Source organism: Rhamphochromis sp. 'chilingali' (genome assembly GCF_963969265.1).
Source record: "Rhamphochromis sp. 'chilingali' genome assembly, chromosome: 1".
NCBI lineage: Eukaryota > Metazoa > Chordata > Actinopteri > Cichliformes > Cichlidae > Rhamphochromis > Rhamphochromis sp. 'chilingali'.
In genome coordinates this window covers 19,558,040-19,702,218 of record NC_137929.1, presented here as the reverse complement: position 1 = coordinate 19,702,218, position 144,179 = coordinate 19,558,040, and the positions used below count along the sequence as shown (strand labels likewise).

Genomic DNA, 144,179 nt, shown 5'->3' with positions numbered 1-144,179 from the left:
GCACGGGGATATTGAGTTCTATAAGATAAAGCCATAAACATGTTTGTCTGAGACCTCTATCAAAAGTTACAGCGATTTATATGAAGTTGTTCACAAACGCTTTCTTTCGCCAATACAATGCGTTTCTCACGGTTACATGCATTTGAATGGGAAACTCGCCTGAAACAAAGTATAGGTTTTCATTATGTGAATAATTTTAAAATCTTAGCTCAAACGGCTGCAAAACCTGTTTGCCCAGCACGGAGATATTGAGTTTTATAAGATAAAGCCATAAACATGTTTGTCTTAGTCTTCTATCAAAAGTTACAGCGATTTATATGAAGTTGTTCAAAAACGCTTTCTTTCGCCAATACAATGCGTTTCTCACGGTTACATGCATTTGAATGGGAAACTCGCCTGAAACAAAGTATAGGTTTTCATTATGTGAATAATTTTAAAATCTTAGCTCAAACGGCTGCAAAACCTGTTTGCCCAGCACGGAGATATTGAGTTCTATAAGATAAAGCCATAAACATGTTTGTCTGAGTCTTCTATCAAAAGTTACAGCGATTTATATGAAGTTGTTGAAAAACGCTTTCTTTCGCCAAGACAATGCGTTTCTCACGGTTACATGCATTTGAATGGGAAACTCGCCCGAGACAAAGTATAGGTTTTCATTATGTGAATAATTTTAAAATCTTAGCTCAAACGGCTGCAAAACCTGTTTGCCCAGCACAGAGATATTGAGATTTATAAGATAAAGCCATAAACATGTGTGTCTTAGTCTTCTATCAAAAGTTACAGCGATTTATATGAAGTTGTTCACAAACGCTTTCTTTCGCCAATACAATGCGTTTCTCACGGTTACATGCATTTGAATGGGAAACTCGCCTGAAACAAAGTATAGGTTTTCATTATGTGAATAATTTTAAAATCTTAGCTCAAACGGCTGCAAAACCTGTTTGCCCAGCACGGAGATATTGAGTTTTATAAGATAAAGCCATAAACATGTTTGTCTTAGTCTTCTATCAAAAGTTACAGCGATTTATATGAAGTTGTTAACAAACGCTTTCTTTTGCCAAGACAATGTGTTTCTCACGGTTACATGCATTTGAATGGGAAACTCGCCCGAGACAAAGTATAGGTTTTCATTATGTGAATAATTTTAAAATCTTAGCTCAAACGGCTGTAAAACCTTTTTGCCCAGCACGGAGATATTGAGTTCTATAAGATAAAGCCATAAACATGTTTGTCTGAGTCTTCTATCAAAAGTTACAGCGATTTATATGAAGTTGTTCACAAACGCTTTCTTTCGCCAAGACAATGTGTTTCTCACGGTTACATGCATTTGAATGGGAAACTCGCCTGAAACAAAGTATAGGTTTTCATTATGTGAATAATTTTAAAATCTTAGCTCAAACGGCTGCAAAACCTGTTTGCCCAGCACGGAGATATTGAGTTCTATAAGATAAAGCCATAAACATGTTTGTCTGAGTCTTCTATCAAAAGTTACAGCGATTTATATGAAGTTGTTGAAAAACGCTTTCTTTCGCCAAGACAATGCGTTTCTCACGGTTACATGCATTTGAATGGGAAACTCGCCTGAAACAAAGTATAGGTTTTCATTATGTGAATAATTTTAAAATCTTAGCTCAAACGGCTGCAAAACCTGTTTGCCCAGCACGGAGATATTGAGTTCTATAAGATAAAGCCAAAAACATGTTTGTCTTAGTCTTCTATCAAAAGTTACAGCGATTTATATGAAGTTGTTAACAAACGCTTTCTTTCGCCAAGACAATGTGTTTCTCACGGTTACATGCATTTGAATGGGAAACTCGCCCGAGACAAAGTATAGGTTTTCATTATGTGAATAATTTTAAAATCTTAGCTCAAACGGCTGCAAAACCTGTTTGCCCAGCACGGAGATATTGAGTTCTATAAGATAAAGCCATAAACATGTTTGTCTGAGTCTTCTATCAAAAGTTACAGCGATTTATATGAAGTTGTTAACAAACGCTTTCTTTCGCCAAGACAATGTGTTTCTCACGGTTACATGCATTTGAATGGGAAACTCGCCCGAGACAAAGTATAGGTTTTCATTATGTGAATAATTTTAAAATCTTAGCTCAAACGGCTGCAAAACCTGTTTGCCCAACACGGAGATATTGAGTTCTATAAGATAAAGCCATAAACATGTTTGTCTGAGTCTTCTATCAAAAGTTACAGCGATTTATATGAAGTTGTTAACAAACGCTTTCTTTCGCCAAGACAATGCGTTTCTCACGGTTACATGCATTTGAATGGGAAACTCGCCCGAGACAAAGTATAGGTTTTCATTATGTGAATAATTTTAAAATCTTAGCTCAAACGGCTGCAAAACCTGTTTGCCCAGCACGGAGATATTGAGTTCTATAAGATAAAGCCATAAACATGTTTGTCTGAGTCTTCTATCAAAAGTTACAGCGATTTATATGAAGTTGTTCAAAAACGCTTTCTTTCGCCAAGACAATGCGTTTCTCACTGTTACATGCATTTGAATGGGAAACTCGCCCGAGACAAAGTATAGGTTTTCATTATGTGAATAATTTTAAAATCTTAGCTCAAACGGCTGTAAAACCTGTTTGCCCAGCACGGAGATATTGAGTTTTATAAGATAAAGCCATAAACATGTTTGTCTTAGTCTTCTATCAAAAGTTACAGCGATTTATATGAAGTTGTTCAAAAACGCTTTCTTTCGCCAATACAATGCGTTTCTCACGGTTACATGCATTTGAATGGGAAACTCGCCTGAAACAAAGTATAGGTTTTCATTATGTGAATAATTTTAAAATCTTAGCTCAAACGGCTGCAAAACCTGTTTGTCCAGCACGGAGATATTGAGTTTTATAAGATAAAGCCATAAACATGTGTGTCTTAGTCTTCTATCAAAAGTTACAGCGATTTATATGAAGTTGTTCAAAAACGCTTTCTTTCGCCAAGACAATGCGTTTCTCACTGTTACATGCATTTGAATGGGAAACTCGCCCGAGACAAAGTATAGGTTTTCATTATGTGAATAATTTTAAAATCTTAGCTCAAACGGCTGTAAAACCTGTTTGCCCAGCACGGAGATATTGAGTTTTATAAGATAAAGCCATAAACATGTTTGTCTTAGTCTTCTATCAAAAGTTACAGCGATTTATATGAAGTTGTTCAAAAACGCTTTCTTTCGCCAATACAATGTGTTTCTCACGGTTACATGCATTTGAATGGGAAACTCGCCTGAAACAAAGTATAGGTTTTCATTATGTGAATAATTTTAAAATCTTAGCTCAAATGGCTGCAAAACCTGTTTGCCCAGCACGGAGATATTGAGTTCTATAAGATAAAGCCATAAACATGTTTGTCTTAGTCTTCTATCAAAAGTTACAGCGATTTATATGAAGTTGTTAACAAACGCTTTCTTTCGCCAAGACAGTGTGTTTCTCACTGTTACATGCATTTGAATGGGAAACTCGCCCGAGACAAAGTATAGGTTTTCATTATGTGAATAATTTTAAAATCTTAGCTCAAACGGCTGTAAAACCTGTTTGCCCAGCACGGAGATATTGAGTTTTATAAGATAAAGCCATAAACATGTTTGTCTGAAACCTCTATCAAAAGTTACAGCGATTTATATGAAGTTGTTCACAAACGCTTTCTTTCGCCAAGACAATGTGTTTCTCACGGTTACATGCATTTGAATGGGAAACTCGCCTGAAACAAAGTATAGGTTTTCATTATGTGAATAATTTTAAAATCTTAGCTCAAACGGCTGCAAAACCTGTTTGCCCAGCACGGAGATATTGAGTTCTATAAGATAAAGCCATAAACATGTGTGTCTGAGTCTTCTATCAAAAGTTACAGCGATTTATATGAAGTTGTTCAAAAACGCTTTCTTTCGCCAATACAATGCGTTTCTCACGGTTACATGCATTTGAATGGGAAACTCGCCTGAAACAAAGTATAGGTTTTCATTATGTGAATAATTTTAAAATCTTAGCTCAAACGGCTGCAAAACCTGTTTGCCCAGAACGGAGATATTGAGTTTTATAAGATAAAGCCATAAACATGTGTGTCTTAGTCTTCTATCAAAAGTTACAGCGATTTATATGAAGTTGTTCAAAAACGCTTTCTTTCGCCAAGACAATGCGTTTCTCACGGTTACATGCATTTGAATGGGAAACTCGCCTGAAACAAAGTATAGGTTTTCATTATGTGAATAATTTTAAAATCTTAGCTCAAACGGCTGCAAAACCTGTTTGCCCAGCACGGAGATATTGAGTTTTATAAGATAAAGCCATAAACATGTTTGTCTGAGTCTTCTATCAAAAGTTACAGCGATTTATATGAAGTTGTTAACAAACGCTTTCTTTCGCCAAGACAATGTGTTTCTCACGGTTACATGCATTTGAATGGGAAACTCGCCCGAGACAAAGTATAGGTTTTCATTATGTGAATAATTTTAAAATCTTAGCTCAAACGGCTGCAAAACCTGTTTGCCCAGCACGGAGATATTGAGTTCTATAAGATAAAGCCATAAACATGTTTGTCTGAGTCTTCTATCAAAAGTTACAGCGATTTATATGAAGTTGTTCAAAAACGCTTTCTTTCGCCAATACAATGCGTTTCTCACGGTTACATGCATTTGAATGGGAAACTCGCCTGAAACAAAGTATAGGTTTTCATTATGTGAATAATTTTAAAATCTTAGCTCAAACGGCTGCAAAACCTGTTTGCCCAGCACGGAGATGTTGAGTTTTATAAGATAAAGCCATAAACATGTTTGTCTGAGTCTTCTATCAAAAGTTACAGCGATTTATATGAAGTTGTTCAAAAACGCTTTCTTTCGCCAAGACAATGCGTTTCTCACTGTTACATGCATTTGAATGGGAAACTCGCCCGAGACAAAGTATAGGTTTTCATTATGTGAATAATTTTAAAATCTTAGCTCAAACGGCTGTAAAACCTGTTTGCCCAGCACGGAGATATTGAGTTTTATAAGATAAAGCCATAAACATGTTTGTCTTAGTCTTCTATCAAAAGTTACAGCGATTTATATGAAGTTGTTCAAAAACGCTTTCTTTCGCCAATACAATGCGTTTCTCACGGTTACATGCATTTGAATGGGAAACTCGCCTGAAACAAAGTATAGGTTTTCATTATGTGAATAATTTTAAAATCTTAGCTCAAACGGCTGCAAAACCTGTTTGCCCAGCACGGAGATATTGAGTTTTATAAGATAAAGCCATAAACATGTGTGTCTTAGTCTTCTATCAAAAGTTACAGCGATTTATATGAAGTTGTTCAAAAACGCTTTCTTTCGCCAAGACAATGTGTTTCTCACGGTTACATGCATTTGAATGGGAAACTCGCCTGAAACAAAGTATAGGTTTTCATTATGTGAATAATTTTAAAATCTTAGCTCAAACGGCTGCAAAACCTGTTTGCCCAGCACGGAGATATTGAGTTCTATAAGATAAAGCCATAAACATGTTTGTCTGAGTCTTCTATCAAAAGTTACAGCGATTTATATGAAGTTGTTCAAAAACGCTTTCTTTCGCCAATACAATGCGTTTCTCACGGTTACATGCATTTGAATGGGAAACTCGCCTGAAACAAAGTATAGGTTTTCATTATGTGAATAATTTTAAAATCTTAGCTCAAACGGCTGCAAAACCTGTTTGCCCAGAACGGAGATATTGAGTTTTATAAGATAAAGCCATAAACATGTGTGTCTTAGTCTTCTATCAAAAGTTACAGCGATTTATATGAAGTTGTTCAAAAACGCTTTCTTTCGCCAAGACAATGCGTTTCTCACGGTTACATGCATTTGAATGGGAAACTCGCCTGAAACAAAGTATAGGTTTTCATTATGTGAATAATTTTAAAATCTTAGCTCAAACGGCTGCAAAACCTGTTTGCCCAGCACGGAGATATTGAGTTTTATAAGATAAAGCCATAAACATGTTTGTCTGAGTCTTCTATCAAAAGTTACAGCGATTTATATGAAGTTGTTAACAAACGCTTTCTTTCGCCAAGACAATGTGTTTCTCACGGTTACATGCATTTGAATGGGAAACTCGCCCGAGACAAAGTATAGGTTTTCATTATGTGAATAATTTTAAAATCTTAGCTCAAACGGCTGCAAAACCTGTTTGCCCAGCACGGAGATATTGAGTTCTATAAGATAAAGCCATAAACATGTTTGTCTGAGTCTTCTATCAAAAGTTACAGCGATTTATATGAAGTTGTTCAAAAACGCTTTCTTTCGCCAATACAATGCGTTTCTCACGGTTACATGCATTTGAATGGGAAACTCGCCTGAAACAAAGTATAGGTTTTCATTATGTGAATAATTTTAAAATCTTAGCTCAAACGGCTGCAAAACCTGTTTGCCCAGCACGGAGATGTTGAGTTTTATAAGATAAAGCCATAAACATGTTTGTCTGAGTCTTCTATCAAAAGTTACAGCGATTTATATGAAGTTGTTCAAAAACGCTTTCTTTCGCCAAGACAATGCGTTTCTCACTGTTACATGCATTTGAATGGGAAACTCGCCCGAGACAAAGTATAGGTTTTCATTATGTGAATAATTTTAAAATCTTAGCTCAAACGGCTGTAAAACCTGTTTGCCCAGCACGGAGATATTGAGTTTTATAAGATAAAGCCATAAACATGTTTGTCTTAGTCTTCTATCAAAAGTTACAGCGATTTATATGAAGTTGTTCAAAAACGCTTTCTTTCGCCAATACAATGCGTTTCTCACGGTTACATGCATTTGAATGGGAAACTCGCCTGAAACAAAGTATAGGTTTTCATTATGTGAATAATTTTAAAATCTTAGCTCAAACGGCTGCAAAACCTGTTTGCCCAGCACGGAGATATTGAGTTTTATAAGATAAAGCCATAAACATGTGTGTCTTAGTCTTCTATCAAAAGTTACAGCGATTTATATGAAGTTGTTCAAAAACGCTTTCTTTCGCCAAGACAATGCGTTTCTCACGGTTACATGCATTTGAATGGGAAACTCGCCTGAAACAAAGTATAGGTTTTCATTATGTGAATAATTTTAAAATCTTAGCTCAAACGACTGCAAAACCTGTTTGCCCAGCACGGAGATATTGAGTTTTATAAGATAAAGCCATAAACATGTTTGTCTGAGTCTTCTATCAAAAGTTACAGCGATTTATATGAAGTTGTTAACAAACGCTTTCTTTCGCCAAGACAATGTGTTTCTCACGGTTACATGCATTTGAATGGGAAACTCGCCTGAAACAAAGTATAGGTTTTCATTATGTGAATAATTTTAAAATCTTAGCTCAAACGGCTGCAAAACCTGTTTGCCCAGCACGGAGATATTGAGTTCTATAAGATAAAGCCATAAACATGTTTGTCTGAGTCTTCTATCAAAAGTTACAGCGATTTATATGAAGTTGTTCAAAAACGCTTTCTTTCGCCAATACAATGCGTTTCTCACGGTTACATGCATTTGAATGGGAAACTCGCCCGAGACAAAGTATAGGTTTTCATTATGTGAATAATTTTAAAATCTTAGCTCAAACGGCTGCAAAACCTGTTTGCCCAGCACGGAGATATTGAGTTCTATAAGATAAAGCCATAAACATGTTTGTCTTAGTCTTCTATCAAAAGTTACAGCGATTTATATGAAGTTGTTAACAAACGCTTTCTTTCGCCAAGACAGTGTGTTTCTCACTGTTACATGCATTTGAATGGGAAACTCGCCCGAGACAAAGTATAGGTTTTCATTATGTGAATAATTTTAAAATCTTAGCTCAAACGGCTGTAAAACCTTTTTGCCCAGCACGGAGATATTGAGTTCTATAAGATAAAGCCATAAACATGTTTGTCTGAGTCTTCTATCAAAAGTTACAGCGATTTATATGAAGTTGTTCAAAAACGCTTTCTTTCGCCAAGACAATGCGTTTCTCACGGTTACATGCATTTGAATGGGAAACTCGCCTGAAACAAAGTATAGGTTTTCATTATGTGAATAATTTTAAAATCTTAGCTCAAACGGCTGCAAAACCTGTTTGCCCAGCACGGAGATATTGAGTTTTATAAGATAAAGCCATAAACATGTGTGTCTTAGTCTTCTATCAAAAGTTACAGCGATTTATATGAAGTTGTTCAAAAACGCTTTCTTTCGCCAAGACAATGCGTTTCTCACGGTTACATGCATTTGAATGGGAAACTCGCCCGAGACAAAGTATAGGTTTTCATTATGTGAATAATTTTAAAATCTTAGCTCAAACGGCTGCAAAACCTGTTTGCCCAGCACGGAGATATTGAGTTCTATAAGATAAAGCCATAAACATGTTTGTCTGAGTCTTCTATCAAAAGTTACAGCGATTTATATGAAGTTGTTCAAAAACGCTTTCTTTCGCCAAGACAATGCGTTTCTCACTGTTACATGCATTTGAATGGGAAACTCGCCCGAGACAAAGTATAGGTTTTCATTATGTGAATAATTTTAAAATCTTAGCTCAAACGGCTGTAAAACCTGTTTGCCCAGCACGGAGATATTGAGTTTTATAAGATAAAGCCATAAACATGTTTGTCTTAGTCTTCTATCAAAAGTTACAGCGATTTATATGAAGTTGTTCAAAAACGCTTTCTTTCGCCAATACAATGCGTTTCTCACGGTTACATGCATTTGAATGGGAAACTCGCCTGAAACAAAGTATAGGTTTTCATTATGTGAATAATTTTAAAATCTTAGCTCAAACGGCTGCAAAACCTGTTTGTCCAGCACGGAGATATTGAGTTTTATAAGATAAAGCCATAAACATGTGTGTCTTAGTCTTCTATCAAAAGTTACAGCGATTTATATGAAGTTGTTCAAAAACGCTTTCTTTCGCCAAGACAATGCGTTTCTCACTGTTACATGCATTTGAATGGGAAACTCGCCCGAGACAAAGTATAGGTTTTCATTATGTGAATAATTTTAAAATCTTAGCTCAAACGGCTGTAAAACCTGTTTGCCCAGCACGGAGATATTGAGTTTTATAAGATAAAGCCATAAACATGTTTGTCTTAGTCTTCTATCAAAAGTTACAGCGATTTATATGAAGTTGTTCAAAAACGCTTTCTTTCGCCAATACAATGTGTTTCTCACGGTTACATGCATTTGAATGGGAAACTCGCCTGAAACAAAGTATAGGTTTTCATTATGTGAATAATTTTAAAATCTTAGCTCAAATGGCTGCAAAACCTGTTTGCCCAGCACGGAGATATTGAGTTCTATAAGATAAAGCCATAAACATGTTTGTCTTAGTCTTCTATCAAAAGTTACAGCGATTTATATGAAGTTGTTAACAAACGCTTTCTTTCGCCAAGACAGTGTGTTTCTCACTGTTACATGCATTTGAATGGGAAACTCGCCCGAGACAAAGTATAGGTTTTCATTATGTGAATAATTTTAAAATCTTAGCTCAAACGGCTGTAAAACCTGTTTGCCCAGCACGGAGATATTGAGTTTTATAAGATAAAGCCATAAACATGTTTGTCTGAAACCTCTATCAAAAGTTACAGCGATTTATATGAAGTTGTTCACAAACGCTTTCTTTCGCCAAGACAATGTGTTTCTCACGGTTACATGCATTTGAATGGGAAACTCGCCTGAAACAAAGTATAGGTTTTCATTATGTGAATAATTTTAAAATCTTAGCTCAAACGGCTGCAAAACCTGTTTGCCCAGCACGGAGATATTGAGTTCTATAAGATAAAGCCATAAACATGTTTGTCTGAGTCTTCTATCAAAAGTTACAGCGATTTATATGAAGTTGTTCAAAAACGCTTTCTTTCGCCAATACAATGCGTTTCTCACGGTTACATGCATTTGAATGGGAAACTCGCCTGAAACAAAGTATAGGTTTTCATTATGTGAATAATTTTAAAATCTTAGCTCAAACGGCTGCAAAACCTGTTTGCCCAGAACGGAGATATTGAGTTTTATAAGATAAAGCCATAAACATGTGTGTCTTAGTCTTCTATCAAAAGTTACAGCGATTTATATGAAGTTGTTCAAAAACGCTTTCTTTCGCCAAGACAATGCGTTTCTCACGGTTACATGCATTTGAATGGGAAACTCGCCTGAAACAAAGTATAGGTTTTCATTATGTGAATAATTTTAAAATCTTAGCTCAAACGGCTGCAAAACCTGTTTGCCCAGCACGGAGATATTGAGTTTTATAAGATAAAGCCATAAACATGTTTGTCTGAGTCTTCTATCAAAAGTTACAGCGATTTATATGAAGTTGTTAACAAACGCTTTCTTTCGCCAAGACAATGTGTTTCTCACGGTTACATGCATTTGAATGGGAAACTCGCCCGAGACAAAGTATAGGTTTTCATTATGTGAATAATTTTAAAATCTTAGCTCAAACGGCTGCAAAACCTGTTTGCCCAGCACGGAGATATTGAGTTCTATAAGATAAAGCCATAAACATGTTTGTCTGAGTCTTCTATCAAAAGTTACAGCGATTTATATGAAGTTGTTCAAAAACGCTTTCTTTCGCCAATACAATGCGTTTCTCACGGTTACATGCATTTGAATGGGAAACTCGCCTGAAACAAAGTATAGGTTTTCATTATGTGAATAATTTTAAAATCTTAGCTCAAACGGCTGCAAAACCTGTTTGCCCAGCACGGAGATGTTGAGTTTTATAAGATAAAGCCATAAACATGTTTGTCTGAGTCTTCTATCAAAAGTTACAGCGATTTATATGAAGTTGTTCAAAAACGCTTTCTTTCGCCAAGACAATGCGTTTCTCACTGTTACATGCATTTGAATGGGAAACTCGCCCGAGACAAAGTATAGGTTTTCATTATGTGAATAATTTTAAAATCTTAGCTCAAACGGCTGTAAAACCTGTTTGCCCAGCACGGAGATATTGAGTTTTATAAGATAAAGCCATAAACATGTTTGTCTTAGTCTTCTATCAAAAGTTACAGCGATTTATATGAAGTTGTTCAAAAACGCTTTCTTTCGCCAATACAATGCGTTTCTCACGGTTACATGCATTTGAATGGGAAACTCGCCTGAAACAAAGTATAGGTTTTCATTATGTGAATAATTTTAAAATCTTAGCTCAAACGGCTGCAAAACCTGTTTGCCCAGCACGGAGATATTGAGTTTTATAAGATAAAGCCATAAACATGTGTGTCTTAGTCTTCTATCAAAAGTTACAGCGATTTATATGAAGTTGTTCAAAAACGCTTTCTTTCGCCAAGACAATGTGTTTCTCACGGTTACATGCATTTGAATGGGAAACTCGCCTGAAACAAAGTATAGGTTTTCATTATGTGAATAATTTTAAAATCTTAGCTCAAACGGCTGCAAAACCTGTTTGCCCAGCACGGAGATATTGAGTTCTATAAGATAAAGCCATAAACATGTTTGTCTGAGTCTTCTATCAAAAGTTACAGCGATTTATATGAAGTTGTTCAAAAACGCTTTCTTTCGCCAATACAATGCGTTTCTCACGGTTACATGCATTTGAATGGGAAACTCGCCTGAAACAAAGTATAGGTTTTCATTATGTGAATAATTTTAAAATCTTAGCTCAAACGGCTGCAAAACCTGTTTGCCCAGAACGGAGATATTGAGTTTTATAAGATAAAGCCATAAACATGTGTGTCTTAGTCTTCTATCAAAAGTTACAGCGATTTATATGAAGTTGTTCAAAAACGCTTTCTTTCGCCAAGACAATGCGTTTCTCACGGTTACATGCATTTGAATGGGAAACTCGCCTGAAACAAAGTATAGGTTTTCATTATGTGAATAATTTTAAAATCTTAGCTCAAACGGCTGCAAAACCTGTTTGCCCAGCACGGAGATATTGAGTTTTATAAGATAAAGCCATAAACATGTTTGTCTGAGTCTTCTATCAAAAGTTACAGCGATTTATATGAAGTTGTTAACAAACGCTTTCTTTCGCCAAGACAATGTGTTTCTCACGGTTACATGCATTTGAATGGGAAACTCGCCCGAGACAAAGTATAGGTTTTCATTATGTGAATAATTTTAAAATCTTAGCTCAAACGGCTGCAAAACCTGTTTGCCCAGCACGGAGATATTGAGTTCTATAAGATAAAGCCATAAACATGTTTGTCTGAGTCTTCTATCAAAAGTTACAGCGATTTATATGAAGTTGTTCAAAAACGCTTTCTTTCGCCAATACAATGCGTTTCTCACGGTTACATGCATTTGAATGGGAAACTCGCCTGAAACAAAGTATAGGTTTTCATTATGTGAATAATTTTAAAATCTTAGCTCAAACGGCTGCAAAACCTGTTTGCCCAGCACGGAGATGTTGAGTTTTATAAGATAAAGCCATAAACATGTTTGTCTGAGTCTTCTATCAAAAGTTACAGCGATTTATATGAAGTTGTTCAAAAACGCTTTCTTTCGCCAAGACAATGCGTTTCTCACTGTTACATGCATTTGAATGGGAAACTCGCCCGAGACAAAGTATAGGTTTTCATTATGTGAATAATTTTAAAATCTTAGCTCAAACGGCTGTAAAACCTGTTTGCCCAGCACGGAGATATTGAGTTTTATAAGATAAAGCCATAAACATGTTTGTCTTAGTCTTCTATCAAAAGTTACAGCGATTTATATGAAGTTGTTCAAAAACGCTTTCTTTCGCCAATACAATGCGTTTCTCACGGTTACATGCATTTGAATGGGAAACTCGCCTGAAACAAAGTATAGGTTTTCATTATGTGAATAATTTTAAAATCTTAGCTCAAACGGCTGCAAAACCTGTTTGCCCAGCACGGAGATATTGAGTTTTATAAGATAAAGCCATAAACATGTGTGTCTTAGTCTTCTATCAAAAGTTACAGCGATTTATATGAAGTTGTTCAAAAACGCTTTCTTTCGCCAAGACAATGCGTTTCTCACGGTTACATGCATTTGAATGGGAAACTCGCCTGAAACAAAGTATAGGTTTTCATTATGTGAATAATTTTAAAATCTTAGCTCAAACGACTGCAAAACCTGTTTGCCCAGCACGGAGATATTGAGTTTTATAAGATAAAGCCATAAACATGTTTGTCTGAGTCTTCTATCAAAAGTTACAGCGATTTATATGAAGTTGTTAACAAACGCTTTCTTTCGCCAAGACAATGTGTTTCTCACGGTTACATGCATTTGAATGGGAAACTCGCCTGAAACAAAGTATAGGTTTTCATTATGTGAATAATTTTAAAATCTTAGCTCAAACGGCTGCAAAACCTGTTTGCCCAGCACGGAGATATTGAGTTCTATAAGATAAAGCCATAAACATGTTTGTCTGAGTCTTCTATCAAAAGTTACAGCGATTTATATGAAGTTGTTCAAAAACGCTTTCTTTCGCCAATACAATGCGTTTCTCACGGTTACATGCATTTGAATGGGAAACTCGCCCGAGACAAAGTATAGGTTTTCATTATGTGAATAATTTTAAAATCTTAGCTCAAACGGCTGCAAAACCTGTTTGCCCAGCACGGAGATATTGAGTTCTATAAGATAAAGCCATAAACATGTTTGTCTTAGTCTTCTATCAAAAGTTACAGCGATTTATATGAAGTTGTTAACAAACGCTTTCTTTCGCCAAGACAGTGTGTTTCTCACTGTTACATGCATTTGAATGGGAAACTCGCCCGAGACAAAGTATAGGTTTTCATTATGTGAATAATTTTAAAATCTTAGCTCAAACGGCTGTAAAACCTTTTTGCCCAGCACGGAGATATTGAGTTCTATAAGATAAAGCCATAAACATGTTTGTCTGAGTCTTCTATCAAAAGTTACAGCGATTTATATGAAGTTGTTCAAAAACGCTTTCTTTCGCCAAGACAATGCGTTTCTCACGGTTACATGCATTTGAATGGGAAACTCGCCTGAAACAAAGTATAGGTTTTCATTATGTGAATAATTTTAAAATCTTAGCTCAAACGGCTGCAAAACCTGTTTGCCCAGCACGGAGATATTGAGTTCTATAAGATAAAGCCATGAACTTGTTTGTCCGAGTCTTCTATCAAAAGTTACAGCGATTTATATGAAGTTGTTCAAAAACGCTTTCTTTCGCCAATACAATGCGTTTCTCACGGTTACATGCATTTGAATGGGAAACTCGCCTGAAACAAAGTATAGGTTTTCATTATGTGAATAATTTTAAAATCTTAGCTCAAACGGCTGCAAAACCTGTTTGCCCAGCACGGAGATATTGAGTTTTATAAGATAAAGCCATAAACATGTGTGTCTTAGTCTTCTATCAAAAGTTACAGCGATTTATATGAAGTTGTTCAAAAACGCTTTCTTTCGCCAAGACAGTGTGTTTCTCACTGTTACATGCATTTGAATGGGAAACTCGCCTGAGACAAAGTATAGGTTTTCATTATGTGAATAATTTTAAAATCTTAGCTCAAACGGCTGCAAAACCTGTTTGCCCAGCACGGAGATATTGAGTTCTATAAGATAAAGCCATAAACATGTTTGTCTGAGTCTTCTATCAAAAGTTACAGCGATTTATATGAAGTTGTTCAAAAACGCTTTCTTTCGCCAAGACAATGCGTTTCTCACGGTTACATGCATTTGAATGGGAAACTCGCCTGAGACAAAGTATAGGTTTTCATTATGTGAATAATTTTAAAATCTTAGCTCAAACGGCTGCAAAACCTGTTTGCCCAGCACGGAGATATTGAGTTTTATAAGATAAAGCCATAAATATGTTTGTCTTAGTCTTCTATCAAAAGTTACAGCGATTTATATGAAGTTGTTGAAAAACGCTTTCTTTCGCCAAGACAGTGTGTTTCTCACTGTTACATGCATTTGAATGGGAAACTCGCCTGAGACAAAGTATAGGTTTTCATTATGTGAATAATTTTAAAATCTTAGCTCAAACGGCTGCAAAACCTGTTTGCCCAGCACGGAGATATTGAGTTCTATAAGATAAAGCCATAAACATGTTTGTCTGAGTCTTCTATCAAAAGTTACAGCGATTTATATGAAGTTGTTCAAAAACGCTTTCTTTCGCCAAGACAATGCGTTTCTCACGGTTACATGCATTTGAATGGGAAACTCGCCTGAAACAAAGTATAGGTTTTCATTATGTGAATAATTTTAAAATCTTAGCTCAAACGGCTGCAAAACCTGTTTGCCCAGCACGGAGATATTGAGTTTTATAAGATAAAGCCATAAACATGTTTGTCTGAGTCTTCTATCAAAAGTTACAGCGATTTATATGAAGTTGTTAACAAACGCTTTCTTTCGCCAAGACAATGTGTTTCTCACGGTTACATGCATTTGAATGGGAAACTCGCCCGAGACAAAGTATAGGTTTTCATTATGTGAATAATTTTAAAATCTTAGCTCAAACGGCTGCAAAACCTGTTTGCCCAGCACGGAGATATTGAGTTCTATAAGATAAAGCCATAAACATGTTTGTCTGAGTCTTCTATCAAAAGTTACAGCGATTTATATGAAGTTGTTCAAAAACGCTTTCTTTCGCCAATACAATGCGTTTCTCACGGTTACATGCATTTGAATGGGAAACTCGCCTGAAACAAAGTATAGGTTTTCATTATGTGAATAATTTTAAAATCTTAGCTCAAACGGCTGCAAAACCTGTTTGCCCAGCACGGAGATGTTGAGTTTTATAAGATAAAGCCATAAACATGTTTGTCTGAGTCTTCTATCAAAAGTTACAGCGATTTATATGAAGTTGTTCAAAAACGCTTTCTTTCGCCAAGACAATGCGTTTCTCACTGTTACATGCATTTGAATGGGAAACTCGCCCGAGACAAAGTATAGGTTTTCATTATGTGAATAATTTTAAAATCTTAGCTCAAACGGCTGTAAAACCTGTTTGCCCAGCACGGAGATATTGAGTTTTATAAGATAAAGCCATAAACATGTTTGTCTTAGTCTTCTATCAAAAGTTACAGCGATTTATATGAAGTTGTTCAAAAACGCTTTCTTTCGCCAATACAATGCGTTTCTCACGGTTACATGCATTTGAATGGGAAACTCGCCTGAAACAAAGTATAGGTTTTCATTATGTGAATAATTTTAAAATCTTAGCTCAAACGGCTGCAAAACCTGTTTGCCCAGCACGGAGATATTGAGTTTTATAAGATAAAGCCATAAACATGTGTGTCTTAGTCTTCTATCAAAAGTTACAGCGATTTATATGAAGTTGTTCAAAAACGCTTTCTTTCGCCAAGACAATGCGTTTCTCACGGTTACATGCATTTGAATGGGAAACTCGCCTGAAACAAAGTATAGGTTTTCATTATGTGAATAATTTTAAAATCTTAGCTCAAACGACTGCAAAACCTGTTTGCCCAGCACGGAGATATTGAGTTTTATAAGATAAAGCCATAAACATGTTTGTCTGAGTCTTCTATCAAAAGTTACAGCGATTTATATGAAGTTGTTAACAAACGCTTTCTTTCGCCAAGACAATGTGTTTCTCACGGTTACATGCATTTGAATGGGAAACTCGCCCGAGACAAAGTATAGGTTTTCATTATGTGAATAATTTTAAAATCTTAGCTCAAACGGCTGCAAAACCTGTTTGCCCAGCACGGAGATATTGAGTTCTATAAGATAAAGCCATAAACATGTTTGTCTGAGTCTTCTATCAAAAGTTACAGCGATTTATATGAAGTTGTTCAAAAACGCTTTCTTTCGCCAAGACAATGCGTTTCTCACGGTTACATGCATTTGAATGGGAAACTCGCCTGAAACAAAGTATAGGTTTTCATTATGTGAATAATTTTAAAATCTTAGCTCAAATGGCTGCAAAACCTGTTTGCCCAGCACGGAGATATTGAGTTTTATAAGATAAAGCCATAAACATGTGTGTCTTAGTCTTCTATCAAAAGTTACAGCGATTTATATGAAGTTGTTGAAAAACGCTTTCTTTCGCCAAGACAGTGTGTTTCTCACTGTTACATGCATTTGAATGGGAAACTCGCCTGAGACAAAGTATAGGTTTTCATTATGTGAATAATTTTAAAATCTTAGCTCAAACGGCTGCAAAACCTGTTTGCCCAGCACGGAGATATTGAGTTTTATAAGATAAAGCCATAAACATGTTTGTCTTAGTCTTCTATCAAAAGTTACAGCGATTTATATGAAGTTGTTAACAAACGCTTTCTTTCGCCAAGACAATGTGGTTCTCACGGTTACATGCATTTGAATGGGAAACTCGCCCGAGACAAAGTATAGGTTTTCATTATGTGAATAATTTTAAAATCTTAGCTCAAACGGCTGTAAAACCTGTTTGCCCAGCACGGAGATATTGAGTTCTATAAGATAAAGCCATAAACATGTTTGTCTGAGTCTTCTATCAAAAGTTACAGCGATTTATATGAAGTTGTTCAAAAACGCTTTCTTTCGCCAATACAATGCGTTTCTCACGGTTACATGCATTTGAATGGGAAACTCGCCTGAAACAAAGTATAGGTTTTCATTATGTGAATAATTTTAAAATCTTAGCTCAAACGGCTGCAAAACCTGTTTGCCCAGCACGGAGATATTGAGTTCTATAAGATAAAGCCATAAACATGTTTGTCTGAGTCTTCTATCAAAAGTTACAGCGATTTATATGAAGTTGTTCAAAAACGCTTTCTTTCGCCAATACAATGCGTTTCTCACGGTTACATGCATTTGAATGGGAAACTCGCCTGAGACAAAGTATAGGTTTTCATTATGTGAATAATTTTAAAATCTTAGCTCAAACGGCTGCAAAACCTGTTTGCCCAGCACGGAGATATTGAGTTCTATAAGATAAAGCCATAAACATGTTTGTCTTAGTCTTCTATCAAAAGTTACAGCGATTTATATGAAGTTGTTAACAAACGCTTTCTTTCGCCAAGACAGTGTGTTTCTCACTGTTACATGCATTTGAATGGGAAACTCGCCTGAAACAAAGTATAGGTTTTCATTATGTGAATAATTTTAAAATCTTAGCTCAAACGGCTGCAAAACCTGTTTGCCCAGCACGGAGATATTGAGTTCTATAAGATAAAGCCATAAACATGTTTGTCTGAGTCTTCTATCAAAAGTTACAGCGATTTATATGAAGTTGTTCAAAAACGCTTTCTTTCGCCAATACAATGCGTTTCTCACGGTTACATGCATTTGAATGGGAAACTCGCCTGAAACAAAGTATAGGTTTTCATTATGTGAATAATTTTAAAATCTTAGCTCAAACGGCTGCAAAACCTGTTTGCCCAGCACGGAGATGTTGAGTTTTATAAGATAAAGCCATAAACATGTTTGTCTGAGTCTTCTATCAAAAGTTACAGCGATTTATATGAAGTTGTTCAAAAACGCTTTCTTTCGCCAAGACAATGCGTTTCTCACGGTTACATGCATTTGAATGGGAAACTCGCCTGAAACAAAGTATAGGTTTTCATTATGTGAATAATTTTAAAATCTTAGCTCAAACGGCTGCAAAACCTGTTTGCCCAGCACGGAGATATTGAGTTTTATAAGATAAAGCCATAAACATGTGTGTCTTAGTCTTCTATCAAAAGTTACAGCGATTTATATGAAGTTGTTCAAAAACGCTTTCTTTCGCCAAGACAATGCGTTTCTCACGGTTACATGCATTTGAATGGGAAACTCGCCTGAAACAAAGTATAGGTTTTCATTATGTGAATAATTTTAAAATCTTAGCTCAAACGACTGCAAAACCTGTTTGCCCAGCACGGAGATATTGAGTTTTATAAGATAAAGCCATAAACATGTTTGTCTGAGTCTTCTATCAAAAGTTACAGCGATTTATATGAAGTTGTTAACAAACGCTTTCTTTCGCCAAGACAATGTGTTTCTCACGGTTACATGCATTTGAATGGGAAACTCGCCCGAGACAAAGTATAGGTTTTCATTATGTGAATAATTTTAAAATCTTAGCTCAAACGGCTGCAAAACCTGTTTGCCCAGCACGGGGATATTGAGTTCTATAAGATAAAGCCATAAACATATGTTTCTGAGTCTTCTATCAAAAGTTACAGCGATTTATATGAAGTTGTTCAAAAACGCTTTCTTTCGCCAATACAATGCGTTTCTCACGGTTACATGCATTTGAATGGGAAACTCGCCTGAAACAAAGTATAGGTTTTCATTATGTGAATAATTTTAAAATCTTAGCTCAAACGGCTGCAAAACCTGTTTGCCCAGCACGGAGATATTGAGTTCTATAAGATAAAGCCATAAACATGTTTGTCTGAGTCTTCTATCAAAAGTTACAGCGATTTATATGAAGTTGTTCAAAAACGCTTTCTTTCGCCAATACAATGCGTTTCTCACGGTTACATGCATTTGAATGGGAAACTCGCCTGAGACAAAGTATAGGTTTTCATTATGTGAATAATTTTAAAATCTTAGCTCAAACGGCTGCAAAACCTGTTTGCCCAGCACGGAGATATTGAGTTCTATAAGATAAAGCCATAAACATGTTTGTCTTAGTCTTCTATCAAAAGTTACAGCGATTTATATGAAGTTGTTAACAAACGCTTTCTTTCGCCAAGACAGTGTGTTTCTCACTGTTACATGCATTTGAATGGGAAACTCGCCTGAAACAAAGTATAGGTTTTCATTATGTGAATAATTTTAAAATCTTAGCTCAAACGGCTGCAAAACCTGTTTGCCCAGCACGGAGATATTGAGTTCTATAAGATAAAGCCATAAACATGTTTGTCTGAGTCTTCTATCAAAAGTTACAGCGATTTATATGAAGTTGTTCAAAAACGCTTTCTTTCGCCAATACAATGCGTTTCTCACGGTTACATGCATTTGAATGGGAAACTCGCCTGAAACAAAGTATAGGTTTTCATTATGTGAATAATTTTAAAATCTTAGCTCAAACGGCTGCAAAACCTGTTTGCCCAGCACGGAGATGTTGAGTTTTATAAGATAAAGCCATAAACATGTTTGTCTGAGTCTTCTATCAAAAGTTACAGCGATTTATATGAAGTTGTTCAAAAACGCTTTCTTTCGCCAAGACAATGCGTTTCTCACTGTTACATGCATTTGAATGGGAAACTCGCCCGAGACAAAGTATAGGTTTTCATTATGTGAATAATTTTAAAATCTTAGCTCAAACGGCTGTAAAACCTGTTTGCCCAGCACGGAGATATTGAGTTTTATAAGATAAAGCCATAAACATGTTTGTCTTAGTCTTCTATCAAAAGTTACAGCGATTTATATGAAGTTGTTCAAAAACGCTTTCTTTCGCCAATACAATGCGTTTCTCACGGTTACATGCATTTGAATGGGAAACTCGCCTGAAACAAAGTATAGGTTTTCATTATGTGAATAATTTTAAAATCTTAGCTCAAACGGCTGCAAAACCTGTTTGCCCAGCACGGAGATATTGAGTTTTATAAGATAAAGCCATAAACATGTGTGTCTTAGTCTTCTATCAAAAGTTACAGCGATTTATATGAAGTTGTTCAAAAACGCTTTCTTTCGCCAAGACAATGCGTTTCTCACGGTTACATGCATTTGAATGGGAAACTCGCCTGAAACAAAGTATAGGTTTTCATTATGTGAATAATTTTAAAATCTTAGCTCAAACGACTGCAAAACCTGTTTGCCCAGCACGGAGATATTGAGTTTTATAAGATAAAGCCATAAACATGTTTGTCTGAGTCTTCTATCAAAAGTTACAGCGATTTATATGAAGTTGTTAACAAACGCTTTCTTTCGCCAAGACAATGTGTTTCTCACGGTTACATGCATTTGAATGGGAAACTCGCCCGAGACAAAGTATAGGTTTTCATTATGTGAATAATTTTAAAATCTTAGCTCAAACGGCTGCAAAACCTGTTTGCCCAGCACGGAGATATTGAGTTCTATAAGATAAAGCCATAAACATGTTTGTCTGAGTCTTCTATCAAAAGTTACAGCGATTTATATGAAGTTGTTCAAAAACGCTTTCTTTCGCCAAGACAATGCGTTTCTCACGGTTACATGCATTTGAATGGGAAACTCGCCTGAAACAAAGTATAGGTTTTCATTATGTGAATAATTTTAAAATCTTAGCTCAAATGGCTGCAAAACCTGTTTGCCCAGCACGGAGATATTGAGTTTTATAAGATAAAGCCATAAACATGTGTGTCTTAGTCTTCTATCAAAAGTTACAGCGATTTATATGAAGTTGTTGAAAAACGCTTTCTTTCGCCAAGACAGTGTGTTTCTCACTGTTACATGCATTTGAATGGGAAACTCGCCTGAGACAAAGTATAGGTTTTCATTATGTGAATAATTTTAAAATCTTAGCTCAAACGGCTGCAAAACCTGTTTGCCCAGCACGGAGATATTGAGTTTTATAAGATAAAGCCATAAACATGTTTGTCTTAGTCTTCTATCAAAAGTTACAGCGATTTATATGAAGTTGTTAACAAACGCTTTCTTTCGCCAAGACAATGTGGTTCTCACGGTTACATGCATTTGAATGGGAAACTCGCCCGAGACAAAGTATAGGTTTTCATTATGTGAATAATTTTAAAATCTTAGCTCAAACGGCTGCAAAACCTGTTTGCCCAGCACGGAGATATTGAGTTCTATAAGATAAAGCCATAAATATGTTTGTCTGAGTCTTCTATCAAAAGTTACAGCGATTTATATGAAGTTGTTAACAAACGCTTTCTTTCGCCAAGACAGTGTGTTTCTCACTGTTACATGCATTTGAATGGGAAACTCGCCCGAGACAAAGTATAGGTTTTCATTATGTGAATAATTTTAAAATCTTAGCTCAAACGGCTGTAAAACCTGTTTGCCCAGCACGGAGATATTGAGTTCTATAAGATAAAGCCATAAACATGTTTGTCTGAGTCTTCTATCAAAAGTTACAGCGATTTATATGAAGTTGTTCAAAAACGCTTTCTTTCGCCAATACAATGCGTTTCTCACGGTTACATGCATTTGAATGGGAAACTCGCCTGAAACAAAGTATAGGTTTTCATTATGTGAATAATTTTAAAATCTTAGCTCAAACGGCTGCAAAACCTGTTTGCCCAGCACGGAGATATTGAGTTCTATAAGATAAAGCCATAAACATGTTTGTCTGAGTCTTCTATCAAAAGTTACAGCGATTTATATGAAGTTGTTCAAAAACGCTTTCTTTCGCCAATACAATGCGTTTCTCACGGTTACATGCATTTGAATGGGAAACTCGCCTGAGACAAAGTATAGGTTTTCATTATGTGAATAATTTTAAAATCTTAGCTCAAACGGCTGCAAAACCTGTTTGCCCAGCACGGAGATATTGAGTTCTATAAGATAAAGCCATAAACATGTTTGTCTTAGTCTTCTATCAAAAGTTACAGCGATTTATATGAAGTTGTTAACAAACGCTTTCTTTCGCCAAGACAGTGTGTTTCTCACTGTTACATGCATTTGAATGGGAAACTCGCCCGAGACAAAGTATAGGTTTTCATTATGTGAATAATTTTAAAATCTTAGCTCAAACGGCTGTAAAACCTTTTTGCCCAGCACGGAGATATTGAGTTCTATAAGATAAAGCCATAAACATGTTTGTCTGAGTCTTCTATCAAAAGTTACAGCGATTTATATGAAGTTGTTCAAAAACGCTTTCTTTCGCCAAGACAATGCGTTTCTCACGGTTACATGCATTTGAATGGGAAACTCGCCTGAAACAAAGTATAGGTTTTCATTATGTGAATAATTTTAAAATCTTAGCTCAAACGGCTGCAAAACCTGTTTGCCCAGCACGGAGATATTGAGTTCTATAAGATAAAGCCATGAACTTGTTTGTCCGAGTCTTCTATCAAAAGTTACAGCGATTTATATGAAGTTGTTCAAAAACGCTTTCTTTCGCCAATACAATGCGTTTCTCACGGTTACATGCATTTGAATGGGAAACTCGCCTGAAACAAAGTATAGGTTTTCATTATGTGAATAATTTTAAAATCTTAGCTCAAACGGCTGCAAAACCTGTTTGCCCAGCACGGAGATATTGAGTTTTATAAGATAAAGCCATAAACATGTGTGTCTTAGTCTTCTATCAAAAGTTACAGCGATTTATATGAAGTTGTTCAAAAACGCTTTCTTTCGCCAAGACAGTGTGTTTCTCACTGTTACATGCATTTGAATGGGAAACTCGCCTGAGACAAAGTATAGGTTTTCATTATGTGAATAATTTTAAAATCTTAGCTCAAACGGCTGCAAAACCTGTTTGCCCAGCACGGAGATATTGAGTTCTATAAGATAAAGCCATAAACATGTTTGTCTGAGTCTTCTATCAAAAGTTACAGCGATTTATATGAAGTTGTTCAAAAACGCTTTCTTTCGCCAAGACAATGCGTTTCTCACGGTTACATGCATTTGAATGGGAAACTCGCCTGAGACAAAGTATAGGTTTTCATTATGTGAATAATTTTAAAATCTTAGCTCAAACGGCTGCAAAACCTGTTTGCCCAGCACGGAGATATTGAGTTTTATAAGATAAAGCCATAAATATGTTTGTCTGAGTCTTCTATCAAAAGTTACAGTGATTTATATGAAGTTGTTGAAAAACGCTTTCTTTCGCCAAGACAATGCGTTTCTCACTGTTACGTGCATTTGAATGGGAAACTCGCCTGAAACAAAGTATAGGTTTTCATTATGTGAATAATTTTAAAATCTTAGCTCAAACGGCTGCAAAACCTGTTTGCCCAGCACGGAGATATTGAGTTCTATAAGATAAAGCCATAAACATGTTTGTCTGAGTCTTCTATCAAAAGTTACAGCGATTTATATGAAGTTGTTCAAAAACGCTTTCTTTCGCCAATACAATGCGTTTCTCACGGTTACATGCATTTGAATGGGAAACTCGCCTGAGACAAAGTATAGGTTTTCATTATGTGAATAATTTTAAAATCTTAGCTCAAACGGCTGCAAAACCTGTTTGCCCAGCACGGAGATATTGAGTTCTATAAGATAAAGCCATAAACATGTTTGTCTTAGTCTTCTATCAAAAGTTACAGCGATTTATATGAAGTTGTTAACAAACGCTTTCTTTCGCCAAGACAGTGTGTTTCTCACTGTTACATGCATTTGAATGGGAAACTCGCCCGAGACAAAGTATAGGTTTTCATTATGTGAATAATTTTAAAATCTTAGCTCAAACGGCTGTAAAACCTTTTTGCCCAGCACGGAGATATTGAGTTCTATAAGATAAAGCCATAAACATGTTTGTCTGAGTCTTCTATCAAAAGTTACAGCGATTTATATGAAGTTGTTCAAAAACGCTTTCTTTCGCCAAGACAATGCGTTTCTCACGGTTACATGCATTTGAATGGGAAACTCGCCTGAAACAAAGTATAGGTTTTCATTATGTGAATAATTTTAAAATCTTAGCTCAAACGGCTGCAAAACCTGTTTGCCCAGCACGGAGATATTGAGTTCTATAAGATAAAGCCATGAACTTGTTTGTCCGAGTCTTCTATCAAAAGTTACAGCGATTTATATGAAGTTGTTCAAAAACGCTTTCTTTCGCCAATACAATGCGTTTCTCACGGTTACATGCATTTGAATGGGAAACTCGCCTGAAACAAAGTATAGGTTTTCATTATGTGAATAATTTTAAAATCTTAGCTCAAACGGCTGCAAAACCTGTTTGCCCAGCACGGAGATATTGAGTTTTATAAGATAAAGCCATAAACATGTGTGTCTTAGTCTTCTATCAAAAGTTACAGCGATTTATATGAAGTTGTTCAAAAACGCTTTCTTTCGCCAAGACAGTGTGTTTCTCACTGTTACATGCATTTGAATGGGAAACTCGCCTGAGACAAAGTATAGGTTTTCATTATGTGAATAATTTTAAAATCTTAGCTCAAACGGCTGCAAAACCTGTTTGCCCAGCACGGAGATATTGAGTTCTATAAGATAAAGCCATAAACATGTTTGTCTGAGTCTTCTATCAAAAGTTACAGCGATTTATATGAAGTTGTTCAAAAACGCTTTCTTTCGCCAAGACAATGCGTTTCTCACGGTTACATGCATTTGAATGGGAAACTCGCCTGAGACAAAGTATAGGTTTTCATTATGTGAATAATTTTAAAATCTTAGCTCAAACGGCTGCAAAACCTGTTTGCCCAGCACGGAGATATTGAGTTTTATAAGATAAAGCCATAAATATGTTTGTCTGAGTCTTCTATCAAAAGTTACAGTGATTTATATGAAGTTGTTGAAAAACGCTTTCTTTCGCCAAGACAATGCGTTTCTCACTGTTACGTGCATTTGAATGGGAAACTCGCCTGAAACAAAGTATAGGTTTTCATTATGTGAATAATTTTAAAATCTTAGCTCAAACGGCTGCAAAACCTGTTTGCCCAGCACGGAGATATTGAGTTCTATAAGATAAAGCCATAAACATGTTTGTCTTAGTCTTCTATCAAAAGTTACAGCGATTTATATGAAGTTGTTGAAAAACGCTTTCTTTCGCCAAGACAGTGTGTTTCTCACTGTTACATGCATTTGAATGGGAAACTCGCCTGAGACAAAGTATAGGTTTTCATTATGTGAATAATTTTAAAATCTTAGCTCAAACGGCTGCAAAACCTGTTTGCCCAGCACGGAGATATTGAGTTCTATAAGATAAAGCCATAAACATGTTTGTCTGAGTCTTCTATCAAAAGTTACAGCGATTTATATGAAGTTGTTCAAAAACGCTTTCTTTCGCCAAGACAATGCGTTTCTCACGGTTACATGCATTTGAATGGGAAACTCGCCTGAAACAAAGTATAGGTTTTCATTATGTGAATAATTTTAAAATCTTAGCTCAAACGGCTGCAAAACCTGTTTGCCCAGCACGGAGATATTGAGTTCTATAAGATAAAGCCAAAAACATGTTTGTCTTAGTCTTCTATCAAAAGTTACAGCGATTTATATGAAGTTGTTAACAAACGCTTTCTTTCGCCAAGACAGTGTGTTTCTCACTGTTACATGCATTTGAATGGGAAACTCGCCCGAGACAAAGTATAGGTTTTCATTATGTGAATAATTTTAAAATCTTAGCTCAAACGGCTGCAAAACCTGTTTGCCCAGCACGGAGATATTGAGTTCTATAAGATAAAGCCATAAACATGTTTGTCTGAGTCTTCTATCAAAAGTTACAGCGATTTATATGAAGTTGTTCAAAAACGCTTTCTTTCGCCAATACAATGCGTTTCTCACGGTTACATGCATTTGAATGGGAAACTCGCCCGAGACAAAGTATAGGTTTTCATTATGTGAATAATTTTAAAATCTTAGCTCAAACGGCTGCAAAACCTGTTTGCCCAGCACGGAGATATTGAGTTCTATAAGATAAAGCCATAAACATGTGTGTCTTAGTCTTCTATCAAAAGTTACAGCGATTTATATGAAGTTGTTAACAAACGCTTTCTTTCGCCAAGACAGTGTGTTTCTCACGGTTACATGCATTTGAATGGGAAACTCGCCTGAAACAAAGTATAGGTTTTCATTATGTGAATAATTTTAAAATCTTAGCTCAAACGGCTGCAAAACCTGTTTGCCCAGCACGGAGATATTGAGTTCTATAAGATAAAGCCATAAATATGTTTGTCTGAGTCTTCTATCAAAAGTTACAGCGATTTATATGAAGTTGTTAACAAACGCTTTCTTTCGCCAAGACAGTGTGTTTCTCACTGTTACATGCATTTGAATGGGAAACTCGCCCGAGACAAAGTATAGGTTTTCATTATGTGAATAATTTTAAAATCTTAGCTCAAACGGCTGTAAAACCTGTTTGCCCAGCACGGAGATATTGAGTTCTATAAGATAAAGCCATAAACATGTTTGTCTGAGTCTTCTATCAAAAGTTACAGCGATTTATATGAAGTTGTTCAAAAACGCTTTCTTTCGCCAATACAATGCGTTTCTCACGGTTACATGCATTTGAATGGGAAACTCGCCTGAAACAAAGTATAGGTTTTCATTATGTGAATAATTTTAAAATCTTAGCTCAAACGGCTGCAAAACCTGTTTGCCCAGCACGGAGATATTGAGTTCTATAAGATAAAGCCATAAACATGTTTGTCTGAGTCTTCTATCAAAAGTTACAGCGATTTATATGAAGTTGTTCAAAAACGCTTTCTTTCGCCAATACAATGCGTTTCTCACGGTTACATGCATTTGAATGGGAAACTCGCCTGAGACAAAGTATAGGTTTTCATTATGTGAATAATTTTAAAATCTTAGCTCAAACGGCTGCAAAACCTGTTTGCCCAGCACGGAGATATTGAGTTCTATAAGATAAAGCCATAAACATGTTTGTCTTAGTCTTCTATCAAAAGTTACAGCGATTTATATGAAGTTGTTAACAAACGCTTTCTTTCGCCAAGACAGTGTGTTTCTCACTGTTACATGCATTTGAATGGGAAACTCGCCCGAGACAAAGTATAGGTTTTCATTATGTGAATAATTTTAAAATCTTAGCTCAAACGGCTGTAAAACCTTTTTGCCCAGCACGGAGATATTGAGTTCTATAAGATAAAGCCATAAACATGTTTGTCTGAGTCTTCTATCAAAAGTTACAGCGATTTATATGAAGTTGTTCAAAAACGCTTTCTTTCGCCAAGACAATGCGTTTCTCACGGTTACATGCATTTGAATGGGAAACTCGCCTGAAACAAAGTATAGGTTTTCATTATGTGAATAATTTTAAAATCTTAGCTCAAACGGCTGCAAAACCTGTTTGCCCAGCACGGAGATATTGAGTTCTATAAGATAAAGCCATGAACTTGTTTGTCCGAGTCTTCTATCAAAAGTTACAGCGATTTATATGAAGTTGTTCAAAAACGCTTTCTTTCGCCAATACAATGCGTTTCTCACGGTTACATGCATTTGAATGGGAAACTCGCCTGAAACAAAGTATAGGTTTTCATTATGTGAATAATTTTAAAATCTTAGCTCAAACGGCTGCAAAACCTGTTTGCCCAGCACGGAGATATTGAGTTTTATAAGATAAAGCCATAAACATGTGTGTCTTAGTCTTCTATCAAAAGTTACAGCGATTTATATGAAGTTGTTCAAAAACGCTTTCTTTCGCCAAGACAGTGTGTTTCTCACTGTTACATGCATTTGAATGGGAAACTCGCCTGAGACAAAGTATAGGTTTTCATTATGTGAATAATTTTAAAATCTTAGCTCAAACGGCTGCAAAACCTGTTTGCCCAGCACGGAGATATTGAGTTCTATAAGATAAAGCCATAAACATGTTTGTCTGAGTCTTCTATCAAAAGTTACAGCGATTTATATGAAGTTGTTCAAAAACGCTTTCTTTCGCCAAGACAATGCGTTTCTCACGGTTACATGCATTTGAATGGGAAACTCGCCTGAGACAAAGTATAGGTTTTCATTATGTGAATAATTTTAAAATCTTAGCTCAAACGGCTGCAAAACCTGTTTGCCCAGCACGGAGATATTGAGTTTTATAAGATAAAGCCATAAATATGTTTGTCTGAGTCTTCTATCAAAAGTTACAGTGATTTATATGAAGTTGTTGAAAAACGCTTTCTTTCGCCAAGACAATGCGTTTCTCACTGTTACGTGCATTTGAATGGGAAACTCGCCTGAAACAAAGTATAGGTTTTCATTATGTGAATAATTTTAAAATCTTAGCTCAAACGGCTGCAAAACCTGTTTGCCCAGCACGGAGATATTGAGTTCTATAAGATAAAGCCATAAACATGTTTGTCTGAGTCTTCTATCAAAAGTTACAGCGATTTATATGAAGTTGTTCAAAAACGCTTTCTTTCGCCAATACAATGCGTTTCTCACGGTTACATGCATTTGAATGGGAAACTCGCCTGAGACAAAGTATAGGTTTTCATTATGTGAATAATTTTAAAATCTTAGCTCAAACGGCTGCAAAACCTGTTTGCCCAGCACGGAGATATTGAGTTCTATAAGATAAAGCCATAAACATGTTTGTCTTAGTCTTCTATCAAAAGTTACAGCGATTTATATGAAGTTGTTAACAAACGCTTTCTTTCGCCAAGACAGTGTGTTTCTCACTGTTACATGCATTTGAATGGGAAACTCGCCCGAGACAAAGTATAGGTTTTCATTATGTGAATAATTTTAAAATCTTAGCTCAAACGGCTGTAAAACCTTTTTGCCCAGCACGGAGATATTGAGTTCTATAAGATAAAGCCATAAACATGTTTGTCTGAGTCTTCTATCAAAAGTTACAGCGATTTATATGAAGTTGTTCAAAAACGCTTTCTTTCGCCAAGACAATGCGTTTCTCACGGTTACATGCATTTGAATGGGAAACTCGCCTGAAACAAAGTATAGGTTTTCATTATGTGAATAATTTTAAAATCTTAGCTCAAACGGCTGCAAAACCTGTTTGCCCAGCACGGAGATATTGAGTTCTATAAGATAAAGCCATGAACTTGTTTGTCCGAGTCTTCTATCAAAAGTTACAGCGATTTATATGAAGTTGTTCAAAAACGCTTTCTTTCGCCAATACAATGCGTTTCTCACGGTTACATGCATTTGAATGGGAAACTCGCCTGAAACAAAGTATAGGTTTTCATTATGTGAATAATTTTAAAATCTTAGCTCAAACGGCTGCAAAACCTGTTTGCCCAGCACGGAGATATTGAGTTTTATAAGATAAAGCCATAAACATGTGTGTCTTAGTCTTCTATCAAAAGTTACAGCGATTTATATGAAGTTGTTCAAAAACGCTTTCTTTCGCCAAGACAGTGTGTTTCTCACTGTTACATGCATTTGAATGGGAAACTCGCCTGAGACAAAGTATAGGTTTTCATTATGTGAATAATTTTAAAATCTTAGCTCAAACGGCTGCAAAACCTGTTTGCCCAGCACGGAGATATTGAGTTCTATAAGATAAAGCCATAAACATGTTTGTCTGAGTCTTCTATCAAAAGTTACAGCGATTTATATGAAGTTGTTCAAAAACGCTTTCTTTCGCCAAGACAATGCGTTTCTCACGGTTACATGCATTTGAATGGGAAACTCGCCTGAGACAAAGTATAGGTTTTCATTATGTGAATAATTTTAAAATCTTAGCTCAAACGGCTGCAAAACCTGTTTGCCCAGCACGGAGATATTGAGTTTTATAAGATAAAGCCATAAATATGTTTGTCTGAGTCTTCTATCAAAAGTTACAGTGATTTATATGAAGTTGTTGAAAAACGCTTTCTTTCGCCAAGACAATGCGTTTCTCACTGTTACGTGCATTTGAATGGGAAACTCGCCTGAAACAAAGTATAGGTTTTCATTATGTGAATAATTTTAAAATCTTAGCTCAAACGGCTGCAAAACCTGTTTGCCCAGCACGGAGATATTGAGTTCTATAAGATAAAGCCATAAACATGTTTGTCTTAGTCTTCTATCAAAAGTTACAGCGATTTATATGAAGTTGTTGAAAAACGCTTTCTTTCGCCAAGACAGTGTGTTTCTCACTGTTACATGCATTTGAATGGGAAACTCGCCTGAGACAAAGTATAGGTTTTCATTATGTGAATAATTTTAAAATCTTAGCTCAAACGGCTGCAAAACCTGTTTGCCCAGCACGGAGATATTGAGTTCTATAAGATAAAGCCATAAACATGTTTGTCTGAGTCTTCTATCAAAAGTTACAGCGATTTATATGAAGTTGTTCAAAAACGCTTTCTTTCGCCAAGACAATGCGTTTCTCACGGTTACATGCATTTGAATGGGAAACTCGCCTGAAACAAAGTATAGGTTTTCATTATGTGAATAATTTTAAAATCTTAGCTCAAACGGCTGCAAAACCTGTTTGCCCAGCACGGAGATATTGAGTTCTATAAGATAAAGCCAAAAACATGTTTGTCTTAGTCTTCTATCAAAAGTTACAGCGATTTATATGAAGTTGTTAACAAACGCTTTCTTTCGCCAAGACAGTGTGTTTCTCACTGTTACATGCATTTGAATGGGAAACTCGCCCGAGACAAAGTATAGGTTTTCATTATGTGAATAATTTTAAAATCTTAGCTCAAACGGCTGCAAAACCTGTTTGCCCAGCACGGAGATATTGAGTTCTATAAGATAAAGCCATAAACATGTTTGTCTGAGTCTTCTATCAAAAGTTACAGCGATTTATATGAAGTTGTTCAAAAACGCTTTCTTTCGCCAATACAATGCGTTTCTCACGGTTACATGCATTTGAATGGGAAACTCGCCCGAGACAAAGTATAGGTTTTCATTATGTGAATAATTTTAAAATCTTAGCTCAAACGGCTGCAAAACCTGTTTGCCCAGCACGGAGATATTGAGTTCTATAAGATAAAGCCATAAACATGTGTGTCTTAGTCTTCTATCAAAAGTTACAGCGATTTATATGAAGTTGTTAACAAACGCTTTCTTTCGCCAAGACAGTGTGTTTCTCACGGTTACATGCATTTGAATGGGAAACTCGCCTGAAACAAAGTATAGGTTTTCATTATGTGAATAATTTTAAAATCTTAGCTCAAACGGCTGCAAAACCTGTTTGCCCAGCACGGAGATATTGAGTTCTATAAGATAAAGCCAAAAACATGTTTGTCTTAGTCTTCTATCAAAAGTTACAGCGATTTATATGAAGTTGTTAACAAACGCTTTCTTTCGCCAAGACAGTGTGTTTCTCACTGTTACATGCATTTGAATGGGAAACTCGCCCGAGACAAAGTATAGGTTTTCATTATGTGAATAATTTTAAAATCTTAGCTCAAACGGCTGTAAAACCTGTTTACCCAGCACGGAGATATTGAGTTTTATAAGATAAAGCCATAAACATGTTTGTCTGAGACCTCTATCAAAAGTTACAGCGATTTATATGAAGTTGTTCACAAACGCTTTCTTTCGCCAAGACAATGTGTTTCTCACGGTTACATGCATTTGAATGGGAAACTCGCCCGAGACAAAGTATAGGTTTTCATTATGTGAATAATTTTAAAATCTTAGCTCAAACGGCTGCAAAACCTGTTTGCCCAGCACGGAGATATTGAGTTCTATAAGATAAAGCCATAAACATGTTTGTCTTAGTCTTCTATCAAAAGTTACAGCGATTTATATGAAGTTGTTAACAAACGCTTTCTTTCGCCAAGACAATGTGTTTCTCACGGTTACATGCATTTGAATGGGAAACTCGCCCGAGACAAAGTATAGGTTTTCATTATGTGAATAATTTTAAAATCTTAGCTCAAACGGCTGCAAAACCTGTTTGCCCAGCACGGAGATATTGAGTTCTATAAGATAAAGCCATAAACATGTTTGTCTTAGTCTTCTATCAAAAGTTACAGCGATTTATATGAAGTTGTTAACAAACGCTTTCTTTCGCCAAGACAGTGTGTTTCTCACTGTTACATGCATTTGAATGGGAAACTCGCCCGAGACAAAGTATAGGTTTTCATTATGTGAATAATTTTAAAATCTTAGCTCAAACGGCTGTAAAACCTGTTTGCCCAGCACGGAGATATTGAGTTCTATAAGATAAAGCCATAAACATGTTTGTCTTAGTCTTCTATCAAAAGTTACAGCGATTTATATGAAGTTGTTCAAAAACGCTTTCTTTCGCCAATACAATACGTTTCTCACGGTTACATGCATTTGAATGGGAAACTCGCCTGAGACAAAGTATAGGTTTTCATTATGTGAATAATTTTAAAATCTTAGCTCAAACGGCTGCAAAACCTGTTTGCCCAGCACGGAGATATTGAGTTCTATAAGATAAAGCCATAAACATGTTTGTCTGAGTCTTCTATCAAAAGTTACAGCGATTTATATGAAGTTGTTCAAAAACGCTTTCTTTCGCCAATACAATGCGTTTCTCACGGTTACATGCATTTGAATGGGAAACTCGCCTGAAACAAAGTATAGGTTTTCATTATGTGAATAATTTTAAAATCTTAGCTCAAACGGCTGCAAAACCTGTTTGCCCAGCACGGAGATATTGAGTTTTATAAGATAAAGCCATAAACATGTGTGTCTTGGTCTTCTATCAAAAGTTACAGCGATTTATATGAAGTTGTTCAAAAACGCTTTCTTTCGCCAAGACAATGCGTTTCTCACGGTTACATGCATTTGAATGGGAAACTCGCCTGAAACAAAGTATAGGTTTTCATTATGTGAATAATTTTAAAATCTTAGCTCAAACGGCTGCAAAACCTGTTTGCCCAGCACGGAGATATTGAGTTCTATAAGATAAAGCCATAAACATGTTTGTCTTAGTCTTCTATCAAAAGTTACAGCGATTTATATGAAGTTGTTAACAAACGCTTTCTTTCGCCAAGACAGTGTGTTTCTCACTGTTACATGCATTTGAATGGGAAACTCGCCCGAGACAAAGTATAGGTTTTCATTATGTGAATAATTTTAAAATCTTAGCTCAAACGGCTGTAAAACCTTTTTGCCCAGCACGGAGATATTGAGTTCTATAAGATAAAGCCATAAACATGTTTGTCTGAGTCTTCTATCAAAAGTTACAGCGATTTATATGAAGTTGTTCAAAAACGCTTTCTTTCGCCAAGACAATGCGTTTCTCACGGTTACATGCATTTGAATGGGAAACTCGCCTGAAACAAAGTATAGGTTTTCATTATGTGAATAATTTTAAAATCTTAGCTCAAACGGCTGCAAAACCTGTTTGCCCAGCACGGAGATATTGAGTTCTATAAGATAAAGCCATGAACTTGTTTGTCCGAGTCTTCTATCAAAAGTTACAGCGATTTATATGAAGTTGTTCAAAAACGCTTTCTTTCGCCAATACAATGCGTTTCTCACGGTTACATGCATTTGAATGGGAAACTCGCCTGAAACAAAGTATAGGTTTTCATTATGTGAATAATTTTAAAATCTTAGCTCAAACGGCTGCAAAACCTGTTTGCCCAGCACGGAGATATTGAGTTTTATAAGATAAAGCCATAAACATGTGTGTCTTAGTCTTCTATCAAAAGTTACAGCGATTTATATGAAGTTGTTCAAAAACGCTTTCTTTCGCCAAGACAGTGTGTTTCTCACTGTTACATGCATTTGAATGGGAAACTCGCCTGAGACAAAGTATAGGTTTTCATTATGTGAATAATTTTAAAATCTTAGCTCAAACGGCTGCAAAACCTGTTTGCCCAGCACGGAGATATTGAGTTCTATAAGATAAAGCCATAAACATGTTTGTCTGAGTCTTCTATCAAAAGTTACAGCGATTTATATGAAGTTGTTCAAAAACGCTTTCTTTCGCCAAGACAATGCGTTTCTCACGGTTACATGCATTTGAATGGGAAACTCGCCTGAGACAAAGTATAGGTTTTCATTATGTGAATAATTTTAAAATCTTAGCTCAAACGGCTGCAAAACCTGTTTGCCCAGCACGGAGATATTGAGTTTTATAAGATAAAGCCATAAATATGTTTGTCTGAGTCTTCTATCAAAAGTTACAGTGATTTATATGAAGTTGTTGAAAAACGCTTTCTTTCGCCAAGACAATGCGTTTCTCACTGTTACGTGCATTTGAATGGGAAACTCGCCTGAAACAAAGTATAGGTTTTCATTATGTGAATAATTTTAAAATCTTAGCTCAAACGGCTGCAAAACCTGTTTGCCCAGCACGGAGATATTGAGTTCTATAAGATAAAGCCATAAACATGTTTGTCTGAGTCTTCTATCAAAAGTTACAGCGATTTATATGAAGTTGTTCAAAAACGCTTTCTTTCGCCAATACAATGCGTTTCTCACGGTTACATGCATTTGAATGGGAAACTCGCCTGAGACAAAGTATAGGTTTTCATTATGTGAATAATTTTAAAATCTTAGCTCAAACGGCTGCAAAACCTGTTTGCCCAGCACGGAGATATTGAGTTCTATAAGATAAAGCCATAAACATGTTTGTCTTAGTCTTCTATCAAAAGTTACAGCGATTTATATGAAGTTGTTAACAAACGCTTTCTTTCGCCAAGACAGTGTGTTTCTCACTGTTACATGCATTTGAATGGGAAACTCGCCCGAGACAAAGTATAGGTTTTCATTATGTGAATAATTTTAAAATCTTAGCTCAAACGGCTGTAAAACCTTTTTGCCCAGCACGGAGATATTGAGTTCTATAAGATAAAGCCATAAACATGTTTGTCTGAGTCTTCTATCAAAAGTTACAGCGATTTATATGAAGTTGTTCAAAAACGCTTTCTTTCGCCAATACAATGCGTTTCTCACGGTTACATGCATTTGAATGGGAAACTCGCCTGAAACAAAGTATAGGTTTTCATTATGTGAATAATTTTAAAATCTTAGCTCAAACGGCTGCAAAACCTGTTTGCCCAGCACGGAGATATTGAGTTCTATAAGATAAAGCCATGAACTTGTTTGTCCGAGTCTTCTATCAAAAGTTACAGCGATTTATATGAAGTTGTTCAAAAACGCTTTCTTTCGCCAATACAATGCGTTTCTCACGGTTACATGCATTTGAATGGGAAACTCGCCTGAAACAAAGTATAGGTTTTCATTATGTGAATAATTTTAAAATCTTAGCTCAAACGGCTGCAAAACCTGTTTGCCCAGCACGGAGATATTGAGTTTTATAAGATAAAGCCATAAACATGTGTGTCTTAGTCTTCTATCAAAAGTTACAGCGATTTATATGAAGTTGTTCAAAAACGCTTTCTTTCGCCAAGACAGTGTGTTTCTCACTGTTACATGCATTTGAATGGGAAACTCGCCTGAGACAAAGTATAGGTTTTCATTATGTGAATAATTTTAAAATCTTAGCTCAAACGGCTGCAAAACCTGTTTGCCCAGCACGGAGATATTGAGTTCTATAAGATAAAGCCATAAACATGTTTGTCTGAGTCTTCTATCAAAAGTTACAGCGATTTATATGAAGTTGTTCAAAAACGCTTTCTTTCGCCAAGACAATGCGTTTCTCACGGTTACATGCATTTGAATGGGAAACTCGCCTGAGACAAAGTATAGGTTTTCATTATGTGAATAATTTTAAAATCTTAGCTCAAACGGCTGCAAAACCTGTTTGCCCAGCACGGAGATATTGAGTTTTATAAGATAAAGCCATAAATATGTTTGTCTGAGTCTTCTATCAAAAGTTACAGTGATTTATATGAAGTTGTTGAAAAACGCTTTCTTTCGCCAAGACAATGCGTTTCTCACTGTTACGTGCATTTGAATGGGAAACTCGCCTGAAACAAAGTATAGGTTTTCATTATGTGAATAATTTTAAAATCTTAGCTCAAACGGCTGCAAAACCTGTTTGCCCAGCACGGAGATATTGAGTTCTATAAGATAAAGCCATAAACATGTTTGTCTTAGTCTTCTATCAAAAGTTACAGCGATTTATATGAAGTTGTTGAAAAACGCTTTCTTTCGCCAAGACAGTGTGTTTCTCACTGTTACATGCATTTGAATGGGAAACTCGCCTGAGACAAAGTATAGGTTTTCATTATGTGAATAATTTTAAAATCTTAGCTCAAACGGCTGCAAAACCTGTTTGCCCAGCACGGAGATATTGAGTTCTATAAGATAAAGCCATAAACATGTTTGTCTGAGTCTTCTATCAAAAGTTACAGCGATTTATATGAAGTTGTTCAAAAACGCTTTCTTTCGCCAAGACAATGCGTTTCTCACGGTTACATGCATTTGAATGGGAAACTCGCCTGAGACAAAGTATAGGTTTTCATTATGTGAATAATTTTAAAATCTTAGCTCAAACGGCTGCAAAACCTGTTTGCCCAGCACGGAGATATTGAGTTTTATAAGATAAAGCCATAAACATGTGTGTCTTAGTCTTCTATCAAAAGTTACAGCGATTTATATGAAGTTGTTCACAAACGCTTTCTTTCGCCAATACAATGCGTTTCTCACGGTTACATGCATTTGAATGGGAAACTCGCCTGAAACAAAGTATAGGTTTTCATTATGTGAATAATTTTAAAATCTTAGCTCAAACGGCTGCAAAACCTGTTTGCCCAGCACGGAGATATTGAGTTCTATAAGATAAAGCCAAAAACATGTTTGTCTTAGTCTTCTATCAAAAGTTACAGCGATTTATATGAAGTTGTTAACAAACGCTTTCTTTCGCCAAGACAGTGTGTTTCTCACTGTTACATGCATTTGAATGGGAAACTCGCCCGAGACAAAGTATAGGTTTTCATTATGTGAATAATTTTAAAATCTTAGCTCAAACGGCTGCAAAACCTGTTTGCCCAGCACGGAGATATTGAGTTCTATAAGATAAAGCCATAAACATGTTTGTCTGAGTCTTCTATCAAAAGTTACAGCGATTTATATGAAGTTGTTCAAAAACGCTTTCTTTCGCCAATACAATGCGTTTCTCACGGTTACATGCATTTGAATGGGAAACTCGCCCGAGACAAAGTATAGGTTTTCATTATGTGAATAATTTTAAAATCTTAGCTCAAACGGCTGCAAAACCTGTTTGCCCAGCACGGAGATATTGAGTTCTATAAGATAAAGCCATAAACATGTGTGTCTTAGTCTTCTATCAAAAGTTACAGCGATTTATATGAAGTTGTTAACAAACGCTTTCTTTCGCCAAGACAGTGTGTTTCTCACGGTTACATGCATTTGAATGGGAAACTCGCCTGAAACAAAGTATAGGTTTTCATTATGTGAATAATTTTAAAATCTTAGCTCAAACGGCTGCAAAACCTGTTTGCCCAGCACGGAGATATTGAGTTCTATAAGATAAAGCCAAAAACATGTTTGTCTTAGTCTTCTATCAAAAGTTACAGCGATTTATATGAAGTTGTTAACAAACGCTTTCTTTCGCCAAGACAGTGTGTTTCTCACTGTTACATGCATTTGAATGGGAAACTCGCCCGAGACAAAGTATAGGTTTTCATTATGTGAATAATTTTAAAATCTTAGCTCAAACGGCTGTAAAACCTGTTTGCCCAGCACGGAGATATTGAGTTCTATAAGATAAAGCCATAAACATGTGTGTCTTAGTCTTCTATCAAAAGTTACAGCGATTTATATGAAGTTGTTAACAAACGCTTTCTTTCGCCAAGACAGTGTGTTTCTCACGGTTACATGCATTTGAATGGGAAACTCGCCCGAGACAAAGTATAGGTTTTCATTATGTGAATAATTTTAAAATCTTAGCTCAAACGGCTGTAAAACCTGTTTACCCAGCACGGAGATATTGAGTTTTATAAGATAAAGCCATAAACATGTTTGTCTGAGACCTCTATCAAAAGTTACAGCGATTTATATGAAGTTGTTCACAAACGCTTTCTTTCGCCAAGACAATGTGTTTCTCACGGTTACATGCATTTGAATGGGAAACTCGCCCGAGACAAAGTATAGGTTTTCATTATGTGAATAATTTTAAAATCTTAGCTCAAACGGCTGCAAAACCTGTTTGCCCAGCACGGAGATATTGAGTTTTATAAGATAAAGCCATAAATATGTTTGTCTGAGTCTTCTATCAAAAGTTACAGTGATTTATATGAAGTTGTTGAAAAACGCTTTCTTTCGCCAAGACAATGCGTTTCTCACTGTTACGTGCATTTGAATGGGAAACTCGCCTGAAACAAAGTATAGGTTTTCATTATGTGAATAATTTTAAAATCTTAGCTCAAACGGCTGCAAAACCTGTTTGCCCAGCACGGAGATATTGAGTTCTATAAGATAAAGCCATAAACATGTTTGTCTGAGTCTTCTATCAAAAGTTACAGCGATTTATATGAAGTTGTTCAAAAACGCTTTCTTTCGCCAATACAATGCGTTTCTCACGGTTACATGCATTTGAATGGGAAACTCGCCTGAGACAAAGTATAGGTTTTCATTATGTGAATAATTTTAAAATCTTAGCTCAAACGGCTGCAAAACCTGTTTGCCCAGCACGGAGATATTGAGTTCTATAAGATAAAGCCATAAACATGTTTGTCTTAGTCTTCTATCAAAAGTTACAGCGATTTATATGAAGTTGTTAACAAACGCTTTCTTTCGCCAAGACAGTGTGTTTCTCACTGTTACATGCATTTGAATGGGAAACTCGCCCGAGACAAAGTATAGGTTTTCATTATGTGAATAATTTTAAAATCTTAGCTCAAACGGCTGTAAAACCTTTTTGCCCAGCACGGAGATATTGAGTTCTATAAGATAAAGCCATAAACATGTTTGTCTGAGTCTTCTATCAAAAGTTACAGCGATTTATATGAAGTTGTTCAAAAACGCTTTCTTTCGCCAAGACAATGCGTTTCTCACGGTTACATGCATTTGAATGGGAAACTCGCCTGAAACAAAGTATAGGTTTTCATTATGTGAATAATTTTAAAATCTTAGCTCAAACGGCTGCAAAACCTGTTTGCCCAGCACGGAGATATTGAGTTCTATAAGATAAAGCCATGAACTTGTTTGTCCGAGTCTTCTATCAAAAGTTACAGCGATTTATATGAAGTTGTTCAAAAACGCTTTCTTTCGCCAATACAATGCGTTTCTCACGGTTACATGCATTTGAATGGGAAACTCGCCTGAAACAAAGTATAGGTTTTCATTATGTGAATAATTTTAAAATCTTAGCTCAAACGGCTGCAAAACCTGTTTGCCCAGCACGGAGATATTGAGTTCTATAAGATAAAGCCATAAACATGTTTGTCTTAGTCTTCTATCAAAAGTTACAGCGATTTATATGAAGTTGTTAACAAACGCTTTCTTTCGCCAAGACAGTGTGTTTCTCACTGTTACATGCATTTGAATGGGAAACTCGCCCGAGACAAAGTATAGGTTTTCATTATGTGAATAATTTTAAAATCTTAGCTCAAACGGCTGTAAAACCTTTTTGCCCAGCACGGAGATATTGAGTTCTATAAGATAAAGCCATAAACATGTTTGTCTGAGTCTTCTATCAAAAGTTACAGCGATTTATATGAAGTTGTTCAAAAACGCTTTCTTTCGCCAAGACAATGCGTTTCTCACGGTTACATGCATTTGAATGGGAAACTCGCCTGAAACAAAGTATAGGTTTTCATTATGTGAATAATTTTAAAATCTTAGCTCAAACGGCTGCAAAACCTGTTTGCCCAGCACGGAGATATTGAGTTCTATAAGATAAAGCCATGAACTTGTTTGTCCGAGTCTTCTATCAAAAGTTACAGCGATTTATATGAAGTTGTTCAAAAACGCTTTCTTTCGCCAATACAATGCGTTTCTCACGGTTACATGCATTTGAATGGGAAACTCGCCTGAAACAAAGTATAGGTTTTCATTATGTGAATAATTTTAAAATCTTAGCTCAAACGGCTGCAAAACCTGTTTGCCCAGCACGGAGATATTGAGTTTTATAAGATAAAGCCATAAACATGTGTGTCTTAGTCTTCTATCAAAAGTTACAGCGATTTATATGAAGTTGTTCAAAAACGCTTTCTTTCGCCAAGACAGTGTGTTTCTCACTGTTACATGCATTTGAATGGGAAACTCGCCTGAGACAAAGTATAGGTTTTCATTATGTGAATAATTTTAAAATCTTAGCTCAAACGGCTGCAAAACCTGTTTGCCCAGCACGGAGATATTGAGTTCTATAAGATAAAGCCATAAACATGTTTGTCTGAGTCTTCTATCAAAAGTTACAGCGATTTATATGAAGTTGTTCAAAAACGCTTTCTTTCGCCAAGACAATGCGTTTCTCACGGTTACATGCATTTGAATGGGAAACTCGCCTGAGACAAAGTATAGGTTTTCATTATGTGAATAATTTTAAAATCTTAGCTCAAACGGCTGCAAAACCTGTTTGCCCAGCACGGAGATATTGAGTTTTATAAGATAAAGCCATAAATATGTTTGTCTGAGTCTTCTATCAAAAGTTACAGTGATTTATATGAAGTTGTTGAAAAACGCTTTCTTTCGCCAAGACAATGCGTTTCTCACTGTTACGTGCATTTGAATGGGAAACTCGCCTGAAACAAAGTATAGGTTTTCATTATGTGAATAATTTTAAAATCTTAGCTCAAACGGCTGCAAAACCTGTTTGCCCAGCACGGAGATATTGAGTTCTATAAGATAAAGCCATAAACATGTTTGTCTGAGTCTTCTATCAAAAGTTACAGCGATTTATATGAAGTTGTTCAAAAACGCTTTCTTTCGCCAAGACAATGCGTTTCTCACGGTTACATGCATTTGAATGGGAAACTCGCCTGAGACAAAGTATAGGTTTTCATTATGTGAATAATTTTAAAATCTTAGCTCAAACGGCTGCAAAACCTGTTTGCCCAGCACGGAGATATTGAGTTCTATAAGATAAAGCCATAAACATGTTTGTCTTAGTCTTCTATCAAAAGTTACAGCGATTTATATGAAGTTGTTAACAAACGCTTTCTTTCGCCAAGACAGTGTGTTTCTCACTGTTACATGCATTTGAATGGGAAACTCGCCCGAGACAAAGTATAGGTTTTCATTATGTGAATAATTTTAAAATCTTAGCTCAAACGGCTGTAAAACCTTTTTGCCCAGCACGGAGATATTGAGTTCTATAAGATAAAGCCATAAACATGTTTGTCTGAGTCTTCTATCAAAAGTTACAGCGATTTATATGAAGTTGTTCAAAAACGCTTTCTTTCGCCAAGACAATGCGTTTCTCACGGTTACATGCATTTGAATGGGAAACTCGCCTGAAACAAAGTATAGGTTTTCATTATGTGAATAATTTTAAAATCTTAGCTCAAACGGCTGCAAAACCTGTTTGCCCAGCACGGAGATATTGAGTTCTATAAGATAAAGCCATGAACTTGTTTGTCCGAGTCTTCTATCAAAAGTTACAGCGATTTATATGAAGTTGTTCAAAAACGCTTTCTTTCGCCAATACAATGCGTTTCTCACGGTTACATGCATTTGAATGGGAAACTCGCCTGAAACAAAGTATAGGTTTTCATTATGTGAATAATTTTAAAATCTTAGCTCAAACGGCTGCAAAACCTGTTTGCCCAGCACGGAGATATTGAGTTTTATAAGATAAAGCCATAAACATGTGTGTCTTAGTCTTCTATCAAAAGTTACAGCGATTTATATGAAGTTGTTCAAAAACGCTTTCTTTCGCCAAGACAGTGTGTTTCTCACTGTTACATGCATTTGAATGGGAAACTCGCCTGAGACAAAGTATAGGTTTTCATTATGTGAATAATTTTAAAATCTTAGCTCAAACGGCTGCAAAACCTGTTTGCCCAGCACGGAGATATTGAGTTCTATAAGATAAAGCCATAAACATGTTTGTCTGAGTCTTCTATCAAAAGTTACAGCGATTTATATGAAGTTGTTCAAAAACGCTTTCTTTCGCCAAGACAATGCGTTTCTCACGGTTACATGCATTTGAATGGGAAACTCGCCTGAGACAAAGTATAGGTTTTCATTATGTGAATAATTTTAAAATCTTAGCTCAAACGGCTGCAAAACCTGTTTGCCCAGCACGGAGATATTGAGTTTTATAAGATAAAGCCATAAATATGTTTGTCTGAGTCTTCTATCAAAAGTTACAGTGATTTATATGAAGTTGTTGAAAAACGCTTTCTTTCGCCAAGACAATGCGTTTCTCACTGTTACGTGCATTTGAATGGGAAACTCGCCTGAAACAAAGTATAGGTTTTCATTATGTGAATAATTTTAAAATCTTAGCTCAAACGGCTGCAAAACCTGTTTGCCCAGCACGGAGATATTGAGTTCTATAAGATAAAGCCATAAACATGTTTGTCTTAGTCTTCTATCAAAAGTTACAGCGATTTATATGAAGTTGTTGAAAAACGCTTTCTTTCGCCAAGACAGTGTGTTTCTCACTGTTACATGCATTTGAATGGGAAACTCGCCTGAGACAAAGTATAGGTTTTCATTATGTGAATAATTTTAAAATCTTAGCTCAAACGGCTGCAAAACCTGTTTGCCCAGCACGGAGATATTGAGTTCTATAAGATAAAGCCATAAACATGTTTGTCTGAGTCTTCTATCAAAAGTTACAGCGATTTATATGAAGTTGTTCAAAAACGCTTTCTTTCGCCAAGACAATGCGTTTCTCACGGTTACATGCATTTGAATGGGAAACTCGCCTGAGACAAAGTATAGGTTTTCATTATGTGAATAATTTTAAAATCTTAGCTCAAACGGCTGCAAAACCTGTTTGCCCAGCACGGAGATATTGAGTTCTATAAGATAAAGCCATAAACTTGTTTGTCCGAGTCTTCTATTAAAAGTTACAGCGATTTATATGAAGTTGTTCAAAAACGCTTTCTTTCGCCAAGACAATGCGTTTCTCACGGTTACATGCATTTGAATGGGAAACTCGCCTGAAACAAAGTATAGGTTTTCATTATGTGAATAATTTTAAAATCTTAGCTCAAACGGCTGCAAAACCTGTTTGCCCAGCACGGAGATATTGAGTTTTATAAGATAAAGCCATAAATATGTTTGTCTGAGTCTTCTATCAAAAGTTACAGTGATTTATATGAAGTTGTTGAAAAACGCTTTCTTTCGCCAAGACAATGCGTTTCTCACTGTTACATGCATTTGAATGGGAAACTCGCCTGAAACAAAGTATAGGTTTTCATTATGTGAATAATTTTAAAATCTTAGCTCAAACGGCTGCAAAACCTGTTTGCCCAGCACGGAGATATTGAGTTTTATAAGATAAAGCCATAAACATGTGTGTCTTAGTCTTCTATCAAAAGTTACAGCGATTTATATGAAGTTGTTCACAAACGCTTTCTTTCGCCAATACAATGCGTTTCTCACGGTTACATGCATTTGAATGGGAAACTCGCCTGAAACAAAGTATAGGTTTTCATTATGTGAATAATTTTAAAATCTTAGCTCAAACGGCTGCAAAACCTGTTTGCCCAGCACGGAGATATTGAGTTCTATAAGATAAAGCCAAAAACATGTTTGTCTTAGTCTTCTATCAAAAGTTACAGCGATTTATATGAAGTTGTTAACAAACGCTTTCTTTCGCCAAGACAGTGTGTTTCTCACTGTTACATGCATTTGAATGGGAAACTCGCCCGAGACAAAGTATAGGTTTTCATTATGTGAATAATTTTAAAATCTTAGCTCAAACGGCTGCAAAACCTGTTTGCCCAGCACGGAGATATTGAGTTCTATAAGATAAAGCCATAAACATGTTTGTCTGAGTCTTCTATCAAAAGTTACAGCGATTTATATGAAGTTGTTCAAAAACGCTTTCTTTCGCCAATACAATGCGTTTCTCACGGTTACATGCATTTGAATGGGAAACTCGCCCGAGACAAAGTATAGGTTTTCATTATGTGAATAATTTTAAAATCTTAGCTCAAACGGCTGCAAAACCTGTTTGCCCAGCACGGAGATATTGAGTTCTATAAGATAAAGCCATAAACATGTGTGTCTTAGTCTTCTATCAAAAGTTACAGCGATTTATATGAAGTTGTTAACAAACGCTTTCTTTCGCCAAGACAGTGTGTTTCTCACGGTTACATGCATTTGAATGGGAAACTCGCCTGAAACAAAGTATAGGTTTTCATTATGTGAATAATTTTAAAATCTTAGCTCAAACGGCTGCAAAACCTGTTTGCCCAGCACGGAGATATTGAGTTCTATAAGATAAAGCCAAAAACATGTTTGTCTTAGTCTTCTATCAAAAGTTACAGCGATTTATATGAAGTTGTTAACAAACGCTTTCTTTCGCCAAGACAGTGTGTTTCTCACTGTTACATGCATTTGAATGGGAAACTCGCCCGAGACAAAGTATAGGTTTTCATTATGTGAATAATTTTAAAATCTTAGCTCAAACGGCTGTAAAACCTGTTTGCCCAGCACGGAGATATTGAGTTCTATAAGATAAAGCCATAAACATGTGTGTCTTAGTCTTCTATCAAAAGTTACAGCGATTTATATGAAGTTGTTAACAAACGCTTTCTTTCGCCAAGACAGTGTGTTTCTCACGGTTACATGCATTTGAATGGGAAACTCGCCCGAGACAAAGTATAGGTTTTCATTATGTGAATAATTTTAAAATCTTAGCTCAAACGGCTGTAAAACCTGTTTACCCAGCACGGAGATATTGAGTTTTATAAGATAAAGCCATAAACATGTTTGTCTGAGACCTCTATCAAAAGTTACAGCGATTTATATGAAGTTGTTCACAAACGCTTTCTTTCGCCAAGACAATGTGTTTCTCACGGTTACATGCATTTGAATGGGAAACTCGCCTGAAACAAAGTATAGGTTTTCATTATGTGAATAATTTTAAAATCTTAGCTCAAACGGCTGCAAAACCTGTTTGCCCAGCACGGAGATATTGAGTTTTATAAGATAAAGCCATAAACATGTTTGTCTTAGTCTTCTATCAAAAGTTACAGCGATTTATATGAAGTTGTTAACAAACGCTTTCTTTCGCCAAGACAATGTGTTTCTCACGGTTACATGCATTTGAATGGGAAACTCGCCCGAGACAAAGTATAGGTTTTCATTATGTGAATAATTTTAAAATCTTAGCTCAAACGGCTGCAAAACCTGTTTGCCCAGCACGGAGATATTGAGTTCTATAAGATAAAGCCATAAACATGTTTGTCTTAGTCTTCTATCAAAAGTTACAGCGATTTATATGAAGTTGTTAACAAACGCTTTCTTTCGCCAAGACAGTGTGTTTCTCACTGTTACATGCATTTGAATGGGAAACTCGCCCGAGACAAAGTATAGGTTTTCATTATGTGAATAATTTTAAAATCTTAGCTCAAACGGCTGTAAAACCTGTTTGCCCAGCACGGAGATATTGAGTTCTATAAGATAAAGCCATAAACATGTTTGTCTTAGTCTTCTATCAAAAGTTACAGCGATTTATATGAAGTTGTTCAAAAACGCTTTCTTTCGCCAATACAATACGTTTCTCACGGTTACATGCATTTGAATGGGAAACTCGCCTGAGACAAAGTATAGGTTTTCATTATGTGAATAATTTTAAAATCTTAGCTCAAACGGCTGCAAAACCTGTTTGCCCAGCACGGAGATATTGAGTTCTATAAGATAAAGCCATAAACATGTTTGTCTGAGTCTTCTATCAAAAGTTACAGCGATTTATATGAAGTTGTTCAAAAACGCTTTCTTTCGCCAATACAATGCGTTTCTCACGGTTACATGCATTTGAATGGGAAACTCGCCTGAAACAAAGTATAGGTTTTCATTATGTGAATAATTTTAAAATCTTAGCTCAAACGGCTGCAAAACCTGTTTGCCCAGCACGGAGATATTGAGTTTTATAAGATAAAGCCATAAACATGTGTGTCTTGGTCTTCTATCAAAAGTTACAGCGATTTATATGAAGTTGTTCAAAAACGCTTTCTTTCGCCAAGACAATGCGTTTCTCACGGTTACATGCATTTGAATGGGAAACTCGCCTGAAACAAAGTATAGGTTTTCATTATGTGAATAATTTTAAAATCTTAGCTCAAACGGCTGCAAAACCTGTTTGCCCAGCACGGAGATATTGAGTTTTATAAGATAAAGCCATAAACATGTTTGTCTGAGTCTTCTATCAAAAGTTACAGCGATTTATATGAAGTTGTTAACAAACGCTTTCTTTCGCCAAGACAATGTGTTTCTCACGGTTACATGCATTTGAATGGGAAACTCGCCCGAGACAAAGTATAGGTTTTCATTATGTGAATAATTTTAAAATCTTAGCTCAAACGGCTGTAAAACCTGTTTGCCCAGCACGGAGATATTGAGTTTTATAAGATAAAGCCATAAACATGTGTGTCTTAGTCTTCTATCAAAAGTTACAGCGATTTATATGAAGTTGTTGAAAAACGCTTTCTTTCGCCAAGACAGTGTGTTTCTCACTGTTACATGCATTTGAATGGGAAACTCGCCTGAGACAAAGTATAGGTTTTCATTATGTGAATAATTTTAAAATCTTAGCTCAAACGGCTGCAAAACCTGTTTGCCCAGCAAGGAGATATTGAGTTCTATAAGATAAATCCATAAACATGTTTGTCTGAGTCTTCTATCAAAAGTTACAGCGATTTATATGAAGTTGTTCAAAAACGCTTTCTTTCGCCAATACAATGCGTTTCTCACGGTTACATGCATTTGAATGGGAAACTCGCCTGAAACAAAGTATAGGTTTTCATTATGTGAATAATTTTAAAATCTTAGCTCAAACGGCTGCAAAACCTGTTTACCCAGCACGGAGATATTGAGTTTTATAAGATAAAGCCATAAACATGTTTGTCTGAGACCTCTATCAAAAGTTACAGCGATTTATATGAAGTTGTTCACAAACGCTTTCTTTCGCCAAGACAATGTGTTTCTCACGGTTACATGCATTTGAATGGGAAACTCGCCTGAAACAAAGTATAGGTTTTCATTATGTGAATAATTTTAAAATCTTAGCTCAATCGGCTGCAAAACCTGTTTGCCCAGCATGGAGACATTGAGTTCTATAAGATAAAGCCATAAACATGTTTGTCTGAGACCTCTATCAAAAGTTACAGCGATTTATATGAAGTTGTTCAAAAACGCTTTCTTTCGCCAATACAATGTGTTTCTCACGGTTACATGCATTTGAATGGGAAACGCGCCTGAAACAAAGTATAGGTTTTCATTATGTGAATAATTTTAAAATCTTAGTTCAAACGGCTGCAAAACCTGTTTACCCAGCACGGAGATATTGAGTTTTATAAGATAAAGCCATAAACATGTTTGTCTGAGACCTCTATCAAAAGTTACAGCGATTTATATGAAGTTGTTCACAAACGCTTTCTTTCGCCAAGACAATGTGTTTCTCACGGTTACATGCATTTGAATGGGAAACTCGCCTGAAACAAAGTATAGGTTTTCATTATGTGAATAATTTTAAAATCTTAGCTCAAACGGCTGTAAAACCTGTTTGCCCAGCACGGAGATATTGAGTTTTATAAGATAAAGCCATAAACATGTTTGTCTGAGTCTTCTATCAAAAGTTACAGCGATTTATATGAAGTTGTTCAAAAACGCTTTCTTTCGCCAAGACAATGCGTTTCTCACTGTTACATGCATTTGAATGGGAAACTCGCCCGAGACAAAGTATAGGTTTTCATTATGTGAATAATTTTAAAATCTTAGCTCAAACTGCTGCAAAACCTGTTTGCCCAGCACGGAGATATTGAGTTTTATAAGATAAAGCCATAAACATGTTTGTCTGAGACCTCTATCAAAAGTTACAGCGATTTTTATGAAGTTGTTCACAAACGCTTTCTTTCGCCAATACAATGTGTTTCTCACGGTTACATGCATTTGAATGGGAAACTCGCCCGAAACAAAGTATAGGTTTTCATTATGTGAATAATTTTAAAATCTTAGCTCAAACGGCTGCAAAACCTGTTTGCCCAGCACGGAGATATTGAGTTCTATAAGATAAAGCCATAAACATGTTTGTCTGAGACCTCTATCAAAAGTTACAGCGATTTATATGAAGTTGTTAACAAACGCTTTCTTTCGCCAAGACAATGTGTTTCTCACGGTTACATGCATTTGAATGGGAAACTCGCCCCAGACAAAGTATAGGTTTTCATTATGTGAATAATTTTAAAATCTTAGCTCAAACGGCTGCAAAACCTGTTTGCCCAGCACGGAGATATTGAGTTTTATAAGATAAAGCCATAAACATGTTTGTCTGAGACCTCTATCAAAAGTTACAGCGATTTATATGAAGTTGTTAACAAACGCTTTCTTTCGCCAAGACAATGCGTTTCTCACGGTTACATGCATTTGAATGGGAAACTCGCCTGAAACAAAGTATAGATTTTCATTATGTGAATAATTTTAAAATCTTAGCTCAAACGGCTGCAAAACCTGTTTGCCCAGCACGGAGATATTGAGTTTTATAAGATAAAGCCATAAACATGTTTGTCTGAGTCTTCTATCAAAAGTTACAGCGATTTATATGAAGTTGTTCAAAAACGCTTTCTTTCGCCAAGACAATGCGTTTCTCACTGTTACATGCATTTGAATGGGAAACTCGCCTGAAACAAAGTATAGGTTTTCATTATGTGAATAACTTTAAAATCTTAGCTCAAACGGCTGTAAAACCTGTTTGCCCAGCACGGAGATATTGAGTTTTATAAGATAAAGCCATAAACATGTTTGTCTGAGACCTCTATCAAAAGTTACAGCGATTTATATGAAGTTGTTCACAAACGCTTTCTTTCGCCAAGACAATGTGTTTCTCACGGTTACATGCATTTGAATGGGAAACTCGCCTGAAACAAAGTATAGGTTTTCATTATGTGAATAATTTTAAAATCTTAGCTCAAACGGCTGCAAAACCTGTTTGCCCAGCACGGAGATATTGAGTTTTATAAGATAAAGCCATAAACATGTGTGTCTTAGTCTTCTATCAAAAGTTACAGCGATTTATATGAAGTTGTTCACAAACGCTTTCTTTCGCCAATACAATGCGTTTCTCACGGTTACATGCATTTGAATGGGAAACTCGCCTGAAACAAAGTATAGGTTTTCATTATGTGAATAATTTTAAAATCTTAGCTCAAACGGCTGCAAAACCTGTTTGCCCAGCACGGAGATATTGAGTTCTATAAGATAAAGCCATAAACATGTTTGTCTTAGTCTTCTATCAAAAGTTACAGCGATTTATATGAAGTTGTTGAAAAACGCTTTCTTTCGCCAAGACAGTGTGTTTCTCACTGTTACATGCATTTGAATGGGAAACTCGCCTGAGACAAAGTATAGGTTTTCATTATGTGAATAATTTTAAAATCTTAGCTCAAACGGCTGCAAAACCTGTTTGCCCAGCACGGAGATATTGAGTTTTATAAGATAAAGCCATAAACATGTGTGTCTTAGTCTTCTATCAAAAGTTACAGCGATTTATATGAAGTTGTTGAAAAACGCTTTCTTTCGCCAAGACAGTGTGTTTCTCACTGTTACATGTATTTGAATGGGAAACTCGCCTGAGACAAAGTATAGGTTTTCATTATGTGAATAATTTTAAAATCTTAGCTCAAACGGCTGCAAAACCTGTTTGCCCAGCACGGAGATATTGAGTTCTATAAGATAAAGCCATAAACATGTTTGTCTGAGTCTTCTATCAAAAGTTACAGCGATTTATATGAAGTTGTTCAAAAACGCTTTCTTTCGCCAAGACAATGCGTTTCTCACGGTTACATGCATTTGAATGGGAAACTCGCCTGAGACAAAGTATAGGTTTTCATTATGTGAATAATTTTAAAATCTTAGCTCAAACGGCTGCAAAACCTGTTTGCCCAGCACGGAGATATTGAGTTCTATAAGATAAAGCCATAAACTTGTTTGTCCGAGTCTTCTATTAAAAGTTACAGCGATTTATATGAAGTTGTTCAAAAACGCTTTCTTTCGCCAAGACAATGCGTTTCTCACGGTTACATGCATTTGAATGGGAAACTCGCCTGAAACAAAGTATAGGTTTTCATTATGTGAATAATTTTAAAATCTTAGCTCAAACGGCTGCAAAACCTGTTTGCCCAGCACGGAGATATTGAGTTCTATAAGATAAAGCCAAAAACATGTTTGTCTTAGTCTTCTATCAAAAGTTACAGCGATTTATATGAAGTTGTTAACAAACGCTTTCTTTCGCCAAGACAGTGTGTTTCTCACTGTTACATGCATTTGAATGGGAAACTCGCCCGAGACAAAGTATAGGTTTTCATTATGTGAATAATTTTAAAATCTTAGCTCAAACGGCTGTAAAACCTGTTTGCCCAGCACGGAGATATTGAGTTCTATAAGATAAAGCCATAAACATGTTTGTCTGAGTCTTCTATCAAAAGTTACAGCGATTTATATGAAGTTGTTCAAAAACGCTTTCTTTCGCCAATACAATGCGTTTCTCACGGTTACATGCATTTGAATGGGAAACTCGCCCGAGACAAAGTATAGGTTTTCATTATGTGAATAATTTTAAAATCTTAGCTCAAACGGCTGCAAAACCTGTTTGCCCAGCACGGAGATATTGAGTTCTATAAGATAAAGCCATAAACATGTGTGTCTTAGTCTTCTATCAAAAGTTACAGCGATTTATATGAAGTTGTTAACAAACGCTTTCTTTCGCCAAGACAGTGTGTTTCTCACGGTTACATGCATTTGAATGGGAAACTCGCCTGAAACAAAGTATAGGTTTTCATTATGTGAATAATTTTAAAATCTTAGCTCAAACGGCTGCAAAACCTGTTTGCCCAGCACGGAGATATTGAGTTCTATAAGATAAAGCCAAAAACATGTTTGTCTTAGTCTTCTATCAAAAGTTACAGCGATTTATATGAAGTTGTTAACAAACGCTTTCTTTCGCCAAGACAGTGTGTTTCTCACTGTTACATGCATTTGAATGGGAAACTCGCCCGAGACAAAGTATAGGTTTTCATTATGTGAATAATTTTAAAATCTTAGCTCAAACGGCTGTAAAACCTGTTTGCCCAGCACGGAGATATTGAGTTCTATAAGATAAAGCCATAAACATGTGTGTCTTAGTCTTCTATCAAAAGTTACAGCGATTTATATGAAGTTGTTAACAAACGCTTTCTTTCGCCAAGACAGTGTGTTTCTCACGGTTACATGCATTTGAATGGGAAACTCGCCCGAGACAAAGTATAGGTTTTCATTATGTGAATAATTTTAAAATCTTAGCTCAAACGGCTGTAAAACCTGTTTACCCAGCACGGAGATATTGAGTTTTATAAGATAAAGCCATAAACATGTTTGTCTGAGACCTCTATCAAAAGTTACAGCGATTTATATGAAGTTGTTCACAAACGCTTTCTTTCGCCAAGACAATGTGTTTCTCACGGTTACATGCATTTGAATGGGAAACTCGCCTGAAACAAAGTATAGGTTTTCATTATGTGAATAATTTTAAAATCTTAGCTCAAACGGCTGCAAAACCTGTTTGCCCAGCACGGAGATATTGAGTTTTATAAGATAAAGCCATAAACATGTTTGTCTTAGTCTTCTATCAAAAGTTACAGCGATTTATATGAAGTTGTTAACAAACGCTTTCTTTCGCCAAGACAATGTGTTTCTCACGGTTACATGCATTTGAATGGGAAACTCGCCCGAGACAAAGTATAGGTTTTCATTATGTGAATAATTTTAAAATCTTAGCTCAAACGGCTGCAAAACCTGTTTGCCCAGCACGGAGATATTGAGTTCTATAAGATAAAGCCATAAACATGTTTGTCTTAGTCTTCCATCAAAAGTTACAGCGATTTATATGAAGTTGTTAACAAACGCTTTCTTTCGCCAAGACAGTGTGTTTCTCACTGTTACATGCATTTGAATGGGAAACTCGCCCGAGACAAAGTATAGGTTTTCATTATGTGAATAATTTTAAAATCTTAGCTCAAACGGCTGTAAAACCTGTTTGCCCAGCACGGAGATATTGAGTTCTATAAGATAAAGCCATAAACATGTTTGTCTGAGTCTTCTATCAAAAGTTACAGCGATTTATATGAAGTTGTTCAAAAACGCTTTCTTTCGCCAATACAATGCGTTTCTCACGGTTACATGCATTTGAATGGGAAACTCGCCTGAAACAAAGTATAGGTTTTCATTATGTGAATAATTTTAAAATCTTAGCTCAAACGGCTGCAAAACCTGTTTGCCCAGCACGGAGATATTGAGTTCTATAAGATAAAGCCATAAACATGTTTGTCTTAGTCTTCTATCAAAAGTTACAGCGATTTATATGAAGTTGTTCAAAAACGCTTTCTTTCGCCAATACAATACGTTTCTCACGGTTACATGCATTTGAATGGGAAACTCGCCTGAGACAAAGTATAGGTTTTCATTATGTGAATAATTTTAAAATCTTAGCTCAAACGGCTGCAAAACCTGTTTGCCCAGCACGGAGATATTGAGTTCTATAAGATAAAGCCATAAACATGTTTGTCTGAGTCTTCTATCAAAAGTTACAGCGATTTATATGAAGTTGTTCAAAAACGCTTTCTTTCGCCAATACAATGCGTTTCTCACGGTTACATGCATTTGAATGGGAAACTCGCCTGAAACAAAGTATAGGTTTTCATTATGTGAATAATTTTAAAATCTTAGCTCAAACGGCTGCAAAACCTGTTTGCCCAGCACGGAGATATTGAGTTTTATAAGATAAAGCCATAAACATGTGTGTCTTGGTCTTCTATCAAAAGTTACAGCGATTTATATGAAGTTGTTCAAAAACGCTTTCTTTCGCCAAGACAATGCGTTTCTCACGGTTACATGCATTTGAATGGGAAACTCGCCTGAAACAAAGTATAGGTTTTCATTATGTGAATAATTTTAAAATCTTAGCTCAAACGGCTGCAAAACCTGTTTGCCCAGCACGGAGATATTGAGTTTTATAAGATAAAGCCATAAACATGTTTGTCTGAGTCTTCTATCAAAAGTTACAGCGATTTATATGAAGTTGTTAACAAACGCTTTCTTTCGCCAAGACAATGTGTTTCTCACGGTTACATGCATTTGAATGGGAAACTCGCCCGAGACAAAGTATAGGTTTTCATTATGTGAATAATTTTAAAATCTTAGCTCAAACGGCTGTAAAACCTGTTTGCCCAGCACGGAGATATTGAGTTTTATAAGATAAAGCCATAAACATGTGTGTCTTAGTCTTCTATCAAAAGTTACAGCGATTTATATGAAGTTGTTGAAAAACGCTTTCTTTCGCCAAGACAGTGTGTTTCTCACTGTTACATGCATTTGAATGGGAAACTCGCCTGAGACAAAGTATAGGTTTTCATTATGTGAATAATTTTAAAATCTTAGCTCAAACGGCTGCAAAACCTGTTTGCCCAGCAAGGAGATATTGAGTTCTATAAGATAAATCCATAAACATGTTTGTCTGAGTCTTCTATCAAAAGTTACAGCGATTTATATGAAGTTGTTCAAAAACGCTTTCTTTCGCCAATACAATGCGTTTCTCACGGTTACATGCATTTGAATGGGAAACTCGCCCGAGACAAAGTATAGGTTTTCATTATGTGAATAATTTTAAAATCTTAGCTCAAACGGCTGCAAAACCTGTTTGCCCAGCACGGAGATATTGAGTTCTATAAGATAAAGCCATAAACATGTGTGTCTTAGTCTTCTATCAAAAGTTACAGCGATTTATATGAAGTTGTTAACAAACGCTTTCTTTCGCCAAGACAGTGTGTTTCTCACGGTTACATGCATTTGAATGGGAAACTCGCCTGAAACAAAGTATAGGTTTTCATTATGTGAATAATTTTAAAATCTTAGCTCAAACGGCTGCAAAACCTGTTTGCCCAGCACGGAGATATTGAGTTCTATAAGATAAAGCCAAAAACATGTTTGTCTTAGTCTTCTATCAAAAGTTACAGCGATTTATATGAAGTTGTTAACAAACGCTTTCTTTCGCCAAGACAGTGTGTTTCTCACTGTTACATGCATTTGAATGGGAAACTCGCCCGAGACAAAGTATAGGTTTTCATTATGTGAATAATTTTAAAATCTTAGCTCAAACGGCTGTAAAACCTGTTTGCCCAGCACGGAGATATTGAGTTCTATAAGATAAAGCCATAAACATGTGTGTCTTAGTCTTCTATCAAAAGTTACAGCGATTTATATGAAGTTGTTAACAAACGCTTTCTTTCGCCAAGACAGTGTGTTTCTCACGGTTACATGCATTTGAATGGGAAACTCGCCCGAGACAAAGTATAGGTTTTCATTATGTGAATAATTTTAAAATCTTAGCTCAAACGGCTGTAAAACCTGTTTACCCAGCACGGAGATATTGAGTTTTATAAGATAAAGCCATAAACATGTTTGTCTGAGACCTCTATCAAAAGTTACAGCGATTTATATGAAGTTGTTCACAAACGCTTTCTTTCGCCAAGACAATGTGTTTCTCACGGTTACATGCATTTGAATGGGAAACTCGCCTGAAACAAAGTATAGGTTTTCATTATGTGAATAATTTTAAAATCTTAGCTCAAACGGCTGCAAAACCTGTTTGCCCAGCACGGAGATATTGAGTTTTATAAGATAAAGCCATAAACATGTTTGTCTTAGTCTTCTATCAAAAGTTACAGCGATTTATATGAAGTTGTTAACAAACGCTTTCTTTCGCCAAGACAATGTGTTTCTCACGGTTACATGCATTTGAATGGGAAACTCGCCCGAGACAAAGTATAGGTTTTCATTATGTGAATAATTTTAAAATCTTAGCTCAAACGGCTGCAAAACCTGTTTGCCCAGCACGGAGATATTGAGTTCTATAAGATAAAGCCATAAACATGTTTGTCTTAGTCTTCTATCAAAAGTTACAGCGATTTATATGAAGTTGTTAACAAACGCTTTCTTTCGCCAAGACAGTGTGTTTCTCACTGTTACATGCATTTGAATGGGAAACTCGCCCGAGACAAAGTATAGGTTTTCATTATGTGAATAATTTTAAAATCTTAGCTCAAACGGCTGTAAAACCTGTTTGCCCAGCACGGAGATATTGAGTTCTATAAGATAAAGCCATAAACATGTTTGTCTGAGTCTTCTATCAAAAGTTACAGCGATTTATATGAAGTTGTTCAAAAACGCTTTCTTTCGCCAATACAATGCGTTTCTCACGGTTACATGCATTTGAATGGGAAACTCGCCTGAAACAAAGTATAGGTTTTCATTATGTGAATAATTTTAAAATCTTAGCTCAAACGGCTGCAAAACCTGTTTGCCCAGCACGGAGATATTGAGTTCTATAAGATAAAGCCATAAACATGTTTGTCTTAGTCTTCTATCAAAAGTTACAGCGATTTATATGAAGTTGTTCAAAAACGCTTTCTTTCGCCAATACAATACGTTTCTCACGGTTACATGCATTTGAATGGGAAACTCGCCTGAGACAAAGTATAGGTTTTCATTATGTGAATAATTTTAAAATCTTAGCTCAAACGGCTGCAAAACCTGTTTGCCCAGCACGGAGATATTGAGTTCTATAAGATAAAGCCATAAACATGTTTGTCTGAGTCTTCTATCAAAAGTTACAGCGATTTATATGAAGTTGTTCAAAAACGCTTTCTTTCGCCAATACAATGCGTTTCTCACGGTTACATGCATTTGAATGGGAAACTCGCCTGAAACAAAGTATAGGTTTTCATTATGTGAATAATTTTAAAATCTTAGCTCAAACGGCTGCAAAACCTGTTTGCCCAGCACGGAGATATTGAGTTTTATAAGATAAAGCCATAAACATGTGTGTCTTGGTCTTCTATCAAAAGTTACAGCGATTTATATGAAGTTGTTCAAAAACGCTTTCTTTCGCCAAGACAATGCGTTTCTCACGGTTACATGCATTTGAATGGGAAACTCGCCTGAAACAAAGTATAGGTTTTCATTATGTGAATAATTTTAAAATCTTAGCTCAAACGGCTGCAAAACCTGTTTGCCCAGCACGGAGATATTGAGTTTTATAAGATAAAGCCATAAACATGTTTGTCTGAGTCTTCTATCAAAAGTTACAGCGATTTATATGAAGTTGTTAACAAACGCTTTCTTTCGCCAAGACAATGTGTTTCTCACGGTTACATGCATTTGAATGGGAAACTCGCCCGAGACAAAGTATAGGTTTTCATTATGTGAATAATTTTAAAATCTTAGCTCAAACGGCTGTAAAACCTGTTTGCCCAGCACGGAGATATTGAGTTTTATAAGATAAAGCCATAAACATGTGTGTCTTAGTCTTCTATCAAAAGTTACAGCGATTTATATGAAGTTGTTGAAAAACGCTTTCTTTCGCCAAGACAGTGTGTTTCTCACTGTTACATGCATTTGAATGGGAAACTCGCCTGAGACAAAGTATAGGTTTTCATTATGTGAATAATTTTAAAATCTTAGCTCAAACGGCTGCAAAACCTGTTTGCCCAGCAAGGAGATATTGAGTTCTATAAGATAAATCCATAAACATGTTTGTCTGAGTCTTCTATCAAAAGTTACAGCGATTTATATGAAGTTGTTCAAAAACGCTTTCTTTCGCCAATACAATGCGTTTCTCACGGTTACATGCATTTGAATGGGAAACTCGCCCGAGACAAAGTATAGGTTTTCATTATGTGAATAATTTTAAAATCTTAGCTCAAACGGCTGCAAAACCTGTTTGCCCAGCACGGAGATATTGAGTTCTATAAGATAAAGCCATAAACATGTGTGTCTTAGTCTTCTATCAAAAGTTACAGCGATTTATATGAAGTTGTTAACAAACGCTTTCTTTCGCCAAGACAGTGTGTTTCTCACGGTTACATGCATTTGAATGGGAAACTCGCCTGAAACAAAGTATAGGTTTTCATTATGTGAATAATTTTAAAATCTTAGCTCAAACGGCTGCAAAACCTGTTTGCCCAGCACGGAGATATTGAGTTCTATAAGATAAAGCCAAAAACATGTTTGTCTTAGTCTTCTATCAAAAGTTACAGCGATTTATATGAAGTTGTTAACAAACGCTTTCTTTCGCCAAGACAGTGTGTTTCTCACTGTTACATGCATTTGAATGGGAAACTCGCCCGAGACAAAGTATAGGTTTTCATTATGTGAATAATTTTAAAATCTTAGCTCAAACGGCTGTAAAACCTGTTTGCCCAGCACGGAGATATTGAGTTCTATAAGATAAAGCCATAAACATGTGTGTCTTAGTCTTCTATCAAAAGTTACAGCGATTTATATGAAGTTGTTAACAAACGCTTTCTTTCGCCAAGACAGTGTGTTTCTCACGGTTACATGCATTTGAATGGGAAACTCGCCCGAGACAAAGTATAGGTTTTCATTATGTGAATAATTTTAAAATCTTAGCTCAAACGGCTGTAAAACCTGTTTACCCAGCACGGAGATATTGAGTTTTATAAGATAAAGCCATAAACATGTTTGTCTGAGACCTCTATCAAAAGTTACAGCGATTTATATGAAGTTGTTCACAAACGCTTTCTTTCGCCAAGACAATGTGTTTCTCACGGTTACATGCATTTGAATGGGAAACTCGCCTGAAACAAAGTATAGGTTTTCATTATGTGAATAATTTTAAAATCTTAGCTCAAACGGCTGCAAAACCTGTTTGCCCAGCACGGAGATATTGAGTTTTATAAGATAAAGCCATAAACATGTTTGTCTTAGTCTTCTATCAAAAGTTACAGCGATTTATATGAAGTTGTTAACAAACGCTTTCTTTCGCCAAGACAATGTGTTTCTCACGGTTACATGCATTTGAATGGGAAACTCGCCCGAGACAAAGTATAGGTTTTCATTATGTGAATAATTTTAAAATCTTAGCTCAAACGGCTGCAAAACCTGTTTGCCCAGCACGGAGATATTGAGTTCTATAAGATAAAGCCATAAACATGTTTGTCTTAGTCTTCTATCAAAAGTTACAGCGATTTATATGAAGTTGTTAACAAACGCTTTCTTTCGCCAAGACAGTGTGTTTCTCACTGTTACATGCATTTGAATGGGAAACTCGCCCGAGACAAAGTATAGGTTTTCATTATGTGAATAATTTTAAAATCTTAGCTCAAACGGCTGTAAAACCTGTTTGCCCAGCACGGAGATATTGAGTTCTATAAGATAAAGCCATAAACATGTTTGTCTGAGTCTTCTATCAAAAGTTACAGCGATTTATATGAAGTTGTTCAAAAACGCTTTCTTTCGCCAATACAATGCGTTTCTCACGGTTACATGCATTTGAATGGGAAACTCGCCTGAAACAAAGTATAGGTTTTCATTATGTGAATAATTTTAAAATCTTAGCTCAAACGGCTGCAAAACCTGTTTGCCCAGCACGGAGATATTGAGTTCTATAAGATAAAGCCATAAACATGTTTGTCTTAGTCTTCTATCAAAAGTTACAGCGATTTATATGAAGTTGTTCAAAAACGCTTTCTTTCGCCAATACAATACGTTTCTCACGGTTACATGCATTTGAATGGGAAACTCGCCTGAGACAAAGTATAGGTTTTCATTATGTGAATAATTTTAAAATCTTAGCTCAAACGGCTGCAAAACCTGTTTGCCCAGCACGGAGATATTGAGTTCTATAAGATAAAGCCATAAACATGTTTGTCTGAGTCTTCTATCAAAAGTTACAGCGATTTATATGAAGTTGTTCAAAAACGCTTTCTTTCGCCAATACAATGCGTTTCTCACGGTTACATGCATTTGAATGGGAAACTCGCCTGAAACAAAGTATAGGTTTTCATTATGTGAATAATTTTAAAATCTTAGCTCAAACGGCTGCAAAACCTGTTTGCCCAGCACGGAGATATTGAGTTTTATAAGATAAAGCCATAAACATGTGTGTCTTGGTCTTCTATCAAAAGTTACAGCGATTTATATGAAGTTGTTCAAAAACGCTTTCTTTCGCCAAGACAATGCGTTTCTCACGGTTACATGCATTTGAATGGGAAACTCGCCTGAAACAAAGTATAGGTTTTCATTATGTGAATAATTTTAAAATCTTAGCTCAAACGGCTGCAAAACCTGTTTGCCCAGCACGGAGATATTGAGTTTTATAAGATAAAGCCATAAACATGTTTGTCTGAGTCTTCTATCAAAAGTTACAGCGATTTATATGAAGTTGTTAACAAACGCTTTCTTTCGCCAAGACAATGTGTTTCTCACGGTTACATGCATTTGAATGGGAAACTCGCCCGAGACAAAGTATAGGTTTTCATTATGTGAATAATTTTAAAATCTTAGCTCAAACGGCTGTAAAACCTGTTTGCCCAGCACGGAGATATTGAGTTTTATAAGATAAAGCCATAAACATGTGTGTCTTAGTCTTCTATCAAAAGTTACAGCGATTTATATGAAGTTGTTGAAAAACGCTTTCTTTCGCCAAGACAGTGTGTTTCTCACTGTTACATGCATTTGAATGGGAAACTCGCCTGAGACAAAGTATAGGTTTTCATTATGTGAATAATTTTAAAATCTTAGCTCAAACGGCTGCAAAACCTGTTTGCCCAGCAAGGAGATATTGAGTTCTATAAGATAAATCCATAAACATGTTTGTCTGAGTCTTCTATCAAAAGTTACAGCGATTTATATGAAGTTGTTCAAAAACGCTTTCTTTCGCCAATACAATGCGTTTCTCACGGTTACATGCATTTGAATGGGAAACTCGCCTGAAACAAAGTATAGGTTTTCATTATGTGAATAATTTTAAAATCTTAGCTCAAACGGCTGCAAAACCTGTTTACCCAGCACGGAGATATTGAGTTTTATAAGATAAAGCCATAAACATGTTTGTCTGAGACCTCTATCAAAAGTTACAGCGATTTATATGAAGTTGTTCAAAAACGCTTTCTTTCGCCAATACAATGTGTTTCTCACGGTTACATGCATTTGAATGGGAAACGCGCCTGAAACAAAGTATAGGTTTTCATTATGTGAATAATTTTAAAATCTTAGTTCAAACGGCTGCAAAACCTGTTTACCCAGCACGGAGATATTGAGTTTTATAAGATAAAGCCATAAACATGTTTGTCTGAGACCTCTATCAAAAGTTACAGCGAGTTATATGAAGTTGTTCAAAAACGCTTTCTTTCGCCAAGACAATGCGTTTCTCACTGTTACATGCATTTGAATGGGAAACTCGCCCGAGACAAAGTATAGGTTTTCATTATGTGAATAATTTTAAAATCTTAGCTCAAACGGCTGCAAAACCTGTTTGCCCAGCACGGAGATATTGAGTTTTATAAGATAAAGCCATAAACATGTTTGTCTGAGTCTTCTATCAAAAGTTACAGCGATTTATATGAAGTTGTTCACAAACGCTTTCTTTCGCCAAGACAATGTGTTTCTCACGGTTACATGCATTTGAATGGGAAACTCGCCTGAAACAAAGTATAGGTTTTCATTATGTGAATAATTTTAAAATCTTAGCTCAAACGGCTGCAAAACCTGTTTGCCCAGCACGGAGATATTGAGTTCTATAAGATAAAGCCATAAACATGTTTGTCTGAGTCTTCTATCAAAAGTTACAGCGATTTATATGAAGTTGTTCACAAACGCTTTCTTTCGCCAAGACAATGTGTTTCTCACGGTTACATGCATTTGAATGGGAAACTCGCCCGAGACAAAGTATAGGTTTTCATTATGTGAATAATTTTAAAATCTTAGCTCAAACTGCTGCAAAACCTGTTTGCCCAGCACGGAGATATTGAGTTTTATAAGATAAAGCCATAAACATGTTTGTCTGAGACCTCTATCAAAAGTTACAGCGATTTTTATGAAGTTGTTCACAAACGCTTTCTTTCGCCAAGACAATGTGTTTCTCACGGTTACATGCATTTGAATGGGAAACTCGCCTGAAACAAAGTATAGGTTTTCATTATGTGAATAATTTTAAAATCTTAGCTCAAACGGCTGCAAAACCTGTTTGCCCAGCACGGAGATATTGAGTTTTATAAGATAAAGCCATAAACATGTTTGTCTGAGTCTTCTATCAAAAGTTACAGCGATTTATATGAAGTTGTTCAAAAACGCTTTCTTTCGCCAAGACAATGCGTTTCTCACTGTTACATGCATTTGAATGGGAAACTCGCCTGAAACAAAGTATAGGTTTTCATTATGTGAATAATTTTAAAATCTTAGCTCAAACGGCTGCAAAACCTGTTTGCCCAGCACGGAGATATTGAGTTTTATAAGATAAAGCCATAAACATGTTTGTCTGAGACCTCTATCAAAAGTTACAGCGATTTATATGAAGTTGTTCACAAACGCTTTCTTTCGCCAAGACAATGTGTTTCTCACGGTTACATGCATTTGAATGGGAAACTCACCCGAGACAAAGTATAGGTTTTCATTATGTGAATAATTTTAAAATCTTAGCTCAATCGGCTGCAAAACCTGTTTGCCCAGCATGGAGACATTGAGTTCTATAAGATAAAGCCATAAACATGTTTGTCTGAGACCTCTATCAAAAGTTACAGCGATTTATATGAAGTTGTTCACAAACGCTTTCTTTCGCCAATACAATGTGTTTCTCACGGTTACATGCATTTGAATGGGAAACTCGCCTGAAACAAAGTATAGGTTTTCATTATGTGAATAATTTTAAAATCTTAGCTCAAACTGCTGCAAAACCTGTTTGCCCAGCACGGAGATATTGAGTTTTATAAGATAAAGCCATAAACATGTTTGTCTGAGACCTCTATCAAAAGTTACAGCGATTTATATGAAGTTGTTCAAAAACGCTTTCTTTCGCCAAGACAATGCGTTTCTCACTGTTACATGCATTTGAATGGGAAACTCGCCTGAGACAAAGTATAGGTTTTCATTATGTGAATAATTTTAAAATCTTAGCTCAAACGGCTGCAAAACCTGTTTGCCCAGCACGGAGATATTGAGTTTTATAAGATAAAGCCATAAACATGTTTGTCTGAGACCTCTATCAAAAGTTACAGCGATTTATATGAAGTTGTTCAAAAACGCTTTCTTTCGCCAAGACAATGCGTTTCTCACTGTTACATGCATTTGAATGGGAAACTCGCCCGAGACAAAGTATAGGTTTTCATTATGTGAATAATTTGAATAATTTTAAAATCTTAGCTCAAACTGCTGCAAAACCTGTTTGCCCAGCACGGAGATATTGAGTTTTATAAGATAAAGCCATAAACATGTTTGTCTGAGACCTCTATCAAAAGTTACAGCGATTTATATGAAGTTGTTCAAAAACGCTTTCTTTCGCCAAGACAATGCGTTTCTCACTGTTACATGCATTTGAATGGGAAACTCGCCCGAGACAAAGTATAGGTTTTCATTATGTGAATAATTTTAAAATCTTAGCTCAAACTGCTGCAAAAACTGTTTGCCCAGCACGGAGATATTGAGTTTTATAAGATAAAGCCATAAACATGTTTGTCTGAGACCTCTATCAAAAGTTACAGCGATTTATATGAAGTTGTTCAAAAACGCTTTCTTTCGCCAAGACAGTGTGTTTCTCACTGTTACATGCATTTGAATGGGAAACTCGCCTGAGACAAAGTATAGGTTTTCATTATGTGAATAATTTTAAAATCTTAGCTCAAACGGCTGCAAAACCTGTTTGCCCAGCACGGAGATATTGAGTTTTATAAGATAAAGCCATAAACATGTTTGTCTGAGTCCTCTATCAAAAGTTACAGCGATTTATATGAAGTTGTTCAAAAACGCTTTCTTTCGCCAATACAATGCGTTTCTCATGGTTACATGCATTTGAATGGGAAACTCGCCTGAAACAAAGTATAGGTTTTCATTATGTGAATAATTTTAAAATCTTAGCTCAAACGGCTGCAAAACCTGTTTGCCCAGCATGGAGATATTGAGTTTTATAAGATAAAGCCATAAACATGTTTGTCTGAGTCTTCTATCAAAAGTTACAGCGATTTATATGAAGTTGTTCAAAAACGCTTTCTTTCGCCAAGACAATGCGTTTCTCACTGTTACATGCATTTGAATGGGAAACTCGCCCGAGACAAAGTATAGGTTTTCATTATGTGAATAATTTGAATAATTTTAAAATCTTAGCTCAAACTGCTGCAAAACCTGTTTGCCCAGCACGGAGATATTGAGTTTTATAAGATAAAGCCATAAACATGTTTGTCTGAGACCTCTATCAAAAGTTACAGCGATTTATATGAAGTTGTTCAAAAACGCTTTCTTTCGCCAAGACAATGTGTTTCTCACTGTTACATGCATTTGAATGGGAAACTCGCCCGAGACAAAGTATAGGTTTTCATTATGTGAATAATTTTAAAATCTTAGCTCAAACGGCTGCAAAACCTGTTTGCCCAGCACGGAGATATTGAGTTTTATAAGATAAAGCCATAAACATGTTTGTCTGAGACCTCTATCAAAAGTTACAGCGATTTATATGAAGTTGTTCAAAAACGCTTTCTTTCGCCAAGACAATGCGTTTCTCACGGTTACATGCATTTGAATGGGAAACTCGCCTGAAACAAAGTATAGGTTTTCATTATGTGAATAATTTTAAAATCTTAGCTCAAACGGCTGCAAAACCTGTTTGCCCAGCACGGAGATATTGAGTTTTATAAGATAAAGCCATAAACATGTTTGTCTGAGTCTTCTATCAAAAGTTACAGCGATTTATATGAAGTTGTTCAAAAACGCTTTCTTTCGCCAAGACAATGCGTTTCTCACTGTTACATGCATTTGAATGGGAAACTCGCCCGAGACAAAGTATAGGTTTTCATTATGTGAATAATTTTAAAATCTTAGCTCAAACGGCTGCAAAACCTGTTTGCCCAGCACGGAGATATTGAGTTTTATAAGATAAAGCCATAAACATGTTTGTCTGAGACCTCTATCAAAAGTTACAGCGATTTATATGAAGTTGTTCAAAAACGCTTTCTTTCGCCAAGACAATGCGTTTCTCACTGTTACATGCATTTGAATGGGAAACTCGCCCGAGACAAAGTATAGGTTTTCATTATGTGAATAATTTTAAAATCTTAGCTCAAACTGCTGCAAAACCTGTTTGCCCAGCACGGAGATATTGAGTTTTATAAGATAAAGCCATAAACATGTTTGTCTGAGACCTCTATCAAAAGTTACAGCGATTTATATGAAGTTGTTCACAAACGCTTTCTTTCGCCAAGACAATGTGTTTCTCACGGTTACATGCATTTGAATGGGAAACTCGCCTGAAACAAAGTATAGGTTTTCATTATGTGAATAATTTTAAAATCTTAGCTCAAACGGCTGCAAAACCTGTTTGCCCAGCACGGAGATATTGAGTTTTATAAGATAAAGCCATAAACATGTTTGTCTGAGTCTTCTATCAAAAGTTACAGCGATTTATATGAAGTTGTTCAAAAACGCTTTCTTTCGCCAAGACAATGCGTTTCTCACTGTTACATGCATTTGAATGGGAAACTCGCCCGAGACAAAGTATAGGTTTTCATTATGTGAATAATTTTAAAATCTTAGCTCAAACTGCTGCAAAACCTGTTTGCCCAGCACGGAGATATTGAGTTCTATAAGATAAAGCCATAAACATGTTTGTCTGAGTCTTCTATCAAAAGTTACAGCGATTTATATGAAGTTGTTCAAAAACGCTTTATTTCGTAAATACAATGCGTTTCTCACTGTTACATGCATTTGAATGGGAAACTCACCCGAGACAAAGTATAGGTTTTCATTATGTGAATAATTTTAAAATCTTAGCTCAAACGGCTGCAAAACCTCTTTCTTTCGCCAAGACAATGCGTTTCTCACTGTTACATGCATTTGAATGGGAAACTCACCCGAGACAAAGTATAGGTTTTCATTATGTGAATAATTTTAAAATCTTAGCTCAAACGGCCAAGACAGTGTGATTCTCACTGTTACATGCATTTGAATGGGAAACTCGCCTTGAGACAAAGTATAGGTTTTCATTATGTGAATAATTTTAAAATCTTAGCTCAAACGGCTGCAAAACCTGTTTGCCCAGCACGGAGATATTGAGTTTTATAAGATAAAGCCATAAACATGTGTGTCTGAGTCTTCTATCAAAAGTTACAGCGATTTATATGAAGTTGTTGAAAAACGCTTTCTTTCGCCAAGACAGTGTGTTTCTCACTGTTACATGCATTTGAATGGGAAACTCACCCAAGACAAAGTATAGGTTTTCATTATGTGAATAATTTTAAAATCTTAGCTCAAACGGCTGCAAAACCTCTTTCTTTCGCCAAGACAATGCGTTTTTCACTGTTACATGCATTTGAATGGGAAACTCACCCGAGACAAAGTATAGGTTTTCATTATGTGAATAATTTTAAAATCTTAGCTCAAACGGCCAAGACATTGTGATTCTCACTGTTACATGCATTTGAATGGGAAACTCGCCTGAGACAAAGTATAGGTTTTCATTATGTGAATAATTTTAAAATCTTAGCTCAAACGGCTGCAAAACCTGTTTGCCCAGCACGGAGATATTGAGTTTTATAAGATAAAGCCTGTCAGGGGTTAAGACATTTGTTCACAAGTAAGAGAAATAAGACACTGCAGACCAACTCAGAGAGTATTAAGACATGCGCATGGGTGTGTGCCTCTCAGCAAAATCACACACACTCAGCGCAGGCTGGTTGCTTTATTTATAAGGCAAAATGGGTTACATAGTACTTCCTCTTTTAACCGAAAGGGAAAAGGCCAGACATTTCCTAAGCTTATCTGACCTCTGCACACAAACTAAGAATAAAAACATAGAAGTATATCACACTTATCTGACATCACACACACTGGGTTAAAGAATACATACTTGTATACTTGTCAAACATCTCAGACACTAAAGTAAGGAATGCATTATGTTCTCTTTAACAATAAACTTGGTTATGTGAAAATATATGAACACTCGATTATAAGGCACACTTGATTATACTTGATTTCATAAAAATCCTCTCACATTTCCCTCCTGTTGTTAATATATTTCACAGGTTTTAATCAATGCATAGTCACTTGTTAGTCACATTTTTGCATGTCATTCAGTGAAGTATTTAAACAACAGTTCTGTAAAGACTAGAATAGGGATTTTCCACTCTTTCCTCCATATTCAGCATATCATATTGGCGATAGGGATCCTCCATATTCCTCTGAACCAAAACATAGTTTCCTAACATACGCTTGAACATGTTTGACATTATGCTTCTCAGACATGGGCTAATACAAGCAGTGAAAAGGCAAAATAGTAACATCACATTGAAAAGGGCCAACAGGCCTTTAATCACTAAGGATTTCCAGGAGCCACTCAGTAACCAGTCCCACCAGCCTTGCTTAACGGCTACGTAGTCCTGCTGCTGAGCGTCTCTCAATTGTTTCAGAACATTCAAAGCATTTGTCATGTTTAATGAATGTATGTTGTCAGGTATGTAGGTGCAACAGGTGGTGTTGAACAACACGCAGAGACCTCCTTTCTCTGCAAGAATAATGTCCAAAGCTACTCGATGTTGCATGACAGTGATGCGGATTGCATCAATTTCTTCATTCTGTGCTTTGTCAATGCGGGTGCAAGCATTCAAAAACAGTCCAAAACGATAGTCTAAAGTCTCTATTTGTAGTGCGTGCTTTCCTACTCCGATCCAGGGAAACAAAGCGTGCATTACCTTCTGGCCGTTGGTCCAGAGTTGTAACTTACAAGCACCTAAGCACAACAGCTTTGGGGCTGGGGCTGGTGCTGGGGCTGGTGCTTCTTCTGGATTCATCAGGTTGTTTTCCTCAGTCATCTTGTTGAGTTTTTATTCAGGCGTCCCTGGTGTTGTTATTGGTTCTTCTCTTTGGTGGGATAGGTCACTCTTTTACTATGTGTCTGTTCTTCAGGATGACCTGGTACACCTAAACTTCTGGTGAGTAGACTGCCAGCGAAGTGGAGTGGCGGGATATACCCAATCAGCCCTTCCTCCACCGGCAGATCACCTGGAAGCTAAGGGAACCGGCGTCTTATTGTGGTGCAAACACTTTCTTCACGTGGCTTTGATGGATCCACGAAGGTCGTTCGGCTATCTTACAAGCTGTCGGTGTAGTAAGCAACACCTGGAAGGGCCCCTCCCACCTCGGAGCACTCCAGTTTTTTCGCTGGAGGACTTTAATCAGAATCCAATCACCGGGGTTCAACCTGCAAGAGACTGGAGATAGATCACTCGGCAGTTGATTGCTTAGTATCACTTCTTTATTCTCAAACAGTTTTGTCATCCATTCTGCCATCGTTGTTTCTGCAGGAAGCAGGGTGCTGGGGTTTAGCTGATTACACTTCTCTATAGTAATGTGTGAGTGTGAGAGCAGAATACCTACATAAGAGAGTTGTCTCCGAAAGCTTGAGTCAAAACTGCCTTCATGTACCCTGCTACTCCATCGACATGGAGAATAAAAGGTTTTTCATAGTCTGGTAATGCTAAGACGGTACATGTTTGCAATGCTATTTTTAAATCAGTGAAGGCTTTTTCTGCTTCTAGGGTCCACTGTATTTTGTCTTTTAATGCTAGGTCTTTTCCATAAATTAGGTTCTGTAGTGGCTGGGCCAGCAGTGCATACTCTGGGATCCAGCACCTACAGAAATTGCACAGACCTAAATAACTCATCATTTGTTGCTTAGTTATTTGGTTTTGGTGCATTTTGGACTGCTGTCTTTCTGCTCTCTAGTAAGGTGCGGCCTCGGCCTGTTAGTTGATGTCCTAAGTAGATGACTTTATCACTCCACAATTGTAACTTGTGTTGTGATACTTTGTGGCCTTGTTCTGCCAAATGTTGCAGAACCGTCATTGTGTTTTCTCTACAATCATCTTGTGTATGGCCTGTAATCAATATGTCATCTACATACAGCAGAAATTTTCCTGGAGCAGGAAGAGAGCAAAATGACATTGATTTCTTTAGAACTTCTGCATACAGTGTTGGGCTATTTTGAAATCCTTGTGGTAGCCTGGTGTATGTGTATTTTTCATTATAAAAAGTAAATCCAAATAGATTCTGTGAATCTTTATGTAAGGGAACAGAGAAAAATGCATTTGAGAGGTCAATCACCGAGAACCATTGTTCTTTTGGTGTTACTTGATTTAAAATGATATGTGGATTTGCAACCACTGGAGGTATTTGCTCTGTTACCTCGTTTATTGCTCTTAGATCATGAACTAGGCGATATTTTCCAGTATTGGCCTTTTTTACTGGAAAAATTGGTGTATTACACGTGGCTTTATTAGTTTTCACGAGAATACCTGCTTTCTGCATGTCTGCTATTACTGGCCTAATTCCTTCCTTTGCTTCTGCACTCAAAGGTTATTGTGGTTTCACAGGCCTTCTGGCCCTGATGCTGACCTATCTATCAGAGTGTCATTAGAGAATCTCATTTTCACTTGAGGCATTTTTAGATACCTTCTAGTTTTTCAAAGAATTCACACATCTTACATATTTCAAACTTTGAAGTTTTTTGTTTTGTGTATATATATATTTTTTCCTAAACTTTGCATTGTTCATAGCTCACAGTTCTAAAACTGGGTATTTGTAAATCATATGCATTTGTAAATCATATGCCTAATCACTATGTGTCACCGTAATCCACAAGTATTGGCACAAATTTGTTTCCAAACCAACAAAATAATCAAAAAACAAAAACATACATGAGTCAGGATACAAAAAGACAAAGAAAAATGTTGCCAGAAACAAAGCAGAAGTGTGAGGGGAAACTGAGCTCACAGACAGCTGCATGTGTTGGCTTTTAATAGCATGCAGCCTCTGCTCTAAAAAAACCAATAAATAAAAAATAAAAGAAAATGTGTAACATGCTCATCAACTTAGCGGTGTCCACACATTTAATTCAGCTTCATAATCCTGTAGGTTTAGTTATTATCTACAGGGTTTGGCTTATTAGTTGTTATTATAGATGTGCTCTGTATCTCAGTAATATTTATCTAGGATAAATGACAGGTTTTCAAACAGGTTAAGTGCCTCTATGCACCTAATTGGTTTAGATATTGCTTTTATTTTCTTCATCTCATATTTCATTATACTGAGTTTGAGCAAACCTTTAAGCTTGATGCAGACTACTTCATAACAATTGTCCATCTCACATCATACTGGCTAGGATACTTCTTGTTATTATTAATATTATATTTTTATTAATTATTATCATCTTTTTCTGTCTATATAATAACAATAGTATATTACAATATTTTATTAGTGTATATCACTATACTACTACTGAGCCAACTTAATAGTTAGGATCATCTTACTCAGCAAACAGATAATTTATAGTTCATCCAATCTGTACAAAATTTGCTTTTTCTCTGAACAGGTTTGTGCCTAGTTTTAGACTGGTCTTCTGTTTGCCTCATCTCAGATCCAACCTTCAGATTATTATATTTTATTTTGTATCCATCAGGGACTGTGAGTGAGCTGCAGTCTCACCCACCCTCCAGGATGGAAACATTTATCTTTTCACACACTTTCCTTGGCTGAACAATGACACAGCCTTAATCTACCTTATGCATCTCTCTTTTTTTTATAGAAAAGGTCTTCATATAAATGATTTCCTTTTATTTATTTCATACAATCTGGGCATGATGGGTCATAAATGCACTGATTTTTGCAGCCACGGCCACTATCTCTATGTGACATAAAAGGGGATCGGTTAGATGCTGTTTTGTCACATGTCCTGAGGCTGATTTCACAATTATAGTGTTTTTTGAGAATGTTACATTTGGGACTTCTACAGTTAAAACAGTTTTACAAGCTCCTGTGTCCCAAAACATTTTTTAACGGCACACCTTTCACATATATTACAACTGTTGGCTTGTCTTCTGAACCTAACAGTAGTTGTTCTACATTGTAAACCTCCGCTTCATCTGTTTCACTTCCTTCCTCTCGTGCTAGTCATTCATCACTTTCCTGTTCCTGAATTACACTCCTGCAGTCTCGAGCAAAGTGCCCGTTTTTTTCCACAATTACAGCATTTAATCTCTCTTTTGTCCCTTCTTTGTCCTGCTTTTTACTTTCTTCCTCATATAGCTCTTTTTGCAAAGCGGCTTTTAAAGCATTTATTGAATCAGGGGTGCATTTGCCTTGCCAAGCTGGACAATATATTTTATGTGGATTTCTCCACCTTTTTGCACTGATTATTCCTGCATTTGAACAGTTTTTTCCTAACCACTCTTCATCTGCTGTTAATTTTACTTTAGCTTTAGAATTACCCATTTTGAACTAATTACGTCAGAACTGTGACACCTTCTCTGGCACAAAGGAGGGGGCAGGTGATCAATAACAGGCTTCTACTCACCCACTAGTTGAGAGAGCGGTTATTGATTTTACGTGATGACGCACAACCTTAGATTCCCACTCCAACCAGTTCGTGAGCGTACACAGGAAAACAGCTTTGAGGAGTAGTTCGACCGCTTATTGGGTCGTAAATGACAACTTACTCCTCTTAGTTAACACAATTAGAGCGCGCTTTTATAATTTTTACTGAGATTTTCCGTATTTTCGTTGTGCAACCTTCTACCTGTTCCGTTGCAGCCACTCCCAGAGCGACCGGAACTCGTTCCATTCAGCTGCTACCCAGAGCAACCGGAACTTTTAATAGCGATTTCTAGAATCTCGCTCTTGCCTGTCGTCTTTAAGTCCCTCTTGGACTAAGATCTGTCGGCGCTAACCAGGTTTACACACTATTTTAAAGGAAAATCTCAATATCAACGTATTTTAGCGCTTGATGGAATGCAGTGTTTCATATTCACCTTACTGTGGCGCTGCGTTTTGAATTCGGTTCATCTGGTCCTGGCGCCGTGGGGCCTGTATAAGACGCTGACCGGAGATCGAATGGTCCCGGTTTTTCTCCTTTACTGTGCACAGGTTTTTTCCAGCGCAGGCAACACGACGTCAGGATCCGATGAAAACCGTCTGTGGACAACTAGACGTTAAAAATAACAGTCAGTTCTCCGGCTCGGAGGACCAATTAAATGTCAGGGGTTAAGACATTTGTTCACAAGTAAGAGAAATAAGACACTGCAGACCGACTCAGAGAGTATTAAGACATGCGCATGGGTGTGTGCCTCTCAGCAAAATCACACACACTCAGCGCAGGCTGGTTGCTTTATTTATAAGGCAAAATGGGTTACATAGTACTTCCTCTTTTAACCGAAAGGGAAAAAGCCAGACATTACCTAAGCTTATCTGACCTCTGCACACAAACTAAGAATAAAAACATAGAAGTATATCACACTTATCTGACATCACACACACTGGGTTAAAGAATACATACTTGTATACTTGTCAAACATCTCAGACACTAAAGTAAGGAATGCATTATGTTCTCTTTAACAATAAACTTGGTTATGTGAAAATATATGAACACTCGATTATAAAGCAAACTTGATTATACTTGATTTCATAAAAATCCTCTCACAAAGCCATAAACATGTTTGTCTGAGTCTTCTATCAAAAGTTACAGCAATTTATATGAAGTTGTTGAAAAACGCTTTCTTTCGCCAAGACAATGCGTTTCTCACTGTTACATGCATTTGAATGGGAAACTCGCCTGAGACAAAGTATAGGTTTTCATTATGTGAATAGTTTTAAAATCTTATCTCAAACGGCTGCAAAACCTGTTTGCCCAGCACGGAGATATTGAGTTTTATAAGATAAAGCCATAAACATGTGTGTCTGAGTCTTCTATCAAAAGTTACAGCGATTTATATGAAGTTGTTCAAAAACGCTTTCTTTCGCCAAGACAATGCGTTTCTCACTGTTACATGCATTTGAATGGGAAACTCACCCGAGACAAAGTATAGGTTTTCATTATGTGAATAATTTTAAAATCTTAGCTCAAACGGCTGCAAAACCTGTTTGCCCAGCACGGAGATATTGAGTTTTATAAGATAAAGCCATGAACATGTTTGTCTGAGTCTTCTATCAAAAGTTATAGCGATTTATATGAAGTTGTACGAAAATGCTTTCTTTCGCCAAGACAGTGTGTTTCTCACTGTTACATGCATTTGAATGGGAAACTCACCCGAGACAAAGTATAGGTTTTCATTATGTGAATAATTTTAAAATCTTAGCTCAAACGGCTGCAAAACCTGTTTGCCCAGCACGGAGATATTGAGTTTTATAAGATAAAGCCATAAACATGTTTGTCTGAGACCTCTATCAAAAGTTACAGCGATTTATATGAAGTTGTACGAAAATGCTTTCTTTCGCCAAGACAATGCTTTTCTCACTGTTACATGCATTTGAATGGGAAACTCGCCTGAAACAAAGTATAGGTTTTCATTATGTGAATAATTTTAAAATCTTAGCTCAAACGGCTGCAAAACCTGTTTGCCCAGCACGGAGATATTGAGTTTTATAAGATAAAGCCATAAACATGTGTGTCTGAGTCTTCTATCAAAAGTTACAGCGATTTATATGAAGTTGTTCAAAAACGCTTTATTTCACCAAGACAGTGTGTTTCTCACTGTTACATGCATTTGAATGGGAAACTCGCCTCAGACAAAGTATAGGTTTTCATTATGTGAATAATTTTAAAATCTTAACTCAAACGGCTGCAAAACCTGTTTGCCCAGCACGGGGATATTGAGTTCTATAAGATAAAGCCATGAACATGTTTGTCTGAGACCTCTATCAAAAGTTACAGCGATTTATATGAAGTTGTTCAAAAACGCTTTCTTTCGCCAAGACAATGCGTTTCTCACTGTTACATGCATTTGAATGGGAAACTCGCCCGAGACAAAGTATAGGTTTTCATTATGTGAATAATTTTAAAATCTTAGCTCAAACGGCTGCAAAACCTGTTTGCCCAGCACGGGGATATTGAGTTTTATAAGATAAAGCCATAAACATGTTTGTCTGAGTCTTCTATCAAAAGTTACAGCGATTTATATGAAGTTGTTCAAAAACGCTTTCTTTCGCCAAGACAATGCGTTTCTCACGGTTACACGCATTTGAATGGGAAACTCGCCTGAAACAAAGTATAGGTTTTCATTATGTGAATAATTTTAAAATCTTAGCTCAAACGGCTGCAAAACCTGTTTGCCCAGCACGGAGATATTGAGTTCTATAAGATAAAGCCATAAACATGTTTGTCTGAGACCTCTATCAAAAGTTACAGCGATTTATATGAAGTTGTTCAAAAACGCTTTATTTCGCCAAGACAGTGTGTTTCTCACTGTTACATGCATTTGAATGGGAAACTCGCCTCAGACAAAGTATAGGTTTTCATTATGTGAATAATTTTAAAATCTTAGCTCAAACGGCTGCAAAACCTGTTTGCCCAGCACGGAGATATTGAGTTTTATAAGATAAAGCCATGAACATGTTTGTCTGAGTCTTCTATCAAAAGTTACAGCGATTTATATGAAGTTGTTCAAAAACGCTTTATTTCGCCAATACAATGCGTTTCTCACTGTTACATGCATTTGAATGGGAAACTCACCCGAGACAAAGTATAGGTTTTCATTATGTGAATAATTTTAAAATCTTAGCTCAAACGGCTGCAAAACCTGTTTGCCCAGCACGGAGATATTGAGTTTTATAAGATAAAGCCATGAACATGTTTGTCTGAGTCTTCTATCAAAAGTTACAGCGATTTATATGAAGTTGTACGAAAATGCTTTCTTTCGCCAAGACAGTGTTTCTCACTGTTACATGCATTTGAATGGGAAACTCGCCTCAGACAAAGTATAGGTTTTCATTATGTGAATAATTTTAAAATCTTAGCTCAAACGGCTGCAAAACCTGTTTGCCCAGCACGGAGATATTGAGTTTTATAAGATAAAGCCATGAACATGTTTGTCTGAGTCTTCTATCAAAAGTTACAGCGATTTATATGAAGTTGTTCAAAAACGCTTTATTTCGCCAATACAATGCGTTTCTCACTGTTACATGCATTTGAATGGGAAACTCACCCGAGACAAAGTATAGGTTTTCATTATGTGAATAATTTTAAAATCTTAGCTCAAACGGCTGCAAAACCTGTTTGCCCAGCACGGAGATATTGAGTTTTATAAGATAAAGCCATGAACATGTTTGTCTGAGTCTTCTATCAAAAGTTACAGCGATTTATATGAAGTTGTTCAAAAACGCTTTCTTTCGCCAAGACAATGCGTTTCTTACTGTTACATGCATTTGAATGGGAAACTCACCCGAGACAAAGTATAGGTTTTCATTATGTGAATAATTTTAAAATCTTAGCTCAAACGGCTGCAAAACCTCTTTCTTTCGCCAAGACAATGCGTTTCTCACTGTTACATGCATTTGAATGGGAAACTCGCCCAAGACAAAGTATAGGTTTTCATTATGTGAATAATTTTAAAATCTTAGCTCAAACGGCTGCAAAACCTCTTTCTTTCGCCAAGACAATGCGTTTCTCACTGTTACATGCATTTGAATGGGAAACTCGCCTCAGACAAAGTATAGGTTTTCATTATGTGAATAATTTTAAAATCTTAGCTCAAACGGCTGCAAAACCTGTTTGCCCAGCACGGAGATATTTAGTTTTATAAGATAAAGCCATAAACATGTTTGTCTGAGTCTTCTATCAAAAGTTACAGCGATTTATATGAAGTTGTTCAAAAACGCTTTCTTTCGCCAAGACAATGCGTTTCTCACTGTTACATGCATTTGAATGGGAAACTCGCCTGAAACAAAGTATAGGTTTTCATTATGTGAATAATTTTAAAATCTTAGCTCAAACGGCTGCAAAACCTGTTTGCCCAGCACGGAGATATTGAGTTTTATAAGATAAAGCCATAAACATGTGTGTCTGAGTCTTCTATCAAAAGTTACAGCGATTTATATGAAGTTGTTCAAAAACGCTTTCTTTCGCCAAGACAATGCGTTTCTCACTGTTACATGCATTTGAATGGGAAACTCGCCTGAAAAAAAGTATAGGTTTTCATTATGTGAATAATTTTAAAATCTTAGCTCAAACGGCTGCAAAACCTGTTTGCCCAGCACGGAGATATTTAGTTTTATAAGATAAAGCCATAAACATGTTTGTCTGAGTCTTCTATCAAAAGTTACAGCGATTTATATGAAGTTGTTCAAAAACGCTTTCTTTCGCCAAGACAATGCGTTTCTCACTGTTACATGCATTTGAATGGGAAACTCACCCGAGACAAAGTATAGGTTTTCATTATGTGAATAATTTTAAAATCTTAGCTCAAACGGCTGCAAAACCTCTTTCTTTCGCCAAGACAATGCGTTTCTCACTGTTACATGCATTTGAATGGGAAACTCGCCCAAGACAAAGTATAGGTTTTCATTATGTGAATAATTTTAAAATCTTAGCTCAAACGGCTGCAAAACCTCTTTCTTTCGCCAAGACAATGCGTTTCTCACTGTTACATGCATTTGAATGGGAAACTCGCCCGAGACAAAGTATAGGTTTTCATTATGTGAATAATTTTAAAATCTTAGCTCAAACTGCTGCAAAACCTCTTTCTTTCGCCAAGACAATGCGTTTCTCACTGTTACATGCATTTGAATGGGAAACTCACCCGAGACAAAGTATAGGTTTTCATTATGTGAATAATTTTAAAATCTTAGCTCAAACAGCCAAGACATTGTGATTCTCACTGTTACATGCATTTGAATGGGAAACTCACCCGAGACAAAGTATAGGTTTTCATTATGTGAATAATTTTAAAATCTTAGCTCAAACGGCTGCAAAACCTCTTTCTTTCGCCAAGACAATGCGTTTCTCACTGTTACATGCATTTGAATGGGAAACTCACCCGAGACAAAGTATAGGTTTTCATTATGTGAATAATTTTAAAATCTTAGCTCAAACGGCCAAGACAGTGTGATTCTCACTGTTACATGCATTTGAATGGGAAACTCGCCTTGAGACAAAGTATAGGTTTTCATTATGTGAATAATTTTAAAATCTTAGCTCAAACGGCTGCAAAACCTGTTTGCCCAGCACGGAGATATTGAGTTTTATAAGATAAAGCCATAAACATGTGTGTCTGAGTCTTCTATCAAAAGTTACAGCGATTTATATGAAGTTGTTCAAAAACGCTTTCTTTCGCCAAGACAGTGTGTTTCTCACTGTTACATGCATTTGAATGGGAAACTCACCCGAGACAAAGTATAGGTTTTCATTATGTGAATAATTTTAAAATCTTAGCTCAAACTGCTGCAAAACCTCTTTCTTTCGCCAAGACAATGCGTTTCTCACTGTTACATGCATTTGAATGGGAAACTCACCCGAGACAAAGTATAGGTTTTCATTATGTGAATAATTTTAAAATCTTAGCTCAAACGGCCAAGACATTGTGATTCTCACTGTTACATGCATTTGAATGGGAAACTCGCCTGAGACAAAGTATAGGTTTTCATTATGTGAATAATTTTAAAATCTTAGCTCAAACGGCTGCAAAACCTGTTTGCCCAGCACGGAGATATTGAGTTTTATAAGATAAAGCCATAAACATGTGTGTCTGAGTCTTCTATCAAAAGTTACAGCGATTTATATGAAGTTGTTGAAAAACGCTTTCTTTCGCCAAGACAGTGTGTTTCTCACTGTTACATGCATTTGAATGGGAAACTCACCCGAGACAAAGTATAGGTTTTCATTATGTGAATAATTTTAAAATCTTAGCTCAAACGGCTGCAAAACCTCTTTCTTTCGCCAAGACAGTGTGTTTCTCACTGTTACATGCATTTGAATGGGAAACTCACCCGAGACAAAGTATAGGTTTTCATTATGTGAATAATTTTAAAATCTTAGCTCAAACGGCTGCAAAACCTCTTTCTTTCGCCAAGACAATGCGTTTCTCACTGTTACATGCATTTGAATGGGAAACTCGCCCAAGACAAAGTATAGGTTTTCATTATGTGAATAATTTTAAAATCTTAGCTCAAACGGCTGCAAAACCTCTTTCTTTCGCCAAGACAATGCGTTTCTCACTGTTACATGCATTTGAATGGGAAACTCGCCCGAGACAAAGTATAGTTTTTCATTATGTGAATAATTTTAAAATCTTAGCTCAAATGGCTTCAAAACCTGTTTGCCCAGCACGGAGATATTGAGTTTTATAAGATAAAGCCATAGACATGTGTTTCTGAGTCCTCTATCAAAAGTTACAGCGATTTATATGAAGTTGTTCAAAAACACTTTATTTCGCCAAGACAATGCGTTTCTCACTGTTACATGCATTTGAATGGGAAACTCGCCTGAGACAAAGTATAGGTTTTCATTATGTGAATAATTTTAAAATCCTAGCTCAATCGGCTGCAAAACCTGTTTGCCCAGCACGGAGATATTGAGTTCTATAAGATAAAGCCATAAACATGTTTGTCTGAGTCCTCTATCAAAAGTTACAGCGATTTATATGAAGTTGTTCAAAAACGCTTTATTTCGCCAAGACAATGCGTTTCTCACTGTTACATGCATTTGAATGGGAAACTCGCCCGAGACAAAGTATAGGTTTTCATTATGTGAATAATTTTAAAATCTTAGCTCAAACGGCTGCAAAACCTGTTTGCCCAGCACGGGGATATTGAGTTCTATAAGATAAAGCCATAAACATGTTTGTCTGAGTCTTCTATCAAAAGTTACAGCGATTTATATGAAGTTGTTCAAAAACGCTTTCTTTCGCCAAGACAATGCGTTTCTCACTGTTACATGCATTTGAATGGGAAACTCGCCTGAAACAAAGTATAGGTTTTCATTATGTGAATAATTTTAAAATCTTAGCTCAAACGGCTGCAAAACCTGTTTGCCCAGCACGGAGATATTGAGTTCTATAAGATAAAGCCATAAACATGTTTGTCTGAGTCTTCTATCAAAAGTTACAGCGATTTATATGAAGTTGTTCAAAAACGCTTTATTTCGCCAAGACAATGCGTTTCTCACTGTTACATGCATTTGAATGGGAAACTCGCCTCAGACAAAGTATAGGTTTTCATTATGTGAATAATTTTAAAATCCTAGCTCAAACGGCTGCAAAACCTGTTTGCCCAGCACGGAGATATTGAGTTCTATAAGATAAAGCCATAAACATGTTTGTCTGAGTCCTCTATCAAAAGTTACAGCGATTTATATGAAGTTGTTCAAAAACGCTTTATTTCGCCAAGACAATGCGTTTCTCACTGTTACATGCATTTGAATGGGAAACTCGCCCGAGACAAAGTATAGGTTTTCATTATGTGAATAATTTTAAAATCTTAGCTCAAACGGCTGCAAAACCTGTTTGCCCAGCACGGGGATATTGAGTTCTATAAGATAAAGTCATAAACATGTTTGTCTGAGTCCTCTATCAAAAGTTACAGCGATTTATATGAAGTTGTTCAAAAACGCTTTCTTTCGCCAAGACAATGCGTTTCTCACGGTTACACGCATTTGAATGGGAAACTCGCCCGAGACAAAGTATAGGTTTTCATTATGTGAATAATTTTAAAATCTTAGCTCAAACGGCTGCAAAACCTGTTTGCCCAGCACGGAGATATTTAGTTTTATAAGATAAAGCCATAAACATGTTTGTCTGAGTCTTCTATCAAAAGTTACAGCGATTTATATGAAGTTGTTCAAAAACGCTTTCTTTCACCAAGACAATGCGTTTCTCACTGTTACATGCATTTGAATGGGAAACTCGCCTGAAACAAAGTATAGGTTTTCATTATGTGAATAATTTTAAAATCTTAGCTCAAACGGCTGCAAAACCTGTTTGCCCAGCACGGAGATATTGAGTTTTATAAGATAAAGCCATAAACATGTGTGTCTGAGTCTTCTATCAAAAGTTACAGCGATTTATATGAAGTTGTTCAAAAACGCTTTCTTTCGCCAAGACAATGCGTTTCTCACTGTTACATGCATTTGAATGGGAAACTCGCCTGAAAAAAAGTATAGGTTTTCATTATGTGATTAACTTGGAAATCTTAGCTCAAACGGCTGCAAAACCTGATTGCCCAGCACGGGGATATTGAGTTCTATAAGATAAAGCCATAAACATGTTTGTCTGAGTCTTCTATCAAAAGTTACAGCGATTTATATGAAGTTGTTCAAAAACGCTTTCTTTCGCCAAGACAATGCGTTTCTCACTGTTACATGCATTTGAATGGGAAACTCACCCGAGACAAAGTATAGGTTTTCATTATGTGAATAATTTTAAAATCTTAGCTCAAACGGCTGCAAAACCTGTTTGCCCAGCACGGAGATATTGAGTTTTATAAGATAAAGCCATGAACATGTTTGTCTGAGTCTTCTATCAAAAGTTATAGAGATTTATATGAAGTTGTACGAAAATGCTTTCTTTCGCCAAGACAGTGTGTTTCTCACTGTTACATGCATTTGAATGGGAAACTCACCCGAGACAAAGTATAGGTTTTCATTATGTGAATAATTTTAAAATCTTAGCTCAAACGGCTGCAAAACCTGTTTGCCCAGCACGGAGATATTGAGTTCTATAAGATAAAGCCATAAACATGTTTGTCTGAGACCTCTATCAAAAGTTACAGCGATTTATATGAAGTTGTACGAAAATGCTTTCTTTCGCCAAGACAATGCTTTTCTCACTGTTACATGCATTTGAATGGGAAACTCGCCTGAAACAAAGTATAGGTTTTCATTATGTGAATAATTTTAAAATCTTAGCTCAAACGGCTGCAAAACCTGTTTGCCCAGCACGGAGATATTGAGTTTTATAAGATAAAGCCATAAACATGTGTGTCTGAGTCTTCTATCAAAAGTTACAGCGATTTATATGAAGTTGTTCAAAAACGCTTTATTTCACCAAGACAGTGTGTTTCTCACTGTTACATGCATTTGAATGGGAAACTCGCCTCAGACAAAGTATAGGTTTTCATTATGTGAATAATTTTAAAATCTTAACTCAAACGGCTGCAAAACCTGTTTGCCCAGCACGGGGATATTGAGTTCTATAAGATAAAGCCATGAACATGTTTGTCTGAGACCTCTATCAAAAGTTACAGCGATTTATATGAAGTTGTTCAAAAACGCTTTCTTTCGCCAAGACAATGCGTTTCTCACTGTTACATGCATTTGAATGGGAAACTCGCCCGAGACAAAGTATAGGTTTTCATTATGTGAATAATTTTAAAATCTTAGCTCAAACGGCTGCAAAACCTGTTTGCCCAGCACGGGGATATTGAGTTTTATAAGATAAAGCCATAAACATGTTTGTCTGAGTCTTCTATCAAAAGTTACAGCGATTTATATGAAGTTGTTCAAAAACGCTTTCTTTCGCCAAGACAATGCGTTTCTCACGGTTACACGCATTTGAATGGGAAACTCGCCTGAAACAAAGTATAGGTTTTCACTATGTGAATAATTTTAAAATCTTAGCTCAAACGGCTGCAAAACCTGTTTGCCCAGCACGGAGATATTGAGTTCTATAAGATAAAGCCATAAACATGTTTGTCTGAGACCTCTATCAAAAGTTACAGCGATTTATATGAAGTTGTTCAAAAACGCTTTATTTCGCCAAGACAGTGTGTTTCTCACTGTTACATGCATTTGAATGGGAAACTCGCCTCAGACAAAGTATAGGTTTTCATTATGTGAATAATTTTAAAATCTTAGCTCAAACGGCTGCAAAACCTGTTTGCCCAGCACGGAGATATTTAGTTTTATAAGATAAAGCCATAAACATGTTTGTCTGAGTCTTCTATCAAAAGTTACAGCGATTTATATGAAGTTGTTCAAAAACGCTTTCTTTCGCCAAGACAATGCGTTTCTCACTGTTACATGCATTTGAATGGGAAACTCACCCGAGACAAAGTATAGGTTTTCATTATGTGAATAATTTTAAAATCTTAGCTCAAACGGCTGCAAAACCTGTTTGCCCAGCACGGAGATATTGAGTTTTATAAGATAAAGCCATGAACATGTTTGTCTGAGTCTTCTATCAAAAGTTATAGCGATTTATATGAAGTTGTACGAAAATGCTTTCTTTCGCCAAGACAGTGTGTTTCTCACTGTTACATGCATTTGAATGGGAAACTCACCCGAGACAAAGTATAGGTTTTCATTATGTGAATAATTTTAAAATCTTAGCTCAAACGGCTGCAAAACCTGTTTGCCCAGCACGGAGATATTTAGTTTTATAAGATAAAGCCATAAACATGTTTGTCTGAGTCTTCTATCAAAAGTTACAGCGATTTATATGAAGTTGTTCAAAAACGCTTTCTTTCGCCAAGACAATGCGTTTCTCACTGTTACATGCATTTGAATGGGAAACTCGCCTGAAACAAAGTATAGGTTTTCATTATGTGAATAATTTTAAAATCTTAGCTCAAACGGCTGCAAAACCTGTTTGCCCAGCACGGAGATATTGAGTTTTATAAGATAAAGCCATAAACATGTGTGTCTGAGTCTTCTATCAAAAGTTACAGCGATTTATATGAAGTTGTTCAAAAACGCTTTCTTTCGCCAAGACAATGCGTTTCTCACTGTTACATGCATTTGAATGGGAAACTCACCCGAGACAAAGTATAGGTTTTCATTATGTGAATAATTTTAAAATCTTAGCTCAAACGGCTGCAAAACCTGTTTGCCCAGCACGGAGATATTGAGTTCTATAAGATAAAGCCATAAACATGTTTGTCTGAGACCTCTATCAAAAGTTACAGCGATTTATATGAAGTTGTACGAAAATGCTTTCTTTCGCCAAGACAATGCTTTTCTCACTGTTACATGCATTTGAATGGGAAACTCGCCTGAAACAAAGTATAGGTTTTCATTATGTGAATAATTTTAAAATCTTAGCTCAAACGGCTGCAAAACCTGTTTGCCCAGCACGGAGATATTGAGTTTTATAAGATAAAGCCATAAACATGTGTGTCTGAGTCTTCTATCAAAAGTTACAGCGATTTATATGAAGTTGTTCAAAAACGCTTTATTTCACCAAGACAGTGTGTTTCTCACTGTTACATGCATTTGAATGGGAAACTCGCCTCAGACAAAGTATAGGTTTTCATTATGTGAATAATTTTAAAATCTTAACTCAAACGGCTGCAAAACCTGTTTGCCCAGCACGGAGATATTGAGTTCTATAAGATAAAGCCATAAACATGTTTGTCTGAGACCTCTATCAAAAGTTACAGCGATTTATATGAAGTTGTTCAAAAACGCTTTATTTCGCCAAGACAGTGTGTTTCTCACTGTTACATGCATTTGAATGGGAAACTCGCCTCAGACAAAGTATAGGTTTTCATTATGTGAATAATTTTAAAATCTTAGCTCAAACGGCTGCAAAACCTGTTTGCCCAGCACGGAGATATTTAGTTTTATAAGATAAAGCCATAAACATGTTTGTCTGAGTCTTCTATCAAAAGTTACAGCGATTTATATGAAGTTGTTCAAAAACGCTTTCTTTCGCCAAGACAATGCGTTTCTCACTGTTACATGCATTTGAATGGGAAACTCGCCTGAAACAAAGTATAGGTTTTCATTATGTGAATAATTTTAAAATCTTAGCTCAAACGGCTGCAAAACCTGTTTGCCCAGCACGGAGATATTGAGTTTTATAAGATAAAGCCATAAACATGTGTGTCTGAGTCTTCTATCAAAAGTTACAGCGATTTATATGAAGTTGTTCAAAAACGCTTTCTTTCGCCAAGACAATGCGTTTCTCACTGTTACATGCATTTGAATGGGAAACTCGCCTGAAAAAAAGTATAGGTTTTCATTATGTGAATAATTTTAAAATCTTAGCTCAAACGGCTGCAAAACCTGTTTGCCCAGCACGGAGATATTTAGTTTTATAAGATAAAGCCATAAACATGTTTGTCTGAGTCTTCTATCAAAAGTTACAGCGATTTATATGAAGTTGTTCAAAAACGCTTTCTTTCGCCAAGACAATGCGTTTCTCACTGTTACATGCATTTGAATGGGAAACTCACCCGAGACAAAGTATAGGTTTTCATTATGTGAATAATTTTAAAATCTTAGCTCAAACGGCTGCAAAACCTCTTTCTTTCGCCAAGACAATGCGTTTCTCACTGTTACATGCATTTGAATGGGAAACTCGCCCAAGACAAAGTATAGGTTTTCATTATGTGAATAATTTTAAAATCTTAGCTCAAACGGCTGCAAAACCTCTTTCTTTCGCCAAGACAATGCGTTTCTCACTGTTACATGCATTTGAATGGGAAACTCGCCCGAGACAAAGTATAGGTTTTCATTATGTGAATAATTTTAAAATCTTAGCTCAAACTGCTGCAAAACCTCTTTCTTTCGCCAAGACAATGCGTTTCTCACTGTTACATGCATTTGAATGGGAAACTCACCCGAGACAAAGTATAGGTTTTCATTATGTGAATAATTTTAAAATCTTAGCTCAAACAGCCAAGACATTGTGATTCTCACTGTTACATGCATTTGAATGGGAAACTCACCCGAGACAAAGTATAGGTTTTCATTATGTGAATAATTTTAAAATCTTAGCTCAAACGGCTGCAAAACCTCTTTCTTTCGCCAAGACAATGCGTTTCTCACTGTTACATGCATTTGAATGGGAAACTCACCCGAGACAAAGTATAGGTTTTCATTATGTGAATAATTTTAAAATCTTAGCTCAAACGGCCAAGACAGTGTGATTCTCACTGTTACATGCATTTGAATGGGAAACTCGCCTTGAGACAAAGTATAGGTTTTCATTATGTGAATAATTTTAAAATCTTAGCTCAAACGGCTGCAAAACCTGTTTGCCCAGCACGGAGATATTGAGTTTTATAAGATAAAGCCATAAACATGTGTGTCTGAGTCTTCTATCAAAAGTTACAGCGATTTATATGAAGTTGTTCAAAAACGCTTTCTTTCGCCAAGACAGTGTGTTTCTCACTGTTACATGCATTTGAATGGGAAACTCACCCGAGACAAAGTATAGGTTTTCATTATGTGAATAATTTTAAAATCTTAGCTCAAACTGCTGCAAAACCTCTTTCTTTCGCCAAGACAATGCGTTTCTCACTGTTACATGCATTTGAATGGGAAACTCACCCGAGACAAAGTATAGGTTTTCATTATGTGAATAATTTTAAAATCTTAGCTCAAACGGCCAAGACATTGTGATTCTCACTGTTACATGCATTTGAATGGGAAACTCGCCTGAGACAAAGTATAGGTTTTCATTATGTGAATAATTTTAAAATCTTAGCTCAAACGGCTGCAAAACCTGTTTGCCCAGCACGGAGATATTGAGTTTTATAAGATAAAGCCATAAACATGTGTGTCTGAGTCTTCTATCAAAAGTTACAGCGATTTATATGAAGTTGTTGAAAAACGCTTTCTTTCGCCAAGACAGTGTGTTTCTCACTGTTACATGCATTTGAATGGGAAACTCACCCGAGACAAAGTATAGGTTTTCATTATGTGAATAATTTTAAAATCTTAGCTCAAACGGCTGCAAAACCTCTTTCTTTCGCCAAGACAGTGTGTTTCTCACTGTTACATGCATTTGAATGGGAAACTCACCCGAGACAAAGTATAGGTTTTCATTATGTGAATAATTTTAAAATCTTAGCTCAAACGGCTGCAAAACCTCTTTCTTTCGCCAAGACAATGCGTTTCTCACTGTTACATGCATTTGAATGGGAAACTCGCCCAAGACAAAGTATAGGTTTTCATTATGTGAATAATTTTAAAATCTTAGCTCAAACGGCTGCAAAACCTCTTTCTTTCGCCAAGACAATGCGTTTCTCACTGTTACATGCATTTGAATGGGAAACTCGCCCGAGACAAAGTATAGTTTTTCATTATGTGAATAATTTTAAAATCTTAGCTCAAATGGCTTCAAAACCTGTTTGCCCAGCACGGAGATATTGAGTTTTATAAGATAAAGCCATAGACATGTGTTTCTGAGTCCTCTATCAAAAGTTACAGCGATTTATATGAAGTTGTTCAAAAACACTTTATTTCGCCAAGACAATGCGTTTCTCACTGTTACATGCATTTGAATGGGAAACTCGCCTGAGACAAAGTATAGGTTTTCATTATGTGAATAATTTTAAAATCCTAGCTCAATCGGCTGCAAAACCTGTTTGCCCAGCACGGAGATATTGAGTTCTATAAGATAAAGCCATAAACATGTTTGTCTGAGTCCTCTATCAAAAGTTACAGCGATTTATATGAAGTTGTTCAAAAACGCTTTATTTCGCCAAGACAATGCGTTTCTCACTGTTACATGCATTTGAATGGGAAACTCGCCCGAGACAAAGTATAGGTTTTCATTATGTGAATAATTTTAAAATCTTAGCTCAAACGGCTGCAAAACCTGTTTGCCCAGCACGGGGATATTGAGTTCTATAAGATAAAGCCATAAACATGTTTGTCTGAGTCTTCTATCAAAAGTTACAGCGATTTATATGAAGTTGTTCAAAAACGCTTTCTTTCGCCAAGACAATGCGTTTCTCACTGTTACATGCATTTGAATGGGAAACTCGCCTGAAACAAAGTATAGGTTTTCATTATGTGAATAATTTTAAAATCTTAGCTCAAACGGCTGCAAAACCTGTTTGCCCAGCACGGAGATATTGAGTTCTATAAGATAAAGCCATAAACATGTTTGTCTGAGTCTTCTATCAAAAGTTACAGCGATTTATATGAAGTTGTTCAAAAACGCTTTATTTCGCCAAGACAATGCGTTTCTCACTGTTACATGCATTTGAATGGGAAACTCGCCTGAGACAAAGTATAGGTTTTCATTATGTGAATAATTTTAAAATCCTAGCTCAAACGGCTGCAAAACCTGTTTGCCCAGCACGGAGATATTGAGTTCTATAAGATAAAGCCATAAACATGTTTGTCTGAGTCCTCTATCAAAAGTTACAGCGATTTATATGAAGTTGTTCAAAAACGCTTTATTTCGCCAAGACAATGCGTTTCTCACTGTTACATGCATTTGAATGGGAAACTCGCCCGAGACAAAGTATAGGTTTTCATTATGTGAATAATTTTAAAATCTTAGCTCAAACGGCTGCAAAACCTGTTTGCCCAGCACGGGGATATTGAGTTCTATAAGATAAAGTCATAAACATGTTTGTCTGAGTCCTCTATCAAAAGTTACAGCGATTTATATGAAGTTGTTCAAAAACGCTTTCTTTCGCCAAGACAATGCGTTTCTCACGGTTACACGCATTTGAATGGGAAACTCGCCCGAGACAAAGTATAGGTTTTCATTATGTGAATAATTTTAAAATCTTAGCTCAAACGGCTGCAAAACCTGTTTGCCCAGCACGGAGATATTTAGTTTTATAAGATAAAGCCATAAACATGTTTGTCTGAGTCTTCTATCAAAAGTTACAGCGATTTATATGAAGTTGTTCAAAAACGCTTTCTTTCACCAAGACAATGCGTTTCTCACTGTTACATGCATTTGAATGGGAAACTCGCCTGAAACAAAGTATAGGTTTTCATTATGTGAATAATTTTAAAATCTTAGCTCAAACGGCTGCAAAACCTGTTTGCCCAGCACGGAGATATTGAGTTTTATAAGATAAAGCCATAAACATGTGTGTCTGAGTCTTCTATCAAAAGTTACAGCGATTTATATGAAGTTGTTCAAAAACGCTTTCTTTCGCCAAGACAATGCGTTTCTCACTGTTACATGCATTTGAATGGGAAACTCGCCTGAAAAAAAGTATAGGTTTTCATTATGTGATTAACTTGGAAATCTTAGCTCAAACGGCTGCAAAACCTGATTGCCCAGCACGGGGATATTGAGTTCTATAAGATAAAGCCATAAACATGTTTGTCTGAGTCTTCTATCAAAAGTTACAGCGATTTATATGAAGTTGTTCAAAAACGCTTTCTTTCGCCAAGACAATGCGTTTCTCACTGTTACATGCATTTGAATGGGAAACTCACCCGAGACAAAGTATAGGTTTTCATTATGTGAATAATTTTAAAATCTTAGCTCAAACGGCTGCAAAACCTGTTTGCCCAGCACGGAGATATTGAGTTTTATAAGATAAAGCCATGAACATGTTTGTCTGAGTCTTCTATCAAAAGTTATAGAGATTTATATGAAGTTGTACGAAAATGCTTTCTTTCGCCAAGACAGTGTGTTTCTCACTGTTACATGCATTTGAATGGGAAACTCACCCGAGACAAAGTATAGGTTTTCATTATGTGAATAATTTTAAAATCTTAGCTCAAACGGCTGCAAAACCTGTTTGCCCAGCACGGAGATATTGAGTTCTATAAGATAAAGCCATAAACATGTTTGTCTGAGACCTCTATCAAAAGTTACAGCGATTTATATGAAGTTGTACGAAAATGCTTTCTTTCGCCAAGACAATGCTTTTCTCACTGTTACATGCATTTGAATGGGAAACTCGCCTGAAACAAAGTATAGGTTTTCATTATGTGAATAATTTTAAAATCTTAGCTCAAACGGCTGCAAAACCTGTTTGCCCAGCACGGAGATATTGAGTTTTATAAGATAAAGCCATAAACATGTGTGTCTGAGTCTTCTATCAAAAGTTACAGCGATTTATATGAAGTTGTTCAAAAACGCTTTATTTCACCAAGACAGTGTGTTTCTCACTGTTACATGCATTTGAATGGGAAACTCGCCTCAGACAAAGTATAGGTTTTCATTATGTGAATAATTTTAAAATCTTAACTCAAACGGCTGCAAAACCTGTTTGCCCAGCACGGGGATATTGAGTTCTATAAGATAAAGCCATGAACATGTTTGTCTGAGACCTCTATCAAAAGTTACAGCGATTTATATGAAGTTGTTCAAAAACGCTTTCTTTCGCCAAGACAATGCGTTTCTCACTGTTACATGCATTTGAATGGGAAACTCGCCCGAGACAAAGTATAGGTTTTCATTATGTGAATAATTTTAAAATCTTAGCTCAAACGGCTGCAAAACCTGTTTGCCCAGCACGGGGATATTGAGTTTTATAAGATAAAGCCATAAACATGTTTGTCTGAGTCTTCTATCAAAAGTTACAGCGATTTATATGAAGTTGTTCAAAAACGCTTTCTTTCGCCAAGACAATGCGTTTCTCACGGTTACACGCATTTGAATGGGAAACTCGCCTGAAACAAAGTATAGGTTTTCACTATGTGAATAATTTTAAAATCTTAGCTCAAACGGCTGCAAAACCTGTTTGCCCAGCACGGAGATATTGAGTTCTATAAGATAAAGCCATAAACATGTTTGTCTGAGACCTCTATCAAAAGTTACAGCGATTTATATGAAGTTGTTCAAAAACGCTTTATTTCGCCAAGACAGTGTGTTTCTCACTGTTACATGCATTTGAATGGGAAACTCGCCTCAGACAAAGTATAGGTTTTCATTATGTGAATAATTTTAAAATCTTAGCTCAAACGGCTGCAAAACCTGTTTGCCCAGCACGGAGATATTTAGTTTTATAAGATAAAGCCATAAACATGTTTGTCTGAGTCTTCTATCAAAAGTTACAGCGATTTATATGAAGTTGTTCAAAAACGCTTTCTTTCGCCAAGACAATGCGTTTCTCACTGTTACATGCATTTGAATGGGAAACTCGCCTGAAACAAAGTATAGGTTTTCATTATGTGAATAATTTTAAAATCTTAGCTCAAACGGCTGCAAAACCTGTTTGCCCAGCACGGAGATATTGAGTTTTATAAGATAAAGCCATAAACATGTGTGTCTGAGTCTTCTATCAAAAGTTACAGCGATTTATATGAAGTTGTTCAAAAACGCTTTCTTTCGCCAAGACAATGCGTTTCTCACTGTTACATGCATTTGAATGGGAAACTCACCCGAGACAAAGTATAGGTTTTCATTATGTGAATAATTTTAAAATCTTAGCTCAAACGGCTGCAAAACCTGTTTGCCCAGCACGGAGATATTGAGTTTTATAAGATAAAGCCATGAACATGTTTGTCTGAGTCTTCTATCAAAAGTTATAGCGATTTATATGAAGTTGTACGAAAATGCTTTCTTTCGCCAAGACAGTGTGTTTCTCACTGTTACATGCATTTGAATGGGAAACTCACCCGAGACAAAGTATAGGTTTTCATTATGTGAATAATTTTAAAATCTTAGCTCAAACGGCTGCAAAACCTGTTTGCCCAGCACGGAGATATTTAGTTTTATAAGATAAAGCCATAAACATGTTTGTCTGAGTCTTCTATCAAAAGTTACAGCGATTTATATGAAGTTGTTCAAAAACGCTTTCTTTCGCCAAGACAATGCGTTTCTCACTGTTACATGCATTTGAATGGGAAACTCGCCTGAAACAAAGTATAGGTTTTCATTATGTGAATAATTTTAAAATCTTAGCTCAAACGGCTGCAAAACCTGTTTGCCCAGCACGGAGATATTGAGTTTTATAAGATAAAGCCATAAACATGTGTGTCTGAGTCTTCTATCAAAAGTTACAGCGATTTATATGAAGTTGTTCAAAAACGCTTTCTTTCGCCAAGACAATGCGTTTCTCACTGTTACATGCATTTGAATGGGAAACTCACCCGAGACAAAGTATAGGTTTTCATTATGTGAATAATTTTAAAATCTTAGCTCAAACGGCTGCAAAACCTGTTTGCCCAGCACGGAGATATTGAGTTCTATAAGATAAAGCCATAAACATGTTTGTCTGAGACCTCTATCAAAAGTTACAGCGATTTATATGAAGTTGTACGAAAATGCTTTCTTTCGCCAAGACAATGCTTTTCTCACTGTTACATGCATTTGAATGGGAAACTCGCCTGAAACAAAGTATAGGTTTTCATTATGTGAATAATTTTAAAATCTTAGCTCAAACGGCTGCAAAACCTGTTTGCCCAGCACGGAGATATTGAGTTTTATAAGATAAAGCCATAAACATGTGTGTCTGAGTCTTCTATCAAAAGTTACAGCGATTTATATGAAGTTGTTCAAAAACGCTTTATTTCACCAAGACAGTGTGTTTCTCACTGTTACATGCATTTGAATGGGAAACTCGCCTCAGACAAAGTATAGGTTTTCATTATGTGAATAATTTTAAAATCTTAACTCAAACGGCTGCAAAACCTGTTTGCCCAGCACGGAGATATTGAGTTCTATAAGATAAAGCCATAAACATGTTTGTCTGAGACCTCTATCAAAAGTTACAGCGATTTATATGAAGTTGTTCAAAAACGCTTTATTTCGCCAAGACAGTGTGTTTCTCACTGTTACATGCATTTGAATGGGAAACTCGCCTCAGACAAAGTATAGGTTTTCATTATGTGAATAATTTTAAAATCTTAGCTCAAACGGCTGCAAAACCTGTTTGCCCAGCACGGAGATATTTAGTTTTATAAGATAAAGCCATAAACATGTTTGTCTGAGTCTTCTATCAAAAGTTACAGCGATTTATATGAAGTTGTTCAAAAACGCTTTCTTTCGCCAAGACAATGCGTTTCTCACTGTTACATGCATTTGAATGGGAAACTCGCCTGAAACAAAGTATAGGTTTTCATTATGTGAATAATTTTAAAATCTTAGCTCAAACGGCTGCAAAACCTGTTTGCCCAGCACGGAGATATTGAGTTTTATAAGATAAAGCCATAAACATGTGTGTCTGAGTCTTCTATCAAAAGTTACAGCGATTTATATGAAGTTGTTCAAAAACGCTTTCTTTCGCCAAGACAATGCGTTTCTCACTGTTACATGCATTTGAATGGGAAACTCGCCTGAAACAAAGTATAGGTTTTCATTATGTGAATAATTTTAAAATCTTAGCTCAAACGGCTGCAAAACCTGTTTGCCCAGCACGGAGATATTGAGTTTTATAAGATAAAGCCATAAACATGTGTGTCTGAGTCTTCTATCAAAAGTTACAGCGATTTATATGAAGTTGTTCAAAAACGCTTTCTTTCGCCAAGACAATGCGTTTCTCACTGTTACATGCATTTGAATGGGAAACTCGCCTGAAAAAAAGTATAGGTTTTCATTATGTGAATAATTTTAAAATCTTAGCTCAAACGGCTGCAAAACCTGATTGCCCAGCACGGGGATATTGAGTTCTATAAGATAAAGCCATAAACATGTTTGTCTGAGTCTTCTATCAAAAGTTACAGCGATTTATATGAAGTTGTTCAAAAACGCTTTCTTTCGCCAAGACAATGCGTTTCTCACTGTTACATGCATTTGAATGGGAAACTCACCCGAGACAAAGTATAGGTTTTCATTATGTGAATAATTTTAAAATCTTAGCTCAAACGGCTGCAAAACCTGTTTGCCCAGCACGGAGATATTGAGTTTTATAAGATAAAGCCATAAACATGTGTGTCTGAGTCTTCTATCAAAAGTTACAGCGATTTATATGAAGTTGTTCAAAAACGCTTTCTTTCACCAAGACAGTGTGTTTCTCACTGTTACATGCATTTGAATGGGAAACTCGCCTCAGACAAAGTATAGGTTTTCATTATGTGAATAATTTTAAAATCTTAACTCAAACGGCTGCAAAACCTGTTTGCCCAGCACGGAGATATTGAGTTCTATAAGATAAAGCCATAAACATGTTTGTCTGAGACCTCTATCAAAAGTTACAGCGATTTATATGAAGTTGTTCAAAAACGCTTTATTTCGCCAAGACAGTGTGTTTCTCACTGTTACATGCATTTGAATGGGAAACTCGCCTCAGACAAAGTATAGGTTTTCATTATGTGAATAATTTTAAAATCTTAGCTCAAACGGCTGCAAAACCTGTTTGCCCAGCACGGAGATATTTAGTTTTATAAGATAAAGCCATAAACATGTTTGTCTGAGTCTTCTATCAAAAGTTACAGCGATTTATATGAAGTTGTTCAAAAACGCTTTCTTTCGCCAAGACAATGCGTTTCTCACTGTTACATGCATTTGAATGGGAAACTCGCCTGAAACAAAGTATAGGTTTTCATTATGTGAATAATTTTAAAATCTTAGCTCAAACGGCTGCAAAACCTGTTTGCCCAGCACGGAGATATTGAGTTTTATAAGATAAAGCCATAAACATGTGTGTCTGAGTCTTCTATCAAAAGTTACAGCGATTTATATGAAGTTGTTCAAAAACGCTTTCTTTCGCCAAGACAATGCGTTTCTCACTGTTACATGCATTTGAATGGGAAACTCGCCTGAAAAAAAGTATAGGTTTTCATTATGTGAATAATTTTAAAATCTTAGCTCAAACGGCTGCAAAACCTGTTTGCCCAGCACGGAGATATTGAGTTTTATAAGATAAAGCCATAAACATGTGTGTCTGAGTCTTCTATCAAAAGTTACAGCGATTTATATGAAGTTGTTCAAAAACGCTTTCTTTCGCCAAGACAATGCGTTTCTCACTGTTACATGCATTTGAATGGGAAACTCGCCTGAAAAAAAGTATAGGTTTTCATTATGTGAATAATTTTAAAATCTTAGCTCAAACGGCTGCAAAACCTGATTGCCCAGCACGGGGATATTGAGTTCTATAAGATAAAGCCATAAACATGTTTGTCTGAGTCTTCTATCAAAAGTTACAGCGATTTATATGAAGTTGTTCAAAAACGCTTTCTTTCGCCAAGACAATGCGTTTCTCACTGTTACATGCATTTGAATGGGAAACTCACCCGAGACAAAGTATAGGTTTTCATTATGTGAATAATTTTAAAATCTTAGCTCAAACGGCTGCAAAACCTGTTTGCCCAGCACGGAGATATTGAGTTTTATAAGATAAAGCCATAAACATGTGTGTCTGAGTCTTCTATCAAAAGTTACAGCGATTTATATGAAGTTGTTCAAAAACGCTTTCTTTCACCAAGACAGTGTGTTTCTCACTGTTACATGCATTTGAATGGGAAACTCGCCTCAGACAAAGTATAGGTTTTCATTATGTGAATAATTTTAAAATCTTAACTCAAACGGCTGCAAAACCTGTTTGCCCAGCACGGAGATATTGAGTTCTATAAGATAAAGCCATAAACATGTTTGTCTGAGACCTCTATCAAAAGTTACAGCGATTTATATGAAGTTGTTCAAAAACGCTTTATTTCGCCAAGACAGTGTGTTTCTCACTGTTACATGCATTTGAATGGGAAACTCGCCTCAGACAAAGTATAGGTTTTCATTATGTGAATAATTTTAAAATCTTAGCTCAAACGGCTGCAAAACCTGTTTGCCCAGCACGGAGATATTTAGTTTTATAAGATAAAGCCATAAACATGTTTGTCTGAGTCTTCTATCAAAAGTTACAGCGATTTATATGAAGTTGTTCAAAAACGCTTTCTTTCGCCAAGACAATGCGTTTCTCACTGTTACATGCATTTGAATGGGAAACTCGCCTGAAACAAAGTATAGGTTTTCATTATGTGAATAATTTTAAAATCTTAGCTCAAACGGCTGCAAAACCTGTTTGCCCAGCACGGAGATATTGAGTTTTATAAGATAAAGCCATAAACATGTGTGTCTGAGTCTTCTATCAAAAGTTACAGCGATTTATATGAAGTTGTTCAAAAACGCTTTCTTTCGCCAAGACAATGCGTTTCTCACTGTTACATGCATTTGAATGGGAAACTCGCCTGAAAAAAAGTATAGGTTTTCATTATGTGAATAATTTTAAAATCTTAGCTCAAACGGCTGCAAAACCTGATTGCCCAGCACGGGGATATTGAGTTCTATAAGATAAAGCCATAAACATGTTTGTCTGAGTCTTCTATCAAAAGTTACAGCGATTTATATGAAGTTGTTCAAAAACGCTTTCTTTCGCCAAGACAATGCGTTTCTCACTGTTACATGCATTTGAATGGGAAACTCACCCGAGACAAAGTATAGGTTTTCATTATGTGAATAATTTTAAAATCTTAGCTCAAACGGCTGCAAAACCTGTTTGCCCAGCACGGAGATATTGAGTTTTATAAGATAAAGCCATAAACATGTTTGTCTGAGTCTTCTATCAAAAGTTACAGCGATTTATATGAAGTTGTTCAAAAACGCTTTCTTTCGCCAAGACAATGCGTTTCTCACTGTTACATGCATTTGAATGGGAAACTCGCCTGAAACAAAGTATAGGTTTTCATTATGTGAATAATTTTAAAATCTTAGCTCAAACGGCTGCAAAACCTGTTTGCCCAGCACGGAGATATTGAGTTTTATAAGATAAAGCCATAAACATGTGTGTCTGAGTCTTCTATCAAAAGTTACAGCGATTTATATGAAGTTGTTCAAAAACGCTTTCTTTCGCCAAGACAATGCGTTTCTCACTGTTACATGCATTTGAATGGGAAACTCGCCTGAAACAAAGTATAGGTTTTCATTATGTGAATAATTTTAAAATCTTAGCTCAAACGGCTGCAAAACCTGTTTGCCCAGCACGGAGATATTGAGTTTTATAAGATAAAGCCATAAACATGTGTGTCTGAGTCTTCTATCAAAAGTTACAGCGATTTATATGAAGTTGTTCAAAAACGCTTTCTTTCGCCAAGACAATGCGTTTCTCACTGTTACATGCATTTGAATGGGAAACTCGCCTGAAAAAAAGTATAGGTTTTCATTATGTGAATAATTTTAAAATCTTAGCTCAAACGGCTGCAAAACCTGATTGCCCAGCACGGGGATATTGAGTTCTATAAGATAAAGCCATAAACATGTTTGTCTGAGTCTTCTATCAAAAGTTACAGCGATTTATATGAAGTTGTTCAAAAACGCTTTCTTTCGCCAAGACAATGCGTTTCTCACTGTTACATGCATTTGAATGGGAAACTCACCCGAGACAAAGTATAGGTTTTCATTATGTGAATAATTTTAAAATCTTAGCTCAAACGGCTGCAAAACCTGTTTGCCCAGCACGGAGATATTGAGTTTTATAAGATAAAGCCATAAACATGTGTGTCTGAGTCTTCTATCAAAAGTTACAGCGATTTATATGAAGTTGTTCAAAAACGCTTTCTTTCACCAAGACAGTGTGTTTCTCACTGTTACATGCATTTGAATGGGAAACTCGCCTCAGACAAAGTATAGGTTTTCATTATGTGAATAATTTTAAAATCTTAACTCAAACGGCTGCAAAACCTGTTTGCCCAGCACGGAGATATTGAGTTCTATAAGATAAAGCCATAAACATGTTTGTCTGAGACCTCTATCAAAAGTTACAGCGATTTATATGAAGTTGTTCAAAAACGCTTTATTTCGCCAAGACAGTGTGTTTCTCACTGTTACATGCATTTGAATGGGAAACTCGCCTCAGACAAAGTATAGGTTTTCATTATGTGAATAATTTTAAAATCTTAGCTCAAACGGCTGCAAAACCTGTTTGCCCAGCACGGAGATATTTAGTTTTATAAGATAAAGCCATAAACATGTTTGTCTGAGTCTTCTATCAAAAGTTACAGCGATTTATATGAAGTTGTTCAAAAACGCTTTCTTTCGCCAAGACAGTGTGTTTCTCACTGTTACATGCATTTGAATGGGAAACTCGCCTCAGACAAAGTATAGGTTTTCATTATGTGAATAATTTTAAAATCTTAACTCAAACGGCTGCAAAACCTGTTTGCCCAGCACGGGGATATTGAGTTCTATAAGATAAAGCCATGAACATGTTTGTCTGAGACCTCTATCAAAAGTTACAGCGATTTATATGAAGTTGTTCAAAAACGCTTTCTTTCGCCAAGACAATGCGTTTCTCACTGTTACATGCATTTGAATGGGAAACTCGCCCGAGACAAAGTATAGGTTTTCATTATGTGAATAATTTTAAAATCTTAGCTCAAACGGCTGCAAAACCTGTTTGCCCAGCACGGGGATATTGAGTTTTATAAGATAAAGCCATAAACATGTTTGTCTGAGTCTTCTATCAAAAGTTACAGCGATTTATATGAAGTTGTTCAAAAACGCTTTCTTTCGCCAAGACAATGCGTTTCTCACGGTTACACGCATTTGAATGGGAAACTCGCCTGAAACAAAGTATAGGTTTTCACTATGTGAATAATTTTAAAATCTTAGCTCAAACGGCTGCAAAACCTGTTTGCCCAGCACGGAGATATTGAGTTCTATAAGATAAAGCCATAAACATGTTTGTCTGAGACCTCTATCAAAAGTTACAGCGATTTATATGAAGTTGTTCAAAAACGCTTTATTTCGCCAAGACAGTGTGTTTCTCACTGTTACATGCATTTGAATGGGAAACTCGCCTCAGACAAAGTATAGGTTTTCATTATGTGAATAATTTTAAAATCTTAGCTCAAACGGCTGCAAAACCTGTTTGCCCAGCACGGAGATATTTAGTTTTATAAGATAAAGCCATAAACATGTTTGTCTGAGTCTTCTATCAAAAGTTACAGCGATTTATATGAAGTTGTTCAAAAACGCTTTCTTTCGCCAAGACAATGCGTTTCTCACTGTTACATGCATTTGAATGGGAAACTCGCCTGAAACAAAGTATAGGTTTTCATTATGTGAATAATTTTAAAATCTTAGCTCAAACGGCTGCAAAACCTGTTTGCCCAGCACGGAGATATTGAGTTTTATAAGATAAAGCCATAAACATGTGTGTCTGAGTCTTCTATCAAAAGTTACAGCGATTTATATGAAGTTGTTCAAAAACGCTTTCTTTCGCCAAGACAATGCGTTTCTCACTGTTACATGCATTTGAATGGGAAACTCACCCGAGACAAAGTATAGGTTTTCATTATGTGAATAATTTTAAAATCTTAGCTCAAACGGCTGCAAAACCTGTTTGCCCAGCACGGAGATATTGAGTTTTATAAGATAAAGCCATGAACATGTTTGTCTGAGTCTTCTATCAAAAGTTATAGCGATTTATATGAAGTTGTACGAAAATGCTTTCTTTCGCCAAGACAGTGTGTTTCTCACTGTTACATGCATTTGAATGGGAAACTCACCCGAGACAAAGTATAGGTTTTCATTATGTGAATAATTTTAAAATCTTAGCTCAAACGGCTGCAAAACCTGTTTGCCCAGCACGGAGATATTTAGTTTTATAAGATAAAGCCATAAACATGTTTGTCTGAGTCTTCTATCAAAAGTTACAGCGATTTATATGAAGTTGTTCAAAAACGCTTTCTTTCGCCAAGACAATGCGTTTCTCACTGTTACATGCATTTGAATGGGAAACTCGCCTGAAACAAAGTATAGGTTTTCATTATGTGAATAATTTTAAAATCTTAGCTCAAACGGCTGCAAAACCTGTTTGCCCAGCACGGAGATATTGAGTTTTATAAGATAAAGCCATAAACATGTGTGTCTGAGTCTTCTATCAAAAGTTACAGCGATTTATATGAAGTTGTTCAAAAACGCTTTCTTTCGCCAAGACAATGCGTTTCTCACTGTTACATGCATTTGAATGGGAAACTCACCCGAGACAAAGTATAGGTTTTCATTATGTGAATAATTTTAAAATCTTAGCTCAAACGGCTGCAAAACCTGTTTGCCCAGCACGGAGATATTGAGTTCTATAAGATAAAGCCATAAACATGTTTGTCTGAGACCTCTATCAAAAGTTACAGCGATTTATATGAAGTTGTACGAAAATGCTTTCTTTCGCCAAGACAATGCTTTTCTCACTGTTACATGCATTTGAATGGGAAACTCGCCTGAAACAAAGTATAGGTTTTCATTATGTGAATAATTTTAAAATCTTAGCTCAAACGGCTGCAAAACCTGTTTGCCCAGCACGGAGATATTGAGTTTTATAAGATAAAGCCATAAACATGTGTGTCTGAGTCTTCTATCAAAAGTTACAGCGATTTATATGAAGTTGTTCAAAAACGCTTTATTTCACCAAGACAGTGTGTTTCTCACTGTTACATGCATTTGAATGGGAAACTCGCCTCAGACAAAGTATAGGTTTTCATTATGTGAATAATTTTAAAATCTTAACTCAAACGGCTGCAAAACCTGTTTGCCCAGCACGGAGATATTGAGTTCTATAAGATAAAGCCATAAACATGTTTGTCTGAGACCTCTATCAAAAGTTACAGCGATTTATATGAAGTTGTTCAAAAACGCTTTATTTCGCCAAGACAGTGTGTTTCTCACTGTTACATGCATTTGAATGGGAAACTCGCCTCAGACAAAGTATAGGTTTTCATTATGTGAATAATTTTAAAATCTTAGCTCAAACGGCTGCAAAACCTGTTTGCCCAGCACGGAGATATTTAGTTTTATAAGATAAAGCCATAAACATGTTTGTCTGAGTCTTCTATCAAAAGTTACAGCGATTTATATGAAGTTGTTCAAAAACGCTTTCTTTCGCCAAGACAATGCGTTTCTCACTGTTACATGCATTTGAATGGGAAACTCGCCTGAAACAAAGTATAGGTTTTCATTATGTGAATAATTTTAAAATCTTAGCTCAAACGGCTGCAAAACCTGTTTGCCCAGCACGGAGATATTGAGTTTTATAAGATAAAGCCATAAACATGTGTGTCTGAGTCTTCTATCAAAAGTTACAGCGATTTATATGAAGTTGTTCAAAAACGCTTTCTTTCGCCAAGACAATGCGTTTCTCACTGTTACATGCATTTGAATGGGAAACTCGCCTGAAACAAAGTATAGGTTTTCATTATGTGAATAATTTTAAAATCTTAGCTCAAACGGCTGCAAAACCTGTTTGCCCAGCACGGAGATATTGAGTTTTATAAGATAAAGCCATAAACATGTGTGTCTGAGTCTTCTATCAAAAGTTACAGCGATTTATATGAAGTTGTTCAAAAACGCTTTCTTTCGCCAAGACAATGCGTTTCTCACTGTTACATGCATTTGAATGGGAAACTCGCCTGAAAAAAAGTATAGGTTTTCATTATGTGAATAATTTTAAAATCTTAGCTCAAACGGCTGCAAAACCTGATTGCCCAGCACGGGGATATTGAGTTCTATAAGATAAAGCCATAAACATGTTTGTCTGAGTCTTCTATCAAAAGTTACAGCGATTTATATGAAGTTGTTCAAAAACGCTTTCTTTCGCCAAGACAATGCGTTTCTCACTGTTACATGCATTTGAATGGGAAACTCACCCGAGACAAAGTATAGGTTTTCATTATGTGAATAATTTTAAAATCTTAGCTCAAACGGCTGCAAAACCTGTTTGCCCAGCACGGAGATATTGAGTTTTATAAGATAAAGCCATAAACATGTGTGTCTGAGTCTTCTATCAAAAGTTACAGCGATTTATATGAAGTTGTTCAAAAACGCTTTCTTTCACCAAGACAGTGTGTTTCTCACTGTTACATGCATTTGAATGGGAAACTCGCCTCAGACAAAGTATAGGTTTTCATTATGTGAATAATTTTAAAATCTTAACTCAAACGGCTGCAAAACCTGTTTGCCCAGCACGGAGATATTGAGTTCTATAAGATAAAGCCATAAACATGTTTGTCTGAGACCTCTATCAAAAGTTACAGCGATTTATATGAAGTTGTTCAAAAACGCTTTATTTCGCCAAGACAGTGTGTTTCTCACTGTTACATGCATTTGAATGGGAAACTCGCCTCAGACAAAGTATAGGTTTTCATTATGTGAATAATTTTAAAATCTTAGCTCAAACGGCTGCAAAACCTGTTTGCCCAGCACGGAGATATTTAGTTTTATAAGATAAAGCCATAAACATGTTTGTCTGAGTCTTCTATCAAAAGTTACAGCGATTTATATGAAGTTGTTCAAAAACGCTTTCTTTCGCCAAGACAATGCGTTTCTCACTGTTACATGCATTTGAATGGGAAACTCGCCTGAAACAAAGTATAGGTTTTCATTATGTGAATAATTTTAAAATCTTAGCTCAAACGGCTGCAAAACCTGTTTGCCCAGCACGGAGATATTGAGTTTTATAAGATAAAGCCATAAACATGTGTGTCTGAGTCTTCTATCAAAAGTTACAGCGATTTATATGAAGTTGTTCAAAAACGCTTTCTTTCGCCAAGACAATGCGTTTCTCACTGTTACATGCATTTGAATGGGAAACTCGCCTGAAAAAAAGTATAGGTTTTCATTATGTGAATAATTTTAAAATCTTAGCTCAAACGGCTGCAAAACCTGTTTGCCCAGCACGGAGATATTGAGTTTTATAAGATAAAGCCATAAACATGTGTGTCTGAGTCTTCTATCAAAAGTTACAGCGATTTATATGAAGTTGTTCAAAAACGCTTTCTTTCGCCAAGACAATGCGTTTCTCACTGTTACATGCATTTGAATGGGAAACTCGCCTGAAAAAAAGTATAGGTTTTCATTATGTGAATAATTTTAAAATCTTAGCTCAAACGGCTGCAAAACCTGATTGCCCAGCACGGGGATATTGAGTTCTATAAGATAAAGCCATAAACATGTTTGTCTGAGTCTTCTATCAAAAGTTACAGCGATTTATATGAAGTTGTTCAAAAACGCTTTCTTTCGCCAAGACAATGCGTTTCTCACTGTTACATGCATTTGAATGGGAAACTCACCCGAGACAAAGTATAGGTTTTCATTATGTGAATAATTTTAAAATCTTAGCTCAAACGGCTGCAAAACCTGTTTGCCCAGCACGGAGATATTGAGTTTTATAAGATAAAGCCATAAACATGTGTGTCTGAGTCTTCTATCAAAAGTTACAGCGATTTATATGAAGTTGTTCAAAAACGCTTTCTTTCACCAAGACAGTGTGTTTCTCACTGTTACATGCATTTGAATGGGAAACTCGCCTGAAACAAAGTATAGGTTTTCATTATGTGAATAATTTTAAAATCTTAGCTCAAACGGCTGCAAAACCTGTTTGCCCAGCACGGAGATATTGAGTTTTATAAGATAAAGCCATAAACATGTGTGTCTGAGTCTTCTATCAAAAGTTACAGCGATTTATATGAAGTTGTTCAAAAACGCTTTATTTCACCAAGACAGTGTGTTTCTCACTGTTACATGCATTTGAATGGGAAACTCGCCTCAGACAAAGTATAGGTTTTCATTATGTGAATAATTTTAAAATCTTAACTCAAACGGCTGCAAAACCTGTTTGCCCAGCACGGAGATATTGAGTTCTATAAGATAAAGCCATAAACATGTTTGTCTGAGACCTCTATCAAAAGTTACAGCGATTTATATGAAGTTGTTCAAAAACGCTTTATTTCGCCAAGACAGTGTGTTTCTCACTGTTACATGCATTTGAATGGGAAACTCGCCTCAGACAAAGTATAGGTTTTCATTATGTGAATAATTTTAAAATCTTAGCTCAAACGGCTGCAAAACCTGTTTGCCCAGCACGGAGATATTTAGTTTTATAAGATAAAGCCATAAACATGTTTGTCTGAGTCTTCTATCAAAAGTTACAGCGATTTATATGAAGTTGTTCAAAAACGCTTTCTTTCGCCAAGACAATGCGTTTCTCACTGTTACATGCATTTGAATGGGAAACTCGCCTGAAACAAAGTATAGGTTTTCATTATGTGAATAATTTTAAAATCTTAGCTCAAACGGCTGCAAAACCTGTTTGCCCAGCACGGAGATATTGAGTTTTATAAGATAAAGCCATAAACATGTGTGTCTGAGTCTTCTATCAAAAGTTACAGCGATTTATATGAAGTTGTTCAAAAACGCTTTCTTTCGCCAAGACAATGCGTTTCTCACTGTTACATGCATTTGAATGGGAAACTCGCCTGAAACAAAGTATAGGTTTTCATTATGTGAATAATTTTAAAATCTTAGCTCAAACGGCTGCAAAACCTGTTTGCCCAGCACGGAGATATTGAGTTTTATAAGATAAAGCCATAAACATGTGTGTCTGAGTCTTCTATCAAAAGTTACAGCGATTTATATGAAGTTGTTCAAAAACGCTTTCTTTCGCCAAGACAATGCGTTTCTCACTGTTACATGCATTTGAATGGGAAACTCGCCTGAAAAAAAGTATAGGTTTTCATTATGTGAATAATTTTAAAATCTTAGCTCAAACGGCTGCAAAACCTGATTGCCCAGCACGGGGATATTGAGTTCTATAAGATAAAGCCATAAACATGTTTGTCTGAGTCTTCTATCAAAAGTTACAGCGATTTATATGAAGTTGTTCAAAAACGCTTTCTTTCGCCAAGACAATGCGTTTCTCACTGTTACATGCATTTGAATGGGAAACTCACCCGAGACAAAGTATAGGTTTTCATTATGTGAATAATTTTAAAATCTTAGCTCAAACGGCTGCAAAACCTGTTTGCCCAGCACGGAGATATTGAGTTTTATAAGATAAAGCCATAAACATGTGTGTCTGAGTCTTCTATCAAAAGTTACAGCGATTTATATGAAGTTGTTCAAAAACGCTTTCTTTCACCAAGACAGTGTGTTTCTCACTGTTACATGCATTTGAATGGGAAACTCGCCTCAGACAAAGTATAGGTTTTCATTATGTGAATAATTTTAAAATCTTAACTCAAACGGCTGCAAAACCTGTTTGCCCAGCACGGAGATATTGAGTTCTATAAGATAAAGCCATAAACATGTTTGTCTGAGACCTCTATCAAAAGTTACAGCGATTTATATGAAGTTGTTCAAAAACGCTTTATTTCGCCAAGACAGTGTGTTTCTCACTGTTACATGCATTTGAATGGGAAACTCGCCTCAGACAAAGTATAGGTTTTCATTATGTGAATAATTTTAAAATCTTAGCTCAAACGGCTGCAAAACCTGTTTGCCCAGCACGGAGATATTTAGTTTTATAAGATAAAGCCATAAACATGTTTGTCTGAGTCTTCTATCAAAAGTTACAGCGATTTATATGAAGTTGTTCAAAAACGCTTTCTTTCGCCAAGACAATGCGTTTCTCACTGTTACATGCATTTGAATGGGAAACTCGCCTGAAACAAAGTATAGGTTTTCATTATGTGAATAATTTTAAAATCTTAGCTCAAACGGCTGCAAAACCTGTTTGCCCAGCACGGAGATATTGAGTTTTATAAGATAAAGCCATAAACATGTGTGTCTGAGTCTTCTATCAAAAGTTACAGCGATTTATATGAAGTTGTTCAAAAACGCTTTCTTTCGCCAAGACAATGCGTTTCTCACTGTTACATGCATTTGAATGGGAAACTCGCCTGAAAAAAAGTATAGGTTTTCATTATGTGAATAATTTTAAAATCTTAGCTCAAACGGCTGCAAAACCTGTTTGCCCAGCACGGAGATATTGAGTTTTATAAGATAAAGCCATAAACATGTGTGTCTGAGTCTTCTATCAAAAGTTACAGCGATTTATATGAAGTTGTTCAAAAACGCTTTCTTTCGCCAAGACAATGCGTTTCTCACTGTTACATGCATTTGAATGGGAAACTCGCCTGAAAAAAAGTATAGGTTTTCATTATGTGAATAATTTTAAAATCTTAGCTCAAACGGCTGCAAAACCTGATTGCCCAGCACGGGGATATTGAGTTCTATAAGATAAAGCCATAAACATGTTTGTCTGAGTCTTCTATCAAAAGTTACAGCGATTTATATGAAGTTGTTCAAAAACGCTTTCTTTCGCCAAGACAATGCGTTTCTCACTGTTACATGCATTTGAATGGGAAACTCACCCGAGACAAAGTATAGGTTTTCATTATGTGAATAATTTTAAAATCTTAGCTCAAACGGCTGCAAAACCTGTTTGCCCAGCACGGAGATATTGAGTTTTATAAGATAAAGCCATAAACATGTGTGTCTGAGTCTTCTATCAAAAGTTACAGCGATTTATATGAAGTTGTTCAAAAACGCTTTCTTTCACCAAGACAGTGTGTTTCTCACTGTTACATGCATTTGAATGGGAAACTCGCCTCAGACAAAGTATAGGTTTTCATTATGTGAATAATTTTAAAATCTTAACTCAAACGGCTGCAAAACCTGTTTGCCCAGCACGGAGATATTGAGTTCTATAAGATAAAGCCATAAACATGTTTGTCTGAGACCTCTATCAAAAGTTACAGCGATTTATATGAAGTTGTTCAAAAACGCTTTATTTCGCCAAGACAGTGTGTTTCTCACTGTTACATGCATTTGAATGGGAAACTCGCCTCAGACAAAGTATAGGTTTTCATTATGTGAATAATTTTAAAATCTTAGCTCAAACGGCTGCAAAACCTGTTTGCCCAGCACGGAGATATTTAGTTTTATAAGATAAAGCCATAAACATGTTTGTCTGAGTCTTCTATCAAAAGTTACAGCGATTTATATGAAGTTGTTCAAAAACGCTTTCTTTCGCCAAGACAATGCGTTTCTCACTGTTACATGCATTTGAATGGGAAACTCGCCTGAAACAAAGTATAGGTTTTCATTATGTGAATAATTTTAAAATCTTAGCTCAAACGGCTGCAAAACCTGTTTGCCCAGCACGGAGATATTGAGTTTTATAAGATAAAGCCATAAACATGTGTGTCTGAGTCTTCTATCAAAAGTTACAGCGATTTATATGAAGTTGTTCAAAAACGCTTTCTTTCGCCAAGACAATGCGTTTCTCACTGTTACATGCATTTGAATGGGAAACTCGCCTGAAAAAAAGTATAGGTTTTCATTATGTGAATAATTTTAAAATCTTAGCTCAAACGGCTGCAAAACCTGATTGCCCAGCACGGGGATATTGAGTTCTATAAGATAAAGCCATAAACATGTTTGTCTGAGTCTTCTATCAAAAGTTACAGCGATTTATATGAAGTTGTTCAAAAACGCTTTCTTTCGCCAAGACAATGCGTTTCTCACTGTTACATGCATTTGAATGGGAAACTCACCCGAGACAAAGTATAGGTTTTCATTATGTGAATAATTTTAAAATCTTAGCTCAAACGGCTGCAAAACCTGTTTGCCCAGCACGGAGATATTGAGTTTTATAAGATAAAGCCATAAACATGTTTGTCTGAGTCTTCTATCAAAAGTTACAGCGATTTATATGAAGTTGTTCAAAAACGCTTTCTTTCGCCAAGACAATGCGTTTCTCACTGTTACATGCATTTGAATGGGAAACTCGCCTGAAACAAAGTATAGGTTTTCATTATGTGAATAATTTTAAAATCTTAGCTCAAACGGCTGCAAAACCTGTTTGCCCAGCACGGAGATATTGAGTTTTATAAGATAAAGCCATAAACATGTGTGTCTGAGTCTTCTATCAAAAGTTACAGCGATTTATATGAAGTTGTTCAAAAACGCTTTCTTTCGCCAAGACAATGCGTTTCTCACTGTTACATGCATTTGAATGGGAAACTCGCCTGAAACAAAGTATAGGTTTTCATTATGTGAATAATTTTAAAATCTTAGCTCAAACGGCTGCAAAACCTGTTTGCCCAGCACGGAGATATTGAGTTTTATAAGATAAAGCCATAAACATGTGTGTCTGAGTCTTCTATCAAAAGTTACAGCGATTTATATGAAGTTGTTCAAAAACGCTTTCTTTCGCCAAGACAATGCGTTTCTCACTGTTACATGCATTTGAATGGGAAACTCGCCTGAAAAAAAGTATAGGTTTTCATTATGTGAATAATTTTAAAATCTTAGCTCAAACGGCTGCAAAACCTGATTGCCCAGCACGGGGATATTGAGTTCTATAAGATAAAGCCATAAACATGTTTGTCTGAGTCTTCTATCAAAAGTTACAGCGATTTATATGAAGTTGTTCAAAAACGCTTTCTTTCGCCAAGACAATGCGTTTCTCACTGTTACATGCATTTGAATGGGAAACTCACCCGAGACAAAGTATAGGTTTTCATTATGTGAATAATTTTAAAATCTTAGCTCAAACGGCTGCAAAACCTGTTTGCCCAGCACGGAGATATTGAGTTTTATAAGATAAAGCCATAAACATGTGTGTCTGAGTCTTCTATCAAAAGTTACAGCGATTTATATGAAGTTGTTCAAAAACGCTTTCTTTCACCAAGACAGTGTGTTTCTCACTGTTACATGCATTTGAATGGGAAACTCGCCTCAGACAAAGTATAGGTTTTCATTATGTGAATAATTTTAAAATCTTAACTCAAACGGCTGCAAAACCTGTTTGCCCAGCACGGAGATATTGAGTTCTATAAGATAAAGCCATAAACATGTTTGTCTGAGACCTCTATCAAAAGTTACAGCGATTTATATGAAGTTGTTCAAAAACGCTTTATTTCGCCAAGACAGTGTGTTTCTCACTGTTACATGCATTTGAATGGGAAACTCGCCTCAGACAAAGTATAGGTTTTCATTATGTGAATAATTTTAAAATCTTAGCTCAAACGGCTGCAAAACCTGTTTGCCCAGCACGGAGATATTTAGTTTTATAAGATAAAGCCATAAACATGTTTGTCTGAGTCTTCTATCAAAAGTTACAGCGATTTATATGAAGTTGTTCAAAAACGCTTTCTTTCGCCAAGACAATGCGTTTCTCACTGTTACATGCATTTGAATGGGAAACTCGCCTGAAACAAAGTATAGGTTTTCATTATGTGAATAATTTTAAAATCTTAGCTCAAACGGCTGCAAAACCTGTTTGCCCAGCACGGAGATATTGAGTTTTATAAGATAAAGCCATAAACATGTGTGTCTGAGTCTTCTATCAAAAGTTACAGCGATTTATATGAAGTTGTTCAAAAACGCTTTCTTTCGCCAAGACAATGCGTTTCTCACTGTTACATGCATTTGAATGGGAAACTCGCCTGAAAAAAAGTATAGGTTTTCATTATGTGAATAATTTTAAAATCTTAGCTCAAACGGCTGCAAAACCTGATTGCCCAGCACGGGGATATTGAGTTCTATAAGATAAAGCCATAAACATGTTTGTCTGAGTCTTCTATCAAAAGTTACAGCGATTTATATGAAGTTGTTCAAAAACGCTTTCTTTCGCCAAGACAATGCGTTTCTCACTGTTACATGCATTTGAATGGGAAACTCACCCGAGACAAAGTATAGGTTTTCATTATGTGAATAATTTTAAAATCTTAGCTCAAACGGCTGCAAAACCTGTTTGCCCAGCACGGAGATATTGAGTTTTATAAGATAAAGCCATGAACATGTTTGTCTGAGTCTTCTATCAAAAGTTATAGAGATTTATATGAAGTTGTACGAAAATGCTTTCTTTCGCCAAGACAGTGTGTTTCTCACTGTTACATGCATTTGAATGGGAAACTCACCCGAGACAAAGTATAGGTTTTCATTATGTGAATAATTTTAAAATCTTAGCTCAAACGGCTGCAAAACCTGTTTGCCCAGCACGGAGATATTGAGTTCTATAAGATAAAGCCATAAACATGTTTGTCTGAGACCTCTATCAAAAGTTACAGCGATTTATATGAAGTTGTACGAAAATGCTTTCTTTCGCCAAGACAATGCTTTTCTCACTGTTACATGCATTTGAATGGGAAACTCGCCTGAAACAAAGTATAGGTTTTCATTATGTGAATAATTTTAAAATCTTAGCTCAAACGGCTGCAAAACCTGTTTGCCCAGCACGGGGATATTGAGTTCTATAAGATAAAGCCATAAACATGTTTGTCTGAGTCTTCTATCAAAAGTTACAGTGATTTATATGAAGTTGTTCAAAAACGCTTTCTTTCGCCAAGACAATGCGTTTCTCACGGTTACACGCATTTGAATGGGAAACTCGCCTGAAACAAAGTATAGGTTTTCACTATGTGAATAATTTTAAAATCTTAGCTCAAACGGCTGCAAAACCTGTTTGCCCAGCACGGAGATATTGAGTTCTATAAGATAAAGCCATAAACATGTTTGTCTGAGACCTCTATCAAAAGTTACAGCGATTTATATGAAGTTGTTCAAAAACGCTTTATTTCGCCAAGACAGTGTGTTTCTCACTGTTACATGCATTTGAATGGGAAACTCGCCTCAGACAAAGTATAGGTTTTCATTATGTGAATAATTTTAAAATCTTAGCTCAAACGGCTGCAAAACCTGTTTGCCCAGCACGGAGATATTTAGTTTTATAAGATAAAGCCATAAACATGTTTGTCTGAGTCTTCTATCAAAAGTTACAGCGATTTATATGAAGTTGTTCAAAAACGCTTTCTTTCGCCAAGACAATGCGTTTCTCACTGTTACATGCATTTGAATGGGAAACTCACCCGAGACAAAGTATAGGTTTTCATTATGTGAATAATTTTAAAATCTTAGCTCAAACGGCTGCAAAACCTGTTTGCCCAGCACGGAGATATTGAGTTTTATAAGATAAAGCCATGAACATGTTTGTCTGAGTCTTCTATCAAAAGTTATAGAGATTTATATGAAGTTGTACGAAAATGCTTTCTTTCGCCAAGACAGTGTGTTTCTCACTGTTACATGCATTTGAATGGGAAACTCACCCGAGACAAAGTATAGGTTTTCATTATGTGAATAATTTTAAAATCTTAGCTCAAACGGCTGCAAAACCTGTTTGCCCAGCACGGAGATATTGAGTTCTATAAGATAAAGCCATAAACATGTTTGTCTGAGACCTCTATCAAAAGTTACAGCGATTTATATGAAGTTGTACGAAAATGCTTTCTTTCGCCAAGACAATGCTTTTCTCACTGTTACATGCATTTGAATGGGAAACTCGCCTGAAACAAAGTATAGGTTTTCATTATGTGAATAATTTTAAAATCTTAGCTCAAACGGCTGCAAAACCTGTTTGCCCAGCACGGAGATATTGAGTTTTATAAGATAAAGCCATAAACATGTGTGTCTGAGTCTTCTATCAAAAGTTACAGCGATTTATATGAAGTTGTTCAAAAACGCTTTATTTCACCAAGACAGTGTGTTTCTCACTGTTACATGCATTTGAATGGGAAACTCGCCTCAGACAAAGTATAGGTTTTCATTATGTGAATAATTTTAAAATCTTAACTCAAACGGCTGCAAAACCTGTTTGCCCAGCACGGAGATATTGAGTTCTATAAGATAAAGCCATAAACATGTTTGTCTGAGACCTCTATCAAAAGTTACAGCGATTTATATGAAGTTGTTCAAAAACGCTTTATTTCGCCAAGACAGTGTGTTTCTCACTGTTACATGCATTTGAATGGGAAACTCGCCTCAGACAAAGTATAGGTTTTCATTATGTGAATAATTTTAAAATCTTAGCTCAAACGGCTGCAAAACCTGTTTGCCCAGCACGGAGATATTTAGTTTTATAAGATAAAGCCATAAACATGTTTGTCTGAGTCTTCTATCAAAAGTTACAGCGATTTATATGAAGTTGTTCAAAAACGCTTTCTTTCGCCAAGACAATGCGTTTCTCACTGTTACATGCATTTGAATGGGAAACTCGCCTGAAACAAAGTATAGGTTTTCATTATGTGAATAATTTTAAAATCTTAGCTCAAACGGCTGCAAAACCTGTTTGCCCAGCACGGAGATATTGAGTTTTATAAGATAAAGCCATAAACATGTGTGTCTGAGTCTTCTATCAAAAGTTACAGCGATTTATATGAAGTTGTTCAAAAACGCTTTCTTTCGCCAAGACAATGCGTTTCTCACTGTTACATGCATTTGAATGGGAAACTCGCCTGAAACAAAGTATAGGTTTTCATTATGTGAATAATTTTAAAATCTTAGCTCAAACGGCTGCAAAACCTGTTTGCCCAGCACGGAGATATTGAGTTTTATAAGATAAAGCCATAAACATGTGTGTCTGAGTCTTCTATCAAAAGTTACAGCGATTTATATGAAGTTGTTCAAAAACGCTTTCTTTCGCCAAGACAATGCGTTTCTCACTGTTACATGCATTTGAATGGGAAACTCGCCTGAAAAAAAGTATAGGTTTTCATTATGTGAATAATTTTAAAATCTTAGCTCAAACGGCTGCAAAACCTGATTGCCCAGCACGGGGATATTGAGTTCTATAAGATAAAGCCATAAACATGTTTGTCTGAGTCTTCTATCAAAAGTTACAGCGATTTATATGAAGTTGTTCAAAAACGCTTTCTTTCGCCAAGACAATGCGTTTCTCACTGTTACATGCATTTGAATGGGAAACTCACCCGAGACAAAGTATAGGTTTTCATTATGTGAATAATTTTAAAATCTTAGCTCAAACGGCTGCAAAACCTGTTTGCCCAGCACGGAGATATTGAGTTTTATAAGATAAAGCCATGAACATGTTTGTCTGAGTCTTCTATCAAAAGTTATAGAGATTTATATGAAGTTGTACGAAAATGCTTTCTTTCGCCAAGACAGTGTGTTTCTCACTGTTACATGCATTTGAATGGGAAACTCACCCGAGACAAAGTATAGGTTTTCATTATGTGAATAATTTTAAAATCTTAGCTCAAACGGCTGCAAAACCTGTTTGCCCAGCACGGAGATATTGAGTTCTATAAGATAAAGCCATAAACATGTTTGTCTGAGACCTCTATCAAAAGTTACAGCGATTTATATGAAGTTGTACGAAAATGCTTTCTTTCGCCAAGACAATGCTTTTCTCACTGTTACATGCATTTGAATGGGAAACTCGCCTGAAACAAAGTATAGGTTTTCATTATGTGAATAATTTTAAAATCTTAGCTCAAACGGCTGCAAAACCTGTTTGCCCAGCACGGAGATATTGAGTTTTATAAGATAAAGCCATAAACATGTGTGTCTGAGTCTTCTATCAAAAGTTACAGCGATTTATATGAAGTTGTTCAAAAACGCTTTCTTTCACCAAGACAATGCGTTTCTCACTGTTACATGCATTTGAATGGGAAACTCGCCTGAAAAAAAGTATAGGTTTTCATTATGTGAATAATTTTAAAATCTTAACTCAAACGGCTGCAAAACCTGTTTGCCCAGCACGGAGATATTGAGTTCTATAAGATAAAGCCATAAACATGTTTGTCTGAGACCTCTATCAAAAGTTACAGCGATTTATATGAAGTTGTTCAAAAACGCTTTATTTCGCCAAGACAGTGTGTTTCTCACTGTTACATGCATTTGAATGGGAAACTCGCCTCAGACAAAGTATAGGTTTTCATTATGTGAATAATTTTAAAATCTTAGCTCAAACGGCTGCAAAACCTGTTTGCCCAGCACGGAGATATTTAGTTTTATAAGATAAAGCCATAAACATGTTTGTCTGAGTCTTCTATCAAAAGTTACAGCGATTTATATGAAGTTGTTCAAAAACGCTTTCTTTCGCCAAGACAATGTGTTTCTCACTGTTACATGCATTTGAATGGGAAACTCGCCTGAAACAAAGTATAGGTTTTCATTATGTGAATAATTTTAAAATCTTAGCTCAAACGGCTGCAAAACCTGTTTGCCCAGCACGGAGATATTGAGTTTTATAAGATAAAGCCATAAACATGTGTGTCTGAGTCTTCTATCAAAAGTTACAGCGATTTATATGAAGTTGTTCAAAAACGCTTTCTTTCGCCAAGACAATGCGTTTCTCACTGTTACATGCATTTGAATGGGAAACTCGCCTGAAACAAAGTATAGGTTTTCATTATGTGAATAATTTTAAAATCTTAGCTCAAACGGCTGCAAAACCTGTTTGCCCAGCACGGAGATATTGAGTTTTATAAGATAAAGCCATAAACATGTGTGTCTGAGTCTTCTATCAAAAGTTACAGCGATTTATATGAAGTTGTTCAAAAACGCTTTCTTTCGCCAAGACAATGCGTTTCTCACTGTTACATGCATTTGAATGGGAAACTCGCCTGAAAAAAAGTATAGGTTTTCATTATGTGAATAATTTTAAAATCTTAGCTCAAACGGCTGCAAAACCTGATTGCCCAGCACGGGGATATTGAGTTCTATAAGATAAAGCCATAAACATGTTTGTCTGAGTCTTCTATCAAAAGTTACAGCGATTTATATGAAGTTGTTCAAAAACGCTTTCTTTCGCCAAGACAATGCGTTTCTCACTGTTACATGCATTTGAATGGGAAACTCACCCGAGACAAAGTATAGGTTTTCATTATGTGAATAATTTTAAAATCTTAGCTCAAACGGCTGCAAAACCTGTTTGCCCAGCACGGAGATATTGAGTTTTATAAGATAAAGCCATAAACATGTTTGTCTGAGTCTTCTATCAAAAGTTATAGAGATTTATATGAAGTTGTACGAAAATGCTTTCTTTCGCCAAGACAGTGTGTTTCTCACTGTTACATGCATTTGAATGGGAAACTCACCCGAGACAAAGTATAGGTTTTCATTATGTGAATAATTTTAAAATCTTAGCTCAAACGGCTGCAAAACCTGTTTGCCCAGCACGGAGATATTGAGTTCTATAAGATAAAGCCATAAACATGTTTGTCTGAGTCCTCTATCAAAAGTTACAGCGATTTATATGAAGTTGTTCAAAAACGCTTTATTTCGCCAAGACAATGCGTTTCTCACTGTTACATGCATTTGAATGGGAAACTCGCCCGAGACAAAGTATAGGTTTTCATTATGTGAATAATTTTAAAATCTTAGCTCAAACGGCTGCAAAACCTGTTTGCCCAGCACGGGGATATTGAGTTCTATAAGATAAAGCCATAAACATGTTTGTCTGAGTCCTCTATCAAAAGTTACAGCGATTTATATGAAGTTGTTCAAAAACGCTTTCTTTCGCCAAGACAATGCGTTTCTCACGGTTACATGCATTTGAATGGGAAACTCGCCTCAGACAAAGTATAGGTTTTCATTATGTGAATAATTTTAAAATCTTAGCTCAAACGGCTGCAAAACCTGTTTGCCCAGCACGGAGATATTGAGTTTTATAAGATAAAGCCATAAACATGTTTGTCTGAGTCTTCTATCAAAAGTTACAGCGATTTATATGAAGTTGTTCAAAAACGCTTTCTTTCGCCAAGACAATGCGTTTCTCACTGTTACATGCATTTGAATGGGAAACTCGCCTGAAAAAAAGTATAGGTTTTCATTATGTGAATAATTTTAAAATCTTAGCTCAAACGGCTGCAAAACCTGTTTGCCCAGCACGGGGATATTGAGTTCTATAAGATAAAGCCATAAACATGTTTGTCTGAGTCTTCTATCAAAAGTTACAGCGATTTATATGAAGTTGTTCAAAAACGCTTTCTTTCGCCAAGACAATGCGTTTCTCACTGTTACATGCATTTGAATGGGAAACTCGCCTCAGACAAAGTATAGGTTTTCATTATGTGAATAATTTTAAAATCTTAGCTCAAACGGCTGCAAAACCTGTTTGCCCAGCACGGAGATATTGAGTTTTATAAGATAAAGCCATGAACATGTTTGTCTGAGTCTTCTATCAAAAGTTACAGCGATTTATATGAAGTTGTTCAAAAACGCTTTCTTTCGCCAAGACAATGCGTTTCTCACTGTTACATGCATTTGAATGGGAAACTCGCCCGAGACAAAGTATAGGTTTTCATTATGTGAATAATTTTAAAATCTTAGCTCAAACGGCTGCAAAACCTGTTTGCCCAGCACGGGGATATTGAGTTTTATAAGATAAAGCCATAAACATGTTTGTCTGAGTCTTCTATCAAAAGTTACAGCGATTTATATGAAGTTGTTCAAAAACGCTTTCTTTCGCCAAGACAATGCGTTTCTCACGGTTACACGCATTTGAATGGGAAACTCGCCTGAAACAAAGTATAGGTTTTCATTATGTGAATAATTTTAAAATCTTAGCTCAAACGGCTGCAAAACCTGTTTGCCCAGCACGGAGATATTGAGTTCTATAAGATAAAGCCATAAACATGTTTGTCTGAGACCTCTATCAAAAGTTACAGCGATTTATATGAAGTTGTTCAAAAACGCTTTATTTCGCCAAGACAGTGTGTTTCTCACTGTTACATGCATTTGAATGGGAAACTCGCCTCAGACAAAGTATAGGTTTTCATTATGTGAATAATTTTAAAATCTTAGCTCAAACGGCTGCAAAACCTGTTTGCCCAGCACGGAGATATTTAGTTTTATAAGATAAAGCCATAAACATGTTTGTCTGAGTCTTCTATCAAAAGTTACAGCGATTTATATGAAGTTGTTCAAAAACGCTTTCTTTCGCCAAGACAATGCGTTTCTCACTGTTACATGCATTTGAATGGGAAACTCGCCTGAAACAAAGTATAGGTTTTCATTATGTGAATAATTTTAAAATCTTAGCTCAAACGGCTGCAAAACCTGTTTGCCCAGCACGGAGATATTGAGTTTTATAAGATAAAGCCATAAACATGTGTGTCTGAGTCTTCTATCAAAAGTTACAGCGATTTATATGAAGTTGTTCAAAAACGCTTTCTTTCGCCAAGACAATGCGTTTCTCACTGTTACATGCATTTGAATGGGAAACTCACCCGAGACAAAGTATAGGTTTTCATTATGTGAATAATTTTAAAATCTTAGCTCAAACGGCTGCAAAACCTGTTTGCCCAGCACGGAGATATTGAGTTTTATAAGATAAAGCCATAAACATGTGTTTCTGAGTCCTCTATCAAAAGTTACAGCGATTTATATGAAGTTGTTCAAAAACGCTTTATTTCGCCAAGACAATGCGTTTCTCACTGTTACATGCATTTGAATGGGAAACTCGCCCGAGACAAAGTATAGGTTTTCATTATGTGAATAATTTTAAAATCCTAGCTCAATCGGCTGCAAAACCTGTTTGCCCAGCACGGGGATATTGAGTTCTATAAGATAAAGCCATGAACATGTTTGTCTGAGTCTTCTATCAAAAGTTACAGCGATTTATATGAAGTTGTTCAAAAACGCTTTCTTTCGCCAAGACAATGCGTTTCTCACGGTTACATGCATTTGAATGGGAAACTCGCCTGAAACAAAGTATAGGTTTTCATTATGTGAATAATTTTAAAATCTTAGCTCAAACGGCTGCAAAACCTGTTTGCCCAGCACGGAGATATTGAGTTTTATAAGATAAAGCCATGAACATGTTTGTCTGAGTCTTCTATCAAAAGTTACAGCGATTTATATGAAGTTGTTCAAAAACGCTTTCTTTCGCCAAGACAATGCGTTTCTCACTGTTACATGCATTTGAATGGGAAACTCACCCGAGACAAAGTATAGGTTTTCATTATGTGAATAATTTTAAAATCTTAACTCAAACGGCTGCAAAACCTGTTTGCCCAGCACGGAGATATTGAGTTTTATAAGATAAAGCCATAAACATGTGTGTCTGAGTCTTCTATCAAAAGTTACAGCGATTTATATGAAGTTGTTCAAAAACGCTTTCTTTCGCCAAGACAATGCGTTTCTCACTGTTACAAGCACATATTTTCTCTGCTTTGTCTAACCTCTGCAGAGCCTCTGTCAAGAAAAACATATCTGTAAGCATAAAACAAATATACATTTCATAACACGTCACTGGACAAACCTCGGTCAGTTGATTTCCTCTGTGCAGTGCAGACGAACATCAGTCAGCAAGTCAAGGCTGTGAGATGGACTGGTGTCCTTTGTGACTCTGCTGGTTCTTCTGAGGAAACACCACCGTCTCTCCACACCGTCACCATCTGTGAGCACAAACTGCTGCTCTGCCAGCATGTAGGAATCACATATCACACACACAGGGGTGAAGAAACATTAGAGCTCAACTTTGGATACTTTAGATCTAAACAGATCAAACTAGCTCTTAGTTTCAACAATCAGTGAGCAGACAAACAATGATACCATACTGATTCTATATGAATACAATATGGTATTTTCAATACAGGTGTCAAATTAATTTATTAAAACTAATACAGATATATGTATATATATTTTTTTGATAAATTCGTTTGCTAAATTATAAGAATATATATATATTTTTTTTCATTTAACTATTGCAACTGAAAGAAATTAAATATTGAACAAAAATATATTGTCACATTCTGAGCATGCTCAGCATGCTGAAAGACTTGAAGTTGCTACAGATTTTAAGAAGTGATAATTATAGGGAAAAAACTTCTCTTTTTCTTCTGTTTAATCAAACATTTGATGCCTTAGATGTCTCAGTCCTATAGCATTCTGCAACTACAACTAAGCTGAAGCTTGGATTTGGCTGCAGGTGCCCCTGTACATCCTTCTCAGCAGCACACATGTGGGTACCATTTAATCACACTTCTTCCTGAGCTTTGCTTCATCACAAGACCAAAGGTGGCATCCCGTGTCACAGTCTTATCATCATCCAGAAGAAACATTTGAAGAAACATCATGGAGAAGAAACATTTACGCGCCTCCTGGTTTTGCTTTCTGATCCTGCAAAAAGACTGAGGACAACAAAGCCCAGAGAACACGAGATACACAACATCCAACATTCAGACTCAACAGCCTCCATAAATGAAGAGCACCAGGTTGGTTCAGTTATAGTAGATATGAGCATACTTCACATTACTGGGTATGAATAATAATCAAGAGACAAACTTTGAAGATGCAGAGCATGATGTCCCATCATCAGACTGTAAACAAACATCCACCAGGCTTCTTTGTTGGATCTCCTATCAGGGATCAGTAGCGTGTATTAACCTGTGGTATAAGCAGCAGTCACTGAAATATTACTGTTTCAGATAAGAAATCTAGCACATAAAAGCCAGGGTAGGAGGGATCTCTGCAAACTGACTTACCTCTGCAAGTGTGAAGCTCAACAAAAATCTGACTCTCCAGTCACTGACAACCCAAAACCTCCAGCTGGGAGATAGAAAACGCTGTCTGGGTCTTGCTGGATGTTGCTGGTCAGAGTCCACACATTAGCAGAGTGCTTCTTGGTCCCACTGACCCATGTGGACAGTGACTGTGGAGAACTGTTCTGGAAAACATAAAAGAGAATTAAAATAACAAAAAGCCAAAGAGGATTTCCACAAAGACTATCTTGGAATCAGCAATCAAAAAAAACACTGGTTCATATTTCAATTAAATATGAACAGATTCCTTAAATGTACGCAGTTCAGATCTGATTTAATTTAATTTCCTTCACACAGCACATTCGTCCAGGCTGACAGGTAAACATAGAATTAATCTCAGGTAACATGACTCATAGTAGAGATTCAGTAAGAAAGATTGCAGGCTCTAATATTATTACCACACAATCCAAGGACACACCAACAGCTCAGATTTCTAGAACTATTTAAACAAATGTCTTTTGAATATTCAATTCAGTGGGGTGGGGGGTGTCGTGGAATTTTTTAAATAAAGTCTGCAACACAGAAAGAGCTGTGATCAAGCTATTTATTACTGCGCACAGGAGAGCAAACACACATCAAACATTACAGTTCAGTCATGTCAGCTCTGCCACAGAAGTTGTGCTCCTACTCCTTTATGCATTCCAAGGAAGAGGGAGGAAGTTACAAACTGATCCTACCACACTTCACGTGTCTCGCTATGAAACCTAACGGATCAGTGGTTATGCTGTTTTGTGCCCTTGGCCTTATCAGCACCTGTAAAGGGAGTTGTTTTCTCAAACTGCTGAAGTAAGTTCATCTAGTTTTAGAACCTTTCACTGAACAGTCTATAACAGTGTCATAAGCACTTAAATACTTTAAATGAGAATAACAGAAAATTTCTATTACAGGAGCTAGAGCCTGTCCCAGTAGTCATAGGTAGAGCACACCTGGACAGGTCACCAGTCTGTCAGAGGACTAACACAGATGCAGCCTGACTCAATCCTAAATGTTCAGCACACAGAGACACAGAGGTGCTGTTTAAAGTTTAGTGTTAACTTGAGTCACTGATCATTTGCAGTATTACAGAGTCTGGCAGTCTTTGCATGATGTCCACGTCACTGTACGTTTCTAGCTGACTCTCAGGTGTGACAGGTGTGCCAGCAGGAAAGAGTAATAATAGCCTGCATCCTGAGGTTTTTCATGCAGGATTAAAGGAGCCAGGCTTTGTTCACACAGCTAGGATTGTATTTTACATTGACCCTGGGTCAGTATAAGTATCATACAGTTTAAACGAAGCACTGAAACTTGCACATATTTATTACAGATGCACTGAAGCTAATCGAGATATTTGCTGTCAATCTGTGGCTGCGATTAAACAGTTTACTGGAAACTTTATTAACTAGTAACTTCGTCAGTCATAACAGAAGCTAATATTTCTGTGCTAACATCGTTTAAACAGTAACAGCTTTACTCCAATATAAGCTAACGTTTACACCGTAACTTTAAGCTAGCACCATAAAGACGGTAAAACACGTAATAACATCTACAAATGCATCTTAAAGCTGTTATATTAGCACTCGGTGTATTACTAACATAAGCACATTAACATTATTGACACTCGCTGACTTTTAATAGTCGTTCTATAAATGCTGTCCGTTTAAACGGTCTTACCTGTAAACACTGCTGTATCCACCGGATTCCAGCCAGAGTGAATTCTGGAGTCTTCCCACGCTCCTGTTAGTGATCCTCCATCTGGATGGATGATAACAACCTTCTGAACAATCTAGCAGGAGCTGGTCCATATCTATGGGACTGATTTGTGCTAATAACGCCCAATTGTATGGACTGATAACAGCCGAAGCGGGTGAATAAAGTCACCCAGTCGCTAGCTGTGCCATTACCCAGCATACACCAGCACAATATTAGGCACAGCACCACCATAGACATTTTCAGTGGTTTTGAATGCAGGACATGGTTATCTTACCTTGTAAAATGCATGACAATAAAACAGCTAACCACCATAAAATGGTATTGTGTGTGTGTGTGTGTGTGTGTGTGTGTGTGTGTGTGTGTGTGTGTGTGTGTGTGTGTGTGTGTGTGTGTGAGAGAGAGAGAGAGGGGGGGGGGGGGGAGAGATCAAAGGCGTGCGTTTATGTTTTTTCTTGATCAAGAGTGTGCCTCCTCTCTCTTATTGGATATGGTGTAGCATGTTTATTCAGGTGCACCTTTGAAGTCTATGAGAATACTTTGCAGCCTGGTCTGAGTGGTCATTTCTGCACAGACACAATGAAGCGTGCACTCAGTTTAGAGGAGGCTGTTGCTGCAGTTTTGCACTCTCCACAAGCAGTGGAGATACTTCTGACAGCGAAGAAGAATTTTTGCCAGGCACCGAGGAGCTTTGCAGCTCATGTGCGGAGGAGGAGAAGGAGAAGGAGGAAGAAGAGCAGGAGGAAGAGACAAGACTGGAGGATGGCCAGTGGAGATCTAAAAATGGAGAAATCATGTGGCAACCCACACACGAAGAGGTCCTGCCATTTTTCCTCCTCCCATTTTAACCCCAGGACCAACCCATTATGCAATTCATAGGATCAGCAGCCCTGTGTGCACTTTCCATCTTTTTTTTGCAGAGGACATTATGCAGCTAATCCTGCATTTCACCAACCTGCAGGGCAACAGGTCAGTAAAAGACTGGAAGGACATAGATGAGGAGGAGTTGCAGGCTTACATGGGGCTTGTGATGCTGGCTGGCCTGTACAGGTCTCACATGAAACGACAACAAGCCTGTGGGATGGGGAGACAGGGCTCTTCTGTTTCCTGCTACCATGTCAAAAAAAAAGATTTGAGCAAATTAATCGGGCAGTAAGATTCGATAATCGTCTCTCCCGTCCAGGTCGCTACAAGGGGGATAAGGCTGTGGTTTCCTACATCCCCAAGCAAAGAAAAAATGTTGTCTTATTGGGCACCAGGCACCGTGAGCTACAAGTCCAGGACTCTGGGAAGAGAAAGCCCCACATCATCCTGGATTATAACAAATCCAAAGGGGCTGTGGATCATCTGGACCAGGTAAGAACAATTATAAGTCATTTATTTGCCAAATTGTTTATCGTTTCTCATTGTCATAACTGATAAAGTCAGATAATGTGATTATGATAGTTTTGATATGAGATGATAGTTTTAGAATATGAGAGTTTTGATAGTTACAGATAGGAGGGGGGCCCACAGGCGGAAGGATCTATGAAGTTAATGAAAAAACTCTTTATTTCACCATGTTAGTGCGTTACTCGCTATTACATGCATTTGAATGGAGTTCTCGCCAGACACAAAGTATAGGTTTTCATTATGTGAATAACTTGAAAATCTTAGCTCAAACAGCTTTAAAACCTGTTTGCCCAGCACGGGGATATTGAGTTCTATAAGATAAAGCCATAAACATGCGCGAAAGAAAGCGTTTTTCATCAACTTCATAGATCTTGCTGTAACTTTTGATAGAAGACTCGGATACACATGTTTATGGCTTCATCTTATACACTTCAATATCCCCATGCTGGGAAAACAGGTTTTGCAGCCGTTTGACCTAAGATTTTCAACTTATTCACATAATGAAAACCTATACTTTGTTTCGGTCGAGTTCCCCATTCAAATGCATGTAACAGTGAGAAACGCACTGTCTTGGCGAAAGAAAGCGTTTTTGTACAACTTCATATGAATAGCTGTAACTTTTGATAGAAGACTCAGATACACATGTTTATGGCTTTATCTTATAGAACTCAAGGTCCCCGTGCTGGGAAAAAAGGTTTTGCAACTGTTTGAGCTAAGATTTCCAAGTTATTCACATAATGAAAACCTATACTTTGTTTCGGGCGAGTTCCCCATTCAAATGCATGTAACAGTGAGAAACGCACTGTCTTGGCGAAAGAAAGCGTTTTTGTACAACTTCATATGAATAGCTGTAACTTTTGATAGAAGACTCAGATACACATGTTTATGGCTTTATCTTATAGAACTCAAGGTCCCCGTGCTGGGAAAAAAGGTTTTGCAACTGTTTGAGCTAAGATTTCCAAGTTATTCACATAATGAAAACCTATACTTTGTTTCGGGCGAGTTCCCCATTCAAATGCATGTAACAGTGAGAAACGCACTGTCTTGGCGAAAGAAAGCGTTTTTGTACAACTTCATATGAATAGCTGTAACTTTTGATAGAAGACTCAGATACACATGTTTATGGCTTTATCTTATAGAACTCAAGGTCCCCGTGCTGGGAAAACAGGTTTTGCAGCTGTTTGAGCTAAGATTTCCAAGTTATTCACATAATGAAAACCTATACTTTGTTTCGGTCGAGTTCCCCATTCAAATGCATGTAACAGTGAGAAACGCACTGTCTTGGCGAAAGAAAGCGTTTTTGTACAACTTCATATGAATAGCTGTAACTTTTGATAGAAGACTCAGACAAACATGTTTATGGCTTTAACTTATAGAACTCAAGGTCCCCGTGCTGGGAAAAAAGGTTTTGCAACTGTTTGAGCTAAGATTTCCAAGTTATTCACATAATGAAAACCTATACTTTGTTTCGGGCGAGTTCCCCATTCAAATGCATGTAACAGTGAGAAACGCACTGTCTTGGCGAAAGAAAGCGTTTTTGTACAACTTCATATGAATAGCTGTAACTTTTGATAGAAGACTCAGACAAACATGTTTCTGGCTTTAACTTATAGAACTCAAGGTCCCCGTGCTGGGAAAACAGGTTTTGCAGCTGTTTGAGCTAAGATTTCCAAGTTATTCACATAATGAAAACCTATACTTTGTTTCGGTCGAGTTCCCCATTCAAATGCATGTAACAGTGAGAAACGCACTGTCTTGGCGAAAGAAAGCGTTTTTGTACAACTTCATATGAATAGCTGTAACTTTTGATAGAAGACTCAGACAAACATGTTTATGGCTTTAACTTATAGAACTCAAGGTCCCCGTTCTGGGAAAAAAGGTTTTGCAACTGTTTGAGCTAAGATTTCCAAGTTATTCACATAATGAAAACCTATACTTTGTTTCGGTCGAGTTCCCCATTCAAATGCATGTAACAGTGAGAAACGCACTGTCTTGGCGAAAGAAAGCGTTTTTGTACAACTTCATATGAATAGCTGTAACTTTTGATAGAAGACTCAGACAAACATGTTTATGGCTTTAACTTATAGAACTCAAGGTCCCCGTTCTGGGAAAAAAGGTTTTGCAACTGTTTGAGCTAAGATTTCCAAGTTATTCACATAATGAAAACCTATACTTTGTTTCGGTCGAGTTCCCCATTCAAATGCATGTAACAGTGAGAAACGCACTGTCTTGGCGAAAGAAAGCGTTTTTGTACAACTTCATATGAATAGCTGTAACTTTTGATAGAAGACTCAGATACACATGTTTATGGCTTTATCTTATAGAACTCAAGGTCCCCGTGCTGGGAAAAAAGGTTTTGCAACTGTTTGAGCTAAGATTTCCAAGTTATTCACATAATGAAAACCTATACTTTGTTTCGGGCGAGTTTCCCATTCAAATGCATGTAACAGTGAGAAACGCACTGTCTTGGCGAAAGAAAGCGTTTTTGTACAACTTCATATGAATAGCTGTAACTTTTGATAGAAGACTCAGACAAACATGTTTCTGGCTTTAACTTATAGAACTCAAGGTCCCCGTGCTGGGAAAACAGGTTTTGCAGCTGTTTGAGCTAAGATTTCCAAGTTATTCACATAATGAAAACCTATACTTTGTTTCGGTCGAGTTCCCCATTCAAATGCATGTAACAGTGAGAAACGCACTGTCTTGGCGAAAGAAAGCGTTTTTGTACAACTTCATATGAATAGCTGTAACTTTTGATAGAAGACTCAGACAAACATGTTTATGGCTTTAACTTATAGAACTCAAGGTCCCCGTGCTGGGAAAAAAGGTTTTGCAACTGTTTGAGCTAAGATTTCCAAGTTATTCACATAATGAAAACCTATACTTTGTTTCGGTCGAGTTCCCCATTCAAATGCATGTAACAGTGAGAAACGCACTGTCTTGGCGAAAGAAAGCGTTTTTGTACAACTTCATATGAATAGCTGTAACTTTTGATAGAAGACTCAGATACACATGTTTATGGCTTTATCTTATAGAACTCAAGGTTCCCGTGCTGGGAAAACAGGTTTTGCTGCTGTTTGAGCTAAGATTTCCAAGTTATTCACATAATGAAAACCTATACTTTGTTTCGGTCGAGTTCCCCATTCAAATGCATGTAACAGTGAGAAACGCACTGTCTTGGCGAAAGAAAGCGTTTTTGTACAACTTCATATAAATAGCTGTAACTTTTGATAGAAGACTCGGATACACATGTTTATGGCTTTAACTTATAGAACTCAAGGTCCCCGTGCTGGGAAAACAGGTTTTGCAGCTGTTTGAGCTAAGATTTCCAAGTTATTCACATAATGAAAACCTATACTTTGTTTCGGGCGAGTTCCCCATTCAAATGCATGTAACAGTGAGAAACGCACTGTCTTGGCGAAAGAAAGCGTTTTTGTACAACTTCATATGAATAGCTGTAACTTTTGATAGAAGACTCAGACAAACATGTTTATGGCTTTAACTTATAGAACTCAAGGTCCCCGTGCTGGGAAAAATGGTTTTGCAGCTGTTTGAGCTAAGATTTCCAAGTTATTCACATAATGAAAACCTATACTTTGTTTCGGTCGAGTTCCCCATTCAAATGCATGTAACAGTGAGAAACGCACTGTCTTGGCGAAAGAAAGCGTTTTTGTACAACTTCATATGAATAGCTGTAACTTTTGATAGAAGACTCAGATACACATGTTTATGGCTTTATCTTATAGAACTCAAGGTCCCCGTGCTGGGAAAACAGGTTTTGCAGCTGTTTGAGCTAAGATTTCCAAGTTATTCACATAATGAAAACCTATACTTTGTTTCGGTCGAGTTCCCCATTCAAATGCATGTAACAGTGAGAAACGCATTGTCTTGGCGAAAGAAAGCGTTTTTGTACAACTTCATATGAATAGCTGTAACTTTTGATAGAAGACTCAGACAAACATGTTTATGGCTTTAACTTATAGAACTCAAGGTCCCCGTGCTGGGAAAAAAGGTTTTGCAACTGTTTGAGCTAAGATTTCCAAGTTATTCACATAATGAAAACCTATACTTTGTTTCGGGCGAGTTCCCCATTCAAATGCATGTAACAGTGAGAAACGCACTGTCTTGGCGAAAGAAAGCGTTTTTGTACAACTTCATATGAATAGCTGTAACTTTTGATAGAAGACTCAGACAAACATGTTTCTGGCTTTAACTTATAGAACTCAAGGTCCCCGTGCTGGGAAAACAGGTTTTGCAGCTGTTTGAGCTAAGATTTCCAAGTTATTCACATAATGAAAACCTATACTTTGTTTCGGTCGAGTTCCCCATTCAAATGCATGTAACAGTGAGAAACGCACTGTCTTGGCGAAAGAAAGCGTTTTTGTACAACTTCATATGAATAGCTGTAACTTTTGATAGAAGACTCAGATACACATGTTTATGGCTTTATCTTATAGAACTCAAGGTCCCCGTGCTGGGAAAAATGGTTTTGCAGCTGTTTGAGCTAAGATTTCCAAGTTATTCACATAATGAAAACCTATACTTTGTTTCGGTCGAGTTCCCCATTCAAATGCATGTAACAGTGAGAAACGCACTGTCTTGGCGAAAGAAAGCGTTTTTGTACAACTTCATATGAATAGCTGTAACTTTTGATAGAAGACTCAGATACACATGTTTATGGCTTTAACTTATAGAACTCAAGGTCCCCGTGCTGGGAAAACAGGTTTTGCAGCTGTTTGAGCTAAGATTTCCAAGTTATTCACATAATGAAAACCTATACTTTGTTTCGGGCGAGTTCCCCATTCAAATGCATGTAACAGTGAGAAACGCACTGTCTTGGCGAAAGAAAGCGTTTTTGTACAACTTCATATGAATAGCTGTAACTTTTGATAGAAGACTCAGACAAACATGTTTATGGCTTTAACTTATAGAACTCAAGGTCCCCGTGCTGGGAAAAATGGTTTTGCAGCTGTTTGAGCTAAGATTTCCAAGTTATTCACATAATGAAAACCTATACTTTGTTTCGGTCGAGTTCCCCATTCAAATGCATGTAACAGTGAGAAACGCACTGTCTTGGCGAAAGAAAGCGTTTTTGTACAACTTCATATGAATAGCTGTAACTTTTGATAGAAGACTCAGATACACATGTTTATGGCTTTATCTTATAGAACTCAAGGTCCCCGTGCTGGGAAAACAGGTTTTGCAGCTGTTTGAGCTAAGATTTCCAAGTTATTCACATAATGAAAACCTATACTTTGTTTCGGTCGAGTTCCCCATTCAAATGCATGTAACAGTGAGAAACGCATTGTCTTGGCGAAAGAAAGCGTTTTTGTACAACTTCATATGAATAGCTGTAACTTTTGATAGAAGACTCAGACAAACATGTTTATGGCTTTAACTTATAGAACTCAAGGTCCCCGTGCTGGGAAAAAAGGTTTTGCAACTGTTTGAGCTAAGATTTCCAAGTTATTCACATAATGAAAACCTATACTTTGTTTCGGGCGAGTTCCCCATTCAAATGCATGTAACAGTGAGAAACGCACTGTCTTGGCGAAAGAAAGCGTTTTTGTACAACTTCATATGAATAGCTGTAACTTTTGATAGAAGACTCAGACAAACATGTTTCTGGCTTTAACTTATAGAACTCAAGGTCCCCGTGCTGGGAAAACAGGTTTTGCAGCTGTTTGAGCTAAGATTTCCAAGTTATTCACATAATGAAAACCTATACTTTGTTTCGGTCGAGTTCCCCATTCAAATGCATGTAACAGTGAGAAACGCACTGTCTTGGCGAAAGAAAGCGTTTTTGTACAACTTCATATGAATAGCTGTAACTTTTGATAGAAGACTCAGACAAACATGTTTATGGCTTTAACTTATAGAACTCAAGGTCCCCGTTCTGGGAAAAAAGGTTTTGCAACTGTTTGAGCTAAGATTTCCAAGTTATTCACATAATGAAAACCTATACTTTGTTTCGGTCGAGTTCCCCATTCAAATGCATGTAACAGTGAGAAACGCACTGTCTTGGCGAAAGAAAGCATTTTTGTACAACTTCATATGAATAGCTGTAACTTTTGATAGAAGACTCAGACAAACATGTTTATGGCTTTAACTTATAGAACTCAAGGTCCCCGTTCTGGGAAAACAGGTTTTGCAGCTGTTTGAGCTAAGATTTCCAAGTTATTCACATAATGAAAACCTATACTTTGTTTCGGGCGAGTTCCCCATTCAAATGCATGTAACAGTGAGAAACGCACTGTCTTGGCGAAAGAAAGCGTTTTTGTACAACTTCATATGAATAGCTGTAACTTTTGATAGAAGACTCAGATACACATGTTTATGGCTTTATCTTATAGAACTCAAGGTCCCCGTGCTGGGAAAAATGGTTTTGCAGCTGTTTGAGCTAAGATTTCCAAGTTATTCACATAATGAAAACCTATACTTTGTTTCGGTCGAGTTCCCCATTCAAATGCATGTAACAGTGAGAAACGCACTGTCTTGGCGAAAGAAAGCGTTTTTGTACAACTTCATATGAATAGCTGTAACTTTTGATAGAAGACTCAGACAAACATGTTTATGGCTTTAACTTATAGAACTCAAGGTCCCCGTGCTGGGAAAAATGGTTTTGCAGCTGTTTGAGCTAAGATTTCCAAGTTATTCACATAATGAAAACCTATACTTTGTTTCGGTCGAGTTCCCCATTCAAATGCATGTAACAGTGAGAAACGCACTGTCTTGGCGAAAGAAAGCGTTTTTGTACAACTTCATATGAATAGCTGTAACTTTTGATAGAAGACTCAGACAAACATGTTTATGGCTTTAACTTATAGAACTCAAGGTCCCCGTGCTGGGAAAACAGGTTTTGCAGCTGTTTGAGCTAAGATTTCCAAGTTATTCACATAATGAAAACCTATACTTTGTTTCGGGCGAGTTCCCCATTCAAATGCATGTAACAGTGAGAAACGCACTGTCTTGGCGAAAGAAAGCGTTTTTGTACAACTTCATATGAATAGCTGTAACTTTTGATAGAAGACTCAGACAAACATGTTTATGGCTTTAACTTATAGAACTCAAGGTCCCCGTGCTGGGAAAAAATGGTTTTGCAGCTGTTTGAGCTAAGATTTCCAAGTTATTCACATAATGAAAACCTATACTTTGTTTCGGTCGAGTTCCCCATTCAAATGCATGTAACAGTGAGAAACGCACTGTCTTGGCGAAAGAAAGCGTTTTTGTACAACTTCATATGAATAGCTGTAACTTTTGATAGAAGACTCAGACAAACATGTTTATGGCTTTAACTTATAGAACTCAAGGTCCCCGTGCTGGGAAAACAGGTTTTGCAGCTGTTTGAGCTAAGATTTCCAAGTTATTCACATAATGAAAACCTATACTTTGTTTCGGGCGAGTTCCCCATTCAAATGCATGTAACAGTGAGAAACGCACTGTCTTGGCGAAAGAAAGCGTTTTTGTACAACTTCATATGAATAGCTGTAACTTTTGATAGAAGACTCAGACAAACATGTTTATGGCTTTAACTTATAGAACTCAAGGTCCCCGTGCTGGGAAAACAGGTTTTGCTGCTGTTTGAGCTAAGATTTCCAAGTTATTCACATAATGAAAACCTATACTTTGTTTCGGGCGAGTTCCCCATTCAAATGCATGTAACAGTGAGAAACGCACTGTCTTGGCGAAAGAAAGCGTTTTTGTACAACTTCATATGAATAGCTGTAACTTTTGATAGAAGACTCAGACAAACATGTTTATGGCTTTAACTTATAGAACTCAAGGTCCCCGTTCTGGGAAAAAAGGTTTTGCAACTGTTTGAGCTAAGATTTCCAAGTTATTCACATAATGAAAACCTATACTTTGTTTCGGTCGAGTTCCCCATTCAAATGCATGTAACAGTGAGAAACGCACTGTCTTGGCGAAAGAAAGCGTTTTTGTACAACTTCATATGAATAGCTGTAACTTTTGATAGAAGACTCAGACAAACATGTTTATGGCTTTAACTTATAGAACTCAAGGTCCCCGTTCTGGGAAAAAAGGTTTTGCAACTGTTTGAGCTAAGATTTCCAAGTTATTCACATAATGAAAACCTATACTTTGTTTCGGTCGAGTTCCCCATTCAAATGCATGTAACAGTGAGAAACGCACTGTCTTGGCGAAAGAAAGCGTTTTTGTACAACTTCATATGAATAGCTGTAACTTTTGATAGAAGACTCAGACAAACATGTTTATGGCTTTAACTTATAGAACTCAAGGTCCCCGTGCTGGGAAAAAAGGTTTTGCAACTGTTTGAGCTAAGATTTCCAGGTTATTCACATAATGAAAACCTATACTTTGTTTCGGTCGAGTTCCCCATTCAAATGCATGTAACAGTGAGAAACGCACTGTCTTGGCGAAAGAAAGCGTTTTTGTACAACTTCATATGAATAGCTGTAACTTTTGATAGAAGACTCAGACAAACATGTTTATGGCTTTAACTTATAGAACTCAAGGTCCCCGTGCTGGGAAAACAGGTTTTGCAGCTGTTTGAGCTAAGATTTCCAAGTTATTCACATAATGAAAACCTATACTTTGTTTCGGGCGAGTTCCCCATTCAAATGCATGTAACAGTGAGAAACGCACTGTCTTGGCGAAAGAAAGCGTTTTTGTACAACTTCATATGAATAGCTGTAACTTTTGATAGAAGACTCAGATACACATGTTTATGGCTTTATCTTATAGAACTGAAGGTCCCCGTGCTGGGAAAACAGGTTTTGCAGCTGTTTGAGCTAAGATTTCCAAGTTATTCACATAATGAAAACCTATACTTTGTTTCGGTCGAGTTCCCCATTCAAATGCATGTAACAGTGAGAAACGCACTGTCTTGGCGAAAGAAAGCGTTTTTGTACAACTTCATATGAATAGCTGTAACTTTTGATAGAAGACTCAGACAAACATGTTTATGGCTTTAACTTATAGAACTCAAGGTCCCCGTTCTGGGAAAAAAGGTTTTGCAACTGTTTGAGCTAAGATTTCCAAGTTATTCACATAATGAAAACCTATACTTTGTTTCGGTCGAGTTCCCCATTCAAATGCATGTAACAGTGAGAAACGCACTGTCTTGGCGAAAGAAAGCGTTTTTGTACAACTTCATATGAATAGCTGTAACTTTTGATAGAAGACTCAGACAAACATGTTTATGGCTTTAACTTATAGAACTCAAGGTCCCCGTTCTGGGAAAAAAGGTTTTGCAACTGTTTGAGCTAAGATTTCCAGGTTATTCACATAATGAAAACCTATACTTTGTTTCGGTCGAGTTCCCCATTCAAATGCATGTAACAGTGAGAAACGCACTGTCTTGGCGAAAGAAAGCGTTTTTGTACAACTTCATATAAATAGCTGTAACTTTTGATAGAAGACTCGGATACACATGTTTATGGCTTTAACTTATAGAACTCAAGATCCCCGTGCTGGGAAAACAGGTTTTGCAGCTGTTTGAGCTAAGATTTCCAAGTTATTCACATAATGAAAACCTATACTTTGTTTCGGGCGAGTTCCCCATTCAAATGCATGTAACAGTGAGAAACGCACTGTCTTGGCGAAAGAAAGCGTTTTTGTACAACTTCATATGAATCGCTGTAACTTTTGATAGAAGACTCAGACAAACATGTTTATGGCTTTAACTTATAGAACTCAAGGTCCCCGTGCTGGGAAAACAGGTTTTGCAGCTGTTTGAGCTAAGATTTCCAAGTTATTCACATAATGAAAACCTATACTTTGTTTCGGGCGAGTTCCCCATTCAAATGCATGTAACAGTGAGAAACGCACTGTCTTGGCGAAAGAAAGCGTTTTTGAACAACTTCATATGAATAGCTGTAACTTTTGATAGAAGACTCAGACAAACATGTTTATGGCTTTAACTTATAGAACTCAAGGTCCCCGTGCTGGGAAAAATGGTTTTGCAGCTGTTTGAGCTAAGATTTCCAAGTTATTCACATAATGAAAACCTATACTTTGTTTCGGTCGAGTTCCCCATTCAAATGCATGTAACAGTGAGAAACGCACTGTCTTGGCGAAAGAAAGCGTTTTTGTACAACTTCATATGAATAGCTGTAACTTTTGATAGAAGACTCAGACAAACATGTTTATGGCTTTAACTTGTAGAACTCAAGGTCCCCGTTCTGGGAAAAAAGGTTTTGCAACTGTTTGAGCTAAGATTTCCAAGTTATTCACATAATGAAAACCTATACTTTGTTTCGGTCGAGTTCCCCATTCAAATGCATGTAACAGTGAGAAACGCACTGTCTTGGCGAAAGAAAGCGTTTTTGTACAACTTCATATGAATAGCTGTAACTTTTGATAGAAGACTCAGACAAACATGTTTATGGCTTTAACTTATAGAACTCAAGGTCCCCGTGCTGGGAAAAAAGGTTTTGCAACTGTTTGAGCTAAGATTTCCAGGTTATTCACATAATGAAAACCTATACTTTGTTTCGGTCGAGTTCCCCATTCAAATGCATGTAACAGTGAGAAACGCACTGTCTTGGCGAAAGAAAGCGTTTTTGTACAACTTCATATGAATAGCTGTAACTTTTGATAGAAGACTCAGACAAACATGTTTATGGCTTTAACTTATAGAACTCAAGGTCCCCGTGCTGGGAAAACAGGTTTTGCAGCTGTTTGAGCTAAGATTTCCAAGTTATTCACATAATGAAAACCTATACTTTGTTTCGGGCGAGTTCCCCATTCAAATGCATGTAACAGTGAGAAACGCACTGTCTTGGCGAAAGAAAGCGTTTTTGTACAACTTCATATGAATAGCTGTAACTTTTGATAGAAGACTCAGATACACATGTTTATGGCTTTATCTTATAGAACTGAAGGTCCCCGTGCTGGGAAAACAGGTTTTGCAGCTGTTTGAGCTAAGATTTCCAAGTTATTCACATAATGAAAACCTATACTTTGTTTCGGTCGAGTTCCCCATTCAAATGCATGTAACAGTGAGAAACGCACTGTCTTGGCGAAAGAAAGCGTTTTTGTACAACTTCATATGAATAGCTGTAACTTTTGATAGAAGACTCAGACAAACATGTTTATGGCTTTAACTTATAGAACTCAAGGTCCCCGTTCTGGGAAAAAAGGTTTTGCAACTGTTTGAGCTAAGATTTCCAAGTTATTCACATAATGAAAACCTATACTTTGTTTCGGTCGAGTTCCCCATTCAAATGCATGTAACAGTGAGAAACGCACTGTCTTGGCGAAAGAAAGCGTTTTTGTACAACTTCATATGAATAGCTGTAACTTTTGATAGAAGACTCAGACAAACATGTTTATGGCTTTAACTTATAGAACTCAAGGTCCCCGTTCTGGGAAAAAAGGTTTTGCAACTGTTTGAGCTAAGATTTCCAGGTTATTCACATAATGAAAACCTATACTTTGTTTCGGTCGAGTTCCCCATTCAAATGCATGTAACAGTGAGAAACGCACTGTCTTGGCGAAAGAAAGCGTTTTTGTACAACTTCATATAAATAGCTGTAACTTTTGATAGAAGACTCGGATACACATGTTTATGGCTTTAACTTATAGAACTCAAGATCCCCGTGCTGGGAAAACAGGTTTTGCAGCTGTTTGAGCTAAGATTTCCAAGTTATTCACATAATGAAAACCTATACTTTGTTTCGGGCGAGTTCCCCATTCAAATGCATGTAACAGTGAGAAACGCACTGTCTTGGCGAAAGAAAGCGTTTTTGTACAACTTCATATGAATCGCTGTAACTTTTGATAGAAGACTCAGACAAACATGTTTATGGCTTTAACTTATAGAACTCAAGGTCCCCGTGCTGGGAAAACAGGTTTTGCAGCTGTTTGAGCTAAGATTTCCAAGTTATTCACATAATGAAAACCTATACTTTGTTTCGGGCGAGTTCCCCATTCAAATGCATGTAACAGTGAGAAACGCACTGTCTTGGCGAAAGAAAGCGTTTTTGAACAACTTCATATGAATAGCTGTAACTTTTGATAGAAGACTCAGACAAACATGTTTATGGCTTTAACTTATAGAACTCAAGGTCCCCGTGCTGGGAAAAATGGTTTTGCAGCTGTTTGAGCTAAGATTTCCAAGTTATTCACATAATGAAAACCTATACTTTGTTTCGGTCGAGTTCCCCATTCAAATGCATGTAACAGTGAGAAACGCACTGTCTTGGCGAAAGAAAGCGTTTTTGTACAACTTCATATGAATAGCTGTAACTTTTGATAGAAGACTCAGACAAACATGTTTATGGCTTTAACTTATAGAACTCAAGGTCCCCGTGCTGGGAAAACAGGTTTTGCAGCTGTTTGAGCTAAGATTTCCAAGTTATTCACATAATGAAAACCTATACTTTGTTTCGGGCGAGTTCCCCATTCAAATGCATGTAACAGTGAGAAACGCACTGTCTTGGCGAAAGAAAGCGTTTTTGTACAACTTCATATGAATAGCTGTAACTTTTGATAGAAGACTCAGACAAACATGTTTATGGCTTTAACTTATAGAACTCAAGGTCCCCGTGCTGGGAAAAATAGTTTTGCAGCTGTTTGAGCTAAGATTTCCAAGTTATTCACATAATGAAAACCTATACTTTGTTTCGGTCGAGTTCCCCATTCAAATGCATGTAACAGTGAGAAACGCACTGTCTTGGCGAAAGAAAGCGTTTTTGTACAACTTCATATGAATAGCTGTAACTTTTGATAGAAGACTCAGATACACATGTTTATGGCTTTATCTTATAGAACTCAAGGTTCCCGTGCTGGGAAAACAGGTTTTGCTGCTGTTTGAGCTAAGATTTCCAAGTTATTCACATAATGAAAACCTATACTTTGTTTCGGGCGAGTTCCCCATTCAAATGCATGTAACAGTGAGAAACGCACTGTCTTGGCGAAAGAAAGCGTTTTTGTACAACTTCATATGAATAGCTGTAACTTTTGATAGAAGACTCAGACAAACATGTTTATGGCTTTAACTTATAGAACTCAAGGTCCCCGTTCTGGGAAAAAAGGTTTTGCAACTGTTTGAGCTAAGATTTCCAAGTTATTCACATAATGAAAACCTATACTTTGTTTCGGTCGAGTTCCCCATTCAAATGCATGTAACAGTGAGAAACGCACTGTCTTGGCGAAAGAAAGCGTTTTTGTACAACTTCATATGAATAGCTGTAACTTTTGATAGAAGACTCAGACAAACATGTTTATGGCTTTAACTTATAGAACTCAAGGTCCCCGTTCTGGGAAAAAAGGTTTTGCAACTGTTTGAGCTAAGATTTCCAAGTTATTCACATAATGAAAACCTATACTTTGTTTCGGTCGAGTTCCCCATTCAAATGCATGTAACAGTGAGAAACGCACTGTCTTGGCGAAAGAAAGCGTTTTTGTACAACTTCATATGAATAGCTGTAACTTTTGATAGAAGACTCAGACAAACATGTTTATGGCTTTAACTTATAGAACTCAAGGTCCCCGTGCTGGGAAAAAAGGTTTTGCAACTGTTTGAGCTAAGATTTCCAGGTTATTCACATAATGAAAACCTATACTTTGTTTCGGTCGAGTTCCCCATTCAAATGCATGTAACAGTGAGAAACGCACTGTCTTGGCGAAAGAAAGCGTTTTTGTACAACTTCATATAAATAGCTGTAACTTTTGATAGAAGACTCGGATACACATGTTTATGGCTTTAACTTATAGAACTCAAGGTCCCCGTGCTGGGAAAACAGGTTTTGCAGCTGTTTGAGCTAAGATTTCCAAGTTATTCACATAATGAAAACCTATACTTTGTTTCGGGCGAGTTCCCCATTCAAATGCATGTAACAGTGAGAAACGCACTGTCTTGGCGAAAGAAAGCGTTTTTGTACAACTTCATATGAATAGCTGTAACTTTTGATAGAAGACTCAGACAAACATGTTTATGGCTTTAACTTATAGAACTCAAGGTCCCCGTGCTGGGAAAACAGGTTTTGCAGCTGTTTGAGCTAAGATTTCCAAGTTATTCACATAATGAAAACCTATACTTTGTTTCGGGCGAGTTCCCCATTCAAATGCATGTAACAGTGAGAAACGCACTGTCTTGGCGAAAGAAAGCGTTTTTGTACAACTTCATATGAATAGCTGTAACTTTTGATAGAAGACTCAGATACACATGTTTATGGCTTTATCTTATAGAACTGAAGGTCCCCGTGCTGGGAAAACAGGTTTTGCAGCTGTTTGAGCTAAGATTTCCAAGTTATTCACATAATGAAAACCTATACTTTGTTTCGGTCGAGTTCCCCATTCAAATGCATGTAACAGTGAGAAACGCACTGTCTTGGCGAAAGAAAGCGTTTTTGTACAACTTCATATGAATAGCTGTAACTTTTGATAGAAGACTCAGACAAACATGTTTATGGCTTTAACTTATAGAACTCAAGGTCCCCGTTCTGGGAAAAAAGGTTTTGCAACTGTTTGAGCTAAGATTTCCAAGTTATTCACATAATGAAAACCTATACTTTGTTTCGGTCGAGTTCCCCATTCAAATGCATGTAACAGTGAGAAACGCACTGTCTTGGCGAAAGAAAGCGTTTTTGTACAACTTCATATGAATAGCTGTAACTTTTGATAGAAGACTCAGACAAACATGTTTATGGCTTTAACTTATAGAACTCAAGGTCCCCGTTCTGGGAAAAAAGGTTTTGCAACTGTTTGAGCTAAGATTTCCAGGTTATTCACATAATGAAAACCTATACTTTGTTTCGGTCGAGTTCCCCATTCAAATGCATGTAACAGTGAGAAACGCACTGTCTTGGCGAAAGAAAGCGTTTTTGTACAACTTCATATAAATAGCTGTAACTTTTGATAGAAGACTCGGATACACATGTTTATGGCTTTAACTTATAGAACTCAAGATCCCCGTGCTGGGAAAACAGGTTTTGCAGCTGTTTGAGCTAAGATTTCCAAGTTATTCACATAATGAAAACCTATACTTTGTTTCGGGCGAGTTCCCCATTCAAATGCATGTAACAGTGAGAAACGCACTGTCTTGGCGAAAGAAAGCGTTTTTGTACAACTTCATATGAATAGCTGTAACTTTTGATAGAAGACTCAGACAAACATGTTTATGGCTTTAACTTATAGAACTCAAGGTCCCCGTGCTGGGAAAACAGGTTTTGCAGCTGTTTGAGCTAAGATTTCCAAGTTATTCACATAATGAAAACCTATACTTTGTTTCGGGCGAGTTCCCCATTCAAATGCATGTAACAGTGAGAAACGCACTGTCTTGGCGAAAGAAAGCGTTTTTGTACAACTTCATATGAATAGCTGTAACTTTTGATAGAAGACTCAGATACACATGTTTATGGCTTTATCTTATAGAACTGAAGGTCCCCGTGCTGGGAAAACAGGTTTTGCAGCTGTTTGAGCTAAGATTTCCAAGTTATTCACATAATGAAAACCTATACTTTGTTTCGGGCGAGTTCCCCATTCAAATGCATGTAACAGTGAGAAACGCACTGTCTTGGCGAAAGAAAGCGTTTTTGTACAACTTCATATGAATAGCTGTAACTTTTGATAGAAGACTCAGACAAACATGTTTATGGCTTTAACTTATAGAACTCAAGGTCCCCGTGCTGGGAAAACAGGTTTTGCAGCTGTTTGAGCTAAGATTTCCAAGTTATTCACATAATGAAAACCTATACTTTGTTTCGGGCGAGTTCCCCATTCAAATGCATGTAACAGTGAGAAACGCACTGTCTTGGCGAAAGAAAGCGTTTTTGAACAACTTCATATGAATAGCTGTAACTTTTGATAGAAGACTCAGATACACATGTTTATGGCTTTATCTTATAGAACTCAAGGTCCCCGTGCTGGGAAAAATGGTTTTGCAGCTGTTTGAGCTAAGATTTCCAAGTTATTCACATAATGAAAACCTATACTTTGTTTCGGTCGAGTTCCCCATTCAAATGCATGTAACAGTGAGAAACGCACTGTCTTGGCGAAAGAAAGCGTTTTTGTACAACTTCATATGAATAGCTGTAACTTTTGATAGAAGACTCAGACAAACATGTTTATGGCTTTAACTTATAGAACTCAAGGTCCCCGTGCTGGGAAAAAAGGTTTTGCAACTGTTTGAGCTAAGATTTCCAAGTTATTCACATAATGAAAACCTATACTTTGTTTCGGTCGAGTTCCCCATTCAAATGCATGTAACAGTGAGAAACGCACTGTCTTGGCGAAAGAAAGCGTTTTTGTACAACTTCATATGAATAGCTGTAACTTTTGATAGAAGACTCAGATACACATGTTTATGGCTTTATCTTATAGAACTCAAGGTTCCCGTGCTGGGAAAACAGGTTTTGCTGCTGTTTGAGCTAAGATTTCCAAGTTATTCACATAATGAAAACCTATACTTTGTTTCGGGCGAGTTCCCCATTCAAATGCATGTAACAGTGAGAAACGCACTGTCTTGGCGAGAGAAAGCGTTTTTGTACAACTTCATATGAATAGTTGTAACTTTTGATAGAAGACTCAGACAAACATGTTTATGGCTTTAACTTATAGAACTCAAGGTCCCCGTGCTGGGAAAAATGGTTTTGCAGCTGTTTGAGCTAAGATTTCCAAGTTATTCACATAATGAAAACCTATACTTTGTTTCGGTCGAGTTCCCCATTCAAATGCATGTAACAGTGAGAAACGCACTGTCTTGGCGAAAGAAAGCGTTTTTGTACAACTTCATATGAATAGCTGTAACTTTTGATAGAAGACTCAGACAAACATGTTTATGGCTTTAACTTATAGAACTCAAGGTCCCCGTGCTGGGAAAACAGGTTTTGCAGCTGTTTGAGCTAAGATTTCCAAGTTATTCACATAATGAAAACCTATACTTTGTTTCGGGCGAGTTCCCCATTCAAATGCATGTAACAGTGAGAAACGCACTGTCTTGGCGAAAGAAAGCGTTTTTGTACAACTTCATATGAATAGCTGTAACTTTTGATAGAAGACTCAGATACACATGTTTATGGCTTTATCTTATAGAACTGAAGGTCCCCGTGCTGGGAAAACAGGTTTTGCAGCTGTTTGAGCTAAGATTTCCAAGTTATTCACATAATGAAAACCTATACTTTGTTTCGGGCGAGTTCCCCATTCAAATGCATGTAACAGTGAGAAACGCACTGTCTTGGCGAAAGAAAGCGTTTTTGTACAACTTCATATGAATAGCTGTAACTTTTGATAGAAGACTCAGACAAACATGTTTATGGCTTTAACTTATAGAACTCAAGGTCCCCGTTCTGGGAAAAAAGGTTTTGCAACTGTTTGAGCTAAGATTTCCAAGTTATTCACATAATGAAAACCTATACTTTGTTTCGGTCGAGTTCCCCATTCAAATGCATGTAACAGTGAGAAACGCACTGTCTTGGCGAAAGAAAGCGTTTTTGTACAACTTCATATGAATAGCTGTAACTTTTGATAGAAGACTCAGACAAACATGTTTATGGCTTTAACTTATAGAACTCAAGGTCCCCGTTCTGGGAAAAAAGGTTTTGCAACTGTTTGAGCTAAGATTTCCAAGTTATTCACATAATGAAAACCTATACTTTGTTTCGGTCGAGTTCCCCATTCAAATGCATGTAACAGTGAGAAACGCACTGTCTTGGCGAAAGAAAGCGTTTTTGTACAACTTCATATGAATAGCTGTAACTTTTGATAGAAGACTCAGATACACATGTTTATGGCTTTATCTTATAGAACTCAAGGTCCCCGTGCTGGGAAAACAGGTTTTGCAGCTGTTTGAGCTAAGATTTCCAAGTTATTCACATAATGAAAACCTATACTTTGTTCCGGGCGAGTTCCCCATTCAAATGCATGTAACAGTGAGAAACGCACTGTCTTGGCGAAAGAAAGCGTTTTTGTACAACTTCATATGAATAGCTGTAACTTTTGATAGAAGACTCAGACAAACATGTTTATGGCTTTAACTTATAGAACTCAAGGTCCCCGTGCTGGGAAAACAGGTTTTGCAGCTGTTTGAGCTAAGATTTCCAAGTTATTCACATAATGAAAACCTATACTTTGTTTCGGTCGAGTTCCCCATTCAAATGCATGTAACAGTGAGAAACGCACTGTCTTGGCGAAAGAAAGCGTTTTTGTACAACTTCATATGAATAGCTGTAACTTTTGATAGAAGACTCAGATACACATGTTTATGGCTTTATCTTATAGAACTCAAGGTCCCCGTGCTGGGAAAAATGGTTTTGCAGCTGTTTGAGCTAAGATTTCCAAGTTATTCACATAATGAAAACCTATACTTTGTTTCGGGCGAGTTCCCCATTCAAATGCATGTAACAGTGAGAAACGCACTGTCTTGGCGAAAGAAAGCGTTTTTGTACAACTTCATATGAATAGCTGTAACTTTTGATAGAAGACTCAGACAAACATGTTTATGGCTTTAACTTATAGAACTCAAGGTCCCCGTGCTGGGAAAAATGGTTTTGCAGCTGTTTGAGCTAAGATTTCCAAGTTATTCACATAATGAAAACCTATACTTTGTTTCGGTCGAGTTCCCCATTCAAATGCATGTAACAGTGAGAAACGCACTGTCTTGGCGAAAGAAAGCGTTTTTGTACAACTTCATATGAATAGCTGTAACTTTTGATAGAAGACTCAGACAAACATGTTTATGGCTTTATCTTATAGAACTCAAGGTCCCCGTGCTGGGAAAACAGGTTTTGCAGCTGTTTGAGCTAAGATTTCCAAGTTATTCACATAATGAAAACCTATACTTTGTTTCGGGCGAGTTCCCCATTCAAATGCATGTAACAGTGAGAAACGCACTGTCTTGGCGAAAGAAAGCGTTTTTGTACAACTTCATATGAATAGCTGTAACTTTTGATAGAAGACTCAGATACACATGTTTATGGCTTTATCTTATAGAACTGAAGGTCCCCGTGCTGGGAAAACAGGTTTTGCAGCTGTTTGAGCTAAGATTTCCAAGTTATTCACATAATGAAAACCTATACTTTGTTTCGGGCGAGTTCCCCATTCAAATGCATGTAACAGTGAGAAACGCACTGTCTTGGCGAAAGAAAGCGTTTTTGTACAACTTCATATGAATAGCTGTAACTTTTGATAGAAGACTCAGACAAACATGTTTATGGCTTTAACTTATAGAACTCAAGGTCCCCGTTCTGGGAAAAAAGGTTTTGCAACTGTTTGAGCTAAGATTTCCAAGTTATTCACATAATGAAAACCTATACTTTGTTTCGGTCGAGTTCCCCATTCAAATGCATGTAACAGTGAGAAACGCACTGTCTTGGCGAAAGAAAGCGTTTTTGTACAACTTCATATGAATAGCTGTAACTTTTGATAGAAGACTCAGACAAACATGTTTATGGCTTTAACTTATAGAACTCAAGGTCCCCGTTCTGGGAAAAAAGGTTTTGCAACTGTTTGAGCTAAGATTTCCAAGTTATTCACATAATGAAAACCTATACTTTGTTTCGGTCGAGTTCCCCATTCAAATGCATGTAACAGTGAGAAACGCACTGTCTTGGCGAAAGAAAGCGTTTTTGTACAACTTCATATGAATAGCTGTAACTTTTGATAGAAGACTCAGATACACATGTTTATGGCTTTATCTTATAGAACTCAAGGTCCCCGTGCTGGGAAAACAGGTTTTGCAGCTGTTTGAGCTAAGATTTCCAAGTTATTCACATAATGAAAACCTATACTTTGTTCCGGGCGAGTTCCCCATTCAAATGCATGTAACAGTGAGAAACGCACTGTCTTGGCGAAAGAAAGCGTTTTTGTACAACTTCATATGAATAGCTGTAACTTTTGATAGAAGACTCAGACAAACATGTTTATGGCTTTAACTTATAGAACTCAAGGTCCCCGTTCTGGGAAAAAAGGTTTTGCAACTGTTTGAGCTAAGATTTCCAAGTTATTCACATAATGAAAACCTATACTTTGTTTCGGTCGAGTTCCCCATTCAAATGCATGTAACAGTGAGAAACGCACTGTCTTGGCGAAAGAAAGCGTTTTTGTACAACTTCATATGAATAGCTGTAACTTTTGATAGAAGACTCAGACAAACATGTTTATGGCTTTAACTTATAGAACTCAAGGTCCCCGTTCTGGGAAAAAGGTTTTGCAACTGTTTGAGCTAAGATTTCCAAGTTATTCACATAATGAAAACCTATACTTTGTTTCGGGCGAGTTCCCCATTCAAATGCATGTAACAGTGAGAAACGCACTGTCTTGGCGAAAGAAAGCGTTTTTGTACAACTTCATATGAATAGCTGTAACTTTTGATAGAAGACTCAGACAAACATGTTTATGGCTTTAACTTATAGAACTCAAGGTCCCCGTGCTGGGAAAACAGGTTTTGCAGCTGTTTGAGCTAAGATTTCCAAGTTATTCACATAATGAAAACCTATACTTTGTTTCGGTCGAGTTCCCCATTCAAATGCATGTAACAGTGAGAAACGCACTGTCTTGGCGAAAGAAAGCGTTTTTGTACAACTTCATATGAATAGCTGTAACTTTTGATAGAAGACTCAGATACACATGTTTATGGCTTTATCTTATAGAACTCAAGGTCCCCGTGCTGGGAAAAATGGTTTTGCAGCTGTTTGAGCTAAGATTTCCAAGTTATTCACATAATGAAAACCTATACTTTGTTTCGGTCGAGTTCCCCATTCAAATGCATGTAACAGTGAGAAACGCACTGTCTTGGCGAAAGAAAGCGTTTTTGTACAACTTCATATGAATAGCTGTAACTTTTGATAGAAGACTCGGATACACATGTTTATGGCTTTAACTTATAGAACTCAAGGTCCCCGTGCTGGGAAAAAAGGTTTTGCAACTGTTTGAGCTAAGATTTCCAAGTTATTCACATAATGAAAACCTATACTTTGTTTCGGGCGAGTTCCCCATTCAAATGCATGTAACAGTGAGAAACGCACTGTCTTGGCGAAAGAAAGCGTTTTTGTACAACTTCATATGAATAGCTGTAACTTTTGATAGAAGACTCAGACAAACATGTTTATGGCTTTAACTTATAGAACTCAAGGTCCCCGTGCTGGGAAAACAGGTTTTGCAGCTGTTTGAGCTAAGATTTCCAAGTTATTCACATAATGAAAACCTATACTTTGTTTCGGTCGAGTTCCCCATTCAAATGCATGTAACAGTGAGAAACGCACTGTCTTGGCGAAAGAAAGCGTTTTTGAACAACTTCATATGAATAGCTGTAACTTTTGATAGAAGACTCAGATACACATGTTTATGGCTTTATCTTATAGAACTCAAGGTCCCCGTGCTGGGAAAAATGGTTTTGCAGCTGTTTGAGCTAAGATTTCCAAGTTATTCACATAATGAAAACCTATACTTTGTTTCGGTCGAGTTCCCCATTCAAATGCATGTAACAGTGAGAAACGCACTGTCTTGGCGAAAGAAAGCGTTTTTGTACAACTTCATATGAATAGCTGTAACTTTTGATAGAAGACTCAGACAAACATGTTTATGGCTTTAACTTATAGAACTCAAGGTCCCCGTGCTGGGAAAAAAGGTTTTGCAACTGTTTGAGCTAAGATTTCCAAGTTATTCACATAATGAAAACCTATACTTTGTTTCGGTCGAGTTCCCCATTCAAATGCATGTAACAGTGAGAAACGCACTGTCTTGGCGAAAGAAAGCGTTTTTGTACAACTTCATATGAATAGCTGTAACTTTTGATAGAAGACTCAGATACACATGTTTATGGCTTTATCTTATAGAACTCAAGGTTCCCGTGCTGGGAAAACAGGTTTTGCTGCTGTTTGAGCTAAGATTTCCAAGTTATTCACATAATGAAAACCTATACTTTGTTTCGGGCGAGTTCCCCATTCAAATGCATGTAACAGTGAGAAACGCACTGTCTTGGCGAGAGAAAGCGTTTTTGTACAACTTCATATGAATAGCTGTAACTTTTGATAGAAGACTCAAACAAACATGTTTATGGCTTTAACTTATAGAACTCAAGGTCCCCGTGCTGGGAAAACAGGTTTTGCAGCTGTTTGAGCTAAGATTTCCAAGTTATTCACATAATGAAAACCTATACTTTGTTTCGGGCGAGTTCCCCATTCAAATGCATGTAACAGTGAGAAACGCACTGTCTTGGCGAAAGAAAGCGTTTTTGTACAACTTCATATGAATAGCTGTAACTTTTGATAGAAGACTCAGACAAACATGTTTATGGCTTTAACTTATAGAACTCAAGGTCCCCGTGCTGGGAAAAATGGTTTTGCAGCTGTTTGAGCTAAGATTTCCAAGTTATTCACATAATGAAAACCTATACTTTGTTTCGGTCGAGTTCCCCATTCAAATGCATGTAACAGTGAGAAACGCACTGTCTTGGCGAAAGAAAGCGTTTTTGTACAACTTCATATGAATAGCTGTAACTTTTGATAGAAGACTCAGACAAACATGTTTATGGCTTTAACTTATAGAACTCAAGGTCCCCGTGCTGGGAAAACAGGTTTTGCAGCTGTTTGAGCTAAGATTTCCAAGTTATTCACATAATGAAAACCTATACTTTGTTTCGGGCGAGTTCCCCATTCAAATGCATGTAACAGTGAGAAACGCACTGTCTTGGCGAAAGAAAGCGTTTTTGTACAACTTCATATGAATAGCTGTAACTTTTGATAGAAGACTCAGACAAACATGTTTATGGCTTTAACTTATAGAACTCAAGGTCCCCGTGCTGGGAAAAAAGGTTTTGCAACTGTTTGAGCTAAGATTTCCAAGTTATTCACATAATGAAAACCTATACTTTGTTTCGGGCGAGTTCCCCATTCAAATGCATGTAACAGTGAGAAACGCACTGTCTTGGCGAAAGAAAGCGTTTTTGTACAACTTCATATGAATAGCTGTAACTTTTGATAGAAGACTCAGACAAACATGTTTATGGCTTTAACTTATAGAACTCAAGGTCCCCGTGCTGGGAAAAATGGTTTTGCAGCTGTTTGAGCTAAGATTTCCAAGTTATTCACATAATGAAAACCTATACTTTGTTTCGGTCGAGTTCCCCATTCAAATGCATGTAACAGTGAGAAACGCACTGTCTTGGCGAAAGAAAGCGTTTTTGTACAACTTCATATGAATAGCTGTAACTTTTGATAGAAGACTCAGACAAACATGTTTATGGCTTTAACTTATAGAACTCAAGGTCCCCGTGCTGGGAAAACAGGTTTTGCAGCTGTTTGAGCTAAGATTTCCAAGTTATTCACATAATGAAAACCTATACTTTGTTTCGGGCGAGTTCCCCATTCAAATGCATGTAACAGTGAGAAACGCACTGTCTTGGCGAAAGAAAGCGTTTTTGTACAACTTCATATGAATAGCTGTAACTTTTGATAGAAGACTCAGACAAACATGTTTATGGCTTTAACTTATAGAACTCAAGGTCCCCGTGCTGGGAAAAATGGTTTTGCAGCTGTTTGAGCTAAGATTTCCAAGTTATTCACATAATGAAAACCTATACTTTGTTTCGGTCGAGTTCCCCATTCAAATGCATGTAACAGTGAGAAACGCACTGTCTTGGCGAAAGAAAGCGTTTTTGTACAACTTCATATGAATAGCTGTAACTTTTGATAGAAGACTCAGACAAACATGTTTATGGCTTTATCTTATAGAACTCAAGGTCCCCGTGCTGGGAAAACAGGTTTTGCAGCTGTTTGAGCTAAGATTTCCAAGTTATTCACATAATGAAAACCTATACTTTGTTTCGGGCGAGTTCCCCATTCAAATGCATGTAACAGTGAGAAACGCACTGTCTTGGCGAAAGAAAGCGTTTTTGTACAACTTCATATGAATAGCTGTAACTTTTGATAGAAGACTCAGATACACATGTTTATGGCTTTATCTTATAGAACTCAAGGTCCCCGTGCTGGGAAAACAGGTTTTGCAGCTGTTTGAGCTAAGATTTCCAAGTTATTCACATAATGAAAACCTATACTTTGTTTCGGGCGAGTTCCCCATTCAAATGCATGTAACAGTGAGAAACGCACTGTCTTGGCGAAAGAAAGCGTTTTTGTACAACTTCATATGAATAGCTGTAACTTTTGATAGAAGACTCAGACAAACATGTTTATGGCTTTAACTTATAGAACTCAAGGTCCCCGTTCTGGGAAAACAGGTTTTGCAACTGTTTGAGCTAAGATTTCCAAGTTATTCACATAATGAAAACCTATACTTTGTTTCGGTCGAGTTCCCCATTCAAAT

At 36.6% G+C, this 144,179-nt stretch overlaps 1 long non-coding RNA gene across 3 annotated transcripts; it reads right to left on the bottom strand.

Annotated features, from left to right (window-relative positions):
• Positions 1 to 65,995: 65,995 nt before the first annotated feature.
• Positions 65,996 to 118,711, bottom strand: LOC308400603. Of its 3 annotated transcripts, XR_013972389.1 has the most exons (6): positions 118,509 to 118,711; positions 116,802 to 116,983; positions 116,287 to 116,703; positions 115,577 to 115,733; positions 71,194 to 71,366; positions 65,996 to 67,589 (listed from the first exon to the last, which is right to left on the bottom strand). It is a non-coding gene; the product is annotated as an uncharacterized lncRNA (long non-coding RNA). The 3 variants fall into 3 exon arrangements; XR_013972388.1 differs by having other exon boundaries at positions 115,577 to 116,703; XR_013972390.1 differs by having other exon boundaries at positions 115,577 to 116,675.
• Positions 118,712 to 144,179: the final 25,468 nt, after the last annotated feature.